Source organism: Tursiops truncatus, chromosome 2, assembly GCF_011762595.2.
Source record: "Tursiops truncatus isolate mTurTru1 chromosome 2, mTurTru1.mat.Y, whole genome shotgun sequence".
NCBI classification, from domain to species: domain Eukaryota; kingdom Metazoa; phylum Chordata; class Mammalia; order Artiodactyla; family Delphinidae; genus Tursiops; species Tursiops truncatus.
In genome coordinates, this window is record NC_047035.1 from 74,040,822 (window position 1) to 74,178,155 (window position 137,334).

The 137,334-nt window shown below is 52.4% G+C and overlaps 6 protein-coding genes across 22 annotated transcripts in view; 4 read left to right on the forward strand and 2 right to left on the reverse strand.

Annotated features, from left to right (window-relative positions):
• Positions 1-6,008: 6,008 nt before the first annotated feature.
• On the forward strand, positions 6,009-14,570 carry JPH4 (junctophilin 4). The gene is made up of 5 exons (XM_033851305.2): positions 6,009-6,497; positions 7,241-8,012; positions 11,077-11,195; positions 11,551-12,083; positions 13,010-14,570. The coding sequence occupies exons 1-5, from the start codon at positions 6,119-6,121 to the stop codon at positions 13,091-13,093; spliced, it is 1,887 nt and encodes a 628-aa protein (XP_033707196.1). The 5' UTR covers positions 6,009-6,118; the 3' UTR covers positions 13,094-14,570.
• Positions 14,571-14,948: 378 nt separating this feature from the next.
• On the forward strand, positions 14,949-23,932 carry AP1G2 (adaptor related protein complex 1 subunit gamma 2). Of its 4 annotated transcripts, XM_033851300.2 has the most exons (22): positions 14,949-15,020; positions 15,457-15,667; positions 16,084-16,208; positions 16,352-16,493; positions 16,618-16,714; positions 16,888-16,964; positions 17,083-17,178; positions 17,581-17,661; positions 17,955-18,053; positions 18,229-18,284; positions 18,455-18,568; positions 18,754-18,894; positions 18,979-19,033; positions 19,114-19,236; positions 20,833-20,922; positions 21,012-21,139; positions 21,623-21,727; positions 22,056-22,179; positions 22,261-22,396; positions 23,084-23,247; positions 23,472-23,570; positions 23,657-23,932. In XM_033851300.2, exons 2-22 carry the CDS (start codon positions 15,458-15,460, stop codon positions 23,756-23,758), a joined length of 2,364 nt encoding a protein of 787 aa, XP_033707191.1. In that variant the 5' UTR covers positions 14,949-15,020; position 15,457; the 3' UTR covers positions 23,759-23,932. The 4 variants fall into 4 exon arrangements, with proteins under 4 accessions (XP_033707191.1, XP_073656738.1, XP_073656739.1 ...); XM_073800637.1 differs by lacking the exons at positions 14,949-15,020; positions 15,457-15,667; positions 16,352-16,493 and having other exon boundaries at positions 16,085-16,208; XM_073800638.1 differs by lacking the exons at positions 14,949-15,020; positions 15,457-15,667; positions 16,084-16,208; ... (2 more) ...; positions 16,888-16,964; positions 18,229-18,284 and having other exon boundaries at positions 17,121-17,178.
• On the reverse strand, positions 21,275-27,188 carry THTPA (thiamine triphosphatase). 4 transcript variants are annotated; one of them, XR_012330026.1, is made up of 3 exons: positions 25,888-26,807; positions 23,420-24,775; positions 21,275-21,920 (listed from the first exon to the last, which is right to left on the reverse strand). XR_012330026.1 is itself a non-coding variant. In XM_019924163.3 (3 exons), exons 2-3 carry the CDS (start codon positions 26,438-26,440, stop codon positions 24,663-24,665), a joined length of 666 nt encoding a protein of 221 aa, XP_019779722.2. In that variant the 5' UTR covers positions 26,441-26,598; positions 26,814-27,188; the 3' UTR covers positions 22,888-24,662. The 4 variants fall into 4 exon arrangements, 2 of the variants coding, with proteins under 2 accessions (XP_019779722.2, XP_004319616.3); XR_002174129.3 differs by lacking the exon at positions 21,275-21,920 and adding an exon at positions 22,888-23,286; XM_019924163.3 differs by lacking the exon at positions 21,275-21,920 and adding an exon at positions 26,814-27,188 and having other exon boundaries at positions 22,888-24,775; positions 25,888-26,598.
• Positions 27,189-39,473: 12,285 nt separating this feature from the next.
• On the reverse strand, positions 39,474-97,102 carry NGDN (neuroguidin). 7 transcript variants are annotated; one of them, XM_073800639.1, is made up of 13 exons: positions 97,049-97,102; positions 96,635-96,694; positions 95,941-96,012; positions 92,276-92,413; positions 91,942-92,026; positions 91,805-91,857; positions 91,430-91,553; positions 91,179-91,347; positions 90,250-90,406; positions 90,051-90,108; positions 64,457-64,612; positions 42,889-42,991; positions 39,474-39,522 (listed from the first exon to the last, which is right to left on the reverse strand). In XM_073800639.1, exons 1-13 carry the CDS (start codon positions 97,058-97,060, stop codon positions 39,489-39,491), a joined length of 1,221 nt encoding a protein of 406 aa, XP_073656740.1. In that variant the 5' UTR covers positions 97,061-97,102; the 3' UTR covers positions 39,474-39,488. The 7 variants fall into 7 exon arrangements, with proteins under 7 accessions (XP_073656740.1, XP_033707202.1, XP_033707204.1 ...); XM_033851311.2 differs by lacking the exons at positions 39,474-39,522; positions 42,889-42,991 and adding an exon at positions 44,090-44,259; XM_033851312.2 differs by lacking the exons at positions 39,474-39,522; positions 42,889-42,991 and adding an exon at positions 59,669-63,429 and having other exon boundaries at positions 97,049-97,101.
• Positions 40,521-57,607, forward strand: ZFHX2 (zinc finger homeobox 2). Of its 5 annotated transcripts, none has more exons than XM_073800636.1 (10): positions 40,521-43,167; positions 44,568-46,651; positions 46,839-47,356; positions 47,915-48,155; positions 49,510-49,584; positions 50,010-50,068; positions 51,528-51,728; positions 52,158-52,284; positions 52,458-55,913; positions 56,174-57,607. In XM_073800636.1, exons 2-10 carry the CDS (start codon positions 44,617-44,619, stop codon positions 57,151-57,153), a joined length of 7,692 nt encoding a protein of 2,563 aa, XP_073656737.1. In that variant the 5' UTR covers positions 40,521-43,167; positions 44,568-44,616; the 3' UTR covers positions 57,154-57,607. The 5 variants fall into 5 exon arrangements, with proteins under 5 accessions (XP_073656737.1, XP_033707198.1, XP_033707199.1 ...); XM_033851307.2 differs by having other exon boundaries at positions 40,521-43,111; positions 44,159-46,651; XM_033851308.2 differs by having other exon boundaries at positions 40,521-43,111.
• A 19,201-nt stretch (positions 97,103-116,303) lies between the features above and the next one.
• Positions 116,304-137,334, forward strand: part of LOC109548408 (myosin-7) — a 22,927-nt gene continuing 1,896 nt past the window's right edge. The window contains exons 1-37 of the mRNA XM_033851317.2: positions 116,304-116,386; positions 117,573-117,625; positions 118,053-118,261; positions 118,520-118,663; positions 118,954-119,110; positions 119,285-119,312; positions 119,938-120,046; positions 120,129-120,221; positions 120,325-120,388; positions 120,806-120,904; positions 121,135-121,238; positions 121,901-122,039; positions 122,146-122,264; positions 122,373-122,522; positions 122,801-122,971; positions 123,562-123,871; positions 124,141-124,208; positions 124,543-124,630; positions 125,264-125,381; positions 125,527-125,650; positions 125,933-126,069; positions 126,317-126,572; positions 127,201-127,443; positions 127,593-127,769; positions 128,613-128,758; positions 130,106-130,196; positions 130,900-131,289; positions 131,521-131,647; positions 131,806-131,924; positions 132,708-132,904; positions 133,449-133,632; positions 133,806-133,971; positions 134,108-134,232; positions 134,801-135,109; positions 135,350-135,553; positions 136,661-136,786; positions 136,999-137,274. Coding sequence (XP_033707208.1) covers positions 118,061-118,261; positions 118,520-118,663; positions 118,954-119,110; positions 119,285-119,312; positions 119,938-120,046; positions 120,129-120,221; positions 120,325-120,388; positions 120,806-120,904; positions 121,135-121,238; positions 121,901-122,039; positions 122,146-122,264; positions 122,373-122,522; positions 122,801-122,971; positions 123,562-123,871; positions 124,141-124,208; positions 124,543-124,630; positions 125,264-125,381; positions 125,527-125,650; positions 125,933-126,069; positions 126,317-126,572; positions 127,201-127,443; positions 127,593-127,769; positions 128,613-128,758; positions 130,106-130,196; positions 130,900-131,289; positions 131,521-131,647; positions 131,806-131,924; positions 132,708-132,904; positions 133,449-133,632; positions 133,806-133,971; positions 134,108-134,232; positions 134,801-135,109; positions 135,350-135,553; positions 136,661-136,786; positions 136,999-137,274 — 5,559 coding nt within the window. The 5' untranslated portion in view covers positions 116,304-116,386; positions 117,573-117,625; positions 118,053-118,060. The remainder of the gene's footprint in view (positions 116,387-117,572; positions 117,626-118,052; positions 118,262-118,519; positions 118,664-118,953; positions 119,111-119,284; positions 119,313-119,937; positions 120,047-120,128; positions 120,222-120,324; positions 120,389-120,805; positions 120,905-121,134; positions 121,239-121,900; positions 122,040-122,145; positions 122,265-122,372; positions 122,523-122,800; positions 122,972-123,561; positions 123,872-124,140; positions 124,209-124,542; positions 124,631-125,263; positions 125,382-125,526; positions 125,651-125,932; positions 126,070-126,316; positions 126,573-127,200; positions 127,444-127,592; positions 127,770-128,612; positions 128,759-130,105; positions 130,197-130,899; positions 131,290-131,520; positions 131,648-131,805; positions 131,925-132,707; positions 132,905-133,448; positions 133,633-133,805; positions 133,972-134,107; positions 134,233-134,800; positions 135,110-135,349; positions 135,554-136,660; positions 136,787-136,998; positions 137,275-137,334) is intronic.

Here is a 137,334-nt window from a genome sequence, read left to right on the forward strand (position 1 = left end):
AAAGCTATTATTCTCTCCCCAGAGGGGAAAAAATGGATATCCATGCTCCATTTGCCCATTTTCAGAGGGTTCACAGTCCCCAAGGCCCATCCTTGGGTCCCTCAGTTCATAGACCTTGGGTTAAAAATCCCTGCTCCGTAGAGAACCCAGTCCCACAGAGAGTGTGGAGAAAGAAGCAGAAACGAGTTCTCAAACACCCTTTCCCTTCTCAGCAAGCCAAAACCGGGAGCGGTGAGAGGCAGGGGTGGTCACGCAGGGAAGAACATTCTGGAACCATGATCTGATAGGCAGAGGGGAGCTGTGTGTCCTGCCAGCAGTGGCCAAATAGAGGAAATGCAGTGTCTGGCCACGCAGGCCACTCTTACCCTCTCTCCCACCATGGGGATCTCTGGCCCCACCCTGACCCCTGGTGGCTGCCGGTGGGATGAGGTGGGAGAGCTTCCCAAGCTCCTCCCTGCCCTGCGGGGGAGAGGGGGCAGCTCAATTGGAAGATGAACCCTCAAGCCTACAGGCCCTGGCTGGGGTCCCCACGAGGTATCAGCATGTTTCTAAGGGTCCTTCAGGGGGTTCACTCCACTGCAGTGCCTTCTCAGTCTAAGCCTGGCAATCAAACAGATGTGCATGAAAAAAAGCACTTTTCACCTGTCAAGTTGGCAGAAGGGGTGTGTGTGTGTGTGTGTGTGTGTGTGTGTGTGTGTGAAATACAGGTCAGGGTGCAATATGCAATAATACCAGCACTCTCACTGGGGAGAGTACAAATTTGTACAACCTTTCTGGAAGCGATTCTAGCAAAATAAATCCAAAATCTTACAAAGTGTTTCTATCCTCTCACCCAGCAATTCTGGGTCTGTTAATACTGTTAGAATCCAACTTCAAGAAACCACAGACTGAAATAACATGATACCTAAGTTTTGAAATAAATGGCAGAAGAGAAAATAAGATTAGCCAAAAGTGATAACTGCTGAAGTTGAAGGATGGGCACATGGGAGTTTTTATTCTACTTTTGTCTATCTTGGTATATCTTTGAAATTTTCCATGATAAAGCATTTTTATTTTTATTTTTATTTTTATTTTGGCTGGGCCGCACAGCTTATGGGATCTTAGTTCCCCCCCCAGGGATTGAACTTGGGCCACCACAGTGAAAGTGCCAAGTCTTAACCACTGGACCCCCAGGGAACTGCCAGAAATTAACATCTTTTATACAAATCTTTGTATCTCTGATGCTTTCTTTTAAAAATGCTTTGGGAATCTCCTGGCAGTCCAGTGGCTGGGAACCTGCACTTCCACTGCCGAGGGCATGGGTTCAATCCCTGTTTAGGATCCCGCAAGCCCTGCTGCGCAGCCCAAAAACAAAGATGTTAATTTTTAATAGCAAAAACTGTGCAAATGGCATAAAAGTGCTATGCTAGAATGGTTAAACAAATTATGCTGCATCCAAACAGTGGAATATTATGCGGCCATTAAAAATTCAAGGGTGTTTTAATGACATGAAAAAATGCTTACAGTGTAATGCAAAGCAAATAAGTAGGATACAAAATTGTCTATGAATCATTTAGCTGATTATGTTAAATAAAAAATGCGTCGAAGAGAAGACGATATGAAAATACGCTCAAGTGTTTGTCAGGCGGTGAGACTATGCGTGATTTTTACCCTTGACATTGTGCTTTATTTTCCTATTTCTACAATCAGCATGTTTTACTTTTAGAAATAGGCCCCCAAATTGCATTTGTTAAAATAATACTGACTTGGGAGTCTGTTAGATATTCAACTCCAAACACTGCCATATATTAGCTGTGCAACATTGAGCAAATTAACCTCTGGGTCCCAGATTCCTCACCTATAAGACTGGCATAATGCCACCTATTTTTCAAGCCCCATTTACTGGGCATTTACTATGTACAAGGCACTAGACCAGGTGCTTTTCCCTCTATATATAATCACACGTGCTATTCCTACATGATCATTTCAATCCTCACCATAAGCTGGGGGATAGGTTAGGGTGTTCCCATTTTAGAGATACACAAACTGCAGCTCAGAAAAGTTAGAGAATGTGCTCAGGTTTACCCAGCTAGCAGGCAGTAGAGTCAGGATTCAGACTGAGGTCTGTCCATATTTGCAAGCCCAGCTCTTGGCCTCCAGCCTGGGCTGCTCACAGCTAGGTTTTGTTGTGAGGATTGAATGAAGGAATGCAGGTGGAGGACCACCCACAGTGCAGCTCCAAGACCAGAGCTGCTTCACTTCATGTTGCTTTCCTTTTCTATGACCCCCAGGCATTGGTAAATTGTGGCAGAACAAACCAGTGCATCCTCTGAAAGAAAAAAAAAAAAAAAAAAGCATCTTTACCCTAAAAGAAGGGATTATAGGACCTGTAGGGACAGACCAGAGAGTGGTTGGAAAACTGCCTCTCTCAGGGCAATATGGGGGGGCTAAGACTTGTGAGCCCCACAAGTGCCAGGGTAGTTTTGCCAGTGACTTCTTCAGGGTGTCATCAGACCTATACCTTGATTTGCAGCTTAGAATTCAGTACCGACTCACCCTACCAACAAGCATCGCTCCCCACCTTCCACTTACCCTGCCATCCTTCTTCCCTAAAGAACAGGGCACACATCTCCTCAGGTCCATAGCTTTGTTTTTCTTTTCTCGTTTCCTCACAGCCCCCCCTCCCCCCACCCCCACTCTGTCTTTTTGGAGAAAAGGGGAATCTTAGGGTCTGAATAGTACAAGGCACTGTGTGGAGAAGAAAGGCCTGGATATCTAGGGGTGAGTGATGCGATGCAGCTGGGCCTGCCCCAGTACTCCTTCTGGATTCCTCTTCAATGCCTCTTTCCCTAGGGAGCCAGCCGAAGTTAGGTTCCATCCCTATTCTCTATTTCTACCCCTGTCGTAACACAAACTACTCTAGAGTTGCTTGTTAGTTGTCTGTCTTCTCTACTAGACAGTGAGCTCCACGAGAGCAGGCACTGCAGTGTTCACCGCTAGATCTGTAGCCCAGGGCAATGTGCCTGGTACACAGTCAACTATATAAATGTTTGATGAATGGAGAAAGGAAGGAAGGAAGGGAAGGAGGAAGGAAGAACCTCTCCACCACCACCCTTGTCCCAAGTAGACCCACAGTTGCCCTGTTCCATGCTAGGACATGTTCCATGTGCTGGGACCACATCCTTAGAAGATGTGGTCCCAGCCCTAAAGGCTTAAAATTTACATGTTTCTCAAACCTCATATCCACCTTTAGAAAAACAAAGTGCAAGGGAAATTCCTGTTTATTCCAAACCTCATGCTCTTTATTTTACCACCATAATCAAAAATAGATCTCCTGAGTTTAAGAGAGGTTCCCAAGTACAAGGAATTCTGGGAAGAATTACAGGGTTCAAAAGGTCTGAAGTCTGTTCTAATCCTAGCTCTGCCACCTCTACTGTGTGACCTCGGGTGAGTGATCTCCCCTCCTGGGCCTCAGTTCTCTTCCAGTAAAATGATGGGGTGGACCAGACCTTGTATGAAAATAAACACACTTCAGAGAATTCCTTGGCAGTCCAGTGGTTAGGACTCGGCACTCTCACTGCTGGGGCCCTGGGTTCAATCCCTGGTCTGGGAACTGAGATCCTGCAAGCGGCCAAAAAAGAAAGAAATAAAGAGAGAGAGAAAAAGAAACAAAGAAATGAAGAGGGGGGGGGAGAGAGAGAGAGAGAGAGAGAGAGAGAGAGAGAGAAGAAGGAAAGGAAGGAAGAAAGAAAGAAAAGGACCTGAGTGCATTTGACTACCTACCCTGTTGTAATTGGATGGTGTCCTCCTTCCTAAATGCTTAGGGGCAGGGTAGATGCAGCATCTAAGTAAGCTGAGGGGAGGGAAGACAGTATGTGCCTACTTCTGTCTGTAAACGGGAAGGCCCAGGATGTGCTGCCCCTCGGGTGAATGGTCAGGGAGCGGTGGAAGGCTGAAGAGGGCCTTGCCACGATAAGGCCCTCCCCAGATGTGTCTTTGCCTCTAGGTTTGCAAAAGAGACGACTCCAAAGCCCCAGCATCTTGATGGCGCTGCCAAACATGACCCCCTGTTCCCCATTCAAACCCAATACACCCCCTCATGTCTGCCCACCTCCGTCAGAGGGAGAACCCAGGGAGAAAGAGCTGGTGGGGGGCAGAAGGTGGTGCAGCCTGGAAAAGCACTGTGGGTCCAGGCTTCCTGGAAGGGTCCCATTTCAAGCTTGCTCAGAAAGCACAAGTGGGGAGCCTCCTGGTCCCCTGCAGCAGTTTCTTAGGGAGGACAGTGGACTTGGTGGACACAGGTGTCCAGGCCCAAAGGCTTCCTGGCTTCAGTCCAAGCAGCTGGCAGGTTCATCCTTCTCCCCAGGGCCCCGGAAACACCACTTCCGGCCCTCCAGCCCCTGCTTGGGCTCTTCCTGGCTAGATGTCTCTGCCCAAGCCCGCCTTCCCTGTGCAGAGCTTTCTCCCTCCCTCACAACCCTTATTTTGCTCTCTCAGTCTCCATATCTATTTCTTCTCCCTCCTTCTCCTCCTCCCCTGCCTCTCTTCTCCTTGCCATCCCTCACCAGCCCCAGAATGGGTCTCCCTCCCTTTCTCCCTCTCCAACAGTATCTCCCCCTGCCTTAGCTCTCACCCCTGCACCTCTTTCTTTGTATTCCTCTCGCCCTCTCCCGGCCTCGCCAGCATCTCTCCTCCCCCCGCTGGCTTCGACCTCCCCCAGCCTCCCCATCTTCAGCTCAGTCTCCTCCCCCTGGCTCCTCTCCCCTCCCCTCAGCCTCACCCCACTCCCTGCCAGCATCCCAGGGTTTCTTTCCACCCTGGGGGTCTCTGTGCCTCTCATCCTCCTCTCTACTTGCCTCCTCCCTCATCGCAGGTTGAGCAGGCACCCATCCTTTTCTGCCCAGGCATCCCCGCCCCCCAACGCTATCACCGCCACTGTCTCTTCCTCCTCGTCTTCTCCTCTCCCCACCCTCTCCTTCTCCCTGCCCCTTTAAATCTGCCTGGCCCAGCCTCCCCGGTGATGCTGGGATGGAGCAAACATTGATTTGCGCTGGGATGGAATCAGAATTTTGATTTTTTTTTTCCTCTCCCAACCATAAGAAGAAGAAAATAATAAAAACACCCCCTCTTGATAGCCCCCTCTCTCTTCCCATCCAGCTCCCAGCTCCTTTTCCTGACCTCCATCCAAGGCAGATTTTTTTTCCCTACACTATTCTCATCTCCCCCTACCCCTGCCACCACCTCGCGCGCCCCCCACTGCCTGCTCCTCCGGCTGGGGAGAGAGGGGACTCTCTCCTGCGGCTCCCCCACCTGGGCTCTCCGGGTTGGAGCAGTCTCTCCGGAAGGGGAGGGGGCTTGTCTTGCCTGGGCGAGGTGGGAGTGGAGGTGTCCTGCCATGGATGCTGTGCCTGGGAGGCAGCCTGAGCCCCAGTCCACATGGTGAGTAACCTGCCCCCTCCCTTCTGCCCGTCTGCCCATCCGCACCCTCGCCTTTCCCCTGCAGAGCCTCCCCCATCCTTTCCCCCACCAAATCCTCTGCCCACCTTGCTCCGATCTCCCCCCTATGTTTTCAACCCACCCACACCCCCGACCTTTGCCAGGGAAGCCAAAGAACCGGGGTAGGGGGGTCCTGACAGCAGCCAGGGAAGCGGGTGGCTTACGATTCTGCCCAGCCCCCTCCCAGGACCCCCCCCCCCCGCAACTGTCATCCTCACTCGATGCTTTGGGGTTCCAGGTTGGAGAAGTGGCACTCCTGCTTGGGGTTAGGACCCCAAGCCCTGGGAGGGGCCCTCTACAAGAACGGAGGATGGGGGAGCCCCGTGCCTCCAAAGCTTAGGAGCTGCTGGAAGATGCTGCTGAAGGGTGGGGGGTTGGGGGGCGGTGCTGAGGCTCCGGAGCCACTGGGCCAGGGAGCGACGGGCAAAGAGGAGGGGCCTCGCTCGCCACTTCCCCCCTCTTTCTCCGCAGCCACTCAGGATGAGGGTCCGGCCCTGCCTGCCCGCGCTGGGCGCCCCCTGCCTGGCCCCGGTCTAACTGCCCCCGCCCCCAGGCCTCGCCCGGCTCCCAGGCCCCCAGCCGGCTTCTCCAGCCCCAGGATGCGCTGAGCCACCGGGGGGCTGAGGCCGCGCCAACTACATGCATGTCCCCCGGGGGCAAGTTCGACTTTGACGACGGGGGCTGCTACGTGGGGGGCTGGGAGGCGGGGCGGGCACATGGCTACGGCGTGTGCACGGGGCCCGGCGCCCAGGGCGAGTACAGCGGCTGCTGGGCGCAGGGCTTCGAGTCACTGGGCGTCTTCACGGGGCCCGGCGGACACAGCTACCAGGGCCACTGGCAGCAGGGCAAGCGCGAAGGGCTGGGCGTGGAGCGCAAGAGCCGCTGGACGTACCGCGGCGAGTGGCTGGGCGGGCTGAAGGGGCGCAGCGGTGTGTGGGAGAGCGTGTCCGGCCTGCGCTACGCCGGGCTCTGGAAGGACGGCTTCCAGGACGGCTACGGCACCGAGACCTACTCCGACGGAGGTGCGGGGCCCTGCCCACTACTGTCTGTCTGCTCGTCCGCGTGCGCCTCCCCGCTGGCCTGCCCCGCGTATGCCTTCCCCAGCCATACAACCCCCGGTGCCCCGCTGTTATCCTACACGCCTTCCCTATCAATATGCGCCCCTGCGCCCATCTTTCTGCCCTCTCCTCCCATCATCACACACGCCTTCCTTATTTGTCGGTCCCCTGCCTGATTTTCCCTCTCCCCAATCTGCCTGCCCTCACCCCTTCCCTGTCTGCCTGAGCCTCACACCCCGCATCTACCTAACCCTCACACACACCCTGTCTGCCTGTCCCACACACCTCCCCTCTCCACCTGCCTGTCCCTAACACCTCTGCTCTGCCTGTCCCCTCACATTTCCTCAGTCAGCCCCTGACAGTTCTCTTTGCTTGTCATATGCCATCGATACACCCCCGTCAACCTGTCCCTCACACCCTCTGGACTGTCTGTCCTTCACACACCCCAGCCTGTCTGTCCCTCCCCCTTTCCCCTGTCTACCTGCACGGCCCTAATCCACGGATCTCCCACTCCCTGCCTGTCTTCCCTCTGCTCTTCCACACCTTCCGACCCCACCTGGCCTGTCCCCGGCTCCTAGTGCCCTTCCCCGACCTCCACGCCAGTTGCTCCCACCCGACTCTTAGGCTTCCAGGGGCGCATGGGGCTGGGGGTGGCAAGGAGCGGCGGGTCCTGACTCTTTCTCTCCCTCCTACCCCGCCCCGCGCAGGCACCTACCAGGGCCAGTGGCAGGCTGGGAAGCGCCACGGCTACGGGGTGCGCCAGAGTGTGCCCTACCATCAGGCGGCGCTGCTGCGCTCGCCCCGCCGCACCTCCCTGGACTCGGGCCACAGCGATCCCCCGACGCCGCCCCCGCCCCTGCCCCTGACCGGCGACGAAGGAGGCAGCCCGGCCTCCGGCTCCCGGGGAGGCTTCGTGCTGGCCGGGCCTGGGGATGCTGACAGCGCGGCCTGCCGAAAGCGCACCCCCGCGGCCGGCGGGTTCTTCCGCCGCTCGCTGCTGCTCAGCGGGCTTCGGGCGGGCGGGCGCCGAAGCTCCTTGGGCAGCAAGAGGGGCTCCCTGCGCAGCGAGGTGAGCAGCGAGGTGGGCAGCACGGGACCCCCAGGCTCCGAGGCCAGCGGGCCCCCGGCCCCGGCGCCGCCCGCCCTCATCGAGGGCTCGGCCACTGAGGTGTATGCGGGCGAATGGCGCGCCGACCGGCGCAGCGGCTACGGCGTGAGCCAGCGCTCCAACGGGCTGCGCTACGAGGGCGAGTGGCTGGGCAACCGGCGGCACGGCTACGGGCGCACCACCCGCCCCGACGGCTCCCGCGAGGAGGGCAAGTACAAGCGCAACCGGCTGGTGCACGGGGGGCGCGTGCGCAGCCTTCTTCCTCTGGCCCTTCGGCGGGGCAAAGTCAAGGAGAAGGTGGACAGGGCCGTCGAGGGCGCCCGTCGAGCCGTGAGTGCTGCCCGCCAGCGCCAGGAGATCGCCGCTGCCAGGTGGGCACCCGGTGCAGAGGCCGTAGCAGGGTTAAGGGGAGAAGGTACCCTGGGGATAAGGAAGGGGGCGATGCCTAAAGGAGGACCAAGACACAAGGCCTAGGGCCCGGTGGGGAAGAGCAGGCCTAGGGCCAGGCATTTGTAGCCCTGGGTATTTGAGGTGTTTATATCTGAGGCTACAGGTGGACGTGGGTGTAACTGTGGGTGGCTGGGTATTTGAGGAAAGCCCTGTTAGACTGTAAGCGTGTCTCAGTGTCTTTTGTGGGGATGTGTGTCGTTGTGTGTGGGAGTAGCAATGAGCGCTGCCTTGTGCCGGCCCAGGAAACCTCTTGGAACTCAGACATGTCGCTAGTCTTCCTCTTCTTGTAGCTGATCCGGCCTCCAGGACTCTGCTGCTGGGAGCAGCAGCCCCCAGCAGAGAGACAGGGAGCGTACATTAGTAACCACATCCAAGCCAGCCCACAGTCTGCTATCATTTCAGCCTTAGGCCTTGGGAAGGTCTAGTTTGTACAGCTGATCTATCCACCTGAAAAGATAGTCCCTCTCAGCTTTGTCTCTTCTGCCTCCCTTAACCCAACGGATAAAGGTTGAAGGGGAGGAGACTTGCCTATAAATGAAATTTTCTTTCTGCAAATCAGATTACATTTCATGCATCAGGAACCTCATTATCTAAAGCAGTGCAGTCCAGTAGGAATATAATGTAAGCCTAGTACATAATTTTGAATCTTCTAGTAGCTGTATGAAAAAATTACAAAGAAACAAATGAAATTAATTTAAATAATATATTTTTATTTAACCCAATATATCCAAAATATTATCATTTCAACCTAAAATCAATATGAAATAATTAAGGAGAGATTTTACATCCCCCCCCATTTTTCTTAAGTCTTTGAAATCTAATATGTATTTTGCACTTAGAGTACATCATTCAATTTAGACTCGCCACATTTTAAGTGCTTAATAGCTGCATACGGCTTGTGACCAAAGAAAACCAAAAATCTATTTGTAAGGAGTTCATAAGCCCCTGATTTATACAATTTACACATAGGAATTTTTAGATATTGGTTTTTCTTTAAAAGGGAGGGCACAGTTGAAGGATCTTGTTTGAATTTGAGAGTGTTTCAGAGGATGAAAAGTCAAGATATGTCCAAATATGCTTCAGTGAGTTTGTAAAATGGGTGACAAGGGGTGTGTGTGTGTGTGTGTGTGTGTGTATGTGAGTGAGTAAACAGGTCATATCCAGAGTAGATGCCTGAACCAGAGAATGTCTATCTGTAGATATATCCGAGTGTCTGGATGGTTAGAGTCCAGGGCCTTAAGCCAGGCAAGGGGGAGGGCAGAGCACCAGGGAGCACTTCAGGCTGGATGGGGAGTGGGCATGTGCAGGAAAAACTGATCTCAGTAGCCAGAAAGATCAGGCAGTGGGAGGAGGCTGGTTGGTCTCCCCAGCAACAGGCCTGGCAAACCTGATTGGCTGCTGGTTGCCATGGAAACAGCAGGGCCCCAGCAGTAGGTGCCTCTGCCAGGTAGCCTGAGCCTGGCCTGATGCCTGAGCACTGACTGGGTCTACTGGCTAGGATTTGAGCAACCATACCCTCCAAAGTCAAAAATACAGGACCTTGTCAATGTTGCAGTTTCTTGGCTGCCAACAGAACTCAATGCAACCCAAAACTGTGATCCTCATCCCCTGCCTTAAGCTCTGAGACCAGCTCAGTTTCAGGACAGGGCTAGGCATATAGATCCTGAAAGCCCTAAGACAGAAGGGCAGGGTTATCTGAGATCCCTCCATGCAGGTTCTAAAGGTCTTGACCCACCAGGTTTGAGGGGAGGAGGCTGACCATCTCTCCCAAGGTATATAGAGAGGAAGTAGACCTAAGATGACAGGGGACACCATGACCCTTCTCCCTACCCCCATACCCAGATTGGTTTCTTAGACCAGATACAACAGGCCCAGGGCCAGAGGGAGTCATGGGTCTTGATGCATTCAAGCCCCTGGCAAGTATAGCTGATTACCTCTACCTCTGATCCTTTACGCCCCACCTTCAGTCAATATTACAGAACTAATTTAGTAATTACAAGGCATCGGGGTGGGATAGGGAGGGTTGGAGGGAGACGCAAGAGGGAGGAGATATGGGGATATGTATATGTATAGCTGATTCACTTTGTGATACAGCAGAAACTAACGCACCATTGTAAAGCAATTATACTCCAATAAAGATGTTAAATAATAATAGTAATTACAAGGCATCTATGATTAACAGCAGAAGGTAAAAGGGAAGGGAAAATTGAGGAAACATCTGACATCAGATGGAGAATTGAGAAAAACCAGAGGGGAAAGGATTGATAATGCTTCAAGGTTACCTGTAACTAAGGAGCAGAGCAGGGTTGAAGGGGGGTTGTGGAAGGGAGATGAAGAGCTCACCTCTTAGAAGGTGTAATCACAATGGTGAGAAAGCATGCATGTTAGCAGGGAGAGGGAATAGGTAGTAGCAGAAAGGGGAGACCCACCCTTACTCCAGTTCCAGAGCTCAGAAATGAGGAAATGGGGCGGGGGGCAGTGGCAGTGATCGGGGGCAGGGAGAACGATGTGATAACAGAAGTGGCTGAAGAAAACAAGATGTAAAATTCTCATAACAAGAGGTAGCAACACAGCAAAGAGGCATAGCTTGTGAGCACCAAGCAGGTGCAGCCGCAGAGAGATGTGCTAAGAGAGTGAGGCCTCATTTGTCACTGGGAGGGAGCAGGACAGGGATGGAATAACAGAGTTGAGGGCAGTGGGGAGGGCCTGGCCCTGCAGCTGGAGGAAGGGAAGTGTTACTACTGGATGGAATGGTGGAGGGAGTGAGAGAGGAGCAGGAAGGTGTGATGACAGCAAGCGTGGCCCAGATCTAGGGGAGGAAACCGAAGGCCGGCTGCCCTGCCGGGGAAGGGGAGCAGCTGGCAGAGTGTGAGCAAGGGTGAGGAGTCCAGAGGTGAGCTCAGATCTGGGGGGTGTGATGCAGTGGGGACCTGGGCCAAGGGACTGGAGTAGGTCTGTTAAGACAGTGTCCCTGGAACCCAACAGGGCAGCAGACGCCCTTCTAAAGGCAGTGGCAGCCAGCAGTGTCGCCGAGAAGGCTGTGGAGGCAGCTCGAATGGCCAAACTGATAGCCCAGGACCTGCAGCCCATGTTGGAGGCCCCAGGTGAGGCGTGGGCAGCCTGGGGCGGGGCCGGGGGAGGGGGTGGCTTCCTGGGGAGCTGGGGGGCCTGGGCATGGAGAAAGGGGAAGGGAATCCCTGCAGGGGACGGGGGCGGGAAAGGCCAGGGTATGAGGATCTACGGGGACAGGGGGTGGGGACCAGGCCCAGCTGTTTGAGGAGCGAAGTAGGAATTTATGAAATAGGGTCATAGGACTAGGGGGTTGGGGTCTGGCAATGAGAGGCTGTAAACCTGGGGGTACCAGAGTCCTGGGAGGCGCCCAGGCAGGGGGATACAGCTGTAGCTTCTGCAGCCCAAGGCCAGTTCGTCCCCTCTGATTCTTAGCTATCCCTGCCCCAGGCCGCAGACCCAGGCAGGACTCAGAAGGTTCTGACACAGAGCCCTTGGATGAGGACAGCCCTGGGGTGTACGAGAATGGACTGACCCCCTCAGAGGGCTCCCCTGAACTGCCCAGCAGCCCTGCCTCCTCCCGCCAACCCTGGCGACCCCCTGCCTGCCGGAGCCCACTGCCTTCTGGAGGGGACCGAGGTCCCTTCTCCAGCCCCAAAGCTTGGCCTGAGGAGTGGGGGGGCCCCGGTGAGCAGGCAGAAGAACTAGCTGGCTATGAGGCAGAGGATGAGGCTGGGCTGCAGGGACCAGAGCCCAGAGATGGCTCCCCACTCCTCGGAGGCTGCAGCGACAGTTCCGGAAGTCTTCGAGAGGAGGAAGGGGAGGATGAAGAGCCCTTGCTCCAGATGAGGACCCCAGGGCGCTCGGAGCCGGAGCCCACAGCCTTGCCAGTCCTGAGGGGCCTGTCCTCGAGGGGTCCTGAAGCCGGGTGCCTGATGGAAGAGGCTGAGGAGGCTGCTGCGTCCGAGAGGCCCGCCCAGCCGGTGAGAGACCCTCCCCTCCCCGACTCTGCCCTGTGCCCTCTGAGTCTCCCATCCTTCCTGGTCCCTCTTATCAAAGCCTGGCCTCTCATCCTTTCCAGACTTCTCTCTGATCCCCTGAGGGGCTTTGATTTGCACTTAGCTTCCTTTTTGCCTGCCCAGTCTTGGACTATATCCCACCTCAAAAAAATAGAGAATTTGCAAGCTGGAAGGAACCTTAGAGACCTTCACGTCCAACTCCCTCATTTGACACACGGGAGGACTGAGGCACTTACAGTAACTCACCAAGGTTACGAATAATTAACAGTACAGCCAGAACATCTTTGCCTGCTCTCCTTTCATATCATTTCCGGCTCCTGGTTTCCTACTCCACCTCCACCCCCACCTCCACACTTTCTCTCTTTGGTGCCCAGAAATAAAAAAGGAAAAGCTTGTTCCCTCCCTACCCTGACTCTCCCTCCCTCTCCTGGGAAGAAGAGAAATAGGGAAGAAGGCAGAAAACAGGGAGGGGTGGAGTTTCCCCAGTACCCTCCACTCTGATTGGACTCCAGGCCTTCTCCTGTCTCCTAGCAACCACATCCTCACCCCTTCATCCCCTCTCTGCTTCACTGCAGTAAAGGCTGCTGCTGCCAACGTCTGATACTAAGGCCAGGCACCTTCTGCCTGGGCCACGTGCTGCAGGGAGGGGAGTGGAAGGAGAAGGGAGGATGGGCTGACTTGAGGGAGCCAGAGGGAAGGTGGGGCCCTGCCTGGGAGCAGAGGAATGTTTTGCCATCCAAAGCAAAGGTTGGAGATTTCCCTGCTCTGGCCTCTGAGGAGAGGTGCCTGGGACCCTTCTGCTTTGCCACCTCAGCCAGGGCAGGAAGGTGGGACCCGTCGCTGGACCCGGTCCTCAGGCACTGAGACTGCATTTCCCCCCATCTCTCTAGGGAGCTGCCAACCCGTTGGTGGTGGGAGCCGTGGCCCTCCTGGACCTCAGCCTGGCATTCCTGTTCTCCCAGCTCCTCACCTGAGGCTCCTGCCTGGCCTAGTTCTGGCTTTGGTTTGCTGCCTCTTCACTCCTCTGACCTGCCTTTTTCTCTTTTCTTCCTCCTGGTTGTTTTTTCTCTTTTCTTTCTCTTCTCGCTTCCCTTTCTTTTCTGTCCCCCTCTGGTTTTCTCTCTTGTTTTTTCTTTCCCTCTCTCCTTTCAGATTCTCTCATCCCTCCTGGCTCTGTCTCCGTCCTCCTCACTCCCTTCCCCACCCACCCCTTCTCTCTCCCTTCTCTCCTCTCTCTAGATTGTTTACATATGAAGGGCTTTTCTCGCTCAGAGTCGCTCTCTTCTCTGAGACACACAATTCTAAGTCAGACCATTGCCCCACACCCTCCCTGCCTTTTCTTTAGACCTGAACTTGGATGAGGGTTGGGGTTTGGTGTCCTGAGGAGTCTCCCAGAAGCTGAGCAGAAAGGAAGGAGAAAATGGAGAAGGGGTATACTCTAGACGGGAGAAGACTGTATCCTGGGCGAGGCACTGGCCGTGCTGCTGTGACTCCCTGACCCAAGGGGCCTGGCGTCCCTCTGAGGCCTAGTGATAAAGCTGGAGGGGGTGCAGCCTCCATCTCTGACGTTGGAGGATCCTACCTCACCTCCAAGCACTGAGCTAGGTTCTTCCCGAGCTCCATCCTTCCCTGAAGGAGATGAGGGGAAGGAAAAGTAGGATGGCTCCCCAGCATCTTCTCCCTCTTTCTTTCCTCAACAGCCAGCCCCTCATCCAACCCCCTAGGGTGGCATGCCACGTCAAGAGCAACGTGTAAAGGAAAGAGAATGTCCAATGCGGCCAAGCCCACCCTCTCCCACCTTTCTCTCTCCCCCTAAAAGTTTGTTTGGTTGGTCTGGACTCACGTGTGGCCTTTGATTAAATTTCTAAGGGACCTGAAGGAGGCATTTCTACTGCAGAGGGTTAGAGGCACCTGAGCAAGGACCCCACTCCCCAACTCTGGCAGTAGTGGCTGGGAAGGCATTTCTGGAGAACAAACCAGACAAGCTAATAAGAAATCACAGGGCAGCAGAAGCTGTTTAGTAGTCCCTAAGTGGGTTATATCCCTTCCCCCATCATATCAGAATCTTGTGAAATGGGAAACCAACAGAAGGAGGGGATCAAAGGAAGCCAGTCTCTCACACACTTTCCAGGCACAGCAGAGGTGAGAGTCAAACCCGGGCGAGAGGTGGGTGGAGAGCCCTGTTTGAGGTTGTGGCTGATCCCTGGTACTAGCTTTTCCCCTGGGGGCAGGAAGCCCTAGGAAGAGGGTACTGTAGGGTCCCCAGAGGATCTTTCCTCCCTCCCCTGCATGAGGCAGAGGCAAGCTGCCTGCCAACCCCCTCCCTCAAGGAATGGCCTTGCCTGGGAATGCCCACCACACACAAACTCTTCTTTTTTTCTAGTCAAACTCTGTTTACTCCTTGGCCTGCCTCCCTCTTCCTCCCCTCTCAACCTTTACTTCTAATTTGTATTTCATGGAATTTGGGATTGAAGTTAAACTACAACAGTGCCACCAACACCAAGTCTTGCAGGAAAAAAAATATACAAAGAAATTTAACAAAAAAAAATATATTAATAAAAAATTTCAAAAAAAGGGGGGGGAAATTGTCCTCTCCTTTGGGTGTGATGGCTTCAAACCAAGCTCTCAGAGGCTCTCCGGGTAAAGGAGCCCTCTTGGGGACCCCCAGGCCTGTTATTACACTCTCGCCGGCCCTAAATAGTTAAGAGTTCTTTCCCCTCAACTCCAAACCAGGAAGGCCTGAGTTAGAGGATTCAAGACTGCTCTGCCGGTCGGCTCAGGAGGGGCGGGGTCCCGTGATGGGGGCGGGGAGAGGGAAGGACCAGACCAAGTCCCAACGCTCGACGGGGCTAGTACCAGGAAGCGCTGTGGGGAGAGGAGCGGAGTTGAGACTGAAGCCAGGTGAGGCTGGCGTTAGGGCTGGCGTCCTGGTGTGGGGAAGCTGAGGCCGCCTGAGAAGTGAACGGCGGTTCCGGAGGAAGAAATAGCGCTGGGCTCTAGAAGGAAGGGAATGGCTAACCTAGAGATGGGAAACCAGGTGTACACTGAGGGAAAAGAGGTGGGACGGGGGGGGGGGGGCGGAAATAGGCGGGGTTCCGGCGCATGCTCGGTAGCAACGGGCGTGGAGTGGGGCGGGGACGCATGCGTAGTGGAGGTCTCCTCCCGCGGTGAGGAGGGGGCGGAATTTGGGGACCCGCGTGGGGAAAGGGCTCAGTTTTAGGGTAGCGGTGGGACCCAAGCCCTCAGGAACTTGGCACAGGGCAAGCCTGTGCAGAAAGGCCAGACGCTTCCAGCCAGAGGGTTAAAGCCCTCTCCGCTCCCGGGCTTTGCCCCCCAGGATGGTGGCGTCCTCGTCCTTGCTGAAGCTTCAGGATCTAATCCAGGAGATTCGTGAGGCCAAGACCCAGGCCCAGGAGCGGGAGGTGATCCAAAAGGAGTGCGCCCACATCCGGGCCTCCTTCCGCGATGGGGACCCTCTGCACAGGCACCGCCAGCTGGCCAAACTGCTCTACGTCCACCTGTTAGGCTACCCCGCCCACTTTGGACAGGTACCGGGCAGGGATGCCTCCCTTCTAAGTTTGATGAGAGAAGCTAGTGGAGCACCGTCTCGGACCCCCTCACCTATTTGTGTCCCGATTTCTTTATTCTACAAAGCTTCTGAGCCCTCACAGTATGCACCACAGACCTCCTTCCGCAGTATAACCCCAACTGGTCATCAGCTGGGCTGAACCCTTCATTCTCTGGCCAGAGCCATTCAGGGCACTTCCTCCTCTCTTCCCATCCTCCTGTTTCCTTGAAACTACCCACTAACTGAATCTCCTAGACCTCTCTTCTTGTTGACGGGAGGGTCATGGGATATGCTTCCCTCACAGATTAATCTGGTGTAAAGGAGGAAGATGGAAAAGGGACGTTAGTGCCTCTGGTTTCACCCCTGCCCCTTCCTGGTCTGCCCCCTTCCCTGTAGATGGAGTGCCTGAAACTGATCGCCTCCCCCAGGTTCACAGACAAGAGGTTGGGCTACCTGGGGGCCATGCTTCTACTGGATGAGAGGCAGGATGCCCACCTGCTCATTACCAACAGCATCAAGAAGTGAGAGAGTTCTGGGAAGCGTTTGGAATCAGGGAGATGGGAGAGTGGGGAACTGGGAAATCCCAGGGGGTTGCCTGCTGTAGGTACTGGGAAGGGCTGGGTTTTTCAGAGGCTTGACTGACCATCCTCCCAAAACTGTGCAGTGACCTGAGCCAAGGGATTCAGGCTGTACAAGGCCTGGCCCTGTGCACTCTGAGTGCCACGGGCTCTGCTGAGATGTGCCGGGACTTGGCCACTGAGGTGGAGAAACTGCTCCTGCAGCCTAGCGCCTATGTGCGCAAGAAGGTGAGATGGCAGGTTCTAGGCACTTGCGCCTCCAGAAACTGTCCCGTCTGCCACGTGGCAGAGGTGTGGAGGGCAGTCCATCCCAGAAGACCCCTGCCCCTTCTGAGACCCCTGACCTCTGCAGGCTGTTCTGACTGCAGTGCACATGATCCGGAAGGTCCCTGAGCTCTCCAACATCTTCCTCCCACCCTGTGCCCAACTGCTTCATGAGCACCACCACGGTAAGGCCGTGGGGCTCCTCGTCCCCTGCCTCAGCTCTGGCTGTGGACAGAAGGGAGACGTGGGATGGGAACAGCAGCTCCTGGGAGAAGGGTAGCACGTGCACACAAACACACGCACGCAGTAGACTCCCCTGTACTCCGGCCCACCACTCACTTCCCCCACCCTGACCCAGGCATCCTGCTGGGCACCATCACGCTGATCACGGAACTCTGCGAACGAAGCCCTGCGGCCCTCAAGCACTTTCGAAAGGTGGGCTGGTGAAGGGGTGGGCCCCGGGCAGGGAAGAAAAGGGCAGTAGGGTTGGAATGGGGCTGAAGATCGAGAGGATTAGGAAGGATGCTCAGACCAGGCACTGCCCTCTCTCCAGATGGTGCCCCAGCTGGTGCACATCCTCCGGACTCTGGTGACGACCGGATACTCCACAGAACACAGCATATCTGGAGTCAGCGACCCCTTCCTGCAGGTGGGCTGACCCTTCCCTGCTATATCCCTAGAACAAAGAGCTTAGTAAGCCCATGGCTAGTGGTCGCTTCCCAGAGAACACTTGGGCTCGGTCAGTGTCTTGGGCGGGAGGGTGGCAGGCACCAGGTTCTCCCAGGACCATTGTGGGGAGGGGGATGCCTGAAGGCCAGAAAATCCAGTTTGGTAACAATATGTTTAAAAAGCCTGTCCTCAAATCCCCTGGCCTCACACACCTCTGAACCCCTCCCAGGGCCCAAGGGACCAGTGGAGGTGGGGGGAGGGCCAGGGAGGTTCTCGGGAACCAGCCAAACCCCTCACAACGCTCTCCTCAGTGCTGGACTTTTCTCAGCCCCACGACTCCTTCCCCTAAGAACCCCCCCCGCAACCTTTAACCCAATTTCAGGTCCAGATACTTCGTCTGCTTCGGATTCTGGGCCGGAACCACGAGGAGAGCAGTGAGACCATGAATGACTTGCTGGCCCAGGTGGGGGTGGGGTTGCCAGTTAAGTGTGTTGCTCTGTGATCCCACTGGCCCTGCGCATCCCTCACATGACCACTCACCATGCGGTGCCCATATGATAACGTCTCCATTTCCCTCTGGACCGGGATCTCCCTGAGGACAGGGACACAGTCTGTCTCAGTGCAGTAGCCCCTGGCACATAGCGGGAGCTCAGGGAACCTTGTTAGCTGTTTGAGGGGTGATATGATGGAGACCTTTCAGAGACCTGAGGAGAGGACGGAGCCCCTTAGAATGCATCTTCTCTCGCATCCACACAGGTAGCCACGAACACAGACACCAGCCGAAATGCGGGCAACGCGGTCCTGTTTGAGACGGTGCTCACCATCATGGACATTCGCTCTGCAGCAGGCCTGCGGGTACCCTTCCGTGTGCCCCTCCCCCCTGGGGCCCCTCCCACCCGCCCCAGCCAGGCAGAAAGGTCCTGTTCACTGGTTTCTCCTCCCCACCCTGGTCATCCTGTGCCACGCAGTCCCCACTCCTGAATGAGCAGGTTACTCCTTCCCTGACTGTCCCCAACCTCTGCCTCCGTAGGTTCTAGCTGTCAACATTCTTGGCCGCTTCCTGCTCAACAGTGACAGGAACATTAGGTAATAGGCCCAGGTGTCTGGCTGGGCTGTGTCACTGAGCCCTGGGTCCTCTGCCCTCCTTCTTCCAGAGTCTCCGGATTCACCAGCCTCTTATTCCTATACCCAGGGCAGGACGGGGTGGGGGAGGGCTGACGGCCATGGCATGACAGGGCCTCTCCTGCTCTGGCCAGGTACGTAGCCCTGACGTCCTTGCTGAGGCTGGTGCAGTCTGATCACAGTGCTGTGCAGCGGCACCGCCCCACCGTGGTGGAATGTCTACGGGAACCTGATGTGTCCCTCAGCCGGTGAGCAGGACAGAGGAACGAGAGGGCGGGGCAGAGGGCCCAGCACCTGGTGGCCAAGACCCAGGCCAGCTCAGAGCAGCTGGAGAAAGGGGACTAAGGAGACAGGTGCCTGGGGAAGCGGGGGCCTGAGGCATGTCATAGGGTGACCTGGGTTACCTTGTATAAACACACCTCTCTCCTGCCAGGCGGGCCTTGGAACTGAGCCTGGCTCTGGTGAATAGCTCCAACGTGCAAGCCATGACACAGGAGCTGCAGGGTTTTCTGGAGTCCTGCCCCCCTGATCTACAGGCCGACTGTGCCTCAGGCATCCTGCTGGCAGCAGAGAGGTGAGGGGATGGGTGCCCAGGAGGCAGAGAGGGTGGAATCCAGGGACCGTCAGCACCAGGACTGAAGAGCCATATGTCCCCTAGGTTTGCCCCAACCAAGCGGTGGCACATAGACACCACCCTACGTGTGCTGATGACGGTGAGGCGGGGGCTGGACTGAGAGCTGGGCGGGAGCATGCAGGGTTCACCACACTGACTCAGCCACGTTCACCCCTCCAGGCAGGCACCCATGTGCGCGATGACGCAGTGGCCAACCTGACCCAGCTGATTGGGGGCGCCCAGGAGCTCCATGCCTACTCTGTACGCCGTCTCTACAGCGCCCTGGCTGAGGACATCTCCCAGGTACTGCTCCCACCACCAGGCCTGGGGCTGCCCAGCCCTTCCTGGGCCACCTGCTCCATATATCTGATTCCCAACTGTTTTTCCCTCAGGGTCACAGCTCTCTACTTAGCAGAGGAGACACTCAAAGACAGAGCCCTGTTTGTAGTTAGAACACCTGGACTTCTGTCCTGGCTCTGACACCTACTGTCTGTGCAACCACAGATGACTCATTTACCTTCATGCTAGGTCCACTCCGCATTCTACCCTGCCTATCTCCCGGAGCTGCCTTGATCAAATGAGATAGATAAAAGCTCTTTCTGCATGTATTAGGTTTTTTTTTTTTTTTTTTTTAATGTGGGATCTTAGTTCCCAACCAGGGATCGAACCCGTGCCCCCTGCATTGGAAGCATGGCATCTTAACCACTGGACTGCCAGGGAAGTCCCCCATAGGTATTTTTTTGGCTGCGTTGGGTCTTTGTTGCTGCGCGTGGGCTTTCTCTCTAGTTGCAGCGAGCGGGGGCTACTCTTCGTTGCGGTGTGCGGCTTCTCATTGCAGTGGCTTCTCTTGTTGTGGAGCAGGGCTCTAGGGCACACAGGCTTCCGTAGTTGTGGCATGCGGGCTCAGTAGTTGTGGTTCATGGACTCTAGAGCGCAGGCTCAGTAGTTGTGGCGCACGGGCTCAGTTGCTCCGCGGCATGTGGGATCTTCCCGGGCCAGGGCTCGAGCCCATGTCCCCTACATTGGCATGCAGGTTCTTAACCGGTGTGCCCCGGTTTTATTATTACCTTGAATGCTGAGTGAATTCACAGATGCCAACCAGTATAGCCCCCTTTCCATATTACTTTAGTAGGCTAGGCAGAAACCACCCACCCCTTTCTCAAGGGAGGACCCCCCGTCACTTCTCCCCATCCTTGCTGCACCCCTTGTGGTTAGGCCATGTAGGTTTGTTTTTGTTTTTGCATTACTTTCTGAATTTTATTCTAGGATACTTTTTTAAATTGAAATATAGTTGATTTACAATATTGTGTTAGTTTTAGGTGTACAACAAAGTGATTCAGTTATACATACATATTTTAAGATTACTTTCCATTATAGGTTATTACAAGATATTGAATATAGTTCCCTGTGCTATACAGTAAATCCTTGCTTATTTATTTTACATATAGTAGTTTGTATCTGTTAACCCCATACTCCTTATTTATCCTTCCCACTCCCCCTTCCCCTTTGGTAACCATAAGTTTGTTTTCTATGTCTGTGAGTCTGTTTCTGTTTTGTATATAGATTCATTTTTATTACTTTTTAGATTCCACATACAAGTGATATCATACAATGTTTGTCTTTCTATGTCTGGCTTAATTTAGTACGATAATCTGTAGGTCCATCCTAGGCCATGTAGTTCTGAAACTTGGCCACCAGAGGGCAGAGGAAGCCCAGGAGCCGGGACAGAGCTGGGAGCGAATTAACAAAACTGCTCATAACTGCTCCCTGTGCTGAGGCCCCTCCCTTTCCCCACCCCTCCAAACTCCACCATCTCTGCACTGCCTAAAGGATGTCATGGGGTCTGGAAGTGAGGAGGGGACATAGACACAGGCCCATCATGTTTCTCATCCCATGCAGCAACCGCTGGTGCAGGTGGCAACCTGGTGCATCGGGGAATATGGGGACCTCCTGCTGGAAGGGAGCTGTGAGGAAACTGAGCCCCTGCAGGTAGGTCCTGCATTGAGGATACACTGAGGAGGGACATACCAGGGGAGGCAGGGCTGGCCCCAGGGTCACTCCCTGTGTCCCCCTGGAAGGTGGAGGAAGAGGAGGTGTTGGCACTGCTGGAAAGGGTGCTGCAATCCCATATGTCCCTGCCGGCCACCCGAGGATATGCCCTCACAGCCCTCGTGAAGCTCAGCACCCGGCTCCGTGGGGACAACAAGTAAGAGTGGGTCCCAACCCCTCCCACAGAGCCTCTTCTTGGTGCCTCCATTGAGAGATGTCCCTTCACTGTGCCCCCCAGTTTCTGAGTTTCTGTCCAGGCCCACACCCCGATCCCCACTCCTCCGTCCTTAGCTTCTTCCTTTTTTTTTCTCTTTTTGCAATATGCGGGCCTTTCACTGTTGTGGCCTTTCCCGCTGCGGAGCACAGGCTCCGGACACGCAGGCCCAGCGGCCATGGCCCACGGGCCCAGCTGCTCCGCGGCATGCGGGATCCTCCCGGACCGGGGCACGAACCCGCGTCCCCTGCATTGGCAGGCGTACTCTCAACCACTGCGCCACCAGGGAAGCCCAGCTTCTTCCTTTTGAGCCAAGAATCATGGGTATCTCCGTGGTCTGTGGGGCCTCTTCCTTTCTTGCCGCATCCTGAAGGTGAAGGGCATGGCAGACGAGCCTTCCCACTCACGCACCACCCTGCGGCCCAGCCGCATCCGCCAGGTTGTGTCCATCTACAGCAGCTGCCTGGACGTGGAGTTGCAGCAGCGGGCGGTGGAGTATAACACCCTCTTCCGGAAGTATGACCACATGAGGTGTGTGCGCCACTCTGCCGCAGTGTGGGACCCAACCCCTGGCCCGCTCCCCGCTGTCCCTTTCTGGGTGGAGGGGTCTCATCCTCACCTGTGTCCTTCCTCATCCAGTCAGAGCCTCCTACTCACAGTTCACTGAAGCTAAGTGGGCTTCCCACCATCCTTGTTCATCTGAAGGCCAGCAAGACTGTGCCACCTTAGGAAATCAGAGGGGCACTTCTGACCCACCATGTGCCCAGGACTCCCCGTGTTCTTACCCCTCCTCCCACGTGCCTCTTGCGCAAAGCCCAGGGTCTACCCAGAGGGATACACCTGCATTCCATCCTCCCAGGGCTGCCATCCTGGAAAAGATACCTCTTGTGGAGCGAGGTAGCTCTCAGGTTGATGAGGAAGCAAAGGAAAGCAAAGAAACAGCCCAGCTTTCGGAAGCAGCCCCTGTCCCCACAGAACCCGAGGTGAGGAGGCCGGGAGTCCCAGGGGGAAGAGCATGGTCCAGCTTCCATACCCAGCCCTGACACTTCTGCCCTCTCCCCTAGGCCTCAAAGCTCTTGGATCTGTTAGATCTCCTGGATGGCCCTTCTGGGGACGCCCAGCACCCTCCCCCTCTGGATCCCACCCCAGGAGGCGCTTTGATACACCTCCTCAACCTTCCCTGTGCTCCCCCACCCCCTGGTAAGCCTCAGCAAAGGGGAGATGTCTTAAAGAAGGGGCGGTGGAAACAGGCTGCTTCCCCTTCTAAGCCAAGGACAGGTTGATACCCTCTTCCCTGCTGTGTACCCCCATCACATCCCCATCGTAGTAAAAGGCTTCATTACATCATGCCAGTCTCCTCCTGGACACCCTCCAGTATCTTCCCTTTGTTCCAGACTTCTTACCCTGGCCTGCGGGCCCTGCTTCCTCCCTGCCCACCTCACATGCTTTCCCACTACCCGCTCCACTGGCCCCCTCTCAGCTCCTCAGGCCCTCTCACCTCAAGCCCTTGGCGTTCCTATTCTTTTCACATGGAATGTCCTTTCCCCAGCACATCAAAATGACTGGCTCATTCTCAACCTTCAGGCCTCAGCTAAACTGTCAGATGCCTTCCCCTACCTCTCCTATTTCAGTTAGTTCCCCCCAGTTATCCTGGCATAGTTTGCTTCCTTCAGAGCACCAATTACAGTCTGTGATTGTCTTTCTTGTTTATTGTTTCTCTCCCCCCGACTAGGCTGTTAGCTCCATCAGAGGCCGCATCTTCTCCACTCTGTCACTAGCATCTCGAGCAGGGCCCTGCACCCAATGGGTGCTCGTTTAATTTTTATTGAATGAGTGAACCGTTATCTTCAGCCCATACGCTGAGCCACTTCTTTCTCCCTGCTGTAGCTCCCATCCCACATCTCAGAGTGTTTGAGCGCGAAGGACTACAGCTGGATCTTTCTTTCGTTCGACCCCCTGGAACCCCTACTTTGCTGTTGATCACTGTCACTGCCACCAACACCTCAGGGGGTGATGTCACCCACTTCATCTGCCAGGCCGCTGTGCCCAAGGTTTGTAGAAGACTGGGATTCAGAGGTGGCCTCGGTACTCTAGGAGAAAAGGCCACTAAGTAGAGGAGGTGGGTGGGGGAGAGGATGAGATGAGAAGGGAGTGACTTGCAGAGACAGGCACGTGGGGAGTTATGGGAAGAGGGTTGAAAACTGTTGGGTGTGGAGGGGTTACCTGAGCCCAGCCAGCTCCCTGCGGTGTGCTCCATCCAACCTCCTGTGTTCAGAGTTTCCAGCTGCAGCTACAGGCTCCCAGTGGGGACACAGTTCCAGCTCAGGGTGGCCTTCCGATGACCCAGCTCCTCAGAATCCTCAATCCTAAGAAGGTGAGCTCCAGGAGCCCCTCGAGGCTAAGACCCAGTGAAGGGGGAGTCACTGGCGCTTACCCTGGTCTCTGCTCTCCTATTCCTAGGCCCCCTTGCGGCTGAAGCTGCGCCTCACCTACAACCACTTTGGCCAGTCGGTGCAGGAAATCTTTGAGGTGAACAACTTGCCTGTGGAGACGTGGCAGTAACTCGGCCTCCACTCACAGCCTGAAACCCTCCTGCGTCCCCAAGCCCAGGGGAGCCGCTATCTGAGGACAGCCAGCAGGTGGCACTCTGGTCCTGTACTTGCCACTGGGGTGGGGGGGCTGCCCCCAACCCTACAAATAGTGAAAGCCCAATAAAGCCTGAGGGGGGAAGCCATATTTGAGGTAGAAAACGTGTGTGAAGCACAGCCAGGGAAGAGCCTTCTTACACAGGAAGTAGGTATCTTGCCCTAAGCCTTTGGAACTGGTTTCAACAAAGAAAGGTTTTCTTTTTACCCCTTTCCAGGCTGGGGGGCAAATGTGCCCCTAAACTTCCACAGGAGGCACTCTACCCTCTGGGCCAGAGCAGGGCACAGGGGCAACATCAAACCAGAATTTCTAGATTTCTAACAGGGAGTCCCACCCATTTCCCCAGCCTTCTGCTATTCCCCATACCCCAGGGCAGGGAAATCCCTGCTGCCTCCCCTCATCTCTAACTCAGCTGTAAGGCGGTTTAGGAGCCGCTGGCAGAATCAATGGCATCGACCAAGGGAGGGAGGGTGGCAAGGGATTTTCCTGTGCTTAACTACTGATCACGGCTAAGTGGAAATCCTATAAACACGAGCGGAAATCAATGGAGGCTGCTTAGCGGCCAGGGGAGAGGGGCGGCCCACAGATTGCATCTGACGGATGAGGGAGAGGGGGCAGCCAGTGAGGGCTCCAGGAAGGATAGCTGAGGGTAGGGGGAAGGAACAGGCGGAGCTGGAGAGAGAGGAGTCACCGTGGGAAGGGGAGCCAGAGAGGAAGAGGCACAGTGAGCCCAGGAATGAACCTCATTCGACCCGGAGCTTTCTTCCCCATCGGGCAAGTGACACCCTAGCCCAGTGTCACGTCTGGATCTTCCAGTCCCCTAAGGCTTCTCTGTGGAGCTGTACACTTCTAGCAGGCGCTGATAGTCCTGAGGCCGGAAGCGCTGTAGGTACACAATCAGCTTGGCAGGTGCCGTCTCCTGCGCCAGCACACCTACAGGCAAAAGGAGAATGAGCAGAGAACCAGACAGAGCCGAAAATGCTTTGACTCTCCCTGCCCACGCAGCTGGACCCCAAAGTTGTTTCCAAGGCAGCACTGGGATTCCGAACACCGTCCAACCAGCTTCTCTAACTTGCCAGCCCACTCCCTGATTAGCCTAGGGAAGCGGGGCCTAAGAGGGCCACTTGAGGCAGCAGTGGGCCTGGGAAGCCAAGCATGAGCCTCTCCTCCAGCAAGAAGTGGTGAAAGGCACCCAGGCACCATGAAGACAGAGGGTGCCTCAATAGCGACTCATTTCAATTACTGCGTCTGCCCCCCAATCAAGATTAAAGCCTATCCAGCCAGGCCAAAGCTCATTAGCTTGGTAATGAAGCACATGCAGAGATGCACACAGAGAGAGAAACCAAGGGATGTAGGAAGAAGAGACGCAGCTACAGCCATGGGCTGGGATTCACGGGGAATTCTAGCCTGTGTGCTGTGGAGTCACAATAAGCCAGTGTCTGAATGTTAGTGCCTGGCAGCATGCCGGGCAGATAGCAGGGAACTCGCTGTGGGTTTGCTGGGGAGGCAAGAGCAGCGTTCCAGGGCTGTAAGGCCCGACGGCATGCACGACACTATACTCCTGTGGATGAACTGTGTACAAGGGAGCTAAGCCTGGGAATGGAAAAACTAATCTGCTAACGTTTGCCCCACAGTCACATAGACACAACGTTCTCGCCTTTTACTCAAACCAATAGGACAAATTAAATGAGGATTTAGTTGTAAAAGTGAGAGGACAGGAGTTGGGGGAAGGAAGGATGGATGGAAAGATGGAAGAGGAGAACTGACAAAGAGAACTGAAGGACACTTGCAGTGACTGGAGGTATGAGAACTACGTGAGACAACGACTGGGATGGATTAGAGACACATGGAAGGATTCAATCCAGGTTAGACAACTACTGCAAAAGAGGAAACCGGATTTGATAGAGCCCTAAGCAAACCGGGTCCTCTAGAAAATTGCTGAAGTAATTCCCCAGAAATAGCCTCGAGACCCTCCCCACTAACTGGCCCAGCGGGTACACCCAGAAGAGGAGCAAGGGAAGCACAGAAGGGCCTGTCTCCCTCACCAAGCATGCTGCTGAGGCTGTGGATCTTCTCCAGGGCAGCTGGGACTTCGGCCTCCTCTTGCACCAGGGCCTCTACCTCACCCACAGCGTAGCCAAAGTCAGCTGTATCCAGGTCCACCCTGAGCGGCCGCTCCTCTTCATCAGCTCCGCGCGGCACCAGTTTCCAGGCACTACGCTTAGTCACAAAACTAGCTACTTCCTGCAGCCCCAGCGGGCCCAGCACAGCAGCCACGCCTCCAGCCCCCGGGACTGGGACTTCAGCCCTCAGCACCTCACAGAGCTGGGCCACAACTGCAGGCTCAGCTGTGAGTTCCATGTACTTAGTGTGGGGTCCTGAAACACTTGCTGCTCCGGGACATTTGAGCTCCCATCCACTGCCCTCTCGCTGTCGGAGCCAGTAGTCAGCCCGCATGAGGCTCAGCTCAGGGGTGTCATAGTAGCTGTCTCGGAAAGTGACTCGGCGCTCCAGGGTACCCCCCAATTCCTGCAGCCGCTCCTCTGTGCCAGGGCTGGGAACGAACTTTCGCTCCACTTCAATCAGGCCCTGGGCCATGCTACCTGCAATCAGTCAGTCAACAAACATTGGCTGAGCTCCCAAAGACCCCTACCCCCGGAAGAAGTTAGGAAGCGCACACACCGTCACAGGGCTCTCTGTTGGGGGCCCTTCCTCCCTGCCTCTGTGATGGATGGCCCCTTCTTGTCTCTGATGTTCTAAGGTTCAGCAATAGGGATAAGTCTCCAGTTAGACCCCTTCCACTGCCGAAAATGCCCTCAATCCAAAGGGCTCTCTAGAAAGCAGGTGTAGCGGGTGTCCTTTCAACGCGCCCGCTAGACACCATGCTACCCCGGGAGGACGGCGGCTCACTGCCGGTGGCGACCCCGCCCGATCCCCCCACAGCAACGGCCAGCGGAGCCTCGGGTCTCACCTCAAAGCCCCAGGATCTCCCTCTCGCGGGACCTGGAGAAGGGGGAAGGGAGCCCACGCCACGCCCGCGAGGAATGCCGGGAGCAGTTCCTGACCCCGGACCTCGGCCCGGTTCTCTGCACACCCGGGAGATCCCGGCACAAGCGGCCATATTAGGCCCGCTGTGGCGAAGCCGACGGCAGGCCGGGGCCCGAGAAGCCTGCTAGCTTATGGGAGGCCGCAACCTCCGCGGTGGGCCGAGAGAGAGGCCATCTCCCTGCGCTCTGCTTCTCTTCCCAGACCCCTGCCGCTCTCGGGGGTGGGGGCGGCCTGGCTCTCAGGCCGCCGGCTGAGTCGGCACCCTGGGGCCCGGGTGCATGATGGGAGTTGTAGTTCCAAAGGGAGACTTTGCTTTCTTGCCCCACCCGTCGCTATGGTGACAGGAAAGCTGCGATTAACGCCAGCGGGACTCGACCTAAAGTTGAGAGAGTCGGATGGAAAAGGAGCTGAGGCCCCAGTCCTGTCTCCAACCCCCTCACCCCGTTGGCAGATGGGCCTGGAATACAAGCCACTCACTCAGACGCTGTCCAGCAAATATTTTATTAACTAGTATGGTGTCCCACTGAATGCAAGCCAGTGGGAATGAGCTAGGAAAAAAAAAAAAAAGGATAACTAAGACCAGTACAGCTATTCTAGACTCTGGAGTTTTAAAGGGGAGTTAATACATCCCCATGAATGTTCAGGAGAAGGGTGGATGGGAGACTTTCTGTAAGAGGAGGAAGTGATATTTTGGATGAAAACTAAAGACATGATGGAATTTCAACGGTTGGAGACCAAGATGGTGACAGGAACAGCATGAGCAAAGGCTCAGAAGATGGAGAGCACCTGGCCCATGTGTAAGAGGAAAGAAATGAATCTAGAAATACACTTGAGGGCAGGCTGGAAAAGGTTTTGAGTGTCAGACTGAGGAGTTTGTCCAGCGGCCCCTGAGCAGGCTTTGTCAGGAATAGGAGAAATACTTATGTTCATTTAAAATATAGGAAGACATGAGAATGGCCCTTTGCTTTGGGAGACAAAATAGAGAAGGCTTCTTCTCCTTACTCCCTCCCAGGGCTATGATTAGCTGGAGGCATCAACTGCATGTCTGATTCTTTGAGTAAGGTAGCTTGCTGAAGAACAGTGGCTCTTGTCAGCTCCTGGGCCTGCTCCTAGGATGGGTGCAAAGTGCTAGGTTCTCAATACCTGTCCTCTCCCCAGTATGTTTCTGGAAACACGTGACCCATGGGAGGTACTGTGGAGAGGACACTGGTTTACAGACATGGCATCCTGAACTTGGGATCTCTTTAAGGCATACCCCGCCACATCCTATGACAGGTACCAATGTGCAGAGAGGGGAGGGACCCCAGCCCCTAATTCCTTTCACTGGCCTGCTTTTCATCTGTCCTTTGCTTATCAGTTTTGTTGCCCAGAGGAAGAAGACTTAATCTCTTCTGTGAGTTATAAAGTCCAGTCCAGTAGGGCCAAGGCAGCAGTTTAAGGAAAAGGAAAGACCAGACTCCAAAGCTAGACAGACCTGGAGTTGAGTCCCATCTTCACTTTACTGGTGTTTGGCATTGGGCTAGCAACTCCACCTCCCTAAACCTCTGTTTTCTCTTTGGTAAAATGTGGACTGTCTCACAGTTAAGTGTGAGGAATTCAGTGACAAACTGTCACATCACAGAGATTCAAAATGTTAGTTTCTTTCTCCTTCCTTTTTTCCTGTGAACTCCAGGATTTTTTTCTTTTAAGAGAAGTAGGCTATAGCAGCTAGTGTGAGGTCTGCAGTCAGACTATCAGGATTTGAATCCTGGAGAGGTCACTTATTGGCCGTGTGACCTTGGGCCAGTTAATTAACTTGTTTGTGCCCTGGTTTCCTCAACTGTAAAATGAGACTAGTTGTGAGGATTAAATAAGTTAATATATGTAAAAGTGCTTGGAACTGTCCCTATGCGGTCAATTAATTTTAGCAGCTATTGTTATTAGAATATAGGAGAGCTTATAGGAGCTGATAAACTGAAGATGAGGATGGGGAGCCAGAACCTCCGCTCCCCCACCCAACTCTGGGGACTCTGTGACCACGTGGAGGAGACAGAAGCTCCCAGGGACCAAGACTAATTGCTGTGGAAGATAAGGTTCTAGTGCCCAATTGGAAGGGACAGGAACTAATAAAGCAAGAAGAAGGGAGTGAAGAAAGAGAGATAGGCCTCGAGTGGCTCCGGGAAGCTGGCAGAAGCCAGGACTTGCTCTAGAGCTGATTTAAAACAAAATTACAAAACACGTGTGCGATTTCTGCAGGCAGAAGGAAGAGGAGGAGAAGACAGGAAAGTGTTTAAAGGAGCCTGCCCTCTTTGCAGGCACCGGCTTGGACCTGGCCCCACAGTCAAGCAGGTGGCCGGGACCGCTGTCTGCCTGTCCTCGGGCCTCGGGTCCCGCCCACAGTCCAGCCAAGCAGGCGGACACAAGCTCTAGAAACGGGGGGCCGGGGCGGGGGCGGGCGGACTACAACTCCCGGCATACTCCGCGGCGGGCGGGCCGCTGCACCTGCTCAGTGGGGCCGCCCCGGGCGCCTGGGTATTGATTATTCCATTGTGTGGGACGCCTCGGCTCCAGCCAGTGAATGAGGCGGAGGAGTGAGGGCGAGGAGGAGGAGGAGGAGGAGGAGGGCGAGGAGGAGGAGGAGGAGGAGGGCGAGGAGGAGGAGGAGGAGGCAGGGAGCGAGCGAGTGCCCAGGGTGAATCAATGGAAACCCCCTCACGAAGCCGGGAAAACACTTCAGCCGCAGCCAAATAGCATTGATTATTTTCCTTCACTTCCCTCACCGCCGTGAATTTATTTATTTATTTTTTCCATCTCCGTCCCCGACGCCCCGGAGTGAGCGCTGGAGGGAGGGAGGAGGAGGGGAAAAAAAGGAATCAACACATCGGAGAAGTCCCTTCCAAGAGCCACCCCCTCCCCTCCCCGCCTCGCGCTGCTGGGCGGCCGCGGTTCGACTCCCGTCCCTGCTTCCAGCTGAGGTGTAAGTGCATCGATTTCCGATGCTGCTGGGTTGGTTTTTTTTCTCCTCTCCCTCTCTCTTCTTCCCTTCCTTGCTCTTTGGAAGCTTGAGACGGAGGGGAGAGGAGGCGCTCGGAGACTGCCGCTGGAGGGCACGGAGAGGGACGGGAAGGGACTGGGGGAGGGGACCCGGACGGACAGACGGACACACCGAGAGCCTGAGGAGAAGGAGGGACAGGGGTATGGGAGGGAAGGAGAGGGCCTGCGAGCGAGAATGGGGCGAAGAGAGAGATGCCGGGGTGGAGGTAGAGACGGGGAAGGGAAAGGTTTCGAGGCTGGACCAGGAGCCAGCCGGACAGATGGAGGGTAACGAGAGCCTAGACGGGCCGCGCCGAGCTGTGCAGGGAGCGGGGGTCCCGGAGGGAAGGGGAGGCCGGGGAGTGCGGGGGCTCGGAGCTGTCAGTCTGGAGGCGCCTGGGTCTCGGTGGCCCCCCGCCGGCCGCAGGATGGGGGAGGAACGGCGGCTAGCAGGCAGGCAGATGGATGGGCAAGCGCGCTGGGGGGGTGGGAGGGTGGGAGAGGACGTGGATACCCTTAATCTTCGATCTTAGGTTTTGCCAGAAGTTGAGTTGTTTGTTGGTTTGGGGGGGTTGGGTTTTGTTTGTTTTGTTTTGTTTTGGAAAGGTGTGAGTAGTAGGTGAGGGGAGGCCTCTACTCCTATTCAAGGTGAAGTGTGTCTCTCCTGGCCCCCAGCTCTCCATCTGCTCTTGTCTGTCCCTCTCTCTGAATAGCCCTATCAACGAGAACTCGACCACGCGTTTTGCTGCTCCTGTTGCCCCGCTGGTCTCTGTCCATGTGTCCCTACCTCTGGATTTTGACATTCTACACCTCATTCATTCTCCCCACCCATCCATCTCCGAGTCTGTCTGTGTGTCACTATCTCCGGATGTGACCTCCTACCCGGGTGATCCTTTCCCTGTGTGTCCCTGTCACTGTGTGTTACACCTTGGCTGCCTGACTGTTCTACCCACCTAGGACTCCATGCCCTTTCCTTCAGGGTCTGAATGGATATCTCTGGCCTTTTCAGGCCGCTTTGGAGTTTGCTTATCAGTCATGACTGATGTTTGTGGTAGTCACTGGTCAGAGGCCTGGAAGAGTGGAGGGATGGAGCAGATGTGTCTCCCCCAAGGATTCGAGTGCCCTTTCAGCATGGCCAGGATGGCCTCCTCTTCCATCTTCACCCAGGGAGCTTTGGAACTTCCTAGCATTGTTGACTGTCCCCTTTGCCATGTGCCTGTGTCCCCCATCAGGACCTCACCTCTGGTCTCCTGTGTGTCATCTGCCTCTCCAGGAGCTTCCCACCACAAACCTCTTCCTTTCTGACTTGGTTTTCCTCCCTTCCCTCACTTTACCATTATATATCATTTCATTTCCCCATTTTGTTTCACCCCCTTTTTTCCCCATCCCTGTCTCCCATGATCTCCTTTGCCTCTTCTTCACCCTTGTTCCCACAATCTGCACTCCTCCTACCGTTTATCCTTGGTCACCCTAAGTTTCTTGTATTCCTTACCTTCTCACCCAGCATTTTAACTGCAGCAGCGAATGTACCAGAGAGCAAAGGGGCTGGGGGAGTTGGGAAGTATGGTTTGTGAAAGCACATAAACAGGCCAAGAAATCAACTTACTGGACTTCCAGGGGCATAGAACCCCTTCATCAGTCAGGGCCATTATGTTCATTCACTGTCAACTTTGATTTTGTAAAGGGACGTTCTCTGGGATTCTAAGCTCCACCCTGCTTGGTTGCCCCTTATCTTTCAGTTCATTCTAGACATCTGTGGCTCTTTCTCTACCTTCTAATTCATCTTTTTCCTGGGTCCTCACTCTTTATCATATTTGGATTCAGCATGATTCTTTACGAGGCAGTTTTCATTAGTGTGACGGAAGCGATTGATATCTTATGCAAGGGGCCAGGTTCATTCAGCCTGAAGAATGGGAAAGGTGGATAAAGAGTCTGGAGAGTTTACCTTGTTTTACGCCCATTATTGTTTTTCCAGACTTCAGGAGCTTGAAGGGTAAAAGGAGGAGGTAGATATGGGCAGAAAATGGAAAATTTCAGAGGTGAATAGAGTGACAGAAAGGAAAGGGAGGCCGGGTGCAATAAATGCATGGGGTAGAGAAATGCATGACATGAGGAACGCGCAAAGGAAGGGATGAAAATACATGTGGAATGGGGGGGCAGGGGAGGAACCAAGGGGTGATTAATGAAAATTGGGAGAATGAAATAAAACATGAATTAATAGTGATACAGAAGGAGAGAGGGAGAGAAAGGATAGATTATTTCTCAAGAGGAAGGTCATCAGAAAAAGCAATATGAACTGAATAAATACAGTGGTAAAATGGGGGAAAGGAGGAATGGAAGAATAAGATGAGGTGGGAAAAGAGTATGGTACAAAGAAGGGAAATGGAAGGCAAAGGGAGGAGTGCTGAAGCAGATCAGAGCTGCACAGAGCTTGGTAGGGGGAGAGAGGAGAGATGAGATATCAAAGGAAACAAATGCCTCTGGTGTGAGAAGGACACAGCATGATGGATGCAAAGAGAGCACAGCAGGAGGGGCGATTTGGAAAAGAGGCAGAGCAGAAATACCACTGGGCAAAGCCCCAAAAGAGGGAGATGCCAAAGGAGAGGAGAGAGAGCGCAGAGATATCTGGTGAAGAGAAGGAGAGATTTGGCTCGTTCCATTGGCCAAATCCCTCACTACCCCCCCGGAGGCCTTTGCTTTTCAACCCCAAGCCAGGGCAACGTGAGCAAAGACATGAAAAAGTAGAATTCCCATTTACTTTAGCTGATAGGAACTGGAATCTTTCTAGCCCCCTGAGCACCAAAGACCTCCAGCCTCTGATGTCATAAACTGCTGGTGTTGCCTTGGCAACCTGACAGGGGTCCTCCCTCCATGATGTCAGAGCAGCCGGTGTTACCTTAAGACCCATAGAGGAGCAACTTGCTGCTTTGCTGGGGAGCTGCACACATATGGGGCTGGGGCCAGAGTCAAATCTGTAGGATTCCTGCATCTGGTAGCTTGACCTTGCCGCCCTGGAGCTGTTCTTAGCTCCAAATGAAGTCTTGTTTGTGAGCACCTGAGGTTCACTAGCGCCTGCAGGAGCAAGGGAAAGGGACCTCAGGAGACAGGGGCATTGAGGACGGGATGGTGGGACTGAAAAGCAGGAAAGAAGGAAGAGAGCTGGAAATGGCATTTACAGAATGTGAAAGGAGAAGGGCTCTGTGAGCAGGGAGGGGAGTCCCTGAAAATGTAAGATGAACCTTGCTTTGGGTTTAGGAATGGAGCCGGAAGCTGGAAATGCAGATTAGAGGGGATAGGAGCTGTGTGAGAGCTGTGTGAAGCAGGGATACAGAATAGGGAAGGATTCTGAAATGCCAGAGGGCATGGTGGAACTTGGCTGTGGAGGGAGGGGAAAAAAAAGGGGGACTCTGAGAGAAGCTGTCGGGTGAGAGATCCAGGGTGAGTCCTGTTGGCCATATGAGCAGGGGCTGCATCTGTCTAGTTTCCCATCGTTTTCCAGGACCTAGCACAATGTCTGTCACACAGAGGATGCTTAATATCTATTGGTCAAGAGGTCAAATTAATAGGGAGAGGCTAAGGAAAAGACTTGCCCACCTTCCTTTCACCCCGCCCCTCAGGCCTAAGTCTGCATAAATGGGCAAGCTGGGAAAGCAGACACTGAAGGAAAAGGCTGGAGGGGAGCAACTGTGAGATCTGAGGCAGAGAGAGGAGAGACTGGGTTAGGGGCCCACTTGGAAGCATCCAGGGCTGACTCTAGGGGCTGATCTGGGGAGTCTTTGCAGAGATAATGGGAGGAAAACATGAATGAACAGTCTTAGGAGCCCAGAAGGAAGATATGGAGGAGGCTAGAGAAAGGAGGTGGTTTCCAGAAAAGGTTGAGAGTTGTTTCTAAAGATAGAGTCGGAGATTTTGAATTGGAAGTAGCATCCTTACCCCACCCCATTCCCAATCGTGAAACCACAATTGAATCTGCCATATATAAATTAAGTACACACACACACACACACACACACGTGCGCACGCACGTGCTGATCACAAAGAGTTCATAAATCAATTCCAGGCCCATCCTAAACACCCTGTCCAAATCCAGACAATTACAAGGAAGTCAGCATTGGCCAAGTGGGCCAAAAGGCAGAAAGAGGCACAGACTTGGATGTAAGAAACCCTGTGAGGGATGGCCTTGACATCTGACTACGCAATGCGTTGCTGGAGTCGAGAGACATAAAGTAAAAGAGGGAGAGGCAGGAGATGCGGAGCTCATCACAGCTCTGAGGTCTGAAGGGCGGGGAGTCTAAACACGGAAGCCATAGAGGAGAAAGATGCACCCAATCAGGAATTATAACTTAACCTGTTCCTGTGGCAAATGGATCAAAGGAATCTAGGAAAGAAGCTCGGGATGAGAGGAAGCGAGCTGGGAGCCCTGGGGGAGAGTCTAGCTATAATAAGAAAGGCCAGGGCAGCTGGAGAAGGGGCCAGTGGGCGGGGGCCTGCAGGGAGGACAGCGGCGGCTGGATGCACTGTCAGCCACCGCCATGGACTTGGGCAGCACATATTTTGCAGCAGGCGACAGGCTGTCGACACGGCGGTCCTTTACCTCACTGTTAGAAACTCATTTCATTGATTTTTCCATCTTTCTTCTCTGGCTTCTCAGTCATCCCACCCCTCACTTTTCTAGAGCCCCTTGCCTCACTGTGGAAAGCCCCAGGGGACTGCCTGCCCACCCGTCTTCCCCCCCGCCAGGCTGGTGATACAGGGTGAAGGATTTAGAGGTGCCTTTCAGCACCCTGAGGTAATCCCATTGGCTCTCAGTATCCCCCTCTTATAAGCACTCGTGCAGACCAGGGCCTCTGTGTCCAGTTGTCTAGGGTGCCCAGTTAAGGGGTAACAGGGCTGAGATCCACCTGCTCTCCTGTCACCGAGCTGTACCACTGCCGTGCACCTGGAAGAAGACACCTTTTCCTAATCCCTCCCAAGACAGCTCGGCACCCCTCAAAATCTCTCTTTCAAAGTCAAATGAGAGAACAGGAGCTGCCTCTGTATTGGGGCAGGAATATGGTATTACACTGAAGCCAGGGTTCCAGCCTTGGAATCACAGCAGGGCCACCCAGTGGTACAGTGTTGGCACAGGGGCCTGTGAAATTAGAGGTCCATAAGTAGCAAGCACTCTCTGTGGAGAGAAGAGGGCATTCATATGCTGTGTCTGGTCCTCTGTGGCATTTTGATGTGCAGAGTAGGTGGGACAGGGGTGGGTGAAGAAACGTTTACTTCACGTGTGGACATTTCCCTGGTGCCTCCTCCAGTTACAGCCAACTACCCTCAGCCTCTCCCTTTGGGGCTGGCATTGGGCTAAAGGTCAAGAGTCAGTTGCCAATCATTTGGCTTCTCAGTGAAGGAGGGCAGAGGGTGTGACAGGAGTGTTAGGTTGTGTTTCCCTGAGGAACTGATGGGGTAAACGCCATTTCCATCCTCAGATTTTTCACTCCTTGTTTTGTTGGTGATGCACCCCTACCCCACCCCAGCCCCCAGTCTCAAGCCCAAGGCCCTCTGGCCACCCTCCTTTTTCTCTGGTCTTGGCAAGGTTGTTTCTCTGGGGCCCAGTGTGTCTTGAGTCTCAAGTGTCTGAGTCTAGATTCTGCTGCTTGCTTTGACTCGTGTGCCTGTCACGCCCCCCCCCCCCCCCCCATCACAGTTGTCTTCCTTTCTATCCAGCCATTTCCACGTTCTGTACCACTTTTCCTGCTTGGACCACAAACTGCTCCTTCCTCCCATCCCCAGCTTCATCAGGCTATGTGGTTTTCAAAACCTAGAGATAAATCCCGGTGATTTAGGGAAAGGAGTGTGCTTGAGGTTAGGAAGAGGGAAGACCAAGATACTGGTTCAGGATGGACGGGTCAGGGAGGAGTGGGAAAAGCGGAAGCAGGCTGAATAGGACGAGAAAGAGGGAGTCAAAGGTAAAAACCATGTGACTTGGAGCCGGGAGAGAGGTGGAGAGAAGGCCACGGCTTAAATGAAAAAGGAAGGAAGGCGGTAGGCTGAGGCTGCGAGGACTAAGAAACGGAAGAGAAAAAACCCGGAGCCTGACCCCCTGCAGAGAAATGACGGCCGAGTGGAGGAGGGAGGCCGAGCGGTTGTGGAAGAGGCTTAAGGCGGAAAAGGCAGGCGGCCGGCTCAGCCTCCGCGTCAGTCCTGAGTTCAAGCCGTGCCGGCTTTGACCCTTGTGGGAGGAACTGAAGTGGCAAATTAACGACGATAATGAAGTCACTGCACCTTGTTTGTCTTTGCTGGTTTCCCCTTGAGATTTGTCCTTTGGCCAGACGGGGCACCGTGGGGGAGGGGAGGGCCAGCAGCAGGGAAGGGCGGGGGAGGGGCGCGGAGAAGAGGGCGCGGAGGACAGACGGACCCGGGGAAAAAAGAGGGAGGGGGATGAGGAAAGGAGAGAGGAAGCCAGGAATGGAGGAGAGGAGGGACGGGGGACGAGGGAAGAGGAGGGCAGGGGAGAGAGGCGCGGAAAGACGGGAAGGGAAGAGAACAATGGGGAACGGGAGAGGGAAGCCTGGAAGGAGGAGCAGAGGACCGGGAGGGAGAGGAGCGGTGGCACGGGGAAATGGCGAGCCGGAGGGAAAGGATGTGGCCGGGGTGCGGGAGCTGCAGCTGGCGGGGCCGGGGGCGGGGCCTCATCTCCATCTCTAACGGCTGTGAAATGAGGTTAGCTCCATTAGAGGCGGTGAGAGTGTAACGAGATCACGCTCATTAGGGCTGGGCCATCCCAGTAATTACCACCACCCCAAACACGCCCGCGCCAGCCGGGCCACCGAGCACAAACAGGCACGCCAGGCACGTGGCAGCACACCCGCACAGGACACCACTTCTCGCTGAACGGGAAGCCCAGGGCCCACGCGGGTGTAACCGAGAGCCTCGGGGAGACCCTTCACTAACCCCGAAGAGGTGCCGGGACAGGGCTACACCCAGGCCCTCAGCCACACACACAATAAAAAGCAATAAACATACACGTACACCCGAACTCGGGGAATAAGACACGTGGACGCGCAATTATCGTTTCCATTTATTGATCACATGCAAAGTGCCAGTCTCAGTAATGATCGTCTCAACGGGCACAACTCCAGGAGGAACTATTCCCCATTCTACTTATGAAGCAACAAGCTTTAAGCAACCCACCCGAGGACATTTACATCATAGGGAATAGAACTAGAATTTGATTCCAGGTGTCTGACCTTAAAGGCTATGTTTTAAAATAATACCATACCGTTTTTTCTGAAGTTCATATGCTATTAAGAATACACATGTGTAGACTTCCAACTTTCAGAGAGGTTATCAGAAATCTGATACCCACCACAACCCCGCCCCCAGCAGAGAGAGAGAGAGAGAGAGAGAGAGAGAGAGGGAGAGAGAGAGAGAGAGAGAGAGACACACACACACGCGCGCGCGCGCGCGCGCACACACACACAGAATGGCCAGGGCCCGTGCATAGACTGCAATGCGAATAGCGCCCCCTGGAGTCGCACAAAGCAGTGGCCTGTTCTGGCCCATCTTAACACTAACTGGGAGAAGGCCATCTAACACTTTCAAGCTCAAAGGAGAGCATGACAGCACATATGCTCAAAGCAACACACATAAGAGCAGAGTAACACACTCAGACTCAAGGATCTCATTCAGAATGCTTACCAGCCAGAGCTCAGAAGCTTACAAATTAACTTGAGAGCAGAGCACTGGGGTCAGGCTACCTGAGGCCAATCTCAACTCTATTTTCCAAGTGTTAGACCTTAAAAATTACATAACCCATCTAACTCTTTCTATGTTTGTAAAATGGGAATGAGTAGCTGTATGTATTTTATCAGATTGTAGTGGAGGATTCGGTGATGTGATGCTTCCAGAGGGCTCAGCACAGTGCCTGACACAAGGTAAACATTTAAAGATACTATTATTATTAGTTGTTGTTGTTGTTTTAATAGTATTTAAACAGAGTCATTACTATCACAAGGGTTCATGCAGAATCAGAGAACCAGAAGGATTTATTTATATACACAGACACAATGGTATCCTTCCAAGTAATTCTAGAAGAATCGCACGTAATTCTTTTCAAGCTCAGGGAGATCAAAGATCTTCCGCAGAGGTCCCCCATGCCAGGATCAGATAGGATCCTGAATCTAAGTTCAAGGGCACAGCTCCCTGTCCCCTGGCTCTGGAGTGCTCATACAGAAGAAGGGTTCAGAGCTGGCTTTGCGTGGTTATCTAAGCCTGGGTCTCTCCAGTGCACCTACAAGATCACACAGCTCCACACTGCTGTCCTAACACTGTGGCATCATTGAGGGAGATGCACTGGCAAAGGCTCCAAGCCTCTCCACAACATCCTCTCCTCCAGCAGCAGACATACTGCAGCACATCTCAACAAAGCCACACAAATGTGGATGGATGTTCTCTGGTTGTGGTTTTAATGCACAGCTTCCCTTTTAGCCCTGTCTACTCCCTCCCACCCCCATCTTCTTCCTCTCAGCCTCTCCTTTCTCCTCACACCCCACCCAGTTCCCCCCCCACCCACCTTAAGCATCTCGCTTGCTCCATCCCTCTCACTGGGGACAGGCCACCTGCCCAATCTGCTGCCAAAACTGGGAGCCCTCAACGAGATTCAAGATTCTCCAAGATTCGGTATTTACATGTACAGATCGAGATCCAGCTCCCCGCTCCTTCCCTCCCTCTCCCTCCCTTCTTCCTCCATCCTCTTCTCTGCCTTGGCTGTCTTTCTTTACCCTCTATGATACTCCTTTTCCTGCCTGTCTCATTTCCTGCCATTCTTATTTTCTCTCTTTAGGACAAAAATTCTCTTGCACAAAGTAAACACTCCCCAAGTATTGGGGTGCCAGGGAGATGTCTAGGAGAGATAGGTAGAATTAAAATGGAGGAATAGGAGTACCTTTTTTTGTTTTCTTTTTAAATACAGAAGGTAAGCTTTAGAGACAGAGAAAGTGATAGTTTTAATGCAAGGAGAGGCCATAATAGTTCTGATGCAAGTGTGAGCCTGGGCAAAGCTTCCAGTCTCTGGTTTGGGATAATGGGATGTCTCTAGACGCAGCAATCAAGAGGGCCTGGTGAGAAATGAAGTCTGCTGCTGGGCAGACTAGATTTAAATCCTGCCCGCCAAAGAATCTGCCCTCAGTCGAAAAGGGCAGAGATGAGAGGATGAGTCCAGGTCAAGAAGGGGCAAGACAGAAGGAAAGCGTCAGCCTAGCTGCACATACCTTGCTCCCCTCTTGGGGTGGCGAGGGTGGAGAGCCAGAGAGAAGGAAAGAAACTGACCTGATAGACACCAGTATGGGCCCTTTTCACATGTTACCTGTACTAGTCTTCACAACAGCTGGGTAAGGACAGCGGTGGCAGCTATGTGATCTTGTAGGTGTACTGGAGAGACCCAGGCTCAGATAACAGCACAAAGCCAGCTGTAAACCCTTGTCCTGTAAGAGCACTTGGGAGTGAGGGCCAGGGAGTTTCCAGGTGAGAAAACAGAGTGGATAAGTAACTTACCAAGGCTGCACAGCTGGTGAGTGGCGGGGAGCCAGGACTGAACCTGGGTCTAAGTGAATCCATAGCCCATGTTCTTCCACTGCCTTAGAAAAGAAATCTCACCTGGTTAGAGTTTATTTGCTGTTGGTGCCGACTGATTCCCCCTAATGTGGGCACACACACTCCATCTTTCCTGCTTCTCTTCCCCTCCCCTCTGTGGCTGCCTCTTATAAGCAACAGGTTGAAACCGAAAGGGGAGAAGGGCAGGGCAAAGTTAGTGTGGAAGAGGGCAGGCTGGAGGCAGGGATTTCAGAGAGAAGAAAGAAAAGGTCCCTAAAATGGGCTCCAAGGAAAGAGGATAGGTGGAACAATTGGAAAAGTGAAAGGCAAAAATGTCTGGAGGGCTGGGGCTTGGAAATCACTGTATGCAAATTGTAAGCAAATGTGCCAGTGTCCTCTGGCCGACTTTGCTGGGGAAGACTTTGCCCTGTCGTTGGGTTTGAAGAAAAGAAAGGAGAGGGGGTTTTGTTTTTTATTTTAAGAAGGGGAGCTGGGAGGAGAAAGCCAGTCTGTCCCTGCGGGCCTGTCCTCTCCTCGGTGATGTTCCCTCCATAACCACTAGGGGGAAGTCGTGTCACTTTTCCACTCCAGCTCTGCCAGAGGTGGGAGGGGGCTCCAGCCCAGGGGAGTCCTGGTCTTGCTGGGGCTCCAGCTCCAGAGGAAGTGCCCCTGGCCAGCTTTGCCTCCAGTTCTACAGGCCCCACGGCCTGGCGCCTCCTCGGTGAGGGGCACATTCTTCCTTTGCTCAGGCCTCACTTCTTTGGTCCTTCCTTTGCCCTAGCTCCTTTGGCTCCTGTAATTCTCGGGTTCTGAAGTCTCAGAGTGTTGTCTTTTGCGGTCTCAGAGCCCGCCTTTGCAGCTTTCCACTTCACATCCAAGCCTTTCTGTCCCTCTCATAACGTCTTTCTTTGTAGCTCTCTGGGTCCTACTGTCTGTCCTGAAGCCTCCTGGTTCCCTGGCGTCTTCCTGTTCTAAGTACGGTACATTTCAAGAAGTAGGAATTCTTGTCCAGCTACTTACAGGGTGCTTTTCTGCCCACCTCCCATGGAAGAATATCTCAGTGCAGGGATTATGTTGATGGGGCAACAAGTCCCTAGCTGAGCTTTGAAAGAAGTAGCACTGCCATCCTTTCCTTCTCTCCTTGAGGAATAGCAAGGGACCTGGGTCTGGACAGAGGAAGAGGGCAATACCCCCCAAAAATCTCTTCTGTTTCCCCATAGCTTTCTCTCCATTTTCCCTTTCGCCTCACGCTGTGAGGGAAGGAAGCATTAGGGAGGGTGATGGAGTGAAGGGGCAGCAAGGGAGCTCTGGAGGCTGAGGGCCATTTTGGAGCTAGATGATTCATCTTAGGGGATGACTACACCCTCAGAACTCTCCACCCTCCCCTGGCTCCAGGCCTGCCCCCTCCTATCCCCCTCGGTGGCAGCAGCCTTGTAATTTAAAGCTCTTTCTGTCGCCTCTAATGTGATCCTCTCGTTTTATTGACTCTCTCTGCCGTCTGTGGCGCCCCTTCACATCAATCTCCGCTCTAATCACACCGCCACCACTGCCTGCTCTGTCTCCCCTAACCCCTCTCCTCGCGGGCCCCCGGCCCTCGCCTCTACCCAGGTCCTTCCTTTTGACTATCCCCCCACCTCCACCCTACACCCGATCCGCCCTCTTCCTCCTTCCCTCCTCCACACGCAGGAATGCCAGGGCCTTTAAGGGCTTGCCTTCTCCCTTTCCCCACGTCTAAGGTGTACCCTGAGGGAGAGGAGATGCCCTTAAGGAAAGCCTGGAACCACAGGAAGAATGACAGTGGTCTGAGGGAGAATAAGACTCTGGGCCTGGTCGTGGTGCGTGGGAACCTGTCTCCAGAAAGAGATGAAAACTGAGGTCAAGGTAGGAAGGGCAGAGAAAGGGACACAGATTCAGAGAGGGACAGAAGAAAAGACAGAGGCGGAGGAAAATGGAAGGAGGGGGGGAAAGTGAAAAAATAATTGCTGCAGTTCAAGGTTTGTAATAAATAGTGGGTGATGGGAGAAGCACAGAGAAGAGGGGAGGGGAGTTGGTGGCAGTGGGGGGAGCGGGAAGAGAGGCACTGAGGCAGAGATAAATTTGCAATTGAAATTCTTTCCTGTAGAGGGGGAGGGGAGGGGGAGGGGGGGGAAAGAGATTTGCAATTTTAAACAGCTTCAGACCTACCCTCCCTCCGCTGATCCAGGTCTCACCCACTAGCTAGCCCAAAGCTAAGCTCCTTTGGTTTCTAGCTAGGAATCAGCTGTCTTTTTTCCAGTCCTGGGAAGTAAAAGCTTTGGAGAGAGGATTTGGGGCTTAGGTCTTCCTAGCCCTCCTCTGCAGTTTGATCTACAGTTGTGATTCGGGAGCCAGAGAGAAGTTGCTGACGGATGTGAGGTGGGCCAGCACGGGGAGAGCACCCACCAGGTTCAGCCCTCAGTGTCAGGGCCCAGGAGGGGCCGCTCTTGCCCGGTCTCAGTTCTTCCTACCAGGTGAGCCCCCATTATGGGGGTGACAGTGGAATGTCAGGCCCTCACACTCCAGCACATGTATCTCCCCACTTCCCCCGGCACCCCAAGGATTCCATAGGAAGAATACCTCTATCCCACAACTTCAGGGCTTCTGCTTTCTGGTTATGTAAGATAACTGCCCCCCCCGCCCCGCCCCCCGTCCAATTCCTTTACTTCCCTGTTAGTTCTCCACCCACCTCGGCCCAGGTGCTGATTTGCATTTTCATTAGCATGCAGAGCCAGCCCCTCGCGGAGCGCCTTAATGGCTCCTCCTTCGACTTCACGCCTGGCTGGCCCCCCAGGAGGAGGAGGGAAGTGGGAATGGGGGCCTCCAGGCTGAGTGCGGCCAGACCAAGGACCCATTCCAAATCAGGGAATCTGAAGGTGAGGGTTAGAGGCTGCCCAAGGCGGGAGAGGCCACACCACTTCCTGGCAGCACTCTGGCCTGAGCGCTAAAGGTTTAATCGTTCGATATCTGCTGATAATTGAGAACTGAAGAGGAGTCAGGCCACCTGGGACACTGGGAGAAGCATGGGATGGTGAGGCATGGGGGAACTGGTGAGTTTGAGGGGAGACCAAGGTAAAAAAGCGGGTGGGGCTCGGTAATCCTGGTCAGCTGGAGGCAGCTCGGGAATCCTGACTTCTAGACTTCGGGAGGCTCATTTCGCCAGTACTGTGTCTGCGGGGCAGTCTGGGTAGATGGAGGAGCCCAGGCCACAGCTTTGGGGTCCAGCTCTGTGGCCGCCAGTCCTTTTCTAGTCTCACCGCCTTGGAGCTTGTGACAATCAGCTAATTCAGCCTCTCTTTCTTGGGTGCCTCACCCATAAAATAAGGTTGTCGTGAGATTAAATGAGATAATTGATTAAAGCAGTTAACACAGTGCCAGGGCCATGCTATACGTACCTTAATGTTATTGCTGTTACTTTTTTTAATCCCTGGGGAGGAGGAGGGGTGCGGCTCATCTCACACAAGCCATTGTCTTTCAATTGGCCAGAAGCTCTTCCACCTGTGATGAGAGATGGCTATGGAACGCATCTGAGAGCAGCATGGTGTCTGCAGGCCAGAGGAAAGTCACTGTGGCCTCTCTGGCAAGAGGACCTTGACTTTGGGAAACTAACTCTTCAGGGTATGGAAAATCTGAGGGTCTTTCCCAGAGCTGATTTATTCAACAGACATGTATGGGTATGTGGCAAGCATCTTTCTCGGTACCAATGATAGGGCAACCAATAAAGCAGAGTTCCTGCGCCCATGGAACTTAGTTTCTAGAAGGGAGAAATAAGGAAACCAGGAAATATCAGGTAGTGATGAATCTCTGAAGAAAATACCCCTCCCCACCCCCCATCCCCCACCCCCACCCCCGCCGCCGGTTGTGTTAGCTTCTGTAGAGAGGCGAGGCCTGTTGGAAGAGGTGCTATTTAAGCAGACACCGAATGACAAGGAGCCACTGGGCAGAAGTCTGGGGGAAGAGCACTGCAGGCAGAGTAAACAGCTCGGGCAAGCTGCTAAGGTGGGAATGAACTTGGTGTGTTTGAGGAACCAAGAAGGTCAGTGGGCTGGAGTTAGCCAGCCAGGTGGGGTGGAGAGTATTAAAGATGTGTCAGAAGTAGGCAGGTGCCAGATCAAATAGGCCTTTTTTGTAGATCAGGGAGCAGAGTTTGGATTTTATTTACAGTGCAGTGAACTCACTGATGGGTTCTCAGCAGAATATAGTATGGTTTACATTTTGAAAGGTGATTATGATGCCTGAAATTTGCTTTAAAACAGTACAGGAAAAGGGGAAGTGGGTGAGGATATAGATGAAACAAGATTGGCCATGAGTTAACAGCAAGGTCCTACTGTATAGTACAGGGAACTATATTCAATATCCCGTGATACACCATAATGGAAAAGAATATAAAGAAGAATGTCTCTGTGTGTGTAACTGAGTCACTTTGCTGTAAGCAGAGATTGCCACAAACTGCACTTCAATTAAAGAAAAAAAAAGATTGGCCCTGAGTTTGGAGACTGTTGAAGCTGGGTGATGAGTACAAACGGGTTCCTCATATTGTTTGGTCTATCTTTATGTATGTTTGGCATTTCTCATAATTGAGAATTAAATAAAAGATCATTCTGAGCGGAAGGAGGGGCAGTAGTGTAAGTGGAGGCCAACGTGGAGTCTGTTGCACTCGTTCAGGCAAGCGACAGTAATGGCTTGGGCTAGGCTGGTGCTGACGGAGACGTGGATGAATGGAAGGCGGAGACGCTCGCATGAGAGGGTGCTGTCGAATTGCCTGCCTGTGGGTGAGAGGGAGGACACTTTGGGTTTCTAGCCTAAGCAACCAGATAAATGGTGGTACCAAGTTTTGAGATCGGGAAGATGGGAAGAAACAAGTTCAGGGCAGAAATAAAGAGTTCTGATTCTGGACATGTTCACTTTGAAGTCTGTTAGACGCTAAGGTAATGAAGCTTCAAGCTGGCAAATGGGTGCTTGAATCCGGCGCTCAGGGAGGAGGGTGGGGCCGGAGGATCCGGAGAATCTACTGCCTGACTGGGTGTCTCCGCTGCCACCTCACAGCTCCGCTCTCTCCGTGTCTCCCCCACAGGGTCCTGGCTGTCACGCTGAAATGAACCCCCAGCTCTCCTCCGTCTGCCATGGCCACCCTTAACTCGTCCTCTACCGCTGGCACCACCCCCTCCCCTGGGTACAATGCCCCGTCCCCGCCTCCGGACACCTCCTCCCCCCGCACCCCCTCTGATCCTGTCACCAAAGATCCCCCTGCGGCCCCCTCCGCCTCTGAGAGCATGAGGTCCTCAGAGCCCGGGGGGCAGCCCCTGGAGCCAGGCTGTGGCCTCGTCCCACCAAAGGAGATAGGGGAGCCCCAAGAGGAGCCTGGCCGTGGTGGCTCCCCGCCAAAGGGCCTGGGGGCGGAAGAGGGGGAGGGAGGAGGAGGGCTCCCTCCTGTGGACCTGAGCGACCACTTAGTCTTCACGGCTGGCGGTGAGGCCTGCCTAGTGGCCAAGCTGTCCCTGCCAGGTGGCAGCGAACTCCCGTTACCAAAGGGCTTCCCCTGGGGTGAGGCAGGCATCAAGGAAGAGCCCAGCCTGCCCCTCCTTGCCCACCCGCCCCCTGTACACCTCACTGCCCTTCACATCCAACATGGCTTTGACCCAATCCAAGGCTTTAGCTCTTCTGACCAAATTCTGTCCCACGATACCTCAGCGCCATCTCCGGCCACCTGTGAGGGAAGGGATGGAGCCTTCTGGAGCTACCAGCTGGCTCCAAACCCACCTGGAGATCCCAAAGATGGCCCCATGGGGAGCAGGGGAGGAGACCCCAGGGCACTCTTCTGGCTCTGCCTCCCGTGCCGCCTGGGTTTCGGCAGGCCCCAGGCCTTTGTGGGTCACACACAGTCTCACGGGGTGAAGCTAACCGCTGCTCAACACCAGGGCCTGCCAGGCAACCCAGCCGTGCTCCGGGAGGGGGACGAGGGCTGCGTGGCCCTCCTGAGCTTCCTGGAACCACAGCTGCCTGCTCACGCCCCTTTAGAAATACCCCTCGACAACAGCAGCGCCGTGAACATGGAGGCCCACGCGGCTCAGACTGAGGATGGCCCCGCCGCGGCCGAAGCCCAGGCCCCTGTCCTGCCCGTGGAAGAAGACGTGGCCCTCAGCCCGCCCTCCCCGCTGACAACCCCAGCCGCCTGGAACCCCAGCCCAAGCCAAGCCAAAGAATCGCCGACGCTGGCAGGCGAGGCAGGGCCAGGTTGGTTCCCCGAGGGGCAAGAGGAGGATGGAGGGCTCTGCCCCTCGCTCAACCAAAGCTCACCCACCTCCAAGGACGGGGGCGTTCTCCCTGCCCCAGTGGGCTCCCCCGAAGACCCCGGTGACCCGCCCCAGCCCTATCGCCCAGCCGACGACTACACCCCGGCCCCTGCGGCCTACCAGGGCCTCAGCCTGTCCAGCCACATGGCTCTGCTACACTCGCGCAACTCCTGCAAGACGCTCAAGTGTCCCAAGTGCAATTGGCACTACAAGTACCAGCAGACCCTGGATGTGCACATGCGGGAGAAGCACCCTGAGAGCAACAGTCACTGCAGCTACTGCAGCGCTGGGGGCGCCCACCCCCGCCTCGCCCGGGGGGAGAGCTACAACTGTGGCTACAAGCCCTACCGCTGCGACATCTGCAACTACTCCACCACCACCAAGGGCAACCTCAGCATCCACATGCAGTCCGACAAGCACCTGGCCAACCTGCAGGGCTTCCAGGCGGGGCCGGTGGGGCAGGGGAGCCCCCAAGAGGCAGCGCTCCTGCCCCCCGCGGGGGACAAGGAGCCCAAGACCAAAGCGTCCTGGCAGTGCAAGGTGTGCAGCTACGAGACCAACATCTCCCGCAATCTGCGCATCCACATGACCTCCGAGAAGCACATGCAGAACGTCCTCATGCTGCACCAGGGGCTGCCGCTGGGGCTGCCGCCGGGGATGGTGGGGCCAGGCCCCCCTCCCCCAGCAGGGGCTGCCCCTGCCACCTCCCCTGACCTCTTCCAGTACTTCGGACCGCAGGCCCTAGGGCAGCCTCAGGCTCCCTTGCCTGGCCCCGGGCTGAGGCCAGACAAGCCCCTGGAAGCCCAGCTGCTTCTCAATGGCTTCCACCACCTCGGAGCACCTGCCCGCAAGTTCACCACAGCTGGTAAGCTCCCTGGGTGTTCTCTTTTCCCTTCCTCGGGGCCAAACTCGGTTCCCTGCTTTCTCCCCAGGGCCAGCCCCGCCGCTTAAATAACCCCAGCTCCCTCAGCATCCACCCCTCCCATTCCCACACAGCAAGCTGACCCTTCCCTGTTCCTTCCTGGGGCCACTAACCTGTCTCTGTCCCGTAGCCCCCGGCAGCCCCTCCCCGGATGCCCACCTGCCTCAAAGTCAGCTTCTGGGCCCCTTGTCCGACGGGCTGCCTGCCTCGCCGCCCCCAGATGACAGCCCATCCCTGAAGGTGTTCCGATGCCTCGTGTGCCAGGCCTTCAGCACAGACAGCCTGGAGCTGCTGCTCTACCACTGCAGCGTGGGCCGGAGCCTCCCGGAGGCCGAGTGGAAGGAAGTAGCTGGGGACACCCACCGCTGCAAGCTCTGCTGCTATGGCACCCAGCTCAAGGCCAACTTCCAGCTCCACCTCAAGACCGACAAACATGCTCAGAAGTACCAGCTGGCGGCCCACCTGAGGGAGGGTGGCGGGGCCGTGGGCACCCCCTCCCCAGTGCCCCTGGGAGACGGGGCTCCTTATGGGTCTGTCCCCACCCTGCACCTGCGCTGCAACATCTGTGACTTTGAGTCCAACAGCAAGGAGAAGATGCAGCTGCACGCCCGGGGTGCGGCCCACGAAGAGAACATCCAGATCTATAAGGTGAGAGCAGGGCAGGAAGGGTCTGGGATTTGAAGGGCACAGCACAGAGCCTGAGGGGGAGAGGAGAAGGGGATGGGGCTGGAGCAAGGAGATGCAGAGTGGGAAGGTGATGCGAAAACCCAGGGGGGCGGGATTGGAGAAAAAAGGCCAGGGCACCAGGGGAAAAACTATTTGGAGACAGACGTGGAGAAAGACCAAAGGACGGTGGACTCTGACCAAGTGACTCCGGTACTTTATTCAACTTTTCTGGCGTTTGGGACTAGCGGGAGGGTTCTGTGTCTGCTCAGTCCATCTTGTCCCCAGAAGTTCAAGAGGATGGAACCAGATTCCATTCATATACTAGGAGGGAGTCCAGGATTGGTAGTAGGAAGAGGAGGAGACGGTGGAGAAAAGGCAGTCACACTCAGGTGGCCAAAGGAAGGAAGAGGAGAGTCCAAGAGGGAGGAAGGGGTGTCGGGGTGCTGCTGGTCAGGCCCCCCGGGGAGGCAAAGGGGCCCCCAGGACCTGGGGGCGTCCATCTGTCCTTCTGTGCCTGAGCAGCCTCCCTCCCGTTTCCAGTTTCTGCTGGAGATGGAGGGGGCAGCGGCGGGGACGGAGCTGGGGCTGTTCCGCTGCCTGCTGTGCGCCTGGGAGACGCCCTCCCGCCTGGCTGTGCTGCAGCACCTGCGCGCCCCTGCCCACCGCGATGCCCAGGCCCAGCGGCGCCTGCAGCTGCTACAGAGCGGCCCCGCAGCCGACGAGGGGCTCTCAGCTCTTCAGAGCATCCTGAGCTTCAGCCACGGGCAGCTCCGGCCTCCCGGTGAGGAAGAGGGGACTGGAGAAGAAGAGGTGGGCGGGGAGGGCAGCGAGGGCGGGAGCTGGGGGCCCAGCAGAAAGTGGCACGGGGACGAGAAATGGGGCCGTGCACAGTCCAGAGCAAGCGGAAAGGCGCTGGGAAGGCTGCTGAAACTGGCTTTTAGGAACACTGGGGCAGCCGAGGGAAGTGGGGGACAAGAGGCTGTTGGAGGAGGAGGCAGAGAAGAGCAGGGATTTTGCTGGGTGGAGAGGTAGAGCAGGAAGGGAGGTGAGAAGGAACCACCCGGTGATTCCGAGTGGTGACTGTGTGCTGGCAAAGCTTGGGGTGGGCGGGAGGCGGGGCGTGTGTGGGGTGTGGCAGCAGCTGGTCAGAAGGAGAGGAAGGGAGAAAAACAGAGATAGAATCAGCTTTGGGCTGGGCCAGGACTTGTCAGAAGGAGGTGGGAGCTGGGGGCATGGCCCGAAGGCAGCAGGATGGGAAGCCCTTGATGAGCTCCCCAGCCTCTTCCTGTCTCCTAGGAGGTCTTCAGTCCGAAGGCTGGGCTTAGGGTCCCCCTTAGGCAGCTGAGGTTGTACGAGAGAGACTGAGCAGAGCCCGCCAGGCACCATTGACCCAGAGGGTGCAGAAGAGCCTGGAAGGGGCTGTGAGAGCTGGGCACGGGTGTCCGGGCTTTGCAGAGGCTGGCGGTGGGCAAGGGTGAGGGCAGGGGCAGCAGGAACCAGGAACAGGCAGCACTGACTGGTGCTAATTGAATTGCCAATACACTGGCTGGAGTTAAGTGCCGGAGGGGCCCAGATCAATAGCTAACGATCCTGGAGCAGGACTGAATGGAGTTAAGGAACTTTAGCACTTTAATTAGGCCGCCACTGAAAATAAATTCCTACACATCTGTCAATTCTTGCTTGAGTGGTAATCTCCTCTCCCAGCTAGACCTGCCGCCTCCTGCTCGCTGCAGCTGCTTCCTTTCAACCTCACCTGCCCTCTTCGGCGCCCCTCACTCTACATTTCTGGGCTCCCTTCTTCCAGGATCAGTCAAGACAGGGAGCTGAGATTGGTCCTGTTTCTATCGCCTGCTGCTGGACCTGTTCCCTCATCTTTAATGACGGGGCTAGACTCGCAGAGATGATTTCTTAGGCTCTACCAGTTCCAACACTGTAATTTCCCCCCTCATCCTCTGTATTTCTTTTTGGCGGCTTTTTGTCCTCTCCTGCCTATTGACTCATCTATCCATCTTCTCCCTTTACTGCCTGGCTGCTTGTCCTGCTTCTTCTGCCCTATGTCCTCCCTCCTCTGCCCTATGTCCTCCCTCCTCTGATGTTTCATCCTTTTAAATTGACTCTCTCTTCATCCTACACAGGGAAGGCTCCTGTCACCCCCTTAGCTGAGCCACCCACCCCTGAGAAAGAGGCCCAGAATAAGACAGAACAATTGGGTGAGTTGCTCATCTGATCCATTTCTTTCTCCATCCCTTGCCCTCCTCACCCCCCAGTCCTAATATTATACATTCTGAGATGCTCATGGGACCTTGTGGTAATCCAGACACCCAGCAAGGCCTCCTGTGCAGAAGGAGCTAAAGTGATCAAAAGAAAGGGCTCATCAGAGGGAAGGGAGGCAGAGCCACAGAAAGCTGGGTGCTTTTGCCCTCTGGCCATCCCGCTAACCCGGGCTCAGCCCTGCCAAGCTCCACTCCCTGTACTGAGCGCAGTCTGTGCTTCCCTGCCCTTTCTCCCTTTCCCCAGAGCCCACCCCTACCTTGGAAGCCCTCTGCTACAAATCAGGTCATCTTAAGGGCCGGGGGTCTGCGAAAGGAAGAGGGAGGGGCTGTCAGAGTCTCTTAATCTCTCCTTTCATCTTCAGCTTCTGAAGAGGCAGAGAACAAGACTGGCCCTCCTGGAGACAGTGCCGGCCAGACCACGGTCAGAACCGGGGTAACTGGGAAGATCTTGGGGGAGGGTGTCTAATTTTACTGAGATCTGCTCATATCCTAAAGGCTGAACTTCTAATTAGTAGGTCTTTAAAGACAAGAGATTTCAGACCAAAGGCAGATCTAATTTTATCATGCTTGTGACTTACGTCACTCCAAATACATTTCAGAAATTGCACCTAGGTCCAGTTACCGGATGTGAGCACCAGCTGAGCCGGCCCTGAGGGGTGGAGCACAGAGGGAGACAGAATGAAAAGAGAAAGGCAAAAATAAAACACTAGCTGCTGCCCAGCTCTTTATTCCTGTTGGGAGCAGAAAGACGTGAAGTTCATCTTCTACAGAGAACCCCGAGCCTGGGTGGAACTGCCCTGGCACCTCCTTCCTCAGGCTAGAGGAACTGACCCAGATGATCCACGCAGACAGGAAGCTCTGCAAGTCTCCGAGTGGCTGACCTAGGCAGGGCCCAAGAGTAGCTTAGCTCTGTGGCCTGAAAGGGTTCATTCTGAGGGGATTCCCAGCCTTTGGTCTTGAGGTGCCACCCTGTGCCTCCCAGCTCTCCAAACCGGACTGCAATATGCCGTGTGTACTACGACTGCAAACTGCTGCAGTGACGGCTTATGTCCTCAGCTCCCCTGCCTCCTAACTCCTGTTCCAGCTATCTGCTCCCAGGGCTACGGGTGCGTTAAGATGAGCGTCCGAATACCTTTCCTTTACGGCCACCCCCTCCCTGACATGCGGGCCTGGACCAGTGGCACAGGCGACAGGAGAGGAAGTGCAGGCTGACAGAAATGCAGGCTGCAGGTCAGGCAGTCAGGTGACTGAGGCGGAAGTAGGGGGGCCTTCACGCCCCACCCTCTGGAGGTACGGGCGGGAATGCGCCAACAGCGCCAGGCCAGAATTTTCCAGGGCCACTGGGGGAGCTGTGGTGTTTGTTTACATTAAAAAGGGAAGGGGAGAAAAAGGCAGGCAAAGAAAGTAGGAAGGAGGGAGAAAGAGCCGGCTTCCGAGCAGACAGGTAGGGAGCGCCCCGCTTAGTCCAGGGACCTTGGAGAGGCAGAGTGGCAGGGATTCAGGAGCCTCTGGGTCCAGGAAGTGCCAGAAGCAAGGGGAGCTATTTCACGGAGGAGCACAGGCAGGGTGGGGGCAGGTAAGAAAAGAAAACTAAATCAGAGGAGGTAGGTACAGGGCCGTCCTGTCGGCTGGAGAACGGAGTAGGGCAGCAGCGACAGGGGAAGAGAGAGGCCAGGATGGAGGGAGAGGGCAGGACAGAGAAGGCGGGCCAGCCGGGGCAGCCCAGCCTAGGCCTTTGTCCCCGTCCAAGTGAAGCGAGGGAGGAGCTAGCTTTCAGGACTGGGACTCCTCCTCCAGCAGGGGTAGGACCAGGCTGTGTCCGGGTGAGTGGTGAGTCCCACCCCTCCCTGACACCTCCCCCCACCGCCTGTGTGCCCCAGGTGTTCTGCTGTCCATACTGCAGTTTCCTGAGCCCAGAGTCCGAGCAGGTGAGGGCGCACGCGCTCTCCCAGCACGCAGTGCAGCCCAAGTACCGGTGCCCTCTGTGCCAGGAGCAGCTGGTGGGCCGGCCTGCCCTGCACTTCCACCTCAGCCACCTGCACAACGTGGTGCCCGAGTGCGTTGAGAGGCTGCTGCTCGCGGTGAGTACGGGCTGGGGGGCAAGGCAGGAGGGGAGGCAGAGGCCGCGGTGTCCGGGCAGCTGTGTGTGCTGAGGGGAGCGGCTCTGCGTGGATCTGAAGGTGGAGTTTAGAGCTGGAGGGAACCTCAGAGCCGAAACCTGTCCAGAGCCTCTACTCGCTGGGGAGGAAGCGCCCTTGGGTCCTGAGAGGAGCTGTTCCACAGCAGGCACGGCTGCCGGACAGGACAGGCAGCAGCCCAGGCCCTCCCCTTCGTGGGGAAGGCAGAAGTTAGGTGGGAGGTTTGTCCACAGAGGAGGCTGGAGCTGGGCAGGTGGGAGGTTTGTCCACAGAGGAGGCTGGAGCTGGGCTGCGCACAGACACAGGTGCAGAGCTGGGGGGTCTGGGGTAGCGGGACGGTGGGGGAAGTCACTGGGATCTCTTCCATCGCAGGCCACAACTGTAGAGATGACCTTGACGACCAAAGTGCTGCCTGGGCCCACTCTAAGCCCTCTGGGGGACGGCCCAGAGCCCCCCGCTCCCGGGCCAGAGTCTGTGCCCAGCAGAGACCAAGCAGCAGGTAAGGAAGGGAGGGCAGACCTCCCAAGGTGGCAGGAAAGGGGACCTGGATTCCTCGGACCAAGAAGGTCTAAAGGCAACTGAGGCAAGGATGAGTTGCCCTAGATATTGAGTGGGTGGGGTCTGACTTAGACAAGGTTCCCTTCTCACTGCGCCCCCTTCTCTCTCCCCTAGAAGGCCCTCACCTGACCCCGGAAGCCAGTCCCGAGCCTCCTCCTGAGCCTCCCCTGCCCTCAGCCGAGGCCCCAGACAAGCCCATGGGAAGCCCTGACCAGCCCTCTTCTCCAGCCCCATCTCCAGCCCCTCGGCCTGATGCCCAAGCTGACGAGGTAGCTCCTCCACCCGCCACGGCTGAGGAGGAAGAGGGGGCTGGCGGGGAGCCCCGCCTGGCAGAGCCAGCTCCGGCTGACTCTCGCCACCCTCTGACCTATCGGAAGACCACCAACTTTGCCCTGGACAAGTTTCTCGACCCTGCCCGGCCCTACAAGTGCACTGTGTGTAAGGAGTCCTTCACGCAGAAGAACATCCTCCTGGTCCATTATAACTCGGTCTCCCACCTGCACAAGATGAAGAAGGCTGCCATTGACCCCTCCGGGCCTGCCCGCGGGGAAGCCGGGGCCGCGCCCGCCCCCGCCGCTGCCACAGACAAGCCCTTTAAGTGCACGGTCTGCCGCGTCTCGTACAACCAGAGCTCCACCCTGGAGATCCACATGCGCTCCGTCCTGCACCAGACTCGCTCGAGGGGAGCCAAGACAGATGCCAAGGCCGAGGGGCCAGAGCGCGGCCCAGAAGAGCCCAAGGAAGGCGAGACTGAGGGGGAGGTGGGCACTGAGAAGAAGGGCCCTGACCCTGGTGGCTTCGTGTCTGGTGGACTGCCCTTCCTGTCCCCTCCCCCACCTCCCCTGGACCTGCACCGATTCCCAGCCCCACTCTTCGCCCCACCAGTCCTGCCCTCCTTCCCTCTGGTGCCCGAGTCCCTGCTTAAGCTCCAGCAGCAGCAGCTGCTCCTGCCCTTCTACCTCCATGACCTCAAGGTAGGGCCCAAACTGGCACTGGCTGGGCCCGCGCCCCTGCTGTCCCTGCCGGCCGCCACCCCTCCTCCCCCACCCCCTAAGGCCGAGCTGGCTGAGCGAGAGTGGGAGCGGCCACCGGCGGCAGAAGAGGGGACCGAGACGGCGCCCAGCTCACCCCCCCAGCCGACACCCAACGAGGCAGCCCGCACTGCAGCCAAAGCCCTTCTAGAAAACTTTGGCTTTGAGCTGGTGATCCAGTACAATGAGGGGAAGCAGGCTGTGCCCCCTCCCCCAACACCACCCCCACCCGAGGCCCTGGGGGGTGGGGACAAGCTGGCCTGCGGGGCCTGTGGGAAACTCTTCTCCAACATGCTCATCCTCAAGACACACGAGGAGCACGTGCACCGCCGCTTTCTGCCCTTTGAGGCCCTGAGCCGATATGCCGCTCAGTTTCGAAAGAGCTATGATAGCCTCTACCCACCCCCGGCAGGGTCCCCCAAGCCTCCCGATGGGCCTCTGGATTCACCTGCTCCCCACCTGGGCCCAGAGTCTGAGGCAGGGGGGGCCCGCCCCCCTGAGGAGCGAGGCCGGGCAGCAGGACGCTGGCCCCCAGAGGAGGAGGAAAGCTCCAGAGGGAATCTTCCTCCCCTGGTGCCTGCAGGCCGCCGCTTCTCCAGAACCAAGTTCACAGAGTTCCAGACCCAAGCCCTGCAGTCTTTCTTTGAGACCAGCGCCTACCCCAAGGACGGAGAGGTGGAGCGGCTCGCGAGTCTCTTGGGCCTGGCTAGCCGTGTGGTGGTGGTGTGGTTCCAGAACGCCCGCCAGAAGGCTCGCAGAAGCGCCGGCGACGGTGGGCCTGTGCCCAGCGGGGGAGGCACTGGGGGAGCCTCTGGCTGCCGGCGCTGCCACGCCACCTTCTCCTGTGTGTTTGACTTGGTGCGGCACCTCAAGAAATGCTATGACGACCAGCATCCGGAAGAGGAGGAAGAGGCAGAGAGAGGGGAAGAGGAGGAAGACGCAGAGGAGGAAGACGCAGAGGAGGAACAGGGCCCAGAACCCCCAGCCGGGCCTGAGGGCCCATCACCAGAACCTCCAGACAGGGAAGAGCTGGGCCAAGCAGAGGCCACAAAGCCAGGAGGCAAAGAGCCTGAAGGGAGGGCCCCTCCCTCGCCCTCCCCCGTCCACGCCTGTGACCAGTGCGCCATGTCTTTCCCCAGCCAGGACCTCCTGACCAGTCACCGCCGGCTCCACTTCCTGCCACCTGTGCAGCCCAGCACTGCCCCCCACCTCCTAGAGCTGCCCTTGCTGGTGTTCGGGGAGCGAAACCCTCTGGTGCCAGGCACTCCACCAGTGCCAGGGCCACCCCTCAAACGGAAGCACGAGGACGGTAGCCTGTCACCCACGGGCAGCGAAGCAGGGGTGGGTGGGGAGGGTGAGCCCCCCAGGGATAAGCGCCTGCGCACCACCATCCTGCCCGAGCAGCTGGAGATCCTGTACCGCTGGTACATGCAGGACTCCAACCCGACGCGCAAGATGCTCGACTGCATCTCCGAGGAGGTGGGGCTCAAGAAGCGAGTGGTGCAGGTCTGGTTCCAGAACACCAGGGCCCGGGAGAGGAAGGGCCAGTTCCGAAGCACCCCCGGGGCAGTGCCCAGTCCGGCAGTCAAGGTCCCCATCACACCCAGCCCTGCACCCTTCCCCAAGTTCAACCACTTGCTGGGCAAGGTGGATGATGGGGCTGGGAGGGAGGCCCCAAAGAGGGAAACACCCACTTTTCCCTACCCCACGGTCACCCCTGCTGCTGGGCCTCTGCCTTTCCTGCCACCTGGGAAAGAGGCCCCCACTCTGACACCAGAGCCACCTCTACCTCTCCCACCGCCCCCTCCACCCAATGAGGATGAGGGCCCAGAGGAACCGTCTAAAGCTTCTCCAGAGAGTGAGGCTTGCAGTCCATCTGCAGGGGACTTAAGTGATTCGTCAGCTTCCAGCCTGGCTGAACCAGAGTCCCCTGGGACTGGAGGGACCAATGGGGGCCCAGGAGGTGGGGCTGGGGTCCCAGACGGAATGGGGCAGCGGCGCTACAGGACCCAGATGAGCAGTCTGCAGCTAAAGATCATGAAAGCCTGCTATGAAGCCTACCGTACCCCTACCATGCAGGAGTGTGAGGTGCTGGGGGAGGAGATTGGGCTGCCCAAGAGAGTCATCCAGGTCTGGTTTCAGAATGCTCGTGCCAAGGAGAAGAAGGCCAAGCTGCAGGGGGCAGCAGTCGGTGGGGCTGGGGGCAGCAGCGAGGGCCCCTCGGGAGCCCAGCGCACCGACTGCCCCTACTGTGACGTCAAGTATGACTTCTATGTCTCCTGCCGAGGCCACCTCTTTTCCCGCCAGCACCTGGCCAAGCTCAAGGAGGCAGTCCGAGCCCAGCTGAAGAGTGAAAGCAAGTGCTACGACTTGGCCCCAGCACCCGAGGCACCCCCCGCTCCCAAGGCTCCACCTGCCACCACACCCGCCTCTGTGCCCCTCGGGGCTGCCCCGGCTCTGCCTCGCCTGGCCCCGGTCCTCTTGTCCGGCCCAGCTCTGGCCCAGCCCCCGCTGGGCAGCTTAGCTCCTTTCAGCGCAGGTGAGTGAGAGGTTGGGAGAAGCTGGACTTCAGAGGGCATCTCCCTCTAATGAGGTGCCCTTCCTTTTCCTTCTTGACTCCTCCCATCTCCAGTCTCCTCCCTGGCCTCCCTGTGTTTGCAGCTGGTGGGGTAGAGAAGGGAGGAGAGGGAGCATGGAGGCCAGGCGGTGGGGACGCATGAGTACGTGGCTGGAGGTGGCCTCCAGCAGGAAGGATGGCAGCGCCAGGAGGTGGCTAATCCGCACTCTTCATCTTCCTAGGCCCTGCAGCCTCCTCAGGCCTCCTTGGCCTCGCCACTTCGGTCCTGCCTGCTACCACAGTGGTCCAGACTGCTGGCCCAGGCTGCCCCTTACCTCAGAGACCTATGCCCGACCACACCAACACCTCCACAGTAGGCACCACTGACCCTGCCCCAGGCCCGCCTACTGAACCCTCTGGGGACAAGGTCTCCGGTGAGCGAAAGCCAGCTGCAGCCCCCGCCAACTCCTCTACCGATGCCCTCAAGAACCTCAAAGCATTGAAGGCCACTGTCCCAGCCCTGTTGGGGGGCCAGTTCCTGCCCTTCCCGTTGCCCTCTGCAGGGGGGGCCACGCCGCCAGCTGTCTTTGGCCCCCAGTTACAGGGGGCCTACTTCCAACAGCTCTATGGCATGAAGAAGGGACTGTTTCCCATGAACCCCGTGATACCTCAGACCCTCATCGGACTGCTCCCCAACGCCCTCCTCCAGCCACCGCCCCAGGCCCCCGAGCCCATAGCCACAGCGCCTCCGAAGCCGCCTGAACTGCCCGCTCCGGGGGAGGGGGAGGCCGGGGAGGCCGATGAGCTGCTGACAGGCAGCACGGGCATCTCCACCGTGGACGTGACCCACCGCTACCTTTGCCGCCAGTGCAAGATGGCATTTGACGGGGAGGCCCTGGCCACTGCTCACCAGAGATCCTTCTGCTTCTTTGGGCGGGGCTCTGGGGGTTCCATGCCCCCCCCACTGCGGGTGCCCATCTGCACCTACCACTGCCTGGCATGTGAGGTGCTGCTGAGTGGGCAAGAAGCCCTGGCCTCGCACCTGCGCTCCTCGGCCCACAGGCGCAAGGCGGCCCCGCCCCCAGGGGGCCCACCTGGCGCCGCCACCAACGCCGCCACTGCCGCCACGGCTGCTGTGGCTTTTGCCAAAGAGGAAGCAAGATTACCTCACACGGACTCCAACCCAAAAACTACTACTACCTCTACACTTCTAGCTTTATAAACAGATAAACCAAGACACGGGGGCAGGGAGGGCCCCGGGGCTCCTCTTACCCCAAGGGGTGTCTGGTGGGAGCTCAAATCCCTAACCCTACCCTTGGCCCTGCCCACCCCCCTGGGAATCTCTCAGTTCCCACCCTCAGTGGGCTTCACACACCCCACCTCCAGCAGAGTCCTGCCTCCTCCTCCACCCCCAGACACACCGATCCTTCACAAATCCTTGCCCCTTGGTCTTCACGGCCAACACATCCATCTTGCCATCTCGATTATTCATTCACATCCACCCTGCCCACCAGACACAAAATCTATCCTTGGTTTCATCTTCCTACAGCCTCTTTCCTACTGAATTCCCAGTCACCCTTCCAACTCCTATAAACACACAAATATGTTATCCCATGCTGTTCCACTGACTGAGAAAACACCAAAAAAAAAAAAAAGAAGAAGAAGAAGAAGAAGAAAGGAAAAAGAAAACCCAAGACAAGGAAGGGGGAAGGAAAATAAACTTTGCCACTCCCCCTTCTCCTTCCTACCCGCCTCGTCTAGAGCGCCATACCGCTCACAAACTCCTTCCAAATACTCAGTTGGCTCCCAAGGTTGGAGCCTGGGATGGGCAGGGAGCCCACGAAACTCTAACCAAACTGGAGGTCAGCGGGGAGAAGTGCTCCCAGCTCACTCTCCTCACACCCCTCCCTCCTCGCCTGACAGGAGCCCCTGTGGCCTGAACTCTAGGGGAAGCCGCGGCCAGGAATCCCTCTGCCAGCCCCGACCCTGCACCCTGGAAACTGCAGTAACTTATTCTCAAAGGCTTTAAACACAGAGATCCTCTCAGCAGCCGTCGGCCTGCCCCTTGTCCCAGCCCTGCCACGTGGCGGTCCAGCCTCCAGGACCGGCGCTGCCCACCAACGGCAAATCCAAAGTTCTTTAAAGAAAAACTGAAACACACAACCAAAAAAAAAAAAAAAACCACGAGTGCGAGAGAGAGCACGCACACCACACGTGCGGGAGAGAGAGATGGAGAGACCAGAGGAATGAACTAATGAAAAACAAACTTGGAAAACACAGGAAAAAAAAAAAAAAGAAAAAAGCCTGAAAACTCTCTCATCAAACAAGTGGTTTTTTTCCTGTTTGTGTCACTCCCCACCCCACCCCATTTTAAGGGTTCAAGCGTCTTTGAACCACCTTGTCTCTGGAAGATCAAATGGCTTTAAGTCCTTGCCTGGGTTCAGTGGTCCACAAGACTAACGGGAGTGCAGCCCTGCCCTGGCTGTGCCCGGCCTCAGAAGCAGGAGCTGGTAATGGGGAGAAGAGCCTGGAGGCTGGGGAGAGAACCCCATCCTTGCCCCCTGAATTGAGTATTTATCAGGACAGGTAACAAACATCCCCTCATTCTCAGCTGTGAGTTACAAAAGTCAGTGTCACTGAAAGTAGCTTGGCTGTCTGAGGAGGAAAGGGGTGGACTAGGCCGGGCAGTCTGGTTTCTGGATCTTGGGTATGCTTCCCTTTCATGTAGCTGCCACCGTTTCCTCTCATTCACTTCTTTCACAAACCTCTCCTCCCATTCCCTTCCTGGCGCCCCCTTCAGATTTCTGGCACTTCTTGAACCTTTTTGCCTTTGTGGGGACCCTTATTCCCTGTCTGTGTTCTTCCCACACCACCCCATCCTCTCCCCCTGCTTCCTCCGGCCTGGCCCATCTCCTCCAGGAAGCAGCAGCTGCTGCTGGAGGTACCCCCGCAACACACACACACAAAGGAGTCAGGGCCTCCCTATGAAGCTCATGGGGTCTCGAGCTGATGACAGCTAAGGGGATGGATGGGTGGGCAAGGAGATGACCGAAGCACAAGGTGAACCTTTGATAGAGTGAGATCACCAAGGGAACCAACAGATGAGGAATGCGCTAGAAGAGGGTTCCCACCTCTAACCTCGTTGTCTCTGTAAGCATCAAGTAACTGTGGCAACTCCAAAGCCCAGCCACAGTGGCACTGGGTGGAGACGCAGGTGTTTTAGCAAAGAAAAGCCTGCAAAAATTTCCCAGTCCTCCAGGTAGTCTCTCCTACGACCCTTGCCCCTAAGACCTCCCCCTTCTAGGTAGTCTCCTTCCAAACTCTCTGGCTGCTTCTACTACCAGGATCCATTTCATACACGCAAACACACAAATTCAGCCAGCCCTGGGATTTAGGTTTCCTGGCCTGTCACTCTGTTCCTTGAACATGTTAATACTGAAGCAGTGGCTTATGTGCAGAAAAGATAGGAGGAGAGAAAAGGGGAGGGAAAACTTAGCTCAGTTCCTAGTCTCCATATGCTCTGTGAATCTCACTTCTGGTCCCATTCATTTCTAAAATGAAAAGCTCCTAACCTAGCACATCAGGGGTGGGGTGGATTACTTATTCTGATGATGCCAAAAATGCCAGTTACAAATACAAGCAAGAAGAATGAAATTGCCCAACCATGGGCTTGCTGTTGCTGCTCCCACCTTTCCCCGACCTCAGCATCTCTCGTGCACCCCTCCCTCCCTCCCTCCCTATCCTTTTCTCTCTCCTGTTGAAATTCTGTGTATAAAACTATTTTCTTAGCAGCATGTGTATGAGGAAAGAAGCTTTTTCACTCTGTGCTTTCTGGGAATGTGATATGTGTATAAAAGTTGAAAACAAACAAAGAAAAATTAGAGAAAAAAAAAACAGGAGAAAAAGAGGGAACGTTTTAAAGAAAACCTTGGCAAACACCTTGCATGGGATGATTAGAGGTGTGGTTTCATGCATTTTAGGGATTTACAGCCAGGGTAGGTTGGCTTTAGTTTGAACTATGAATATCTTCACCAGGAGTTAATAATCTCTTACACCCAGATTCCCTGGCGTGGAGAATCCCATGTACATTCACAGTCGTGGACTAGAGCTGACTGAGTAGCTGTCCTTACCAGGAACCCTATAACCTGGGGGACAGAAGAGCCTGGCCAACTGCTGACCTAGGTCAGTCAACGTGCTTCTGGAGGGTGTGCCGTTCCATGTTCCCAGTGGCTGGAGCATTCCTCCCTGACCCCTTCCTGAGACCACAATCCTCAGCAGCAGCACTTCTGCACTGGAGATCCAGTGAGTGGGTGGCTCCTGTGGACAGAGGCTGAGTCGGCACAGGCCCACGCAGAATGCTAGAGGTGAATGCCAAGCCGCCCAGGTTAAACTGTGTTGCTTCTGTGGAGCAGTAAACCAACTCGAGCGCATGGCACATCCATACCTACCTTGTGGTACCCGCCCCTCCCCGCCAGCTCTAAAGTGAGCCTGAATCAAGGGCTCATAAGACTGGTCTTCCATGGCTCGGGGCAAAGGCTTAGGGTTTCTGACATACCCAGGTCCTAAAGCGTCCAAATTCTGGTCCACCCTACTTACTGTCAGGGTCAGTACCAGGAGGAGGAGGTGGAAATGATCTTGGCTGTCTTTGCTCTAAACCAGAGCCTGTATGGGGATGGCTTAAGGTACCCAGTTCTCAACTAGGAACAAAGATCAAAGTCTGTGGAAGAAAATGAGAAAATCTGAAGCCGTAGTGGCCAAATGGGGCAGAGTCTGCAATAGGACCACCGTCTAGCCCCTGGAGTAGACACATTCGCTCCTCTAATCATTCATCCCTGTATAGATACTCACATCTGAAATACAGAGCTCTGCGTATACGACTGCACCAACGAAGCAAGCAAGCACACCGTCAGAAACAGCAGCAGAACCATGTATAGAGAGAGCTACACGGATACACACAAATGCCAGAAAGAACGGGCCCCACGGGCATATAGGCACAAGGGCCGTGCCCCAGAGTCATCAACTACGCTCCCATTAAGTAAAAACACCCTCCAATACATAGTAATTTTCTTCACACAACAGGAAGTAGGAAAAGCTTATAAACAGAGAAATGTAACCAGTGTCAAGAAGGGTGACCAAATGTTGACCATTAATCCATGGGAAAGGACCTTAAATTCCTCGGGTGTGGAGACACCATGTACATTCACAGTCGTGGACTGGAGCTGACTGAGTAGCTGTCCTTACCAGGAACCCTGTAATCTGGGGGACAGAAGAGCCTGGCTAGGGAGGGGAAGGAGGTAGAAGAGAAACCAGGAAGAAACTCTGAGGAAAATTTATATGAAACACAGGGATGAACTGTGCTGGGACCCTGTGTTACATGAAGGGCCAGGTATTGGGGAGCAACTAATGAGAAACCTGTAAGCCCTGAGGATGTCATTCTCAGTGAATTGAGTAAGGAAGAAATGTCCCAATTCCAACGAAGTTCTGGCTACAATAAGAAAGGCTATAGGCCCATCCTCAGGGGTTTACAGCATTACAGCGTGGATACAATTGTGAAAAGATGAGATGAAAAAAAAGCCAGAGAGGATGTTCGTAGAAGACCTAGGCCAGGACTCGTTAAATCTGGGGAAAGACGGGAAGGGATCGATCCCCAGGGAAAGCCTCCCGGGGAAAGACAAACTCCCAGAAGAACATAAAATTGAGTGAGGACCCACCCCATCATTCTCCTTCATATAGAGAATCCCCACAGCCTTCAGACAAAGGAGAGACAAGGGGTCAATGGCATTATTCCCTGCCAGTAGTCTGAGCCTCATGTTTCTTGCAGCTTCCAGTCATGGAGAGGTGTCTGGCTAGAGGCTAGTGGGGAAGCAGGTTGATTACAGGTGGACCAGAAAGACAGTGACGGGGGAAAGGTGACCAGGATGGACTCATACTCCTCCCCAGCCATACACACACTCTTAAACAAACAGTGGCTAAAAGACTGGAACAAGTCATCAGCAGGAGCTCAGCACTGCCCCACATCCACAGTCCCTCCCTGATATCCCAACCTGCAGCATGTCTTCTCAACTGGCCTGGCCTCCGCTGTGCTCGCTCCTGGAGAGCCCTGCCCAGTGCTCAAACAGCAGCACCGGCAGCAACTCGCTAAGCATCAGCAGCAGGCCAGGCCCTGGACTCTGCCAACCCCTGCTTCCACTCCCCGGGACCCTGACCTGCCTCCAGAGAGAAGTGTAACCAGGACCCATCCCGTACCGAGCCACAGAATCCACACCCATCTGACCGGACCGCAGAGAGCAATCTCCCGACAACGCTCCTAACCTAGGGGTTCTCAGTGGTCTGGTTACAGAAACAGGGCAGCCATCCATCAGAACCTGGAGGCCGAAAGTGTCTCGTAAGGGGTTCTTCTGTGATAACTCCTGCCAGTGAGAAGCACAGTTCTAACAAGTTAAATCTGCCTGCTTTGACCTCACAATCTCTCCTTTTCCTCCTGCTGCCCCCACCTAAAGACACACATCCCCACACCCCCCAACACATATATCCCATGCATGACCGCATAAAGACATGAATATGGTTGGGGGGGGATGAAGAAAGATGTAAAAGGCGTGGGAAATCCAGACCTCATTAACTGTCCTACAAGGTGACCGTCATCTCTTAGAACAGTGTTTCTCAAAGTTTTGCCCACCTGCATCAATGGTCACCTGAGAACTTGTTCAAAATGCACATTCCTGGACCACACCTCAGACCAACTGAATCAGAAACCCTTGAAGTGATTCAGTGCTTTCTGGAGTCTGAGAAGCACTTATTTAGATCGCTCAGCCCTGTCTACATCTGTGACCTGCCCCCAACTCTCCAGCACCCAAGGCCTAACCCTGCTACGGCTGGGGCTGCCACAGGGGACTAGCTTCACCCCCAGATTATCCTCCTCATTACCTTGACATTTGGAAATCTGACTATGTCTTCTGCTTATGGTGCCTATTCTTCAACAGAAGAGTTACAAGCATCACCCTTGACTGAGTGCCTCCCTGTTTTCTCCTCTGCTGTGGAAACCACCTTGCTTCTTCTGAAGCTGCATCCACTTCCAGAGGTGCTGAAGTAAGAGAGACCCCAGGCCGGGCAATGGTATTACTCCCCTCTGAGCAGGTCCTACCCCCATCTGAGCTGCCCAGCCTCCCCTGACATCACCCAGAGCCACCAATTCTTCTACCCGAGTATCTTCCTAGTCACTAACTCACAGCCTCTGGCCACCCAGGAAGCAAGGAAAGCCCAACCTGCTAGGAGTTCTTCCACATGGAGGCCCAAGGTCCAGTTTAGCAGGACTGCTGATGGCACTGCGTCTGGAGGTGTAGGGCTGGTCTGTGTCACCACAGATGCTGGGGTTCCGCTCCTAGGGGCCTTCCTCTCTACCAGGGAGGGCTCATTGCTGATCCGTGGTCTCTCTTCCAGAGGTGGATTTCAAAGACAGGGAAATCTGTCCACCTCGAATTGGGAAGCCATAGAGAAATTCCTAAACACAAAACCTCCTTGAGTGGTCTTTCTGGAAGGACAAGTCCAAGTTGCCTTTGTCTTCCTAACACCTGCCCACCTCTCTAGGCCTAGAGCACATCTCCACCTTTCTAGGACTGTTATTGAATATGGGCCTTTTCACAAGGGAGAAAGAACCAGTTCAACTCAACCACAGCTCAGCCAATCACAAGGCACAGGGAAGAACGAAATACACACAGGCACCAACTACCCCACTACCCAGCAGCAAGGCCTGAGGGGCTCTCCTTCTTCCTACTCTTTCCCTTCCAATCTCTTCTGGCACCATCTTTGTGGCAGCATAGCTGGCTGGCCTCTCTGTAGGATCTCATTTTGCCCTCTTAGGATTTTTTTTTTTTTCTGTCCTTGCTCCCCAGAGAGGAATAGAGTCCACCAGCCTGGAGCCTTGGGCGTGACTCTTAAACGTGCCCTTGTCCCTCTGTGCTCCAGCTTCCCTTGGAATTCTGCTCAAACACAGAGTGGCACCATCTTAATCCCTTTCTTGGGCGTGGCGAGGGGTAGGAGGAGGGAGGTGGTGTCTGGTTGGAAGGAAGGTGGACTTGGGGTTGGCTGGAGAGCAAGGATTCAGCCCCTCTATTGAGGGTGTCCTCGGCTCCTCGCCAGCAGGGCTCCACCCGGCGCGTGGCACGCCTGCGTGCGCCACTCTCACTGCCACCAAGTGGCGGTCATGAGCATGTTTGGTGGCTTTGGGTTTGCCGCAGTGCCAGGATCTGAGACGGCATTCACGTGCCAGTGCAGTGCTGCCAAGCGGGGCGGCATCTAGTTGGTTGGGTGCCAAGCGGCAGGAGCCAGGTGGTGATAGAGATGAAAGAGGGCTGGGGCAGAGGGAGGGGGAGGGGAGAAGGGCACCAGGGAGAAAACCAGACACTTCACTTGTTAGAGTGGAGAGTCCAAATGGGATCCGCAGAAAGGTGCCCTTTCCATTCTAGATCCCAGCTCACAAGCAAGCCCTTCCCTCCCCCGCAGACGCCCGCAGAGTAACATATACAGACCAGGCAAGGGGATCTGGCCATCTTTAGCAGGAAACTGGCTGGGGGCCAGGCAGGACTGCCAGCCTCTCCATCCTCCTTCCTTGGGGTCTTGGCAATGGCGTGTTTCCTCCTTTGTGTCCTCACGCCTCTCTCCGTCTGTCGCTCCACTCCCCACACCTAAGAGGGAATGGGAAGGAGGTCCCGGCAGAAAAAAGTCTGTTCTCCCAAACAACTCTCTCTCTCTCTCTCTCTCTCTCTCTCTCTCTCTCTCTCTCTCACACACACACACACACACACACACACACACACACACACACACACACACACACACACACACACACACACACACACACACACACACCATCTCTCCTCCTCCCTTCTCACTCCTGGCACAACAAGCCTCTCAAGCAGATTGGCAAGAGACACCGCCACCCTCCCCACTTCACACAACACCAGAGCCTGTGCCAGGCTGCCTGGGCAGTGCCAGCACCCGCCCACCTCCTGCCGGGTCCCCTTGCTTCTTCAGTGCTCTGACAAAGGGCCGGTCTGCCAGGTCTGCCAGCCCAACGAGCTCTCCCTGGGGAGCGGTGGGCACACCTCTCCTCTTGGCACTTCCCTGGCTACTCTCTCCACCACTTCACTTTCCCAGACTGGAAGAGGACCAATCACCTCAGAGCCCGACCATTTCCCAGAGCTGAGCTCTAGAAGGACAGCGACACCAGGAACTCATCCCTGCCCCTCCTCTCTGCCCCCTGGGGCCCGTTCCCACGGACCCCGCTTGGGGCGCCAGCCTGACGGATGTGATGCCAATGGCTCCCGGGTCCCGAGCCTTCCTCCCAGAGCACCAGGACTCCTGTCGCTGCCCCCTCCCCATTCGCCTCCTTCCATCTCCGCGGGCACGAGGGTGGCAGCCGCAGTGCCCATGCCTGCAAGCAGGCAGCATGAAGCAACTCAGGCACCCTCCTTCTGTCCTCCCAGGCCCCAAACCTCTCCCCTCCTTCTTCCACTCCATCCCTCTGTCATTCTGGTTGGACACTAGGTTGGCAGCCGCAGTGCCAACCCCCATCCATGCCCAGGAGGCTCACATACAGCACGCACTTAGGCGTACATGTACACGCGCACATACATACACACATACACACACACGGCCCCTTGAGTGCCAGGCAGCAGTGGCAGACACACAGCAATGCATAGTGACTGGTATACCCGAGAGGCAGCCAGATTCGGCACCTGATCCAGCACCCATTTGGGATTGGGTGGGGAGGCGGGCGGGCAGGCGGGCGGAAGGAAGGGTGATGGAGGCAGGCGATGGCCCTAGGTTGGCAGCCGATGGAGCTGGGAGAATGGAGGGAACAGATGCTCTTTGCCCAGCATCCCTCCCTCTCTCTCTGAGATCAGTGCCAAGCTGGGGGGATGGGGAGAGGGAGGATGGGGGAAGGGTGGCATTTGGAAGCTGGCAGGCGGGGGGAGCTGGGTCCGCCCAGGCTGGGCAGTGCCGGCACTGGCTGCCGCCTCTCCACTCTGCCATCTGTCTCGCTTCTCTCCCCACCCCCTTTCTCTCTCTTTCTCTCTCTCTCTCTCTCCTTCATCCGCAGCAAAAGGAAAAGAGGAAAACAGGGTCCTCATCCGCCCACGCCCAACCTCTGCCGGACCCCTCTGCTGCTCCCACAACTCACCACACCACACCACCACCAAGCCATCTGTGCTCTCTCCTCCTGGCTCAGTCACCTTCTTTCCTTCGCCTCGCCCTCACACCAAAACGGGTGCAATGTTTTTAAAAAATAGATACATATGTATTTTACAAAGCAACTTAAAAGGAAAACCATTTTCTTTGGGAATGTCGTGTCCTTCTGAGTCTGGGTCCTCGGTGCCAATGTTTATGGCAGGCAGAGGGAGGGGACCCTGTCCTCAGCTGGTGCCCATGAATCCCATGCCAGGGAGGAGGGGTGGCTGGGGTGGGGTGGGGGCGGGGTGGGGTATCGGGAGAGCTCTCTTCTCGCTGCGCCTGTGGTGCTTTTTTTTTTTTTTTCCCTCTTCCACTTCCGGAGCAGCTTCAAATAGATCTAGAGCCTTCCCCACCCCCAGTTCCCAGGGCCCCTGTGCCCTTCTCTCCCTGCTTTTGATTTTATTTCTCGATCACCCTTTCCTTTTGTGTGTGTGTGTGTGCGTGTGCATGTGGTGTACGTGTGCGTGCGTGTGAGTGTTGCATCCACGGCAGTGGGCACCGTGCCAGCCACCGCACAGCCATCTGCGATGCCTTCTGCAGCCTCCGCTGTTTCTCCCTGCCACCTCCAGCCCCCAACTCCCCTGCACCCCAGCTCCCCACCCCCAGTCCCCAATCATTAATTAGCTACTGAATTAATTAAATCGGGAATGCTAATTAACATTCCTAAAGGGCAGGCTGCCAGGCTGGGGGGGCAGAGGGAGTGTGAAGAGGAGACTGGGATGGGGGAGGAGGAAGGAGAGTTTGTCTGCTTAGCAGAGCAGCTGGGAGACAGAAAGAATCCAAAAGAAGGATGAAGGAGAAGGAGGGCAGAGTGACAAGACAGAGGCATGGAAAAGGGCGTGTAAAAACTGAGTCCAAGTGAGAGTGACCCAGCCTTTCCTGCCCAAATGAGACACAGCCGACTCCTCGTCCCCGCTCAGCCTGGACAAGTATATATTCCTAGGGGGCGGACTCTGGCAGCTTTCTTCCCTGTCTCTTACAGAAAACCAACCCCAAACCTGAGTCAACAGCTACTACCTGGTCCATCCAGCCCCAGTGACCCTCAGACCAGGTCACCAAGACCAGACTCTGGGCTCAGAGGAGCCCTCTTGACTTGGCCTTCGCTACCCCTTGTCAAGGTCGGGGGCACCCTGTGAGTGTCTGCTGCTGGGAGAATGGGGCAGCGTATGGGGAACCGTGAGGGGTGTCGATTCAATAGCAGTTCACTGAGGATGACCGGCACTGCCTGCAAGGCTGCCCTAGGAAGACCGTGACACAAGACAGTCTGTCTTTAGGATTCCAGCGTAGGAAAAGTGGACACCCCTACCACCTTGAAGATCAAGGATTTGGGAAAAAGCGAGTAATGGCATCTAACTTTGAGTTGTTGTTTTTAAAGAAAAAGAGATGTCAGTATAGTGAAACTTCATTCTCGGGGTGCTCTACGACACATGAATCCGATGAGATGCTCCTTAGAAAAATGGATCTCGGGACTTCCCTGGTGGCGCAGTGGTTAAGAATCCTCCTGCCAGTACAGGGGACACAGGTTCGATCCCTGGTCCGGGAAGATCCCACATGCCGCGGAGCAACTAAGCCCACGCACCACAACTACTGAGCCTGCGATCTAGAGTCCACGAGCCACAACTATCGAGCCTGCGGGCCCCAACTACTGAAGCCTGCACATCCCAGAGCCCGCGCACTGCAACTACCGAGCCCACACGCCGCAACTGCTGAAGACCATGCACCTGGAGTCCATACTCTGCAACAAGAGAAGCCACTGCAGTGAGAAGCCCGCGCGCCGCAACGAAGAGTAGCCCCTGCTCGACACAACTAGAGAAAGCCTGCACGCAGCAATGAAGACCCAATGCAGCCATAAATAAATAAGTAAATAAATAAATAAAAGAAAAATGGATCTTACAATCAAATTATTTGGTATATACTACATATTCTCCCTCTTAAGAGATTCAAGATGCATACTGGTGTGTTAAAGGCTCTGAGAAATCTTGTAAAAAAAAAAAAAGAAACTGTTGAATGCATTTAACCCTGATTGTCAAATTCACTGGAACCTGGAACCCTCATTTTAAAATTTTCTAATTTAATGAATTTTATTCCCACAGAAGCAGTGTCCCACTTATACGGAAAGCTCTGTCAAGTGATCAGGGGTGGTCCTGGCCTAGAAGCTGGCAGATGGATGAGCTGGCCCGAGGTATCACATTCCATAAACAAAGCGCAGCACCCAAGCTCTCGCCTTCCAAATGTAATACAACAAGGTACCAAACCACCTTGTGGCAGAGACACTAAATCACTCTTAGAATCACAGACCTGTATTTTCAGAGCTGGAAAGACACCTTAGCAACCATTAAGCCTAATCCCTTAATTTTAGAGTAAAAGGAACTGAGACTCAGAGAGGTGAAGTGATTTGTCCAAGGTCACAAAGCCACTAAACAGTAGCGTTGATGTTAGGACGGAGATTTCTCGACCTTTAGCCTAGCTCTGTTCCTCTATTTTCTGTTGTTAAAACTTCAGGACATGGATTTCCCTGGTGGCGCAGCGGTTAGGAATCTGCCTGCCAATGCAGGGGACATGGGTTCAATCCCTGGGCCGGGAAGAACCCAAATGCCACGGAGCAACTAAGCCCGCGAGCCACAACTACTGAGCCTGCGCTCTAGAGCCCAGGAGCCACAACTACTAAAGCCCACGCGCCTAGAGCCCGTGCTCCACAACAAGAGAAGCCACCGTAATGAGAAGCCCGTGCACCGCAACGAAGAGTAGCCCCCGCTCGCCGCAACTAGAGAAAGCCCGCACACAGCAATGAAAACCCAACACAGCCAAAAATAAACAAATAAATTTTTTTTAAAAAGTCAAGATAATATTAAAAAAAAAACAAAAAATCTGCAGGACAAGGCCAGCACGAGGTTTATCACAAACATATACTATTTAAAAGCTTCACCCAGACTCCCTTTTTCCTCTGGGACTAAGGCCTGGGCCTGTCTTTTCCACCCTGCCTTGGCCCTCACCCCACCCCCCTTTGGAACCCTGCAGCATCTACCTGCCTCTGGAGAGTCTATTCCCAAAGGAGTGGGGATGGGGGCAGGAGTTCGTGCTTTACAGACTCTCCCTAAGTGTTCCTGATATCCTGGGTTCAGAACATCAGCACTAAGCCATCTCTGCCCTCCCTTCCAGGATACCCCCGACCCCACTATGTATCACTGGTATCAACACAAGGCTTCTACTCCCATCCCAGCCTCAATCCCAATCTGGTCAGGAAACCCCAAATGTCTCCTGGGACACCTCCTGCTGTATTCCTAGCAACTTTCCCTTTTCTTGTCCTTCTCACTTTGGCATCTGGAGTCCCTGAGGTTGCTTAGCCTGGCCATCAGAGTCCTCAAGAAGAGAGGCTGTCTTCAACCTGCAGGGACACACATCTCATGAGAGTGAGGAGACCCTCAGAGACCTCAGGAACCACGGCTTCCCCGAGCTTCTGAACATCCACCGTCCCGCCACAGCGTGGGCCCATCTTTTCCAGCATAGCCCTTTGGGGAGCTGATGGACAATGGAGATGGATGGAGTCTAGCTCATTTCAAAGGTTGAGAACGCTATTAAATTGGGTTTTTTTGGCCATGCCATGCAGCTTGTGGGATCCTAGTTCCCAGACCAGGGATCGAACCCGGGCCCTCCGCAGTGGAAGTGTGGAGTCCTGACCACTGGACCGCCAGGGAAGTCCCCCTGTTAAATTGGTTTTGCTCTCTGGGTCCTGCTGTGTGAACGCTGCCCAGTTCACGGCCACCCTCCCAGTACAGAAACACACCCACAACTTCACAAGAGTGATGACTCTCTTCACAAGATAGCTCGCCACACCATCAGAAAGACAGAAGAGCTCTGAAATACAATTCTGACTTGCGGAAGAGGTCTACGTCCAAATTTGCAGGAATCACAAGGTCTGTTGGAGCTCCAACCTAAGAGTCAGTAAGAGAACTGGCTGACCCCTCTCCTCCTTCCCTCCCGTGTACCTGACAGGATGGCCTTTTGTCACTGGGCTCACAGAGCCGCTTCATAGTGTGCCCCCACTGTCCACCTGCTGACTACTCCCGCGGCTGAAGAATGATCTGATAAAGGGGGGAACAAAGTGGAGTCAACTACCCAACCAGGGAGGGCAAGAGGTATGACCTAGATGTGCTCACAGGTCACATTTTTTAAAGAAAGCATTTTAGGGCTGCTTTTATCCCTGGGGAACATCTTTGCTAAATTGTCCCCTCTCAGAGGTCAGTGAGAGAGGCCAAAGTCCAGCCTTCCAGGGTCATGGATTCCAAGCCAGTTCACTTTCCCTTCTAGAGTCTGTTTTATCTCCCCAACACCCAGGCACTGAGCTGTTATCAGTAGCAGAGGCACTCCGAGCTGCAATATAAATGATGATTATTCTATTATCAAATAATGTTGCCAAGCCTGGCCGCTCCCTCCAACGGTGGCGGCAGAGGCGAGCTACAAAATTCAACATTGATAAACCGTATATGGTCTTCTAGAACCACCCCTCTGCCTGAGAGCCACTCTCTAAGGCTCCCACCATTAGCAGCAAAGAAGGGGGAGAGACTGGTTAGCGATGGCCTCTGGGGGGTGGGACCCTCGGGGAAGATGAAAAGTCCTCCAAGCCCACCACTTCCACAGCCCAACGTGAACCCCCCTACCCTTCAGGAGGGTTAATCTCAAACGAAACTCCCCAGAAAAATCTAACACTAGTCAGCATGAAGGGGAACCACAGTGTGATCCCATCTCTGCCACTCCTTCAGTGTGGCACTGGACTTCCTGTATTCCTTCTGGCGCTGACCTTTTCCAATTCTGCAGCTCAGCTCATGTCTTCTAAGGCTACTGTCAGATTTCTTTTTGGTCCTGAGCACTAAAAAAATTAGGGTCATGGTAGTAACTTTTCTAGGGAAATGGCTTAAGACCTTGAGCCCCAGACTGAAGGGCACACCAGATCTGCTCCCCACTGCAGGACCTTTGCACTGTCTGTTCTCTAAGGCGGGTGCATTTCCCTAGACAACTGCACACCCAACCACCCCGCCCTCCCTCCTGCCCTTTGCTCAGGAGGTCTACTTGACCTCACATTTAATACTGACTCCTGACCCCACCCAGCCCCTTTACCCTGCTCTGCTTTTCCTTTTTTCCATTGCATTTATTACCTTCTATCTGACTTACTTGTTTTATTGTTTATTTTCTACTTCTCGCCTCTGGCAGGTAGGGATCTTGGCTTTGTTCAAGAATGTATCCCACCTATAATAGTGCCTGACACATAGGAGGAGCTCAATAAGTATTGGAATAAATGAAGCTAAGGTTAAAAGGGTACATGTTTCGGTCGGCCCCATCTGACTAATTCCATCACCTGGGGCTGGGTTTCTACCTTCTGGCAAGAGGGCTGATGAATACCCCACATCCTCCTGTCTCCATCACTGCCTGCAGAACATGCCACTCAGGAAAACCTGGATGTTTAAGTGGGATGTTTCCTGCTGAACCTTGAGCAGTGCTCAATGAGGCTGCTGACCAGTGCTCAATGAGGCTGCTGAGCCCTCCTCCACAGACTTTAGTCCCCTACTCCAGGCCACCCCATACTAAAACACCAACCTCTACAGCCCTGATTCTCCAACTGGAGTAAGCACAAGAGTCACCTGATACGCTTCTTTACAATGCTTATTCCCAGGTCACCTTTCCAGAGACTCTGATTCAATAGGACAGGGGAAGGACCCAGAAATATGCATTTAACAACTCTCCCCATTCCCCAAGGTGATTGTAATAACAGGTATTGTTTGGGCCACACCTTGAGGAACTCTGGTGCAGACCAGAGCTAGGTGACTTACTAAGTCACCATTTTTCTGTCTCTTCTCTAAATCTACCTAACTCTAGTATGTGGCTCTGCCTAGGATTAGGACCAGAAGAAATGGACCTGTGAGGTGGGCGTGCCACTTTCTTTCCCACCAGAAATCCAACAAATTAAAACTGCACTTGGAGAAACAAGAAGAGAAACTGAGGAAGTGGAGGAAGGCAGCAGTGTGGAGCTAAGGTGAAGCACGTCCACAGGTAAGGGCACACACCAGAGTGTCTTGACTCTGTACCTTACTTTTTTTTATATATAAATTTATTTATTTTTGGCTGCATTGTGTCTTCATTGCTGCATGCAGGCGTTCTCTAGTTGCGGCGAGCAGGGGCTACTCCTCATTGCAGTGTGTGGGCTTCTCGTGGTGGCTCTTCTTGTTGCGGAGCACGGGCTCTAGGCGCGCGGGCTTTGGTAGTTGTGGCGTGTGGGCTCAGTAGTTGTGGCGCGTGGGCTCAGTAGTTGTTGCGCATGGGCTCAGTAGTTGTGGCTCGTGGGCTCAGTAGTTGTGGCTCACGGGCTCAGTAGTTGTGGCTCGTGGGCTCTAGAGTGCAGGCTCAGGAGTTGTGGCGCACGGGCTTAGCTGCTCCGCGGCATGTGGGATCTTCCTGGACCAGGGCTCGAACCTGTGTCCCCTGCATTGGCAGGCGGATTCTTAACCACTGCACCACTAGGGAAGCCCTGTACCTTACATTTTGACAGCCTCTTTAGCAGTTAGATGTGAAGTTTAAATATCTCATCTTGGAAAGTAAGCAGATAAAAATGAGCATGTCTTCTACAGCCCGTGCTCCGCAACAAGAGAAACCACAGCAATGAGAAGCCCGTGCACCGCAACGAAGGGTAGCCCCCGCTCACCGCAACTAGAGAAAGCCCACGCGCAGCAACGAAGACCCAACACAGCCAAAAATAAATTAATTAATTTGTTTTAAAATGGTCTTTTGGGAAGGGGTGGTATGAAAAAATAAAATATGATCCAGAAAGGCAGATAAAGGTCTAGAGCACAGGGTGCCTCAGTGAAGAGGGATCTGGCAGCCATGTTAGTCAGCACAAGATACAACAGTTCCCGACAGAAGGTCGGGAAGGAGAGGGGGTGAGTGTGGCCAACTTCCTCCATCCAGGGCAATCTCTGCACAGAATTTAGCCATAAGGGAGCCAAGGATTCCCAGGCATTTGCATCTCTTTGCTGAGGCCAGAGCCTCAGCCTTGTACCTTCCAGTTTTACCCCCTCCTCCCTTTTTCCCTCTGCAGATTGCAGAAAAATCCCAGAGCCCAACCAGACATTTTCCTCCCAGCAGCTCCTGGTTAGGAGGAAACAGAGTTGGCCAATAGGATGCTGGCTCAAATCAGCCTCATCCATTTGGGAGCCCTGGCCAGCCAGAGCCGGCAAGCACAGTTGGAAATAAGGGAGGAACTCAAAGTACATTCCTCCCTGCTCACAGCCAGAGTTAGATCCAGGATCACCAGTTTGCTGCCAGTTTTGATAAGCTGGTCAATTAAGTCTCTCCAACTGAATACTGCCTCCTATCCTGTACCTCTGTAGGGTTTCTGTCCCAATTATCACTCTATACACAAAGAAGAACAAAGAAGAATGTGTATGGAGGAGAGGGAAGTAGGAGGTGGTGGCATGTTTTTTCTTTTCCTTTTTAAGATAAAGAATGAATGAAAAAAAGCCTGCATTGTGGGGTGGTAGAAAGGAAACTGGGCTAAAAGTCTAGAAATCTAAATCGGGGTCTGGCTCTGCTACTCACAACTCATGAACTTGTGCTGTCCATGTCACTCCCTGAACCAGTCTCTTCATGCAAATGAGGGTGCTGGCCCGTGTGATAGCCACATGTACGAAGTACCTTCTACATGCCAGGTACTATGAGAAATGCTTTATACTTATTTCCATTCCTCGTAAAATTCTATGAAGTAGTTATTATCTTCATTTTGCAAACGAAGCAACTGAGGCTCAGAGAAGATAGGTGACTTGCTAAAAGCTATGCAGCTGGGGAGTTGAGTTTCAAGGTCAGGTTTTTTCAGATCCCAAAACCCATTAAGCCATTTGCTATTGCTAAACGACCTCCAAACTTCCTTCCAGATCTAATGCTCTGGAATTTCTTGAATGATCCCTCACTGTCACTTTTTTCTTCATTCATCAGTTCATGCCATCAAGATCTGGAAGCTAGGGACTTCCCTGGTGGCGCAATGGTTAAGAATCCACCTGCCAATGCAGGGGACACGGATTCGAGCCCTGGTCCGGGAAGATCCCACATGCCATGGAGCAACTAAGCCTGTGCGCCACAACTACTGAGCCTGTACTCTACAGCCCATGAGCCACAACTACTGAGCCCGCATGCCACAATTACTGAAGCCCAGAGCCCATGTTCCGCAACGAGAAGCCACTGCATCAAGAAGCACGCGCACTACAACGAAGAGTAGCCCCTGCTCACTGCTACTAGAGAAAGCTCAGGTGCAGCAACAAAGACCCAACGCAGCCAAAAATAAATAAATAAATTTATTTAAAAAAAAAAAGAAGATCTGGAAGCTAAATTACCCAATTGTACTTTCTATGGCCACAGAGGCAAACACTCCAAATTATTCAAGGACCCCAGATCCCCAGGGCTTCAAGAGGCTCTTACCCCTCCACATATTTATTCTTCCATTACTCACATAGGAGAAAAATCAAGCCTTAGGAATAGAAGGCTTCCTGAATTCATCCTTCTTTTTCCTCTGATAATTATTAAAGCAACTGAACTTTTTTTAATTTTTATTTTTGGCTGCGTTGGGTCTTTGTTGCTGCACGCGGGCTTTCTCTAGTTGCACTGAGCGGGGTCTACTCTTCGTTGCGGTGCGCGGGCTTCTCATTGCGGTGGCTTCTCTTGTTGTGGAGCACAGGCTCTAGGCGAGCTTCAGCAGTTGTGGCTCGCGGGCTTAGTTGCTCCGCGGCATGTGGGATCTTCCCGGACCAGGGCTCAAACCCGTGTCCCCTGCATTGGCAGGCGGATTCTTAACCACTGAGCCACCAGGGAAGCCCAAGGCAACTGAACTTTTTAATGTATCAAACAATGTTTATTTCTTCTCATTTAATTTTAGAATTGTTTGTTTCTCATTGTTGTTTACTTATTCCTGTGTATGTGATCCAAAAGACGGCAGGGCAGGCCCATTTTCAGTCTGGGTGCCAGCCAAAGCTGCCCTATGATCAAGAGGCCTCTTGATGAACTGATGATGATCCCGCCCTTTAGTGGCTTCCACTCAAGGTAGCCTGACCCACACATTCTGAACAGATCACAAAAATGTGGAATAACAACAGCTAGTAAACAAAGAAAGTGTTAAAGCAGAAAATAAGCAGTTGGTTGAAACAAAGTGTTATGTAATTCTTCAACTTGCCTCTCCCTGTGCCAATAGGTAATTGAGATAAGTCATTCTGGCTGTAAGCAGGGTTATGCCTGAACCACTGCAGACCTATCACTGATTGCAGGAGGGAGATGCAGACAGGCATGAGGATGTTCCAGAAGAGACACAAGATTTAGCCTCTTAAAAAAAAAAAAAAAAGTCTATGTATGTCAGAGAACAGGCCCAGGACAGAGGTCAAAAATAATAGGGGAAAAGTTACCCTAGAGTTTAATCAAAAGAGATCTGTCAATATTTGGCTTGTTCTGCAAGAGACTATCCAGAAGAAGCAATTAACATAAAGCAAATTCAGGGGAAGAGCTGCAGCGTGTCCTGTGCTGGCAAGGGAAATGGCACTCTCACAGGCTGCCGGTGGAAGTATAAACTGGCTTATTAGCCTTTTCGGAGGGCAACTTCAGTCTCTATTAACATTTCAAACTTCTATCCAGCAATTCTACTTCTAGACATTTATGAGAAAAATAATTTAATACTCTTTACAACAACAGTGTTTAGAATAATTCCCATCATTAGGGAAATAGTTACATAAACTATAGACATTATGTAGCAGTGAAAAAATTGAGAAAGACCTTTAGGCAGAGATATGGAAAGATTTAAGATATATTATTAAGATAAAAAAGCAAGTTATAAAACCCTATGTATAGTGTGCTCCCATTTATGTAAAAATAAAGTAACTATAAAACACTCACAAAACCATGTATTTCTGTACATACATAAATACATGGAAAAGAATCCATAAGATATACATGAATTTGATAATAGTGGTTGTAAGAACTGCAGTGAAAATCAAAGGGGTTTCCCTTATCTGTATTGTTTGAAACCTGCTTTAGAAATGTATTCATGTGTAGTAAATAATGACCAACACCCTCTAAAAATGAACTAAATTATGTATATATAGATATATACACCTTTATATATGAAATGAAAGATGTTCAAGGTATGTTTTTAGTGTAAAAAGCAAGTTACCAAACACCAGGCATAGTATAATCTAATGATGAGGGTGGAAGGTAGAGGGTAATGAACATCAGCCTGGAGTAAGAGGCCTGAGTTCAAAACTTCACTCTGCCACTTAATGGTCCCTTGGTCGTGGGTAAGCTGCTTAATCTTTCCAAAGCCTTGGTTTAAGAATTACCTAGTACATGGAGTGCTATGGGGTTTAAGTGAGAATGTATAAAAAGTACTTTCCACAGAGCCTGGCACAGGTAAGCACTCAATAAATGGTGACCATTATTTGTATTAATAATAATAAATTCAGTATCAAAAATTGGATCTCTGAGATCATTCCAAAGAGCATCTATGATACTTGATGATTTAGTTGTAACATTAATCATTTTTTTTTTAAATTACTAATTCTGTGAGTTTTAGTCATTAAATTTTAGACCTGAAAAGAATCCCAAGAATTCATCTAACCTGATGGTCCCAAATCTGGCTGCATAGTAGAGTTAGCTAGAACGCATTAGGGGAGGAAAAGAGACATTCCAAGGTTCCACTTCAGACTAGATTAGAATCTCCGGGAGGTGGGATCAAATGATCTCTTTATTTACAAACGTTCTTTATCTATACATGTGCTTATACATGCATAGAACACCTCTGGGGAGGGAAATGAGGGACAAAGGTACAAAGGAAATTTCATTGTATTCCCTTTTGTAGTGTTTACATTTTTTACCTACTCAAAAAATAAACTCTTTTAAGAAATACAGGGACTTCCGTGGTGGCGCAGTGGCTAAGAATCCGCCTGCCAATGCAGGGGACATGGGTTCGAGCCCTGGTCTGGAAAGATCCCACATGCCACGGAGCAACTAAGCCCGTGCGCTACTACTGAGCCTGCGCTCTAGAGCCTGTGTGCCACAACTACTGAGCCCGCGAGCCACAACTATGGAAGCCTGTGCGCCCTAGAGCCCTGCTCCGCAACAAGAGAAGTCACTGCAATGAGAAGCCGCGCACCGCAACGCGGCTACAAGAGTAACTACAAGAGTGGCCCCCACTCGCCACACCTAGAGAAAGCCCACAGGCAGCAACAAAGACCCAACACAGCCAAAAATAAATATTTTTTTAAAAAAATTAAAAAAGAAAAAATAAAAATAATCATAACCTCCTTCAGGTGAATCTAATGCAGTCACTCCACAGACCAGAATGGTGGTCTTTATCCTTTGGCCCAGAAATTCCATTTCAGAAAATTGCAAAGACTCTGTATGAAGATGTGCGTAGCTGTCACAGAAGGAAAATACGACGACAAACCTGCAAGCATCATAAATGTCTAACAAAAAGAAATGATCTTATAAATTATGGTATATCCATGATGAGATATTACGTGTTGATTAAGTATTTTTTAATCTGATTTTTTAATAGCATAAGAAAATACACCACTATGCTAAGTGAACAAAACAGGGTACAAATGTGTACAAATGGCCTAACCATAATTTTGGAGTGGGAAGATGGTGAGAAATGTCTATAAAAAAGTAAAAGGAAATACAGTACGTATAAAAATAAGCCTATGTCCTTTCCTCTGCACTCCACTGCCACTCCTCAGCCCCGGCCCCTCTTTAGGAACTGGCTTAGAATCCTATTGAGGAGCCTAAGCACTATTATACTGTGTAGTGACCTCCCTTGGGCATTACATAATTATCTTACTCATCATCATACTTATTGTAACTTTTTGTGTCCTCCCTCCAGAGAACAAATATTTACCACAACTAGGAATGTCACAGACTCTAAAGCAACTATTATACCTTGATATATGGCTCTATGCCAATTCAACACATTTGCCGAACAGCTGGGAATGTGTAAGGCTTTAGGCTAGTGCTACGTGTACCTCACTTTAAAGACCTGGATTTCTGCCCTCAAGGAGCTAGCATCCCATCTCTGTGGACAGCTAAGACACATATATAAGAAAGAGTAAGTAACAATATAAGAGGACACAAAAGCAGCACAGGGAATAGGTGCTACAAGGAGTTCACACCCATTTGCACATAGACACACAAAGTGAGTTACTGCCCTTTATTGTATATTCTTTATTTCCCCTTTGAACCAAAATATAAACCCCTTAGATGTAGCAGTTCTATCTCATCCCTTATTTTTATATCTAAACCTAATGCCTAGTGTGTCTGGCAGATAGCAGATGCTTAATAAATGTTTCTTAATGACACTCTTTACTCTGCACAGTTTAACATGCAAACTTTTGAGTGAATTAATTACTGCGGTATGAATAACAGTGGGGAATGCCGTCTAAGTGAACGGTGGTTAGGAGAGTAGACGTGATAGAACTTGCTCCTGGTGTATTTCAGACTGAAAACGGTTGGGAAACACTGGGATAGCTGCCATCAGGAGGCTCTGCTAACCCAAGGGACTCCTCCCAGACTTCAGTTCTTTGGTGAAGGGCTAGACAGGGAGGAGTCTCAATCTGCATTGAATATAGTCCCTTTACTTTTCAGAGGAGAAAAACGATGACAAGCAAGATGTTCCTCTTTTTTTCAGGTCGGATCACAGTAGTGACCTTAACAGAATCCTCAGTGCCAACCACACCCTTGTCAATGCACACCCCAGCCTCCCTTCTTCTGCTCCATATACATCTGCAGCTCTTCTCTTGTCTCTCCAGCCCTCGGTCAAGGACAGAAGCCATGCTAGCCATCAGACAGTCATCTCTTTGAAATCCTAGCTAGGAATCAGTGCACTAAACACCCCAGGGAAGTAATTATCTGATTTGAAGAGAAGGCTCATCCCGAAAATGTTGACCGGACCACAGAGATCAAACTCAAAGTTCACCCTGAATGCAAGGAGGAAAGGGAACTGAGAATGAATCCTGAATTTTCCTATCCTGGATGTTCTTGGTTCTCCAGGACACAGTACACATTTAAGGATTAATGTATCTATCTAGAAAAAACCTTCAAAGTTCATCCGGCTTTGGGCAAACTTTAGACCATTCTAGACAGATAAGAATTTATCTCCCAAAGAGTTCCTTCACTAGAGCATGTCACTGACTTGCAAGGAGGAAGTTCTCCTTCATTTCTAACCTAAAGCACTCTTATTAAAATTGAGATTTATTTCTTTAGAAGACGTTCAAGGCAGCAAATTAGCATCCTCTATATCATTATTTCTCAGGTTATTCATGCATGCTAATGTTTGAGACCCACAGCTCTACCTCTAACCTTTAGAAGCTTCAAGACACTCTCATTTCTCCAATGTTCCTAATTCTAATTATTCTCCTCTTCAATAGGCTCCACTCTCCATGATTTCCCTTCTCTGTCTCTTCACACCTCCCTCAGATTTCTTTCTGCTCTTAGATTGTTCTTTCCTCTTCAACCCTTCAGCCCCCTTTCCATCCCTAAGTCTCCTATCCTAAATGGACAGAAGCTTTACCACCTCCTACTTTTCTGACCTAGCATTCTTCCCTGTAGGAATGTTAATTAGCGTGTGGGATTTAATTAATTCAGCAGCTAATTAAAAATGGGAGAGGAAGAGTGGGAGAGGAGGCGGGCGGGAGAGACAGAGCCCGCCTCAGTGCAGAAGGCACCGCAGATGGTTCTGGGTTGGTTGGCACCATGCCACCGCCCTCCAACCCTCCCCCCAACAGCACGCACGGCGACGGGGGAGGGGCAAAAGTGAGGGGCACAGCCTGGCAGAGCCTCTAGACAGACACATTCAGTCCTGCCGCCGCTTTGTGCTGGGGAGAGACAGAAAGAGGGAGAAGACGAGAGACGAGAGAAAGGGTGGGAGAAACAAGGACAGATCACACTCAGGAAGAGCCAAACAAGGGGGCACCGGAGCCGAACGACCGGGAGAAGCGAAGGGGAGAGCTGTTTATCCCCAAAGACAGCCAGCGTCTTGGGGTTCCCTGGCTCCTGAGGACAAGATGGGGAAAGACGGCCACTGATCCTCTGGAGAAAAAGGGACCGCCTACTCTGACAACCAGGGACCCACTCTGCAGCCATTCTTCCCATAGCATGCTGCTTCTTCAGTATGGGCAGGCGATGAGGAAGACGGCTACTGAAAATGAAAGACGGGGTGGGGGTGTGTGTGCGTGTGTGGAGAGAGAGCGGGTGCAGATGGGCGACGGTGAGCAAGTGGACGTGAGCAAGTGGACGAGAAGGAGATTTAAAGGAAGAGGAATGAAGGGTATTCATGAAGGGAAGGGAGAAGTGGGACAAGGTGAAGGAGAAGAAATAATGGAGAAGAGGAGGAAGTCAGGGGCAGAGCCATGCTTTGTTTGCCAAGAAGGATAAAGAGGGCTGGAGTGTCTGTGCAGAGGACTTCCACATTTGATCCCGCCCAGCCTAGGCCAGGCAGGGGGGTACGGAGGCACTGCAGGGAGGGGGCACGAGCAGATCCCTCTGAGGGTCAACAAAGGTGCCGGAGACAGGGGACTCATCCCATAGGATCTTCCTAAATTCTGGATACTTCTGCCACACCAGGAATTTATCAAAAGCAATGGAGAAAAGCTTCCAAATGAACACAAAAGGAGGCTAGGATGACAGGAGGCTGCAGAATCTGATTCCAGGAGCTCCAGCGGGGAGATGGGTGAGGAATGGGATTTTTAGCAGCACCCAGCAGGCTCTTTAAGGGTGTCACCTGACACTCTGAGGGAAATACAGCCATTAGGGGATCAATTTGAGGACTTGAGGGATGAGAAAGAGAGGAAAGGCTGGGTTTCAGAAAGCACCCTTTTGGTGGGAGGCATCTAGGAAGCTTTGGAGCTTAAAGCCTTGGGAGGGAATAAAAGGGCAAGAGAAGCCTGCCATCAGCAATAGATTACTTAAGACTTGACTGAAAGAAACTGAGAAGGAGGGTATGAAGCCAGATGAATCTTCTCTGGTGTTAACTGCCACAGAACTGAACGCAATGGCAGACAAGGGTCATTGTAGCTAAGAGACAGGGTTTTCCTGGCTAGGAATTCTGATTTGATCTCTTTACCACCTAGTGCTTTCTGCAAGAGCTAGCAGTGAGTGAATCGAAATTGGGGAAGAGGAAGTAGACACTCAAGGGCTTTTTATTCTCCAGATCTCACCCGTGGGGCTAAACCCAAGGCTGGCAGATGAGACAAAGCAGTTCTCAGAGTAAGTTGCTACAGGCTCAGTCCTAGTGGAAATACACGAATGCTTTCTGAGCTTATTTTCTAGTCTAGGCTTTAATTAACAACAAAAATTGTAAGAACATTTATTAAGTCACAATGATGCCTTTACAGTACAGATAAATTCTTTAAGATTATTTAAAAAAAAAGAAATTTAGGATTATTAGCACTAATAGGAGGAGGTGGGTGGTCCACAGAGCCTTTTATTATTTTGTTGGTCCCCGGACCCAACAGTTAGTTGCAAATGAGCTGCAAGGCAAAAAACGGAGACTCCAGAGTTTCTGGCATCCACCACCAACCATGTGCTATCCGGCCCTGAAATATTTTTAAGGGGGGCGGGGGAAGGCTTAGGGCAAGGGGTATATTAGTTAGCAGTAAGGTCAAATTAAACCTGGAATGGGCAAGAGCAGCCAAGACTTCAGAAATTCTCTACCTTGCTACTGTCAAGGCCCCCTCCAAGAGGCTGGACTGTGTAACACCTGAGGGGAGTGCTAGCCCTTCCCAGGGAGTCGGGTACCTTCTCTGCCTGCACACCCCAGCTCTCGCACTGCTGATGCTCGCCCTCAGCAGGCCAGCCGAGGGTGGCTTAGCTACAAAACCCAACTGTGCTGCTGGCTTCAAAGCTGTCAGTGACTGTGGGGATGAAATGGGAACACTGGCTTCCATCGAGGTAGTCAACAAAAAGTCAGACCTAGGTGTCCGAGAGAATGTGGGTTCTAACACCAGCTCTGCTAATGACTTATCTGTACAGTTTTGGGCAAACCACTTTCCCCTATAGCACCTAGTGGAATAAAACAAAAATTTTAACCAATACAATTTTAGCTACAGTACCGTAAGCATCTAGAGAAGAAATAGTTAAAATTTTATAACTCTTGTAGAAGGTACTAAAGCTGAAAAGTCCCTACCATTCAGGCAACAAATATTTACTGAGCCTTCCTTGGGAATTCCCTGACAGTCCAGTGGTTAGGACTCAGCGATTTCACTGCTGGGAGCCCAGGTTCAATCCCTGGTCAGGGAACAAAGATCCCATCCCACAAGCTGTGCAGCGTGGACAAAAAAAAAAAAAGAGAGAGACCTTAGCAGGTTTCTAAGTTACATGAGTCCACGACCCTAACTAGAGTCCCCCGAATAGGATGAGAGGTCTCTGAAAAGGACAGCAGGAAAATAAGCTGAGGAAACGAAGCAGCCACTGGCCCATTTGTCTCCACCAATATACACACCTTAAGACGGCAGGAGAGGCGGGCAAAAGAGAGGTTTCCATAGGTACCTCCAAGGCTCAGGTAATAAAGTGAAGGATGTGGTGTTTTGCACTGTGGCTCTTTCCAGGGCTCTGCCTCTCTCCATAGTCTAGGAGTCAGCCTTGACTCACACAAGCAAGGAAAATGGAAGCCAGTCATTCTGAGGCTGCCACTTATGCTAAGGAAGATCTCCTCCCACCAGGGAATGAAAGAGAGGCCACACCATCCATCTTGTGGGCAATTCCTAGGCCATACACAAGGCGAAGACTCAGCACTATTATCCAGGGAGTTACCAGGATGCTATTAATCCACAAAAGTGATTTAATAAGAGGAAAATTAGCCATCCTAGAAACTGGGTAACTTTACAACCAACAACACTGCTGAGTTAGCTGAGGGGTTGTAGTAGTCAACACAATGAATGAGCAGTTTCCAGATAAAGTTAAGAAGCAAGGTGGGGCAAGAGCAAGGGTACTCTCTGGTGAACTGGGGTTATATTCTGGAAGGACTAAACAAATAAAGGGAGCTATGGCTGAGTGGGGAACCCCATGAACTTGGCTGAGATAAAGGAGACATGGAATGATAGGAGGAGGAAGTAGTCCCAAGAGAAAAAGGAGGTTCTACAGCCAGAATTGTGCTCAGTAGTGACCAGGGGGCCAGGGTACCCACCAAGTAGGCGTCACACCTGCCCTGGCAAGGACCATTTGAGGACGCAAAAGATCAAAAACAGGACATTTCCTAAGGGACCACAGGACAGGTTTCAGGGCATGGTTTTCCTCCAGATTCTACAAAATACAGGATAACAAAAGCACAGCTATCCTTAGCAATCTAAACCAAAAGTTTTGGGATGAAGCCCTTATTATCTGAATTCTTGTGACTCTCCATCTTCCATTTTCCCAGCAAGTGGAACTAAATTCTACAGATTCAGGTTAACACCAGGTCCCTTGTCAGCTGAACTCTATCTAAAATCCAGACACTGAATAGACTTGGACAGCAAAGGATATGCGTACTTTCCCTTCTCCACTCATTCTCCCCAGAGCCTCGGCCTTCTCTTCACCTAGCCCTTAACACTGACCCCTGAGTTCCCCAACCCTGTCCTCTTCTAACTCACTCTCACCCATGGCCCCTTTTAATTACAAGTCATCAGAAAGATGCCAACGGCAGAAGAGATAAAGAAAAAAAAGTGAAGTAAGGAAGACTGTAGATTTTAGATAGGGGAGTGAGATGGAAATCCTACAGACAGAGAGAGAGAAATAGAGACAGAGAAAGCAAGGGAGCTGGAGCAAGGGGGAGGGGAAGAAGATGGCACTGCGGAAAAAAGAGCGCCACAAAATTAATTTGAGAAAGGGAACAGTAGAGGAGACGTTGGTGGAATAACAATCAGGCAGTAGAGGACTGGAGAAAGGGGGAGGGCGCCAGGGGAGGGGAGGACTGGTGCTGGGGAGGACCCTACATGCAGAGCAACAGCAGCACCACCTATGGGCATGGCGGAGGGTTACAGACAGCAACAAAAGAGGCCCCCGCCTGGGCACGGGAGCCTGGGGTGCAGGTGGGGAGGGAGAAGTCATGGCTTCTGCCCTTCAAGCCTCTCAGTAACACAACATGCAGGCTAGAAGACTAAATTCTATATGGCTCTCCTGGGAAGACAGTGATTTAACAAGGTAAGGGAGGGGGACAGAGAACTCCTGGCTTTTTCCATTCCAAGGGGGGTTTCCCTCTCAGAATTCAGGTAGTAGAAAAGAGAAGGGTAAGGAAGGGGAGGAATGCCAGGTACTGAAAGGCATGTGTGCGCCTGCTTCTTCTTTCATTAGCTGGAGGAAGGATTTTCTCTTTATTTCCAAGTGATTTCCTTTCCCCACGGGATGCTGGAGTATAGCTCCCTCCCTGGGGCAATGGATGCCCCTCACTCAGCTGCTTCCTCCCAGCATTGCCTTGAAATTCCCAACCATCATTAGAAACCCCCAGGGAGCCACCAAGCTCTGAGAAGGAAAGGGAAGGGTCCCCCCCAACAAACAGACCTGGGGGGTGGGCGTGGGGGGTAGGGTGGGAAGGAGAGAGAGAGAATGCAAAAGCTCTGCAGATGGAGGGGAGAGAGAAATGTGATCAGTGGTATTTGTTGTGCTTCCTGGGAGGAAGGATCCTTCACATTTTTAATAATAATAAATACATGAAGACAGATTTGCCAGCATTGCTCTGGCTCCTTGGGAAGTGTGGGGGAGGGGAGCCAATGCAGCTCAGCACAGACCAATATCTCCCTGGCCCCTTCCCCCATTAGATAGGTTCAGTATTGCAGCAGCCTACCCCTCCCCCTCTAACTGCAGTCCTCCCCATCAGAGCCCACCCTTTCCGTGGTCCCTTCATACAGCCCTGCCCCTCCCTCCTCCACCTCTCTCCCTCTCTCTACTCCCCCAACCCTAGACTCTAGCACAAGTCCTCATTTAACACAGTCTCACTCCAGCTCTCAGAAGCCCTAGTACCCACCTAGGTCTCGCCCAATCTGAGGCCCCGCTCTTTCCTGCCAGTGCCCTTCACAGCTGACATACAACACCTCCACAGAAGTAACCCAGCACAGCTCAGCATTTCCCAGATCCCACCAAAAAGGACTGCTTTTCCCCCATTTTTATTTCAATGTGACCTCCTTTCTCACAACCTTAAATATAACGGCCATTAAATGTGCTTGTACTCAGGGGGTGTCAGGGCCTCGGGACTAGGTGACTACTGCCACCTATTGACCCAAATTTGTTTGAGACAGACCTTTAATACACTTCTTACACAGCGACGCTCTGTTATTTCAAAAGCATCAATAGCTTAAACATGCAAAGGCATGGCTCTTGGGGCTTCTCTGAGACCCTCTGAACAATGAGATCAAAGAAATACAAAAGCAAGACTGGGCAGAGAGCCAGATCAATGATGCCTTTCTCCATGCAGAGGCAGAAAAAGAGGCCAAGCCCAAGGAATGAAAAAGCAACTTTCAGTCTCCTCAAGGGTCTGAAGGCAAAGAAGAGCGGGGGACGGACAGAGTTTTTCTCATGGGCTGTTAAAAACCTCGTGCATCACAATATGAATGATGTTACCAATAGAGCAGAAGGCAGTATTTCATTCATATGACTCTGTCAAATTAGCCAAATCCTTGGATAAGTCTCAACATGAATCAGAGGTTTATACACCTAATAGATCCCAGGGAGGATGGGGATACTCAGGACTGCTGCTGACTCACACTCAATCCATACCAATCAGAAATGGAGATGGAACAGATAAACTGCGCTATGCGTAAGGGCAGGTCTACACCAGGCAGCTCTATGGATTGGTTTAGCTCTGTACCTTCCACCAACCCAAGGCAAGGAACAAGATGAGAAAGCTTGAACTCTCCATGGTGCTGAAAATGGACATAATTGAGTCATCCTTCCCTCATAAACATGTTTTTCTAATACAGTAGCCATGAAGACTGCTGTGAACTCCTGACAGACAGTTGCCCAAGCCTTCATAAAAACATAACAAAACAAAGCTTCAGAGACAAAAAAAGCCTTGATCAAACCCTCTTCCCACCCCCTCAGATGACAATACTAAGGCTTATCAGTACTGGAGAAAAGATTTTCTCTTTATTTCCAAGTGATTTCCTTTCCCCACTGGATGCTGGAGTACAGCTCCCTCCCTGGGGCAATGGATGCCCCTTACTCAGCTGCTTCCTCGCAACTCCCAACCATCATTAGAAACCCCCAGGGAGCCACCAAGCTCTGAGAAGGAAAGGGAAGGGTTCCCCCACCAAACAGACCTGGGGGCTGGGGGTATGGGGTAGAAAGAATGACAGAGAGAATGCAAAAGCTCTGCAGATGGAGGGGAGAGAGAAATGTGATCCGTGGTATTTGTTGTACTTCCAGGGAGGAAGGATTCTTCACATTTTTAATAATGACAGATTAAATAAATTAAAACAGGGCTTCCCTGGTGGCGCAGTGGTTAAGAATCCACCTGCCAATGCAGGGGACACGGGTTCGAGCCCTGGTCCGGGAAGATCCCACATGCCACAGAGCAACTAAGCCTGTGCGCCACAACTACTGAGCCTGCCCTCTAGAGCCCGTGAGCCACAACTACTGAAGCCCAGGCGCCTAGAGCCAGTGCTCCACAAAAAGAGAAGCCACCGCAATGAGAAGCCCACCCACCACAAGCAAGAGTAGCCCCGGCTCACCACAACTAGAGAAAGCCCGCGCACAGCAACGAAGACCCAACACAGCCATAAATAAATAAATAAATTAATTAATTAATTAAAACAGGTAATAATAAATCCCAAGACTCTCCTTACCATCACATGATAAAACTGAACAAGTGCCCATGAGCACTAATGATATACGTTACTTAGTGAACGTTGGAAGTGATCTGCCGTTAGCACTGCACTGATGAAATCTGACATTCATGTGGTCTGAACAACCAGAGAACTAAATCTGAGTAGGAATAAGAGAAAGAATAGCAAACGACAGCCATAAAGAAACCCTGAAATCTTCTCAGTTGCCCTGCCCTACTACTGTAAAAGTGAGTTTTAAACCACATTCTATGGAGTTCTAAAGGTTCCTAGGAGCTCCTCAGAAATCCTGGGGAAAGTGGGCCATGAGAACTCGAAGCTCCAGGATCCCTCATCCTCGCTTCAACCACAGTAACCTAGCCTTTGCCTGTTTTACAGGTTGAGAATCCACGCAAAACTTTGTCAACAATGGACTCTAAACATTGTTTGATGACTCTGGTGCAAATATTCTCAAGATTACTCATTTTTTATTGGAAACCTCTTTCAAATATCGCCTGTCATCTAGAAGGGCAGGGATAACAAGATTTCCTAAGATTAAAGACTGGATTCAATTAATATAAGGTCCACAAAGGCAGGGATTTTTGTCTGTTCAGTTCACTCCTATAATACAAAAAGGCCAGAATAGTGTCTGGAACTTGTGGTTTCTTTGAAGGCAAGGGCTTGAACAGAAATGGTGCAGTAAAGAGGGGAGAGCTACAGGTCATAAACTACCTACCAATACATTTTTAAAGGAAAAAAAAAAGGAAAAACAAAATCCTGAAGACGTTCATGAACCCCAGGACACTTGGCAGTCCTCCATCCTCTGTGTTCCCCAAGCACTGGTTCTCTAACTCATTAGTCGTGTAACCTTGGGCAAATAAATAACCTAAGTTTCTCAGTTTCCTCATTAGTAAAATAGAGATAACATATATTTTGCAAGGATTAAGTATAAAGCACTTAGCTCAGGATGTAACACAAAGTTAAGATCTTTTTTAAAAAAAGAGCATCTCCTTTTCCTTGGCAGTTCCTACAATCCAAAAATCCTTAATAAATTAGATGCAAATGCAATAGCTAGTCCTAAAAAGAGAATGTAGTAGTCCTAACCTTTTGTCCAGTTAGTTCAGCCAGAAAGGAAAAAGAATCTCTAAATATGTTCTTGAGGCTCTTTGCTTAGATTCACTCAAGGAGATGGAAGTATGAGGGCTCTGGGCACATCAGGGTCACTCAGATCTGCCAGGGACTAAGTCAGAGGCCCCAGGAGTAAGCGCATCTTGGTTACCATCCATGAGAAACAGCTCTAGGCTCTCTGGTTTGGAGGAAATCTCAGAGACTCAGTCTAATACATTTATTTTTCAGCTGAGGAAAATTAAAGGCCAGAGATGTCACATGATTTGCCCAGGATCACAGAGTTAACAGAAGATAGTACTGGGTTGTCTCTCTTAACTACTTTCTACCAAGCTACAGCTGACTGAAAACAGACCCCCCACCCCAACTGGGCAGACCAGTATAAGTCCAAATTCATAGGACTTATAATCAACTAGGTTTTACTGATGTAATGATCCAAATTATATCCCTCTCCATGACACATCATTAACTCCAATGAATTACTTCTAGACTCAACTCTCTTCCCGTCCCTCTTTCCACCTTCTACATTATCCAAGGCCAGAGGGATCTCTCACTAACAGAAGTCATTCTCTGAACAGAATACAAGATCTCAGATATGTAACTCCCACCAGTCTCCTGACTTGGGCTGATATGACTGAGGGGTTTTCATTCTCTTGGTCTTCAGGAATTTTCTGTCTGCCTGCTTGTTGGCATTCTTTCACAAGCTCTTTGTAAAAGGGCTGGCGTTTGCTCACTGGTAAACTGAAGACTTTGTTGAAAGAGGGTCAAAGAGGCTGAAAAACACAAGACTATACTGATTCTTCACACTCCTCTCATTCACTCTACTGTTCTCTCCAGATAAACTCTAACTCTCAATAACTGACCTAAGATCAGCCCTACGTCCATGCTATTTTAGAAAGAAAGGAAAAATTTTCAGAGAAGTGGAGACAAGAATAACTCTTGGTAATGAGAAAAGGTTCTATCTAGCTTTTGATTATAGTCAAGCACCAAAGGAGGTTTCCTAAGCCATTAATGCCACCTGGTGGCCAGCAAGATACATTAATAAATCTTAAAATCCATATATTTCAGATGATCTGTATTATAATTATAACAAATCATACAGGAACTTGGGGCAACGTGGGGTTGAAAGAGTGGATTATACTACTCTAATCTCTCAATATTTTTTGATTAAATAACCAATTTTTAGTTTCTGGTGAAAATGTATTATCAAAGAAAACCATATAAAGCCAAACTTTCTTATTCCCCCCAAAACCTCATCCTTCCCTTTTCCATCACCCTCTCACCAAAAATATCCCATACCCAGTGATTCCAGTCATATAATACATGTGCAAAAGGGGCTTCAATTCGTAAGTATAATCAATTTTATTAATAAAGATCTTTCCACATGTCCAGAGCAAATAATTAATGAATTCCGAGGAAAAAACCTACATACAGTGAAATTAGAAGTATCCCAGGATGACAAAAAATAAATTAAATATGTACACCCATAATCACCGCCGCCTCCGAAAACCTGAAAGGAAGGGAAACCAAGAATGAGGCAAAGGACAGTTGGGAAAAGCCAAAGGGACAGAAAAAAAGGACATCTAGAGAGAAGGGCTCGATAGGAGTGGGTTCCCTCAGCAATACTCTCTATATCCTCCCAGGACAAAAGACTAGAAGCAGGATAGAAACTGAAATGGGATAATGGTTCCTTCAAGTCACACTTTCATAGTTTACTTAAGGAAACCTGAACAGGAACTGTGGGGCCTTCAGAAATAGAATCCAGAAATCTCTTTTGTGAATGATGCTGATTTTCATCTTGGGAAAGAAAAAAATAAATGCCCACCTCTGAAGAGATTAACACCCAGTATGGAAGAGATACCCTAAAGGTTGGTAAAACCTAGGATGGCAGATCCGGAGCTGGCATCCCAATTCGTAAACCCCATCCTGCACTTGATCACCCAAGTCCTAGTCATTCACTAACCTTTTTTCTTCTGACCTTTCTTAGGTATCTTCTTCCGCTTCTTAGTAGAATTCTGATCCTGGAGACACATGGAGAAGGGAAGGAATGGCGGTGAGCTTCCAAGTTTAGTGTCCCTTCCGAAGTTCCTCACGGTAATAAGCCCACATACATTTAGCTGAAAGCATGAAGGTCACCTCCCATCACTGTATCACTTCCTCACCTCATCAAGATGAGGGGTTCCTCCTGTCAAAGCACTGATGTCACTGAAGTGCGTGAGGGAATGAATTTGTGAGCTCATGACATTTGCTCGTTTTCGCCGTCCTTTCTCCCGCTTACTGACACTTAAACGCACCATCATGCTCTCCTCATAGTTAATCCTGCCAGAGAAACACAGACACCACTTGCAGCATGCTCAGACCATAGAGGCAGAAAGTTGCAGCCAAGAACCTGGGCCCAGGTGTTTACTCACCCCACGTTCAGACAGTTCTCAAGAAATTTCATAGCAAGTCACTATAGTATTTAGTGAGGTGATACTGTGTGCTCAACACTCAATGCTCAATACTCAATGAAATGTTCTTTGCACTAGAACTTCCCTCCTCCCCAGAGATGAACTCACAGCCCATCCACAGGAATACTTAAACTATAACAGGAAATTCTTTATATTCCAGTTCCATAAACAGGATCCTCTACATGAACCTTCTCACTCAAACCTACCAACTGCAGAGATGGACACCTGGGCAAAGTTGATGAGTCTGTGTTCAACTTATAACTGCTTTTCTACTTTTCTTCCCTGAACTTATCTAGCACTCTCCATGCCATTATAAAAACGTGACTTTCTTGCTTTCTGCAGAAAATAAACAGCAGTGATAGTGAAACACAGAACTTTAAAATCCTACTAGGTGGAACTGCATATATTCTCCTCCATGTAGCACTTGCTCAGCCTGAACCCCTGGGGGAAAAAAAAAGACATTTCCCCCGCTAGTTCCTATTCTGTACTTCAAACCGCTAACTCTTAGAAACCGTCACACCAAATTTTGCACTCCACTTTCTAGATAATGTGGGTTCTCTTGGAATTAGACTTAATCATCGTCATTCAAAGGCCAGGTCTCTACAGCATAGAAAACAATTTCTAACTGCAAGGACTCGGACCTGTGCTGATCCTCCTGGCTCTGTCGAGTAACATGAGGATGCCGAGCATCACGGATTTCCTCTGGAGCATCTGAGTACTGCTCCTTTAGTTCACGAATGACAGAACTGCTCAATGCCCGTCTCTTGGCTCGTTCTAGGCGCTTCTTCTCCCGCTCAGCTTCTGTTTCATCTATGTGATAAAAATCAGCAAGGGTTATCCCAGAACAGAGAAACACAATTCATGCTGAGGAAGCAGCCTCCACAGTTCATACCATAATGCACTGGAACCAAGCGTGGTGGAACATATTTCTTAGCTGTCCCTTTTCCAGATTTCTTCCCTGAAGCCCCAGACTGGCCTTCCTCTGCTTCATCTTCCTCCTCATCCTCAGAGCTCAACTACAAAAGGAACATAATGTCCACAAACTTAGGAAGCGTTAGTCAAACAAGTGATAAGAAAATCCAAAGCTGAAGTACTCTGGGAAGGTGGGAATACAAACAAGAGGGAGAAAGGGGAATCTCACATTCAACATTCTAAGGCACAAGCTGGGAATCAACGGTAGTAAGAGAATCCCAGGAGATCCAGGAGCATTACAAGGCTCATTCAGGCTTAGATTCCTGAGGAAAATCGGGATAATGCTACCTCTTACCTTGCTCATCATATTGCTGGGATGAGGCTTAAAACGGAGTGGGTCACTCTCACCTAAAATAAAAGACCCAAGAGATTTTACAAGATCTGGAACTTTGTGAACGGCCCACACATAACCTTACAGCTTCCCCCACTTACTGAGGCTGCCTGTCACTGCCGTCTTCACCAGTTTGTCAATTTGATACTTCAGTTTTTGGTCCAAAGGACGAAGCTTTTCCAAAACCTATAATGTGGTTAAATAGGACTACATGTCCTCCTCAAAATTAAGCATACACCAAAAGTCCCTATGTTAAGTTGCCAGATAAAGCACCTAAAATATGCACAAAGTAGAGCAAATGAAGACAAAAATGCTTTTTTTCATTTGGTTTCCTCCCTTAAACATGAGAACACCCACTTAAATGAGAGCTATTGTGTCAGTCCTGGAGTTCAGGATATAGAAATGCAGAACTCTAAGATGACAAATGCCTCATACCGTGCGAATCTCCACCAGTCTCAAAACTGCAGGATGTCCCTGAAGAGACCCTCCTGAGGCTTTGTCCAGAATGAGATGGCTCAGATCCATCAGGTACATTAACAACAGCTGATCTTTCACTTCCAAAAGGCTGAGACCCTGAGTTGAATCAAACAGTAAGAGATGCAAATTCAGTTTTAACCACAGAATAAGGAGGAGAGTCTAGGGAGAACAGGATAATTTTTTCCAAGTTCAAATTTTTTTCCATGCAGTTCATATAAGGTATCTGGAGTAGTCTCAAGGAAGTGGCTGTACCTAAAATGGCCACAGAGAAAATTATGCTAATACAACAGAAGCACAGCTTAGAGAATTACTGTATGACAATAAGAGCAGGAAAATCAATAAAGTATCCCCCAAAATGACTAGAGCAAGGTTTCTCAAACTCAGAGCTATTGACATTTGGGGGACAGGTAATTCTTTGCTGTGGAGCGCTGTCTGGGCACTGAAGGATGTTCCACAGCATCCCTGGCCTCCACCCATTGATGCCATCCCCCAAGCTGTGACAATCAGAAATGTCTCCATACAGTAATGAATTTTAAATTAATTTAACCAAAACAATCACTGATTTTATCCCCATACAATGGAATTATATAATATAGGTAAAAACAATGACCTGTACATACTGACATGGACTTATCTATGTCGACACACTTTCTACACTGTATAGAAAGTGTGAATAATGTGGTTCCAATTAAGGGGGGGAGGTGAGAAGTATAATACACACATTTTATATGTATAGAAAAATATGTGAAAATAACATAATTAGCAACTGCTACCCCTGAGGATCGAGATGAGGAAAAGCAAGAAATGGAGTGCTTGTACTGAAAAAGTGGGTTCCCATCAAGCATATATTACTTTTACAATCAACGAAATAAAAAATGTACCCCAGTGATTATCTCAGAATGGTGATTACACTGATTTTTAATTCTCTTCTTTGTGATTTTATGTATCTCCTAAACTTTCTAAAATTAAAAGTGTATTAGGGGCTTCCCTGGTGGCGCAGTGGTTAAGAATCCGCCTGCTAATGCAGGGGACACAGGTTCGAGCCCTAGTCTGGGAAGATCCCACATGCCGCGGAGCAACTAAGCCCGTGCGCCACAACTACTGAGCCTGCACTCTAGAGCCCGCGAGCCACAACTACTGAAGCCCATGTGCCACAACTACTGAAGCCCATGTGCCACAACTACTGAAGCCTGCGCGCCTAGAGCCTGTGCTCTGCAACAAGAGAAGCCACTGCGATGAAAAGCCCTTGCACCGCAATGAAGAGTAGCCCCCGCTCGCCGCAACTAGAGAAAGCCCGCACGAAGCAACAAAGACCCAATGCAGCCAAAAAATAAATAAAAAATTTTTTTTAAAAAAAGTATTATACTTACAGGCAGAAAATCATAAATTATAAGTGTATTCTTTTAAATAAAAAAAGTAACGTGTGTAAGCAGACCTAAGCTATAGTTATTAAAAAAAAGTCACCGAAAAAAAAAAAAGTCACCGTGACTGCATAAAACGAAAATGAAAAAGTCCACAGCCCTCGGAAGACCTATTTCAGACAGATTAAATACTCTGCCTAGGATTACATAGTAATAGGAGTACATCTGGGATTCAAACTCAGCCTGACTCCAACACCCAAGCCCTAGGTATCTGTAAACCAACATGCTAAGCTATTGAGATCAACACTAGCATGCTACAGGAGGATGAGCAAAGGATTTAAAGACAGACAAATTGAGTTCAAGTTTTGAATTAGGCATTTAGCAGTCAAATATTGGGTAAATCATGACCTCTGTCTCCTCATCTATAATATGTACAGTAATTCCTTCCCACCCCCAAAAGTAATTATGAGGCTCAAATAAGATATGAAAGTACTTTGTAGCCTAAAAAGCACCTACCAGAAGTCTTTGATCCTGAAGGTTAATAAATATCTCTTCGGTGAATAAATATATAATGATCTAAGATACACGTGCACAGCCCATCTCAAAAAGGCATTAAAATGGATCAAAGCATGATACCAGAATAAAGATAGCCAAGAATTTGAGAAATAGGCTCTTCTGACATGCTTGGGCATTGTCAAGTTCTAATGGGTTACAAGCGTATGAGAGAAAGACAAAATAAAAAGCGAATATTAAAAAATGAGAAATAAGAAAAGAACGAAAATGAATGATGCGAAAGAAAAGGCAAAAAGAAGATACATTAAAAATTCGGGGACTTCCCTGGTGGCTCAGTGGTTAAGAATCTGCCTGCCAATGCAGGGGGCACATGGGTTCGACCCCTCACCCAGGAAGATCCCACATGCCGTGGAGCAACTAAGCCTGTGCACCACAACTACTAAGCCTGCATGCCACAACTACTGAAGCCCACGCGCTCTAGAGCCCGTGCTCGGCAACAAGAGAAGCCACCGCAGTTGAGAAGCCCGCGCACTGCAATGAAGGGTAGCCCCCGCTTGCCCCAATTAGAGAAAGCCCGCACGCAACAATGAAGACCCAACGCAGCCAAAAATAAATTTAAAAATTTTTTTAAAAATCACGTCTTTTTAAAACACAATCCGCTGTAAATCTCATGCTTAAAAATCCTTCAATGATTTTTATTAACCTACTATGATTTGCATATTTCTGTTGACCTATGGAATGTTTTGCTTAAATGATATCTTAGGACAAAAGCTCAATACATAAAACAGGTAACACCCAAGTTTTCCAGCTCAAGCAGGTATGAGGGATCCAGAGACCATTGTTTTTTTTTTTAATGATTTTTTGGAAGTGATCCATTTTTAAAGTCTTTATTGAATTTATTACAATAAACTTCTGTTTTATGTTTTGGTTTTTTGGCCGCGAGGCACGTGGGACCTTAGCTCCCTGACCAGGGATTGAACACACACCCCGTGCATCGGAAGGCGAAGTCTTAACCACTGGACCGCCAGGGAAGTCCCCAGAGACCTCCTTCTATACTGCCCCACACTCAATGGTCCCTGAGAAGGTTCTATAAGACCTTAATTTGAAAACTACCATATTTAATTTTAAGATAGACATCATTTTTATATTTTAACATCTCTGAAGTCAGGATACATCTTTAAATCAATGGTATCTTAGCATTATGTCATAGATTAACAAGCAACATTGTATACTCAATGTAAGTCAGTGATACGTCGCCAATTAACAGCATTTTATATTAAATGAAATACAGTTGGCCTACAAGGCTCTTCACACAGAGTGACTACTTCTCTGTCCCCAACACACACACAAAATGTACACCCAAGCACACTACACGACTTACCTCCTTTCCCAGAATATCACCACGCTTTTAGGTCTTTGTGCCTTTGCACATGCTGTTTCTTTCTATCCCTCTGACTCCTATTTATTCCTCACAATCCTGTTACCCCTCTGAGACGCCCACGCTAATTCCCTCTGCTCCGTGATATTTAATCTTGCTCCTCAGCTCGCACAGCCGCTCATCATGACTGCTACTGCTTATCCCTATTGCTTTCACCTGCCTTCTCTACTCGACTTCAGCTCAGAAACTGGATCTTATTCATCTTCAAAGCTCCAGCACTAAGCACATACAAGACACTCAATAAGTCTACAATGGAAAGAATTGTTGAGAACGTCAAGTCAAGGGGTGCTTACTCTTCAGTTATGTCCTACCTTCTCTGTAGGATAGGCTTTAGCTTGAACTTTTTTGGTCAGAGCTTGCACCTGTGCAGTGACAGCCATCACCTGAAATTAATCCAAATAAACCCACTGATTAGAATACATCAAGTTATCTCTGTGAGCTGTGAAGTGCAAAAGCTAAACAATGCCACCTAAAAATTATCTGAAACACTGCCTAAAGTACACCACTATCTTTTCAGTTCTGAGAAAGTATAGGAGAGATGGTTTCTGATACTTCTTCAAAAAGGTAGAAAAATCTTTCCACCTCTTCTTAAAGCTAAAGAGACCATCTTACCAAACCAGGGGGAGGGGATGGGGGCTGGGACAGTGGTGATGGGGGCATTGTAGCTTTGTACCGGTTGAACTTGCAATGCATAGAACTATATAAACGTATATGAGCTGGGCACCCAAAGGGCAAATCGTGTCACCGTTTTCGGCATCGGTTTCCTTAACTCTAAGAATAAAGAAAATTGATTCAGATGCTTTTTTTCTGGAGTTTCCTGTATTCCTTTGGACGCAGAAATCAATTACTCTGAATTGTAGCCTGAAAAGGTTTTCATTATATCATTTTGCTCTTACTGTTATCTGGTCATTCAAATATGTGCCCCCAAATAACCAAAGTTTAGAGGTGCGGCAAAGTCAAAGCCGATTCGTGACTAATCTATTCCGAAGGGGTGCCATTACTCACCTGCTCCTGGAGGTTTTTCAAAAGTGCTACGGCATTTGGCAGGTCTGACTCCAGCACCTCCTATGGAAGGGAGAGAAGAGAAAAAAACATTCTTTCCTCAGGATTATAAGACGGAACATGTGAGGTGGAAAAGCCCCCTCTCTCCTTCAAACACCCCGGACTTCCTGCCTTCCCACTCCGGTGCACATGCAGCCTCGCCTCACAGCCCGCCAGCCTCTCAGGTCACTGGAAAGGAGCGGTAACTCCAGCCACGTCTCCCTACTACTGCTTTTGCCCTGCTGTGGCAGGGAGGGCGCCTCCCTGGAGTTATTTCCATCACCACCCTTCCCTCGCCCCAATAATTTGCCTCGAGGCACTGAGGAGAAAACAAACGTCCACAATACCAAGCCGAAGAAGCAAACACACTACACTCACCGGCGCCGCCATTTTCACAAAGGCCGCCCCTTCCGGAACTGTACTTCCTGAGAGCTGACGTTGTCTTTATAGACGAGAGGCCGCCGCCGCTTGCAAACCTAAGCCAATAGGAATAAGGGGTCTCTCACTTCCGCCCCGAACAGGATGTACGAGAGGAGGGGCCGGGTCCAGCCAATGGAATAGAAGAACTGGCTAAATTCGTCAGACTTAGGAGGAGCTTTAACGACGTAAAGATGCTATTGGAAAGAAGCATGTTATTAGTAAATTGAGTAGAATGAGTGGAGCTAAGCCAGTAAAAACTCGGCAACTGATTGATTGACAGGTAGAAAGACCCAATGGAAAAAAGGAGTTAACTGAGCGAACTGAGAACATATTGGCTCCTGGACGCCGCAGTACCCGGAGTCTTTTTCAAGAGGCTTCTCTTGCATTGCCTGAACCCGCCGCTAGGTGACGGGCCTCGGCATCTCTCTGAGAAGGCGGCCACGTTATGAAGCCGCCATTGCTGGCTGCTGTTCGAAGGCGGGCTGCGCTAGATTCCTCACAGACCCCAAGGCCCTTGTGTGATCGTGGAGAAGTCATTCGATCTCTGAGCTTTTTTCATCTATAAATAGGAGAGTTGGGCCAGAGAAGCCCAGAGCCAGTTTAGACACGGACAGTAAGGACACTCACGCGCCTCATACGCACCTGGGGGCGCTGCGGAGAGACGCCCCCAGCTGCAGCCCCAACACTTCCTACTAGTTCGGCGACGTGAAGGGAGGGACGTTTAACAAATGAAGCCAGTTAAGATTTACGTGACTTGCCCCTGGTCACACAGGCCCCGGCAGAACTTGGTTTAAACCCAGCCTGTGCATATATAGTATTTCGTTATGCTCTGTCTCATCTTTCCCCAATACTTGAAAGTATGTCAGCTCACTCCTGCTCTCACAGGCTGATGAAGTCAGTTGGGTGGGTATTAATCGTTCCTATCGTCTGCCTTGGGAAGTAAGCACTGCAAGGGGAAATGATGGTCTTGAATTTTACCTGCAACTGTCGAGCAGAGCTAGGACTAGCAATCAGATTTCCTGACTTGGAGTGGTCTTCTGGAATTAAACAAGGAATAACTCCCATATCTCGGCAACCAGGGTGGGAAAATCCTGGTTTCTAAATCTTTTGAGGGATTCAGGAAGAAAAAGGCAGGGCCTAGGTATCCAGTCCTCATGCCTCTGCCTCAAGCATTTATTTGCTGTTTCAGGCCAAGCATGGAAGCTCAGTGTGCCTTGACAGCCTACGCAGTCCATTAACCAATTATTTTATACCGTTTATCAGGATTTGTATTATGAAAAGTTTCCATTTCAACATAAATTTGTGACCTATTCAGATCCTCTGCCCATTTTTTAATCAGGTAATTCTTTTGCTATTTAAGTTGTATGAGTTCTTTATATATTTTGGATATCAACTGCTTATCAGATATATGATTTGCATATATTTTCTGCCATTCCGTAGGTTGCCTTTTCATTTTGTTGATGGTTTCCTTTGCTGCGCAGAAACTTTTTAGCATGATGTAGTCCCACTTGTTTATTTTTGTTTTGTTGCCTTTGCTTTTGCTGTCAGATCCAAAAACAATCATTGTCAAGACTGCTGTTAAGGAGCTTACAGCCTATGTTTTCTTCTAGGAGTTTTAAGGTTTCAGGTCTTCCATTCAAGTCTTTAATCCATTTTGAGTTAATTTTGTGTATAGTGTAAGATGGGGTCTAGTTTCATTCTTTTGCATGTAGCTGTTCAGTTTTTGCAACGCCATTTATTGAAGAGACTGTTCTTTCCCAATTGCATATTCTTAGCTCCTCTGTAGTAAATTAATTGACCATACATGTGTGCGTTTATTTCTAGGCTCTCTATTTTGTCCCATTGATCTATGTGTTTGTTTTTATGCCAATATGATATTGTTTTGATTACTATAGTTTTGTAATATAGTTTGAAATCATGGACAGAAATAACATTTAACCAACTATCTGGGCACTTCATGACTCAGTCAGGTTTACACATAAAATTAACCATCATGCTATACGTAAAAATACTCATAATCATTGACTCAGAAATCTATTTCTTGGAATTTATTCTGACAAAATCTTTCAAAAAAAGAAAAGAAGCCATGTATATATATATATATATATATATATATATATTTACAGAGACAGTATTTATAAGTTCAAAAAACTGCAAACAAGGGGTTAGAGAGTGATTGTTAATGGAAGGGGGTTTCTTTTAGAGGTGATGAAAATGTTCTAAAATTAGGTAGTGGTGATGGTTACACAACTCTGAATATACTAAAAACGACTGAATTGTACACTGTAAAAAGGTGAATTTTATGGTATATGAATTGTCTCAATAAAAGTGTTATAAAACTATAAGCAATCTAAATATCAAACAAGTAAATTTTCATATATTGTCACAGAAATAGCAAATAGCTCCATTTATTGAGTGCTTACTATATGCGAGGCATTATTCTGAACACTTTACATGTATAAATTCAGTGGTTTTTCAAAGTGTGGTATGGTACTTGATCTAGTAGCATCCAGAATGCAGATTCAGGCACCCCACCCTGTCCTACTGAATCAGAATTTCTGAGGCCAAGGCCTAAGATGTTTTATTTTAATAAGCCTTCCGTGTATTCTGCAACATGGTCAAGTTTGAGTGTCTCTGTTTTAACTTGTTTAATTCTCATAGTAAACCCATAAGATGGGCAATATTGTTTTCTCCATTTTATAGATAGTAGTGGAACATCTGCCATCGTAAAAATGATAAAATCTAAGATTGCAGAAATATGGAATTCTAATGGCTAGAACATGAGATTATGTACATATTGTATGTACCCACAGCAGCCCTATATATATACCATATATGTACTTTTGTATGTATGTATATAATAGAAACACACACACACCTTGGAAAGAAGCTGAGAATTGAAAATAGTTAATGTGATTTGGTAGGAGATCTTGGGTGTTATTTCTGTACTTGCATAGTTTCAACAAAGTTTTGTTTGTGTTTCAGGAGCAGCCCTGCTGAATCAAAAAGTACTTTCGTAGAAGAGCCACTGATACTACTACATATAAAATAGATAACAACAAGGACTTACTGTATAGCACAAGGAATTATACTCAATATTTTGTATTAACCTATAAGGGAAAAGAATTTGAAAAAGAATATAGATAGATAGATAGATAGATATCTGAATCACTGTGCTCTATGCCTGAAACTAACATGACATTGTAAATCAATTATACTTCAATTAAGAAATGCACATTAGAGGAAATTCCCTGGTGGCACAGTGGTTAAGAATCCGCCTGCCAACTCAGGGGACACGGGTTCAAACTCTGGCTCAGGAAGATCCCACATGCCGCGGAGCAACTGAGCCCGTGTGCCACAACTACTGAGCCTGCACTCTAGAGCCTGCGAGCCACAACTACTGAGCCCACGTGCCGCAACTACTGAATCCTGCACACCTAGAGCCCATGCTCTGCAACAGGATAAGCCACCGCAATGAGAAGCCCGTGCACTGCAACAAAGAGTAGCCCCCGCTTGCCGCAACTAGAGAAAGCCCTCGCACAGCAATGAAGACCCAACACAGCCAAAAAATAAAGAAAGAAAAAAAGAAAACAAAATTTTTTTTCTAAATGCACATTAGAAAGAATCATCAGAGGATCTCATCCATTCCGTCAACATTTTTGTTAGTTATATATATTGTGGTATTGCTGAATGTTTAATCAGAGCCAGCTAGGCCTTTAAAAACTTGAATTTCCACATTTGAAAATGGGAAAAATATAATTTTGCTACTCAGTCTTGAGAATCTACTGATTCTCAATCAGTAGATTGAGATTCTCAATCATTGTGGACTTCACAAGTTAATGATATTTTTTTATTTTAATTTTTTAAAAATATATTTTATTTTACTTTATTTTTATTTTTGGCCGTGTTGGGTCTTTGTTGCTGCGCGTGGGCTTTCTCTAGTTGTGGTGATCAGGGGCTACTCTTTGTGGCAGTGTGTAGTCTTCTCATTGTGGTGGCTTCCCTTTTTGTGGAGCATGGGCTCTAGGCACGTGAGCTTCAGTAGTTGCAGCACACAGGCTCAGTAGTTGTGGCACGTGGGCCCTAGAGCCCGCGGGTGTCAGTAGTTGCGTCACGTGAGCTCAGTAGTTGCAGAGTGCAGGCTCAGTAGTTGTGGTGCATGGGCTTAGTTGCTCCGCGGCACATGGGATCTTCCTGCACCAGGGATCAAACCCGTATCCCTTTCATTGGCAGGTGGATTCTTAACCACTGCACCACCAGGGAAGTCCCTAATGCTATTTTTAAGTGATTCTGGGATATATTGCTGACAATTTCTCTATTAATAGTGGAATAGTTTAAAAAAAAAAAAAGAAGAGTCACTGAGCAGTGCCTGGAGAGGCAGGCAGCAAAAGTCCCAATAACTTTAAAGAGGTGGGAAAGCCCAGCCTGGGGTGAGGGTACTGTTAGGAGACCAGTCATATCTGGAGATGGGAGGTTGTGAAGGGCTAAGTTGGGACAATCTGGGGCCAGTTTATGAAGTGTCTTTAAGTGCCAGTCAGGAATTCAGGCTTTGTCTCTGAGACAACATGGAGCCCCGGAAGTTTCTATGAATGACAGATATGTTAGAAGTGGTACTTTAGAAAATTGAGTCTGCCAGTCATTTGGTGAGATGAGCAGATGGAAGACTAGTTAAGGTGCTATTGCAATTATCCAGGCATGAGAAGGGGCCTTGCCTCATGACGTTAAAGAGAGAATGGGGAAGAAGGGAGGAGGCGGGACCTTTTGAAGGTGGAATCTACAGATGAATAGAAATGTGGTTGGCTGCCTTTCTCCTGAGCCCCCTCCCCTTTCTCATGTCTAATTCTCAGCTTCTCTGGGTAGTTCCCTTCGTTCCCTACCTGTGACCACAAATCTAGAATCTCCTCTGCAAATGAAACAGAAATGAATCGGAAAATGAATGAATCCGAATGAATGATGAATCCGAAAACTCAATGTCACTTTTCCCAAGAATGACTGGTTATACCACCAATTCTATAAAATCAGATAATATAACCACCCCCCCACCCCAACCCTGCCACACACACACACACCAGCACCTTAAAACACATTAATTGAAAAAAAAAAAAAAACACATTAATGGCTGCTCGGTGCCTGTAGGTTAAAATTCACACTCCCTTAATTTGGTTCATGAGGTCCTTTGTGACCAGCCTTCACCTGCCTCCCAGGCTCTTCTGCGGTCGGATCCCCTGATAACTTCCACTCTTTAGCCACACTGAGTTCACCTCAGTTCCTCTCAGGCCTTTGGACAAGCTGGTCTCTCTGCCCAGCTCCTTCTTTTCTTGATCTACTCCAGCTCATCTTCAAGTCTGACCTTAAAAGTCATTTCCTCCAGGGAGCCTTTCCCGATCTCCAGTCCAGATTAGGTGGCCTTGCTTTGTGCTCCAGGATTTCTTCCATCAGAGCACCTGGCACTTCCTCCATCACAGTACCTGCCACACTATACTGTCACTGCCTGTCCACTTGTCTGCCTCTCCGTAGTAATCTGTGAGCTCCTGAAGTCAGGACTGTGCCTGCCACAAAGTTGGTGCTTGATCAGTGTTGGTGGAATGAACGTTCGTTCCTGGGCTATGGTAGGGCACGCTTCCATTAACATTATCATTCTCATTAACATGAGTTGAACAATCAAACTGGAAGAAGCTGGGATCTGGAATTATTAGACAGGGCCCACTGAGATGGGGCGGATCCTGGGGAACATTGTCATTGCAGATGCTGGAAGAAAGTACAGACCAGCCTGGCAGCAGATGAAGGGAGTTAGTCTATTAAAGCAGTCAGAATCAGGAAGGTATTCTAATAAGAGGGCACTGGAACAGGTTTGGAAAGCCAAGCAGGCAAGTGGAAGTAATATTAATAGATACCACTTATTGAGCATCCACTGTTTGTTGGGAGCTGTGCCTATAACTTTTTTTTCCCCATCTTTATTGAGGTATATTTGACAAAAAGTGTATATATTTAAAACGTACAATGTGATGTTTTGATATATGTATACATTGTGAAATGTTTTCCACAATCAAGCTAACAAGCTAATTAACGTATCTGTCACCTGATATAGCTACCTCCACCCTTTTTTTGTGTGTGGGGGGGTCAGAACAATTAAGAACTACTCTCATAGCAAATTTCAAGTACACAATACAGTACTTTTTACTATAGTCACCCTGCTGTATGTTAGATCGCTAGAACTTACATCCTTCATATACGAAACTTTGTATACTTTGAGCAACATTTCCCCCACCTCTCCAGCCACTGGAAACCACTGTTCTACTCTCTGCTTCTAAGGGTTTGTCTTTTTTTAGATTTCACATATAAGTGAAATCATGCAGTATTTGTGTTTCTGTATCTGGTTTATTTCACTTAGCATCCCACTCTCCACCTTCATCCATATTGTCACAAATGATAAGATTTCCTTCTTTTAGGGCTAGATAATATTCTTCATCCAGTCATCCATCACTGGACATTTAGGTTGTTTCCATGTCTTGACTATTGTGAAGAATGCTGCAGTGAACATGCAGGTATCTCTTCAAGACAGTGATTTCGTTTCCTTGGGCTATATATACCCAGAAAAGGAATTTCTGGATAATATGGTACTCCTGTTTTTAATTTTCTGAGGAACTTCTCTACTGTATTTCATAATGGCTGTACCAATTTTTTTTTTATAACTTCATATACATAATCCTTAAGTCAAGTATATGGGGTGGGTATTACCATCCACATTTTACGGTTAAGACTGTGGTTTAGTGCTGGGATTCAAAAATAGTTCTTCCTGGACCTGTCCTCTTTTCTCTACATGAGTGCTTCTCCAATTTTAATATGCATTAAATCACCTGGCAGGGGTCTTGTTAAAATGCAGATTCTGTTAAAATGCAGAAAGGTAACTCAGGCCTGGGTTGGGGCCTGAGATTCTGCAATCCTCATAAACTCCCACTGATGAGGGTATATCAGTCCACGGGTCATACTTTGAGTCACAAGACTCTGCACGATACTTCACTTTTTTCTCAGAGAGGTTAAGTAACTCACTTAGGTCACACAGCTAGTCCATAAGCCAGGGTTTTTGATCACAGGCCTATTTGATGTCAAAACCTATGCTCTTAGTCATTAAGATATACTGTCTCCCTCTATTCGAAGGAAACAGGGCCCCCCGCTTCCAGTCTGGGGCTTAAGGGAAAAAATCTAATCCCTGAGAAGTAGACAGGCACCAGAGAAACTAAGAGGGTTACCAAGACAGGGCTTCTGGCAGAGGGAACGAAACCAGGGCTCAGTTACCAGACTGTGGCACAGGGTGGGGCCCAAGTCTTAGGAACAAGACAGAAGCTGCATTTCCAGAGCTACAGCACAGAAGCAAGGGTGACTTGATGATGACACTCCAAAGGTGGGCAATAGCTTGTTCTATCCCTCCTGCCTGGAGCCTGAAATGGGGCCAGAGCCTGGGGCAGGACTGATCCTGCCAGTGTGACAAGGTCACATGGGAGAGGAGAGAACGATCATAGGGGTGGGAGCCACACCACCTTCACACCCTCCTCCCTGGGATCCCTGGCACTGCCCAGAGAGGCTAGGCCTTCCTAGGGCTCACCAGCATCCTTTGGGGCTGCTGACCCCATCCCCTGCACTCTCCCTTTCTACCTTCTCTTCTCTTGATTTCAAGCCCTCCTCCCACCTCAATCCTCTACATACCAACTCCCTGTTTGAATGACAGGATGGTTCCATATTTCAGGCCCCTGTCCTATTGACCTTGTTAAATTTTTCTTTCTTTTTTCCATCACCTTAAATTTTGCCTTGTTCCTTTTGAATGCCCAGGGTATAGGTATCTGGGAAGTGGCAGAAACCAGGGACGCTTAGTACTGGCTAAGTCTGGGGTCTTCAGTGGGGGGGCCCACAGGAGTAGCACAGAGCAGGGTGAGAATCAGGTGCGGGGTATTTCAGATGCTTCTGGACTTATGCTTCCACAGCAGGAAGCCGGCCATCCATGTTACACCAGCTGTCATCTCAGGAGCTGCATCAGAGTCATCAACTATATTAGGATCTTGGTCAGAACTTTTGATTGACTTCTGGCTAAAGGTCAGCAAAGGACAGGTACAAATGTGACCTAAAGGATAAGTTACAGAGCCTCAAACAGAAAAATGACCAGATAAATTTCTGAGCATGAAAAATGCGACAATTCAGAATTGGCTTTGCAAAATAAATTAGCAGACATCTTTATGTCAGTGTTAGGCTTGTGCAGAGACAGATATAACCTCTGCTGTATTAGGATAATTTCCCATGGCCCCAAAGCCCACCACATACCTCCTGCACTTCTGCCCCCAGGCAGAGTCCCTCTGTCCAAGTGACCCCTCTTCCAAGAGGAGGATGTCCAGGGACAAAGACAAGCTGAGACAAAAGGGGGATGTTTGTTGGTATCCCTTACATATCCTCCTGAGCCTCTTGGATTCATTTTCGTTTGGGTTCTTTTTTTTTTTTTTTTTTTTGCAGTACGTGGGCCTCTCACTGCTGTGGCCTCTACCATTGCGGAGCACAGGCTCCGGACGCGCAGGCTCAGCAGCCATGGCTCAGGGGCCCAGCCGCTCCGCGGCATGTGGGGTCTTCCCGGACCGGGGCACAAACCCGTGTCTCCTGCATCGGCAGGCGGACTCTCAACCACTGCGCCACCAAGGAAGCCCCAGTTGGGTTCTTTTTTAAGAGCTAATTACTGTTTAGCCTCTGGAGACTCTAGTAATCGTCCAAATGCAAATTACTTGAGGAGGGACCCCTGGTAAACCTCCAAAACTACAAACATTTCATTTTTGTGTATCCCAGTAAAAAAAAAAAAAAAAAATCCCAAGCATGTATTTTATACATACATATAAAAGTGTATCTGGATGGACACTCTCCAACTATTAACCATGGCTGCCTTTGCAGAATGGGACTGTGAATAGTGGAAGAAGCTTTACCTCACTTGCCTTGTAGAAGATATATTGTTTGAATTTTTAAAGTAACAAGCATTACTTTTATAATATGGGAGGAAGGAAAGAAAGAGGAAGGGAAGGAGGAAGAAAAAACGATTTGAGAGAGAGAATAAAAGTAGAAAGACAAAAAAAGAGGGAGGGAGTGAGGGAGGAAGGAAGGAAGGGGGGAAGGAAGGGAGGGAGGAAGGGTGAGAAAGAGAAAGAAAAAGGAACAGAAAGAGAAGCCTCCTCCACTCTCTCCCTGAATAAGATCCAGGGAATCTCATCTATGTCCCTATCCTGCAGGAGCAATTGGAGCCCTCATAGGAAAGAGAAGAGCAGCTGTTCACCTTCTTTGGTACATTATTCATCATGCATTTATTTTATTTAGATTCATCAGAGTTGAAAGAGCTCAAGATAAAAATATACATAATAACTTCTGGCCATTTAAGATATCAAAACAATGAAAAATATTTAAAGAGACTAGAGGCAAGAGGGAGGGCAAGGGGAAAACAGAAAAAGAACAAGAAAGAAACAGCAGTTTCAAGTAAATAGCAACAAATACCAGTGTGCCTAAAAATCCTGGAGGCTGCTGCTCCCCGTTAAGCCATGACAGCCTTGTTCCCTAGAGGCTGGGCCAAAAAGGTCAACATAGAAGCCTTTGTCGCCCTTATTTCCCCCGGATGGACACAGCTTTGGACAGTGGCCATGGATGGCGTTGCTCAAGATCCAGCCCTTTCAGGACCCACCTCCAGCTTACCTTCCGCAGAAACCTTCCCTCATCGCCCTCTCCCCTCACTGCCCTGCCTCTGCGTTCCTGCATTTATGGACTCAAATTTTCAGTTATTATACCCATGTTAAGTGTTGCCACTCCAGACCTGTGATCATGTTGGCCGTGTGTTCATTGATCTGAAAACTCTGAGGACAAAGGGGCCTCTGACCTGCCTCTTTACCCCCTCGGAGTCTAGGTGCTGCCTGGTCCACAGAGGGTGTGCAGTGACCTTCCTGTCCCCTTCCCTCCACCTCTCCGCGCTCTTCTCCAGTGACAGTGCCAGAAGCCAGGAGGACCCTGGTTAGCAGATGACCATGCAGGCACGTCTGTCTAATTCTAGCCAAGGGCCTGGGGGAAGGGACAGAGCCCAGGGCCCTGTGGCCTCTTCTCTGAGAGGACGCAGGGCTAAGAATAGGACGGGAGATTAGGGAGGGATTTGAACTGCATTGTTATCTCACAGGAATGGCGTTCATTTGGGAGTGTCTGTTTTCCAAGCTCTTCCAAGAGCCGCCCCACCTCCTCCCCTGCCCTGTGTCTCTGTAGGGGTGCCCACCACTGTTCTCTCACCAATTCTTTCTCTTCTCTTTCCATCTGCTCTTCTCTGCGAACGCCCATCCATTCCCGTCCCCTCCTCCTGTCCCCCGTTGCTCTCCAGCCCCATCCTAATTCCTCATCCCCTTTCTTCCTAAGTTCCTACCCCTTCACCTATTTTCCCTCCTTCTCTGCCTAGATCTGCTTCCTTCCACCAGGTTCCACAAGTCCTTCCCACTTACCTTTCCCCCTGCTTCTGTCTCCCTCCTGGCCCCTTTGCCCACCACCTCTCCTCACTCCTCACTCTTCAGCTTCACGTGCCAGATTTGTTTTCCAGGCTGGTGGCCTCTGACTCCCCTTTCCTAACACTTTTGGACCAGTGTCTTGTCCACTCCTCCCTCTGTCCTGCTGCTGTGTCCCCTCCCTCAAAGCTGAGCTGGACAAGCACAAGTAGCAGAGATTGAGGTGGGCTGACAGCCTCTTCTCCCCTAACTACTAGAAACCATCAGCACTACACACCAGGCAAAGGGATACCTCTGAGGACGAGACCCAGGCCATGCAGGCCATAAGGGACACCTCCCGCAGCCCAGCCAGAGCTATTCTTAGGAACCCAGTACCACAAAAGGGCCTTTTGCTTTGTGTCACACCACCCCCATGGAGCTGCTCTTGGCAGCCGAGGCTGTAATCTCAGAGACAAGGGGCCCAGACGTGGGAGGCTGGGCTGGAAACTGCCCCCTGCCCTGACTTCTCAGAGCATAAAGGCTCTGTCCTTGGGGCAAGGTCATCTCCCACCACAATGCACAGACACCCAGCTACACAGCTCTGCTGCTCTTTCTGCAGTCTTGGTCTGTTCACAGCTGAACCTCAGCTCTGCCGCCTCACCCCTTACTCCTCCGCTGTATCTCCTGGTCCCCACGCACCCTTTCCTGGGTTCTTCCCCACTCCCAGCAAACCAACTCCCCATCTTACTGCCTCCCCATTCTTCCTGCTCAATATGGGTCAGGCTTTTTTTTATCTAGTCAGTCCATAGTCCTCTGATAAAGTCTCTTCTTTCCTTGCTGCAGGTGGGGAAGCTAAGACCCCGGCTCCGGTCTCTTGAGACCTTGAGGACTGTGACCAGCTCTCAGTCCCTAGTCTGGTCCATGGATCCGAGGTGAGCTGGCAGTCAGGTTGCCTGCTGCCCCTGAAAAGCTCCCCTGGGAGAAAGCAGCAGCCAGCCCCCCGGCTCCTTTGTTCCAAATCAGACCCAGGGAGGTTGCTTAGCGCCCCTGCCCCATGACAGGAAGGACCTGCGTGATGGATGGATGTGTCTCTTTGTGTTCTTAATCAGTTTCTAATATTTGTGTAGAACTTTGGGGCATATGTGGCAGAGGACGGGTATCAAAGTCCTGCACTAAAACTCAGGCTTGCAAACCCAGCAATAGGAAGGCTGCCCAGCACTGCAGCGCAGGCAGATCAGAGAAGAACCGGCCTCCACCTTCCATCCTCTTGGAACACCAGCGAGAGCCCTGCTCCAGGAGACCAGCCATTCTCCCACGGCGGGTTATGGGTTGGGACAGGCAGAGGTACCTGGGTCGTCAAACCAGGAGCATCATCTTTCCAGGTGCAATAAACATACTCAGGCATAAGGAAGCAGAAGAAGCTGAACCACGGGTGCTACCCATGTTTCCAGATCACTCTGTAGGGCTACTCTCTGCCCTCCAGCCCTAGGCTAGTACTCATACCGTGGAACACAGGAGGCCTCAGTCGGTGAGGGCCACAGGATGACAGCACGGCTGCCCCCGTGCTCTGCTGTGAGCTCCCTGCGTGCATCTCTGGGAATGAGGAGCGAGCCAGCTGAGTCTCCTCCCGTTTGCAAGCCCACTTTATGGAGGCAGTCACCTCAGCCCTCCAAGTATTCCCAAACCACCCCTCCAGCTTCCCGAAAGAGAGAAGGAATAAGAAACTAGAACCAGAAAATGTAAAAGGGACTGGAGAACAAAAAACAAGGGCAACTTTTATCACCCCCTCTTCACAAGTGCAGGACTGCCCGATTTTTTTTTTTTTTTTTTTTTTTTGCGGTACACGGGCCTCTCACTGTTGTGGCCTCTCCCGCTGCAGAGCACAGGCTCCGGACGCACAGGCTCAGCGGCCATGGCTCACGGGCCCAGCTGCTCCGCGGCACGTGGGATCTTCCCGGACCGGGGCACGAACCCGTGTCCCCTGCATCGGCAGGCGGACTCTCAACCACTGCACCACTAGGGAAGCCCAGGACTGCCCGATTTTTAAAACAAAGCAAATCGTGTTACTCGGCCCTCTTCCCCTTCTAGTTGCTGTCTAATCTCTCAACTCACTGCCAAGCTCCTCAAATGCAGGGGTCACACCCTCCACTTCCTGGCCACTCATCCTTTTCTTAATACCTTGCTGCAGCCTGGCTCTGCCCTGTGACTGCGGAAGGTGCTTGCTCCAAGATCACCCGAGTTCCTCCTCTCTGCCACCCTGACATTCAGTCTGTCTTTGGCATCTGACGCTATGGCCACCTGCTCCTCCTGAAGAACTTCTTCTGGCTTTTAGGAAACTGCCCTTTTCTCGTGCTCCTCGGTGCTCTTTGAGTCGCCTTCTCCAGGCTCTCCGATCTCATGGCCATCCCCCGAGGCAGTTGGTCTCATGTACCAGCCCTGCCCGCCAGTCCCATTAATTCCAACTTCCTACAGGGATGCAGACCATCTTCGTCAGATGCCCCACTGTGACCTCCAACTCCCCTGAACCAAACACGTTGTCCTCTTCCTGCCCACCGAAGAGCTTGTTCCCTTTTGCTGCTACCCCCATCCTTGCCAACATCACACAGTCATGAGTCTGTCTTCCTTATCTCCTGCGTCCAGTCTGTCAGCAAGGCATTTTATTTCTACCTGAGAAATCCTTCCAGCCTCACCCTTTCCCCTTTGCATCTGCTGGCCCCGCTGTTCTCCTGACCTTGATCGTTACCCTACCCTCCTCTCCAATCTCCCCGCCTCCAGCCTCTTCTCCCTCAAAGTGTCCAGTAATACCTGTGCTGGGCCCTCAAACTGTGCTGTCATGACATCACAATGACTGCTCCCAGGTCTACAGAGCTTTAGTCATTCTTCGCTGCCTCTAGGACACTGTCCGTTTTGCTGGTCTGGGACACATGGCAGAGTCAGCAGAAAGCACCCTGGAGTAAGACAGAATGGGGCTTGAATCCCTGCACTACACTTCCTGCTTGATTTTTTTAAAAATAAATTTATTCATTTATTTATTTTTGGCTGTGTTGGGTCTTTGTTGCTGCGCGCAGGCTTTCTCTAGTTGTGGCGAGCGGGGGCTATTCTTCTTTGCGTTGTGTGGGCTTCTCACTGTGGTGCCTTCTCTTGTTGCAGAGCACGGGCTCTAGGCACATGGGCTTCAGTAGTCATGGCACGCGGGTTCAGTAGTTGTGGCTCGCAGGATCTAGAGTACAGGCTCAGTAGTTGTGGCGCACGGGCTTAGTTGGTCCGCAGCATGTAGTATCTTCCCGAACCAGGGCTCGAACCCATGTCCCCTGCATTAGCAGGCAGACTCTTAACCACTGCACCACCAGAGAAGTCCCTCTGCTTTATCTTGAACAAACCTCTTAGCTCTCTGGACCCCATTGCTGAACCATAAAATGCAATTTAATTGATTGGCAAATGTGAGCGTTAGGGAGATGATATGCATCAAACACCAGGCGTGATGCTTGGCACAGATAGGCACTCCACGTACGAACAGCCCTTTCCCCTCTTCTACAACGTGAGCCCACCTGAAATCTCCAGAGCCCAGAGTCTGGCCAGGCGTATGTCCTCTGAGTCCTTACTACCTCACCATGCCATTCCCCTGCCATGCCTCTGGTCATGCTGGGATTCCCACCACCTGGACCACATCCCTGCTCCCAGTGCTTCTCAAAGTCCTACCTTCCCTTCAAGCCCCACCTAGAAACCTTTGTTCCAGCCCACACTGAACAAGAGCTTCTCTGCCTTGGGGCCGTCCTGGATGTGGACCACACTGTGTAGCCCTGAGCCATCTTCACTTGGTTTCCATGTGCTACCTGTGGCTTCCTGATGGGAATGCCTGTGAGTCAGAGGCCATGTGATCTTCCTGTGGCCCCCACAGACCTGGGCATGCAGCAGGCTCAGCAAGGTGCCTGATTAAGTGGCTGACTGGGACCCAGATGGAGGGTGGAAGGAAGAATGAGACAGGCTGGCAGCTGGAAGAGAGGCATTCCTGGCGAGTTCATCAAACGCTAATGCTCTGTCTTGAGACTGGCTACAGATACGGCTCTGTCTCTGTACCATAGGTGTTTTGCAGAGATGTATACATACCCATGTATGTGTAAAGTGTGTAGGCACATGTGCTCATGGCCACTCACCTGAATTTATGGTAGGAGTAGAGGTGGGGAGACAGGCGATGGTACCAGGGAGGCTTGCTTAAGAAAAGGAGGTCTCTGACTAAACAAAAATAGAGAACCCCTTCTCCCCTTGGGGAGGGGCAGCCGATTACTCAACCTCTTGGTTCCTCACTGAGCAATTACCAGCCACTCCTATGAAATCCCATGGTCTCTCTATATCCTGGGCTGATCCAGGCTTGGCAGCCAGGATACTGCCCCAGAGATGCCTGTGAACAGAGCAGAGGTCCTCGGGTTGCGGAGCCGGGGACCTGGGCTGGGTCCCCAGCTAGAGCCCAACACAGAGAGAGCAGTGTGCAGGGCTCCAGGTCTAACACCGAAGTGCCCAGGTGACTCCAGGTTGCTGGTTTTCAGTTTTCCCGATTATTCCATAGCACAATACCCTGGCCATTCTCCTTCCGGAGGTTCCTAGGCCCTCTACATGCTAAGTCTGGCTCAAGCCCAGGGATGGTTAGAACTGCTGAAGGAACCTCGGTCAGTCCCCTCGCTGAGGACCTCAGTTTTATCCGCACCCCTCCACACCCCAGCTCCCATTCCCTAGGGCCAGCCCAGCTCCATTAGGCAGCTCCACCCAGGATCACTAAGAGCTTCAGGCCTGGACACACACACAAAATCTAACCGATGGTTGGTTCTAATGGTCAAGCAGCTTCCACCTCAGGGCATCTGGTCCCGTCAGGTGTCCTTGGCCAGTGTCACCACTTAGTCTGGGTGACTCCTGGTGGGACTCAGCACAGTGGCCTGTCAGTCACGCAGTGGTGTCTCTCCCGGCCTCAGGGCTGGGCTGTGGGCCTGGACTGGGCCTAGGACAGTCCGAGGACTGCCTCTTGATCATGCTGCTCCCAAGGGCGGCCACAATCTGGGCGAAAGAGACCATGGGCCTGCTGGATCTCTGACCTACCTTGGCCCAGACCATCCCCTGAACCAAGTGGACTTAGTGGGACTGAGGGAGATGTGGGGCACAGAACCTATGGCAGGGAAACCACCTTACCTGCCTGCAGTCAGGTCTGTGTTCCTAATGCCCAAAGCTGCCATTTAATATGTCTAGGGACATACAGTGTGTTGGAACTGTGTTGGAACCTTTATCTGTGCAAACTCTAATGGTCTTAATTGCCCGTGACTATCCCCGTGTTACAGATGATGACACTGATTCAGAGAGGTTCCGTGACTGACATCAACCACACAGCTGGGAAATGGAGGGGCTGGGTTTCAAAGTGGACCTCTGTGACTGACTCCAAAGCTTGCCAGGTTGCCCCTCGAATGCTCTCTGAGGCCTCCAGCCTAGATCCAGACAAGTCACACCCCCCCAAGCCTCTCTTTTAGTGAGTTGTGCCCCTCTAAACACTCCCTGAAGGCAAGATCTACCTTCCCCAGCACCCCAAACTAAACTGGGCCAGCCCCATCCCCCCAGGCCCCTCTGTCCAGCTGTCCACTGTCTATCGGAAAGCAGAGACTGGACAAGGGAGTGGGGGCAGAGCGCAGGGGGTCAAAGATTTGGAAGCCAGCAGGAAGACAAAAGAATGACAAGAAGGAACAGCTGTTTCTAAAGGGAAACCTGAGACAGGCACAAAGCTCAGGCCCTAAGCCCAGGCTCGTGTGGAGCCAGGGTAGGGATCCCCCCAAGGTCAGGGACTCTGGGGGCAGGCAGATAGGAGTGCTGGGCCCACTCCAGGGTAGGTCCCCTCTCCCATGTGCACAAACAACCCGTGCCTCCTTCCTCTTCCTGGGCCAAGACCCCTGCCTCTTTCTACCCCTCTCCTGCTCCCATCCCTTTGGGTTTGGGGACTCCTTTCTGATTTCCCTCTTTTCATGCTGAGGTCTCCTCTGACTTGTCCTAGTGCACCCCTCCTCCTCCCATTCCTGGTAGTAATTTTAGCAACTTTTCCTCTGAACTCCCGCTGGCATGTTCACAGCAAATGGCCCCTGTTTGGGCCTGACACTTGATCAGGGTGGTGACAGAGCCCAGACAAAGCAGTCACAATGCTGGGGAGGGGAGAGCAGGGGAGACAGATTACCTTCCTTCCACTCCAGGCCTTATTTGGTCTACCTTGGTGAAGCGGCCCTCCCTCGGGCCCCTCTTTATTTATAGCATTTCGCTCTGCTCTCCTTTGTCTTGTCTGCTATCACTCCAGTACACTCTGCACTCTCCCCACACACCCGCCACACAAGGGGCCCCTGGCCCCTCGCTCCTCCCACCACAAACGGGCATGTGAGCAAAGGCACTGGCTCTAAGCTCAGGCCTGGATTTCACTTCTACAAACAGTTGAAGAGAGCTGTCTGGAGGAAGGATCTTTGTATTGGTCACTGTTAGATGCTTATTGACTAGAACAATGTCTGGCGCATCGCTGTTCCATAAATACTCGTTGAATGAAGGAATCAGCTGCTCCGTCCTCAAACAGTAGCGAGCTGAAGGAAGAGAATCATGATGGAGTCAGGAGTAGGTGCCGGAGGGCTGGAGAAACAGTGGGCATCTTTAGGACCTCAGACCCTCCAGTCTGTCTCCAAATTGGGGCACTGGAGCAGAGAGCCTAGAGGCAGACAGGCGAGTACTATTCTGAAGTGGGGTGTGGAGAACAGTAACACCATAATACCTCAAACACAACGGGAGGGAAACAAAGTACGATTGATTTACTATTACTAACTGTAGAAAAGGCTTTCCAGTTCCACGCCACAGAGGCTGGCCCATGATGAAGATACTGCCTTTGAAATGGCTCAGCTATCTCCCAAACACTCTTTGTGCATCTCAACTGCCTGCATCTATGTCTGAGCCCTGGGAGACCAGGGAGGGGCCGCAGCTTTAGCTTGGAAAGATGGAGGGGTGGATGAAAAGAGATTTTGCCCTTCATCACCAGTCCTGAGGTCCCTACCAGTGGACCTAATCGCTCAGCACCTGGCAGGGCCTGGTCGGGAACCCCCAGAATTTGATCTGCTGAGCAGGGCCTGTGGGGACTACCCAGCAGCTGCGTACCTTGACACTGCGGAGCTGCGGCTGCATTGGACGCGCAGCCCCTGCGGTTCACGGTCCGCCCCCCACTTGCCTGCTCCCTGCCCCTAATGCTGCTCAGCGCCCTCACACTGTGTCTTGGTTATCAAGCAGCCCTCACCGAGGCCCCCACTTGGATTGGCCCTACCCTGCTGCACCGCACCCCCCCCCCCCGCTTTCAAAGTGTACCTGTGCTGCACCCCACCCCCCAGCCTGCGGCTCTCCTTCCAAGCAGACTAATCAGATGGAGTGACCCACGTGCTCTGAAGAGCTGTGATTGGGAAGGAGGGGGAATTTCAAACCAAACCACGCAGTGGTTGCCTGGACACGGAGCCAGCGAAGCTTGCACACCCAGTTGCCGGAGGAGTGGCATCGGCTACGTTCTGTGCTCACAGGCTGAGCCCCAGCTCCCTTTCCTCCCCTCCTCTGTGGCTTCTCCTCAGGCCCCCAGGGAGGTGGGAGATCTTTCCTGTCCCTCTGCCCAACTTGCCAGAATACCAATCTCACCAGAGCCGGAGAGATATCACCCCACAGAACACAAGATGGGTGTGGGCAGGCACCGCTGTCTTGGTTAGGCATCTCCTTCTAGATCAGGGCAGCTGTATTATCTATGGCCCTGGGCTAGGGCATTATGTACCTGTGGGCAGAGCTAGGAAAACGGGCAAAAGGCTCCAAACTAGGACCATCAGGCAGCCGGGTCCTGCCCTCCGCGCACGGTGGGTCCTCGAATTCTTGGACTCCCAGCCCTCCTTCCCAGGCCTCCCTCCACAGGCTGGGCTCCATCTCCATCTGCTGAGCTCCTCTCCACCGCCCTTGAATCTTGCTGCCCTGACTGGCTGCGTGACCTTAAAGAAGGCATTTCCTCTTTCCATAAAGTGAAGGACTTGGACCCATCACTAAGACCTGTCTGGCTCTGAGGCTTGGTGACCTCAACACATTGCCCAGCCATCCAAAGAAATCAGTGCCCGAGCCAGAGTCCCCACCTCTAAGCTCCCTGGTCGTCGTTCTTGCCATTTGGCTGGGAAACCTCCTTCTAGCTGCCCCCATCTAGCCCGTACCCTGGGCCCAACTCTGCCCTACCCCTCTGCTGCTGACACTCAGCCCCGTCCTATCTCACAGTTGGATGCAGGACCCAGGCCAAGGAGTAGGAAGGACACTGTGCAAGAGGAACCAGGCTGGTCCTGGGGGCAGGGGCCCTGAGGGCAGCAGTGTCAGGGGCCAGGAGAGCACGGAGTCAGGGGAGATGGGGAGCAGAGGGCCAGGGCCCTGCCTGCCTGAGGTCATGGTGGTCGTGGTCAGTTCCCTCTCCTGCCAGCTGTGGAATGTGAGGCCTGGCCTGGGAGATATTTTGGCTGTACTTGGAGCCATCCCCGCCCCCTGGAATCAGACCCTGCTCACTCCATGCCATAACAATGACAACCACTTCCAATTGTTTCCTAGCTGGAGGTGGCGGGGAGGGGAGCACGGTTTGGGAAGGGGGGGGGGAGCCTGGGGGAAATGCTTCTAGTGACAACAGTCCTTTCTAAATCTGGCTGGGGACTGGGTGCAGGTGGGGGTGGGGGGCGCCCTGCTGCCCCATATATACAGCCCCTGACCAGGTCACTTCCACAGCTCTCTCCTGCACTCTGTCTTCTTTCCTTGCTGCTCTCAGGTAAGAGCGTAGAGCTGGGGGCCTTTCTCTGGGAAAAGGGGCCCCAGGTTTCGAAAGGAGCTCCCTAGGAACAGCAAGCTGTATGCAGGGCTTCATGCAGAGTGCCAGGTCCGGTCACTGAGCACACATGGGAAGGTCTAAACATGCATGTATGTGCCAGGGGAGTGGGGGGCTCATGTGTTACAGGGGGAGGTGCGTGTATCTGAGCATGTGGGACCGGAATGCACAAGAGGGGTGTGTGTGTGTGTGCGCGCGCGCGTGTGTGGTGTCTGAATGCATGGTGAGGGAGGCTATGTACCTCACTGCCTAAGACACAAAAATATCAGCTGGGAGACATGTTTATGATCAGGCCCGAGGACAGGTAGGTCCATCTGTGGGGAGGGGCAAGAGGATGGCGGAGGACGATTGTTTAGGAAGTGTGCGCGTAAATGCTAGGCTTGCGATGTGTAGCTACCCACGTCCATGCACGTGGAGGGGCTCGTGTGCACAACTAGGAGTCGAGCCCACTGCCGTGTGTGTGCCCCCTGCAGAAGTTGTCCCCAGGCACAGGCACGTGGTGTGGCTATTCCTGTCTTCGTACCCTTGACACTGTACTTGTGCTGTATACATACTGAATGTGCACGTCTGTTGTGGAGAGCGTTCGGCTGTACCATGGGTCTGTCTACGAGAAGAGACCCACAGCGGCTCCTCTCTGACAGTGTTCACCACAACTGACGATAAAACGGGGACAGGAAGGATGAGAACTGGCTTTGGAGTCCTGAGACTGGGGTTCAAGTCCTGGCTCCACCACTTATTGTTACGTGTTCTTGGACAAGCAAGCGGGTTAACCTAGATTTCCTCCTCTGTAGAATGGGGTGAGGACTGAGTAGGAGCACGTGCATAAAGGTGCTCTGTAGGCTGTAAAGCCCCAAAATGTGACCACTGGTTGTACATCAGGTGGCTCAAAAAGGCAAGCTTCACTAGATGGGGGTAGGCAAGGGTGGGGTCATCTGCCAGGAGTGAGGAGTGAGGGGCTCATTGAGTTGACATCAGGAACCTGGGCGGGGAAAGCAAGAGAGAGGACAGGACCAGAGAAGCCACCACCACTGCCCACCCACGTTCATGCCTGAGACGGAGGGAAGATGAAGGGCGGGGCCAGGGCGAGGCAGGGAAGTAGTCCTCACCAGCCAGCCTTCCTTCTCTCCAGGCCCCAGCCAGCTTGACCCCCTTTCCTCTCGAAGGCACATCCGAGAAGCCAAGGTAAGGAGAGCTGAAGATGGGGTGTGGGGGATCTGGGAAGACACACAACTCTAGTTTCTGCCTTGCCTTGGGAGCATGGCTTGGTGGCCAGGAGTTCTTACCTGTGACTAGTGAGGGAGCCAGGGAGGGATGAGGCTCAGAGACGGGTACGGTGGGTATAGTTAGCTTCCTGCTCGCAGAAGCCGGGGACACTCCTCGCTCCTCTAGGAGACCCCCAGCCAGGACAGACGTTAGCCTCCCCGCTCTGCCCCGACAGGTTTGCTAGGGAGTTCTCAGGCTAGAGGATGAGCTCAAGGAACGAGGGACTCTCGGTGACCCCTCCTGAGCCCTGAGCACAGTGCTAGGCTTCGGGGCTCCTGCTGAAGGGGAGAGCCCCGAGAGGGGAGTGGGGGGGAGGGCAGTCAGCTCCTTTTCCCTCCCGCTGCAGGCCCAGCCATGGGGGATGCAGAGATGGCTGCGTTTGGGGAGGCCGCCCCCTACCTGCGCAAGTCGGAGAAGGAGCGGCTGGAAGACCAGACCAGGCCTTTCGACCTCAAGAAGGATGTCTTCGTGCCTGATGACGTAGAGGAGTTCGTCAAGGCCAAGATTTCGTCTCGAGAGGGTGGCAAAGTCACCGCCGAGACAGAGCGTGGCAAGGTAGGTGGCAGGGCCGGTGTGAGAGGCCACCATAGATGCCCCCCACACCTGGGTGGCCAGAGAGGGGTGCCACCAGGATTGCCCTTCCTCTGGGTAGGGACCTACTCCCTCCAAATAGCCCTTCTCGTCCCCAGCATCCGGTCTTTCTTCTCTGGGACCCTGGGTCCTTATCTCATGAGCATCGTCGTCCTGTAACTTGCCCAAATCCTATCCCTGCTGAGGGGGCTGACAGCAGGGCCTGCACATGGGCTGTTGCAGACGGTGACCGTGAAGGAGGACCAGGTGTTGCAGCAGAACCCACCCAAGTTCGACAAGATCGAGGACATGGCCATGCTGACCTTCCTGCACGAGCCCGCGGTGCTCTACAACCTCAAGGAACGCTACTCAGCCTGGATGATCTACGTGAGTGCACCCCGGGACATCCCTCTGAATCTAGTGGCTTCCTGCTCCACGTAATTCCACCTCCTGGAGTCCCGAGAGTTTCTGTCTTTTGTGCCCAGGCAGTATTGCACTCTGTCCCAATCCTTGCATCCTTGGTGCAGTTCTAATACCCTGAGGGCTGGGATTGCTCAGATTGAGCGCGTTCATATGTTTTCCTTTCTCTTCCTCTCCTAAGACCTTTCTGTAACTCCGAAAACCGCCAACCCTCCCCCTTCATCACTGGCAACTCACTCCTCGTTTTCCTCCCCTAGACCTACTCGGGCCTCTTCTGCGTCACCATCAACCCCTACAAGTGGCTGCCGGTGTACAACGCCGAGGTGGTGGCTGCCTACCGGGGCAAGAAGAGGAGCGAGGCGCCGCCCCATATCTTCTCCATCTCTGACAACGCCTACCAGTACATGCTGACAGGTGACAGGCCCCAAGCAAAGGGTTTCCAGAGGGCCCTTCCTCCTCTGGAGGGGTTCAGGCCGCTGGGAGTTGCCGAAGAGAGGCAGGGAGCTGGGGCGGGTTGGGGGGTGGGGGAAGCCAGATGGAGCATCTTATGTGGCTCCTGACTTTTCCTCCCCATTTTCCCCCCACCAGACAGAGAAAACCAGTCCATCCTGATCACGTGAGTGTGGCTCCTACCCGTTCCCTTCCAGAATCTCCCTGAGCCCAGCCCCTATGAGGACCACAGCCCCTGTGCATAGACCCACAGTTCTCTTTCCCTCCACCTTCATGCCAGCTCTGATTTCTTCTCTGGCCTTCACCCTGACCTCTCCTTGCTCTCCCCCTTCCTTTCTGCTTCCCATCCCTCTCTTATTTTTTCCTCTCCCATCTCCTTCACTCACGCCCCTCCAGCTCATCACTCCTTTATCCATAATCCCAGTAACACCACATCTTCTTCACCTCTTCATTTTCTTTCATCGTTCCCTTCGCAAACCTTCCCCATTCTTCCAGCCCCACCCATTCTTTTCCAAAACAGCCCAGGCCCATCTCCTCTGATTGACCTTGCCCAGTTAAGACCAGGTTCCACCTGCCCAAATCCACACCTTCTTTCAGCATCCTTCCTGGTTGCTACCCTTGACCATGTGTACGTCAGAGTACAGCTGTGTGTTTGAGATGCATATTACCTGGTGGCTTCCTGCTTCAGGGCTCCCCCTGCCAAGTAAAACTAGGCAATCTCTCCTGACTTTAGGCTTGTTGGTCTCAAACAATGTTTGTTCACTGCCTAATAAGCCCAACTGTCCCAACAGTGGAGAATCCGGGGCAGGGAAGACGGTCAACACCAAGAGGGTCATCCAGTACTTTGCTGTCATTGCCGCTATTGGCGATCGCAGCAAGAAGGAGCAGGCCTCAGGCAAGGTAGGCCTACTGTCCTCCAGGGGCCTGCACTGCAAAAGGGAGGAGGAGGCCTCTCACCCGCCACCCTTCTTGACCTCTGCAGGGCACCCTGGAGGACCAGATCATCCAGGCCAACCCCGCCCTGGAGGCCTTTGGCAACGCCAAGACCGTCAGGAATGACAACTCCTCCCGCTTTGTGAGTGGTCCCTGACTTTGGACTTGGGATTTGGGCTGGTCAAGGGATGGTGTCAAGTATGAGCCTTCCCTCAACTCATCACCACTCTTCTCCACCTCTCCAGGGGAAATTCATTCGAATCCATTTTGGGGCCACCGGAAAGTTGGCGTCTGCAGACATAGAGACCTGTGAGTGCCAGGGATCTGCTAGGGCTCAGCCTGAGCTCATCCTCATTCTAACCATCTCCGTTTCAACCTCCCTCTTTGTCTTTCTCTAGGGCCCTGCCCCTCAGGCTCTCTCCCTCTCTCCACCTCTGTGTCTCTAGGTCTATATATTCGTCTCCTTCTGAGACTTCCTCTGGTCTTTCTCCATCACTGTCTCTGCACATCTGTGTGTCTTTCTCTGGGACTTTTCTTGGAGATCATTTCTCTCCTTCTGGGACTCCATCTCCATCTCTGTGTGTCTGTGTATGCGTCTCTCTCCCTCTCTTGTCTCCCTCTCCCTCTGTCCTTTTCTCACTACATTTATCATTCCTTTTTCTCTATTTCCTTATACTTAAATCCCAACCTTTTCTTCCTCTCTTTCTTCTCCCCTACTATTCACAGACCTTCTGGAAAAGTCCAGAGTTATTTTCCAGCTGAAAGCAGAGAGAGATTATCACATTTTCTACCAAATCCTGTCTAACAAAAAGCCTGAGCTGCTGGGTGAGTCACAGCTACCAACCGAGACCAACTATCTCCATGGCAACCTGGTCACCTCGGCTTGTGGCTGCTTGTTGACAGGCCCTGGGTTTATGGCACTGCTGGATTCAGTTCTGTGGGATGTAGGACCCTGTTAAGCCCTGTTCATGTGCTTTTCTGTCATGTGGCAGATAGCCCCAGGGAGGGCCAGGGGTTTGCACTCACATTCTAACCACGTCTTTCTCCCCCGCCAGACATGCTGCTGATCACCAACAACCCCTATGACTACTCATTTATCTCCCAAGGAGAGACTACTGTGGACTCAATTGATGATGCAGAGGAGCTTATGGCCACTGATGTAAGTGCGTGAGGACCCAGCTGAGAGGCGAGGGGATTGGCAGTCAGGGGTAAATGGGGCCAGTTCACTGGCCCACGAATAGAGCTAAGACACTGGCTGTCTGTTGTTCAACGTGGTACGGCCCTCCCTGAGGACCAGAATGTGCCCTATGACCAGGATGTGCTGGGGTACGGGTGTGGTTAAGACAGGGCAGGCCAGTACTTGGTGTTTTCAATCAAAGCAGAGAGGGTTGAAAGCCATGGGACAGAGAAGCAGACAAGCGAAAAAGCAAGGCATTACCAAGGGAAACGGGGTAGTGGTGGTCACGCAGATGCCGTGGGCCTGGGGCAGGCTGTCAGGTAAAGAACGGGTATAGACACATATGAAAGGTCCAGGCGGGGAAGCAAGGGGAGGGCCTAGAAGAGGGGTAACAGTAGGAAACATGAGTGGGCAACCCTCAGCACCTCCAGCGCACAGCCTGACCACTGACGCTGGGGCTGAGGCAGTCCACACCCCACCCAGCTCTTGTACCTCCCGTCTCAGTTTTGGAGTTCCCCACTGGGGACGGGAGTCTCAGAGCTCACAGGGATTCGGGAGACAAGATCTCTCTCCAGTTCAAGAGGGGTCTCACTTACCTGCCATGCTCCCATTTCTGGCTTCCACCAATACGGGCCTGCCTACAGAGTGCCTTTGATGTGCTGGGCTTCACATCAGAGGAGAAGAACTCCATGTACAAGCTGACGGGAGCTATCATGCACTTTGGAAACATGAAGTTCAAACTCAAGCAGCGAGAGGAGCAGGCTGAGCCAGATGGCACCGAAGGTGGGAGTCAGGGATGCGGGGAGCAGCTGTGGAGCCCCCGAAGCCTACCTCTGCAGAGGAGTCATCGCATCCTTTACCAGCTTTGCTACCTGCCCTTTCCTTCCAGAGGCCGACAAGTCCGCCTACCTCATGGGGCTGAACTCAGCTGACCTGCTCAAGGGGCTGTGCCACCCTCGGGTGAAGGTGGGCAACGAGTACGTCACCAAGGGGCAGAATGTCCAGCAGGTGGGTCACCTTCAGAAGTTAAATGGGGGGTTAGCATCGTGCAGTGGGAGCTTTGCAACTCACTCTTTCCTACCACTCTCTCATCGGGGCCTCTCCTCCACCTTCCAGGTGGTGTACGCCAGGGGGGCGCTGGCCAAGGCCGTGTATGAGAAGATGTTCAACTGGATGGTGACGCGGATCAACGCCACCCTGGAGACCAAGCAGCCGCGCCAGTACTTCATAGGCGTCCTGGACATTGCCGGCTTCGAGATCTTCGACGTGAGTGGGGAGCCCCGGGGCTGGGAGAACAGTAACTCACTGGTTCGCACAGGCAGCCACCGCTGGCTGAGCCGGCTGCAGGCCAGGCGCGGGGACGGCCGTGTGCTCTGGTGGAGACGGTCATGTGTCTTCAGGGCGCCCTCCCTCCCCGCCCTGACAGGGGAGGGGAGGGGCCAGCTGCACCCCTTGCCGGGCTGGACACGGCCCTGGGCGCACCGCATGGGCCACGGACAGCTGCCCGCCTGACCCGCTCCCCTCCCCCACCCCCCGCTCTGTAGTTCAACAGCTTTGAGCAGCTCTGCATCAACTTCACCAACGAGAAGCTGCAGCAGTTCTTCAACCACCACATGTTCGTGCTGGAGCAGGAGGAATACAAGAAGGAGGGCATCGAGTGGGAGTTCATCGACTTCGGCATGGACCTGCAGGCCTGCATCGACCTCATCGAGAAGGTGCCGCTTCGGCCCCTCCGCCTGAACTCTCCACTCACACCCCACATGCATGAACGGCCCAGAAAAGTGGCAGACCCCTCTCCCTTCTGGGAGATCCAGACAGCAGAAGAAGCCCAAGCCCTAGTTCCCAGAACCTTGCAGGAGAGGGTGGTGCCTGGGAGAGCTGAGTTTCCAGAGGCTTGAGAGTGGACACACGGAGGACGGGCACCTCAAGGATGGCCTCCCATACCAGTGTGCTTGCGGCCCTGGTTTACCCATCAAGGAGCAGGAAGTTTGAGGGTGGCACAGGGGCGCATAAGAGAACACCTATTTTCAACCCCATCATCTCAGGGATCTGGGCGATGGAATGGTGTGTAAAGCACCTGTAGCATCCACATTCCCAGACTTTCACAAAGGTCCCTCCGAAATCAAACAAAGTCCCACCTTGGGAAGGCTTGAACAGGTGTCAGTCAATAGATAACTGTACTCAGAGCTGACACTGATACCTAATACCCAAAGGAGCATCTCCATTTGCAAATACTGACCCTAGAGCAGGGTCCATCTCCATCTGCTTAAAGCAGGCTCAGTGATGCTCTCCCCTCCACCCTCAGCCCATGGGCATCATGTCCATCCTGGAGGAGGAGTGCATGTTCCCCAAGGCCACTGACATGACCTTCAAGGCTAAGCTGTTTGACAACCACCTGGGCAAGTCCAGCAACTTCCAGAAGCCACGCAACATCAAGGGGAGGCCGGAAGCCCACTTCTCCCTGATCCACTATGCCGGCACGGTGGACTACAACATCATAGGCTGGCTACAGAAAAACAAAGACCCCCTCAACGAGACGGTGGTGGAGTTGTACAAGAAGTCCTCGCTCAAGATGCTCAGCACCCTGTTTGCCAACTATGCTGGGTTTGACACACGTGAGTGGAGACTGGGACCCAGGGGACTGGGAGAAGGACTTCTGCCGTGGTTCTGAGACAGGTCATGTGCTACACCCCACCACTTCCATGTTAGGCTGGGCCCCAAGCTTTACAGGTTCAGTGAGATAGAATTGGGTGGAGAAGCTGAGGCACCCACAATGAAGACCCTGGCCTGCAGGCTAAATGTGAAGAGAGTTGTGATTCCTCACCCCCTGTCCAGACTCCCCACGTGCACACTCGTCCCATTTTCTCGACTCTCCTTCCCACAGCTATCGAAAAGGGCAAAGGCAAGGCCAAGAAAGGCTCATCTTTTCAGACCGTGTCAGCTCTGCACAGGGTGAGCATGTGGCCCAGCACCACCCCAGTCCCGCTTGCCCCCTGCCTGGTTCATCCCCAGCTCCTGCCCCTCAGTCTCTTCAGGCCCTTCCTGATCCTGTCCACCCTGTCTTCTCTCCCCTTCATCTGCTGGCCTCGTCTCCCACTCCTTTCTCATCTCACCTCACTTCACTGTCGCTCCTGCCTCCCATCCTCTCCCTCTCCACGCCCCCCCTAGCCCTCCTTTATCCTCTAGTTCCTCGAGTTCTCTCTGTCTCTCTTTCCCTTCCTTCCTCTCCGCTCACTTCTCTTTCTTTCCCTTTCTTTACTTTTCCCTCTTGGGTTCTGGGCCACAGGAGAATCTGAACAAGCTGATGGCCAACTTGCGCTCCACACACCCCCACTTCGTGCGGTGCATCATCCCCAATGAGACAAAGTCTCCAGGTAAGCCCAAGAAGTCGGGCCCAGCCCAAGGTTGAGACGCGTTGCCCCGGGGTCAGGGCCTTCTAGGTCACCTCCTGAGCTCCCACCATGGAGCTTTCCAAATCACACTCTTCTCCTCCCACTGCCCATGGAGTCTCACACACTACCTCCCAACTCGGCCACAGTGCTGCCTTACATTTGGAATGTGTAGCTCAGAGTAATGTGCAAGGCACTCTGATTGACATTACCTCACTAGTGCCTTACAACCGCTGGTGACACGTGTAAGGATTGTTTATCCCTTTCTGAATGAATCATAAGGAGATGGAGGAGTTCAGGTGCCTAGGTTCAAGGCCTGGCTCTCTTCTGATCAGTTCAGTGACCTCGGTCAAGTCCCTTAACCTGTCCGGGCTTATTTTATTCTCTAAAAAATGGGCTATATTTGCCCTGGCTATCACCTATGATAATAGGCATAAACCATCTAAAATAAGGACCGTGAAAGCCTTTCGGTTATTCTCAAAACACGGCTAGGAAAAAATACTGACTTGCTAAGGTTATAGGCCAGTACGTGGCAGAGCCAGGATCAGAACCCAGAACCCTTGGCTGTTAGTCCCGTGCTCTCTCAACACACTCCTCTCTCTTCCCCTCCCGCCACAGGGGTGATGGACAACCCCCTGGTCATGCACCAGCTGCGCTGCAATGGCGTGCTGGAGGGCATCCGCATCTGCAGGAAGGGCTTCCCCAACCGCATCCTCTACGGGGACTTCCGGCAGAGGTGGGTACCAGGGCCCCCCAGGGCTCAGGGAACAGGGGGAGCATAGGCAGCCTCAGGTGGGAGGGGAGTCTTCAGGTGGCCTCAGATTCTCTGGGCAGAGCAGATCAGTGCAGAACGTGGGTAACTACGGGCACCTCCCTCCCAGGTACCGCATCCTGAACCCGGCAGCCATCCCCGAGGGCCAGTTCATTGACAGCAGGAAAGGGTCAGAGAAGCTGCTGGGCTCCCTGGACATTGACCACAACCAGTACAAGTTCGGCCACACCAAGGTGAGGAAAGGGAAGAAACAAACTGATTACAGGAAGACCTGTCTTGTCCTTTGACTCCTCACCTCATGGCTCCTCTCCTTTTACCAACCATCTCAGGAACATTACTGAACCACGTGCTAGCCCTCCCCATGGACCAGACAGCACTGCTCCCCCATGCCAGCTCCAGCTGCCATTGACCTCCTTCCTCCAGTTCTTTCCTGCATTGTTAGCCTCTCTAAGATAAGCATCCCCTCTTTTCCATCCTGCCTGTCCTAGTCATGTCCACACACACCTTCTCCACAGGTGTTCTTCAAGGCGGGGCTGCTGGGGCTGCTGGAGGAGATGCGGGACGAGAGGCTGAGCCGCATCATCACCCGCATCCAGGCTCAGTCCCGGGGTGTGCTCTCCAGAATGGAGTTCAAGAAGCTGTTGGAACGCAGGTGAGAGATCTCAAAAGGAGGTTCTCAGGTCTCTAAGGCCCAGGTTGGTTCAGGGCAGTATAAGGAGAAAGAGCACACCAGGTCTTCAAATGACAAAGGGGGCACGACACACATACAGACACAGGGTGGGCCTTGCTGTCGGAGTGTGGGATGGATGGAGGACAGGGCCATGACCCAGGAGCCAAGGCCTCAGGACGGGGAGGAGGGAGGAAGCTCTCTCACCAACCTTCTTGCTGTGCCCCGGCAGAGACTCCCTGCTGGTAATCCAGTGGAACATTCGGGCCTTCATGGGGGTCAAGAACTGGCCCTGGATGAAGCTCTACTTCAAGATCAAACCGCTGCTGAAGAGCGCAGAGACAGAGAAGGAAATAGCCCTCATGAAGGAGGAGTTTGGGCGCCTCAAAGAGGCTCTGGAGAAGTCGGAGGCTCGACGCAAGGAGCTGGAGGAGAAGATGGTGTCCCTGCTGCAGGAGAAGAACGACCTGCAGCTCCAAGTGCAGACGGTGAGGCTCCCGGGCCTCTGCTGGCTCTTCTGCCCTATACCTGCCCACATCCCCCACACACCCTGCACTTCCCCTCCCAGGGGCTCACCATCTTGTGCCCTCATAGGCAGAGGATTCTGGAATCAATACTTCCCAAGACCTCCAAAGAGGTCTCTTGAGGGAAAGAAAGGGAAAGGGAGAAAGAACTAACTTAAAAACATGGGCTTTCCACCAGGGTTCAACCTGGATCCACAGCTTAATAATTTTTCAACCTTGGGCAAACCATGCATTATCTTTGAGTCTCAATGTCCTCACCTCTAGATGGGAAATAAAGCCACCCATCTCACTAGGTTGTAAATATGTAAAGTGCTGGCATCAACAAACACAGTTCCCTCCCGTTGATGGAAGAACCAGAGGAAGAGGGCCAGATAAAGAGACTTCTGGTTCCCTTCCTCTCGGCTCTCATCCCCCAGTGCTCCCATCACATTGCCCTAAAACTCTTCCTCTCCCCATCCTTCTGAGGTTCTTCTCAGCTGGGGAGATCCTAGAGCTCCCCTCCTATAGTGAGGGTGGAGCCTGTCCCTCCATGCACTTGCCAGGGCGAGGACCCCATCCACCAAACAGCCTCCCCTCTGTACCTTGCGCTCAGGAACAAGACAACCTGGCTGATGCGGAAGAGCGCTGCGACCAGCTGATCAAGAACAAGATCCAGCTGGAGGCCAAGGTGAAGGAGATGACCGAGAGGCTGGAGGACGAGGAGGAGATGAACGCCGAGCTCACGGCCAAGAAGCGCAAGCTGGAAGACGAGTGCTCTGAGCTCAAGAGGGACATTGATGACCTGGAGCTGACGCTGGCCAAGGTGGAGAAGGAGAAGCACGCCACAGAGAACAAGGTGAGGGCAGCTCCCTCTGGCTCCAGCCCGTGTCTCCTCAGGATTCCCAGACCTGAGTGTGGCCCAGGTCCTTGGCATTGGAGGTCTCCACAGATGTCTCCAGGTTGGTGACCTTTGACCCTAAAGGGGATGGGGTTCTTGGTCAACAGGTGAAGAACCTGACAGAGGAGATGGCTGGGCTGGACGAGATCATTGCCAAGCTGACCAAGGAGAAGAAAGCTCTGCAAGAGGCCCACCAACAGGCCCTGGATGACCTTCAGGCTGAGGAGGACAAGGTCAACACCCTGACCAAGGCCAAGGTCAAGCTGGAACAGCATGTGGACGATGTAAGTAGATTGTCACAAGGGCCTAGATATACCATGTCCATCTGTGCTTGTATGTGTGTGTGTGTGTGTGTGTGTGTGTGTGTGTGTGTGTGTGTGTTTGGGGGGGTGGGGCTGGACAGTGCTCCCTCTCCTGACACCTTTCTAGAAGGGAGCTGGGGAATAGAAAAGGGGAGGGGTGATCAATTCTGATTTATATATCTTATCTTGCTGATGTGATCCACAGTAGAGATGGGCTTCCTTATTTCACTTGATGTTCAAGCCTAGATGTCTCTCCCTTCCACCACGGGATTTAGAGGGTTAACTTGTAAGAACATGAAACATTTTCTTGGGAATTTTGTGAAGCTCCTCAAGGATGATCTTTGGACTTCTAATATTTTAGCCAGGATCTGATCCTTAGTGATCATTGTTCTCACACGTAGTCCTTTGAGCATATCTCTACTGAATCACTCTTTATCACTCTGTGTTATCATTACTGAAGTATTCGTCCCAGCCATAGACTGGAAGCTGCCTTTAGGTGGGAACTTGGATTTATTCAATTTTGTGTCTATAGTGCCTAATAGGGGGCCTGGTATCCAGTAGGTGCTTATAGGATGCAGAATGAATGAACATAGCTTTGGAATTTCATCCCACAGTCATACATTCAATCATTTATCAAATAGTTACTGAGCATCCCTCCATGCTAGGTGCTCTCACAGTCCCCTGGCAACAACCGGCCCATTCTGGGGAAGCTTTCCCAAGTCTTGACACCTCTCAGGATTCCTCAACCACAGAGGGACTTAGCTCCCAAATCACCAAATAAGGATGCTTGGCCTAACGGGGCACATTGGTCCTTTTCTCCGTCAGCTGGAGGGATCCCTGGAGCAGGAGAAGAAGGTGCGTATGGACCTGGAACGAGCCAAGCGGAAGCTTGAGGGAGACCTGAAGCTGACCCAGGAGAGCATCATGGATCTGGAGAACGACAAGCAGCAGCTGGATGAGCGGCTAAAAAAGTAGCGTGTTCCCCGCCCCATCGCCCTTCCTCCTCCCCCGCCCAGCAGACTGTTCCGCCCATGGCAATATTAGCTGAGCCAAGACATCCAACCTCAGAGGCAACAGCCTCATGCAGCCTCCATAAGTAGGTGCAAAACTGTGGGCAAAGCCTCCAGGAAGAGGGCTTTCCTCCCCCAGACACGCACATCAGGGCCCAGCAGGCCTCCCTGGCAAAAGTCTAACCCGGATCCCTCAAGCCCTCTCTTCCTGCTGGGCACTCAAAAGGGATGGAAAATAACAGCTCACCCCCTTTATACACAAGTCTCTTTGGAGACCAGTTGCTTAACACGGAGGAAAGCTCCACACAAAAGCCTCTCAGGTAAATCCTTTCAGGTCCTTCACGGAGAGCCCAGAGGACCGCAGAGAAACGGCTCAGCCACCACGTGTGAGCAGGGCACGGTCTGGCTACTTCTTTGTTCAGTGATCTTGTGGTTCCAATTCTTATTGCAAGATCTTCAAAAATGTGTAGGTCCACTTTTCACACCTGGCGAACAGTGAGTCTGTGGGGCATTTCTGGATGATCAAAGATCTTACGGTGCTTTAGGGTCAGGACTATGAAAGGCTGTGAAACTCATCCTGGTCTACAGTCTCACCAGGAAATCTTCATACTTCCCCAGGCACAGTACTTGCTGAATGAATGAATAAATATATGATCCCAGTGATCCTCAAACCACCTTTTAAGAATGGTACTTGGGGCTTCCCTGGTGGCGCAGTGGTTGAGAGTCCGCCTGCCGATGCAGGGGACAAGGGTTCGTGCCCCGGTCCGGGAAGATCCCACATGCCGCGGAGCGGCTGGGCCCGTGAGCCATGGCCACTGAGTCTGCGCGTCCGGAGCCTGTGCTCCGCAACGGGAGAGGCCACAGCAGTGAGAGGCCCGCGTACCGCAAAAAAAAAAAAAAAAAAAAAAAGAATGGTACTTGAACCCCACTTACCAAAGAGGAAAGGAAGGCTCAGAAAGGTTACCAAGTTGCCCAAAGTAACAGTGACAGAATTAGAGACCATCAGAGCTAAAAGGGGCCTTTGAGTCGACCTAGTCCAACGCCTTCATTTTATAGACCAAAGAAGGGAGCATCTCGGAGCCCAGGTCCTGTCACTCCACCTACAGTGCTCTTCCTGTTATATTTCCTATTGAACTTCAATCCTTCAGCAGGTGTTACACTTTCAGGGACCTTACAACAGCCCTGGAAGCTGGGGTTTTTTTGATGAAATTTTGCTCCTCGTTTGTTTCATTACCATCTCCAACCACGGGCAGGCCCTCCTGGAGCCCAACCAGCCTCCCTTGCCTCACCCTCCCTCCTTCCCCGCAGGAAGGACTTTGAGCTGAACGCCCTCAATGCAAGGATTGAGGATGAGCAGGCCCTGGGCAGCCAGCTGCAGAAGAAGCTCAAAGAGCTTCAGGTAAGGTCCCTGGGCTGGTGCTCAGCCCCCCAACCCTCCTCCAGGCCGTTCTCTCCCAGCGTCACAGGCACTGGCTCTGTGTCTGTGAAGGGAGGTGCTGGGCCATCACAGTTCCCCTGTGGAGCACCTCGAGGAGGGCTGGCTGATCCAAGGATGACATAGGAAGAGATCTTGAAACACTCACGGGTCTGGGGACAGAAATCCCAGCTTCCTATATCAGCTGTGGTTCAGCTGGTGACTGTGGGTAGTCCACTGCCAATCTCTGGGTCTATATGTCCTCCCTTGTTCCCTGTGGCTTTTAAGGTCCCTTCAGCCCTGATGGTCTGTGACTTCAGTTCTTACCTCTAGAGTGAACGCTGTGTTGGGTCTTTAGTTGTCTGGTCAGACGAACGTGGCTCTCTCATTCCAACTTCTATTATTTTTGCCACAAAACTGCTTAAACTATCCCTGGAACACAGGTCTCTTTGTCCTTCTTCAAAAGCAAGCTTCAACCGCTTTCCTTCCAATAAAGACAATGTACAATGTTCCGGCCCAAACTCAGCTGTCCAAACCATCTCACCAAAATCCTGTTATTTCTACCTGTCCACTGGTGGAACTAAGCTGCCTGCTGTTCCAGACAGGCCAGGAGCCTTCTAGAGCCCTGGGGAGGGGGCTGTGATAGAGGGGTCAGGCGGTGGGTCTGAGCCCCCTGTACCCTGCCCAGGCGCGCATCGAGGAGCTGGAGGAAGAGCTGGAGGCCGAGCGCACTGCCCGGGCCAAGGTGGAGAAGCTGCGCTCAGACCTGTCCCGGGAGCTGGAGGAGATCAGTGAGCGGCTGGAGGAGGCCGGCGGGGCCACGTCCGTGCAGATCGAGATGAACAAGAAGCGCGAGGCTGAGTTTCAGAAGATGAGGCGGGACCTGGAGGAGGCCACGCTGCAGCACGAGGCCACGGCGGCCGCCCTGCGCAAGAAACACGCCGACAGCGTGGCCGAGCTGGGCGAGCAGATCGACAACCTGCAGCGCGTGAAGCAGAAGCTGGAGAAGGAGAAGAGCGAGTTCAAGCTGGAGCTGGACGACGTCACCTCCAACATGGAGCAGGTCATCAAGGCCAAGGTGGGCCTCTGCTCTCCTCTCCCCTCCTCCCATTCCCTCCACCTGCCTCCACTTTCTGTCCGTGCCTCCTCTCTCTTCTTTGATGGTTCAGCTTCCTGCTTCCCTTCTTCGACCCAGTTCTTGGACCCTTTTGTTCCTCCATGCCTTTCTCTTCCCTTCTCCTTTAATTGCATCACTCACACCCCTTCAGCACCCCCTACATAGATCGTATGACTCCCCTTCCTGTCTCAGGCTAACCTGGAGAAGATGTGCCGGACCCTGGAGGACCAGATGAACGAGCACCGAAGCAAGGCCGAGGAGACCCAGCGTTCTCTCAACGACCTCACCAGCCAGCGGGCGAAGCTGCAGACCGAGAATGGTGAGCCCCATCCTAGTCTCCCAACTTCCTGAGCCACCACAGGCTTGGGTGCACACACATATCTCTCCAGAGAATGGGACCTGAGGGTTAGGGGAGGGGTTGGGGGAGAGAGGACTGACTGACCTTTGAGAGTTGAGCGTGCCTCGGTGCCTCTCCAGGTGAGCTGTCCCGGCAGCTGGATGAGAAGGAGGCGCTGATCTCCCAGCTGACCCGGGGCAAGCTCACCTATACCCAGCAGCTGGAGGACCTCAAGAGGCAGCTGGAGGAGGAGGTTAAGGTGAGGCCTGGACTCAGGGCACTTGGTCCAGCATACTGGCTGGCCTCGCATCCACATCACTTTCTTTCCTAAGAATGAGGCTTGCCATCTACCCAGTATTTTCCCATTTTCCAAAAGGGATAATAGCCCAGACTCTACCACGCACCTCCTTAATCTATTCCCCATGCGGAGGCCCTCTGTCTTTCTGCTGCTGTCTCTGGAGGGCATGAAGTAAGGGTGCCCAGGTCGGGGGGAAGCGAGGTGAGGAAATAAACTAGGGAGATGTGATGGCCTTCACTGGGTATAGGTATGGGATGCAGAAACTGTACAAGTGGTCCTGGGATTAGCAGAGCAAGCTGAAAACTGCGGAAAGAAACTCCACTGGTTCCTGAAATTCTTAGCACTTTGCTGGGCTCATGAAAAAGGGAAATAACTATGACTTTTAAAAAAGGCCAGGTCTCAAATCCTAACCTGCCTCTTAGAGCTTGGTGACCTTGGGGAAATCAACAAACCTCTGTGAGCCTCCGTCTCCTTCCCTGTAAAACAGGGGTGAGGATGATAACGCCTGCTGCCGTGAGGAGCACGGGGGGGGGGACGGGCAGGAAGCATTTTGTAAATAGCGCAGTGCTGTACGGACTTTCTTTGCTTATAGTACTTAGTAAACCGTTCCAGGTCCACTAGGGATTTAGAGATAGGTGAGGCCACTAGGGTGTTAGTGCTGAAATTTAGGGTGAGGAGACGGGCAGGAACTGGAGTTGCATCACAGGGAAAGCTGAGCCCGCCTCCCGGTGCCGCCCCTCCCAGGCGAAGAACGCCCTGGCCCACGCGCTGCAGTCAGCCCGGCACGACTGTGACCTGCTGCGGGAGCAATACGAGGAGGAGACGGAGGCCAAGGCCGAGCTGCAGCGCGTCCTGTCCAAGGCCAACTCGGAGGTGGCCCAGTGGAGGACCAAGTATGAGACGGACGCCATCCAGAGGACCGAGGAGCTGGAGGAGGCCAAGTGAGTCCCGGGCGGCCTGCCTCTGGCTGAGGCCCCTGTGAGGGTAGGATGCAGCCCAGCCCACTCCTCAGTGGGTCTGGCCCAGGGGATGGATGCTTAGCTGTGTTTTGACCACACAGAGGACCCTGCCCTGGCCCCACCTCCTTCTCCTCTCAGGGAAGCTTTTTGCTCGCGTTATGTTTCTCATCCGAATATAAGACGAACAAAAGGTTTGTCTGAGGGCAGAGCGCTCCCACCTGGGGCAGGGTGCCATGGCAGGGGAGATGGGGGCGCTCAGAGCCCATGTGTCCTCCGTGTCTGCAGCCTAGAGCCTAGGGATGCCTCGCAAAGGGCCCTCCGGGTGCTGTGGGTCTTCACACCTCCCAGAACCTCTGCCTGCCCCGTTCTCAGCCCCTGGGCCTGTCCTCAGGTTTCTCCAACAATGCTTCTGAGTTTTCAAAGACTGTTTTGTACAAGCCTCACAATGTGTACCCTTGTCCAAATCCACACCCTCCATCCTCCCCACCCTCTCCCACCACTACCCCCCTTCCCCCAACACGGGCAGGAAGAAGCTGGCCCAGAGGCTGCAGGAGGCCGAGGAGGCCGTCGAGGCCGTCAACGCCAAGTGCTCCTCGCTGGAGAAGACCAAGCACCGGCTGCAGAATGAGATCGAAGACCTGATGGTGGACGTGGAGCGCTCCAACGCGGCCGCCGCGGCCCTGGACAAGAAGCAGAGGAACTTCGACAAGGTGGGCCCAGGCTGGGGACTCGCAGCCAGGGGCCAGAGCAGGCGGGCAGGCGGGAGTCAGGAACGTCCTCCCAGGAGGCAGAAGCTGGGAGGAGGCTGAGCCCAGGAGAGGGGCCTGGGCGCCCCTGGACGTGGGGCTGGGGCTGCCCGGTGAGCCGCGTCCCGTCCCCGCAGATCCTGGCCGAGTGGAAGCAGAAGTACGAGGAGTCGCAGTCGGAGCTGGAGTCCTCGCAGAAGGAGGCGCGCTCCCTCAGCACCGAGCTCTTCAAGCTCAAGAACGCCTACGAGGAGTCCCTGGAGCACCTGGAGACCTTCAAACGGGAGAACAAGAACCTGCAGGGTGCGGGCCCAGGCCGGGGGCGGGGGCGGGGGCGGGGCAGGGAGGGTCCGCACGTGGCGCCACCCAGCGGCTCCTAGAGGCGTGCCCCCCGTTGGAGCCCGGCTGCCCCCAGCTGAGCGGCCCGCCCCTCCCACAGAGGAGATCTCCGACCTGACCGAGCAGCTGGGCTCCAGTGGAAAGACCATCCACGAGCTGGAGAAGGTCCGCAAGCAGCTGGAGGCTGAGAAGCTGGAGCTGCAGGCGGCCCTGGAGGAGGCCGAGGTGCGCACACAGGGGTAGGGGGTGCGCAAGGGGTGGGAGAAGAAGCTGAGCTCTAGGCTGTGGTCCCTGTTCTCATCTCCCTTTGTTTTTGTTCACTGCTCAATTCTCAGAGCCTAGAACAGTGCCTGGCACATAGTAGGCACTCAACAAATATTGTGGAATGAATGAATGAACCCGGTCACTCAGTTCCCTTCACACAAACATTTTACCTATTACATCTTAGACAAGATTTCCTGTTTCACTCCCCCACCCCCCTTCCATCTCTGCCTCCCTCTTCGGGTTTTTACATTCTGTGCCTGATTGCCTCGGTTTCCTTGGCAACACCACTCTCTTCATTTTCCTCTTTGTCTTCATAGCTTGCTCTCCTCTGTGAGAGCCTGAATCACCTTCTCTTAGGCCTTTTTTTTTCTTTCTTTCAAATTCTCTTTTCTTCTTCCTCCTTCTGCTTCTTTGACTGAACCACTTACACCACTCTTGAACTCACTTTGTATCCACGATTCATGGACAGACCCCTGCCCCCATCCTGTTCCCTGACTTCCTCAGACCCTCTCTCCCCACCCCACTCCAGGCCTCCCTGGAGCACGAGGAGGGCAAGATCCTGCGGGCCCAGCTGGAGTTCAACCAGATCAAGGCAGAGATGGAGCGGAAGCTGGCAGAGAAGGACGAGGAGATGGAGCAGGCGAAGCGCAACCACCTGCGGGTGGTGGACTCCCTGCAGACCTCCCTGGACGCGGAGACGCGCAGCCGCAACGAGGCCCTGCGGGTGAAGAAGAAGATGGAGGGCGACCTCAACGAGATGGAGATCCAGCTCAGCCACGCCAACCGTGTGGCCGCCGAGGCCCAGAAGCAAGTGAAGAGCCTCCAGAGCTTGCTGAAGGTACCTGGTGACTCTTGGAAGCAGGAAGTCACCTCACCCAGAGAGGGGCGGTGGCCGAGTTGGGGGGTGGCGTCCCATCACAGCACCAGATCCCTCCTGCCCCGGGGCCGTCGCAGGCACCTCCCACAGGTCCCACCTGAGCCACCGCCAGGGGCTCTCCGCAGCATCCAGTTCAGCTGACGGCCTTCTGATGGGCCAGAGCCCAGCTGCCTCTCTCACGCCCACTCTCCTGATGCGCAGGACACCCAGATCCAGCTGGATGACGCGGTCCGTGCCAACGATGACCTGAAGGAGAACATCGCCATCGTGGAGCGGCGCAACAACCTGCTGCAGGCCGAGCTGGAGGAGCTGCGGGCCGTGGTGGAGCAGACGGAGCGGTCCCGGAAGCTGGCCGAGCAGGAGCTGATCGAGACCAGCGAGCGGGTGCAGCTGCTGCACTCCCAGGTGAGAGGCCAGGAGAAACCTGCCGAGCAGCAGAGCCAGGACACCTAGCGATGCTCTGAATCAGATGGCCTGAGAAAGCATATGTCCAGGCACATGGATCATAAATTATTTCATCTCTGGGACCAGCTCGCCTCTGTTAGTCATGGCTGCGGAACCACAACCTTGAGAAAGGGGTCTACACTTAAAAGCTAAGAGTGTCATGGTGGATTGGTGGTGCCTGGCAAAATCACAAATCTGGGAGTCGTGGAATGCACGCTGTTATGTGATATCCTACCTCTAGAAGACAGCCAGCCTCAGCTTGCTGTATTAAAATGGACTTTTGGGCTTCCCTGGTGGCGTAGTGGTTGAGAGTCCACCTGCCGATGCAGGGGACACGGGTTCGTGCCCCGGTCCGGGAAGATCCCACATGCCGCGGAGCGGCTGGGCCCCGGAGCCACGGCCGCTGAGCCTGCACGTCCGGAGCCTGTGCTCCGCAACGGGAGAGGCCACAACAGTGAGAGGCCCATGTACCGAAAATAAATAAATAAATAAATAAAATGGGACTTTTGGAGTTGAAAGAAGCACAACTGCATCTACTTGCAAACCAAATTCTCCACAGAACACCATTTTTCTGCAATCCCATACACACTGTTTTCAGCTATACTCGGTAATGAGTTTTTACGTCCATCTCACTGCACTGCCCTGTGGAGTTTTGTTCCGTAATCTAGTACATATGGGAATGACATCACCCACGGATGTGGTCCTCTCTTCCTTACCCCACTCCTTCTATAACTATAATCGCTTCCAGGATACAGTCCCTTTAACCAAGTTTCTCCCATTTTCCTTGGAATATTTTCATACTCCTGCACAGACGTGTTACTACAGATCTCAGGAGTAGAACTACAGACCCTTTCCTGCTTGAAGTCTTTCTTCAGAGCCGAGTCCCTTTAGATATATTGTCTAGAATATATCTATTTTCATAGGAAAAGAGAAAGCAGGTGCAAAACAAGGAAAATACTAAGAACAAGACATGTTTTTAAAAAATAACCAGTTCTAATTTTCTCTGGGTAAAAGTGTAGAATCAGGCAGCAAAGCATACATTCAATAGTTTTCTTTGCCTTTATCTAGAACACCAGCCTCATCAACCAGAAGAAGAAGATGGAGGCAGACCTGTCCCAGCTTCAGGGCGAAGTGGAGGAGGCAGTGCAGGAGTGCAGGAACGCCGAGGAGAAGGCCAAGAAGGCCATCACGGACGTGAGTGATCGCTCCCCTTCTTGCCCTCCCCAAAAGACTCGAACCAGGCCTGTGGGTCCAGGCCAGGCCACTGTGCTGTAACAGCGGTGACTCTGCCACTCTGTGGGTTTGAGGGCCTCAGGGAGCAAACGGCAGGATGGGAAAGAGGTGATCCTTAATGGGAAAGAGGAGGCCCCGGGGTCCTGTTCTTTTACGCTCTCTGCCGTGCACAGGCCGCCATGATGGCGGAGGAGCTGAAGAAGGAGCAGGACACCAGCGCGCACCTGGAACGCATGAAGAAGAACATGGAGCAGACCATCAAGGACCTGCAGCACCGGCTGGACGAGGCCGAGCAGATCGCCCTCAAGGGCGGCAAGAAGCAGCTGCAGAAGCTGGAGGCCCGGGTGCGGGAGCTGGAGAATGAGCTGGAAGCCGAGCAGAAGCGCAACGCGGAGTCGATCAAGGGCATGAGGAAGAGTGAGCGTCGCATCAAGGAGCTCACCTACCAGGTGCGGGCGTGGCAGCTGCTCTGGGGCCAGGGCCTCTGCATTATGGCATGAAACCAGGGT

Excerpts from the sequence above, each read along its gene's own strand:
- JPH4 (XM_033851305.2), top strand. The coding sequence starts at position 6,119 with ATGTCCCCCGGGGGCAAGTTCGACTTTGACGACGGGGGCTGCTACGTG. Across the intron at positions 6,498-7,240 it reads CGAGACCTACTCCGACGGAG|GCACCTACCAGGGCCAGTGG; the intron begins GTGCGGGGCCCT and ends CGCCCCGCGCAG. Across the intron at positions 11,196-11,550 it reads GCCCATGTTGGAGGCCCCAG|GCCGCAGACCCAGGCAGGAC; the intron begins GTGAGGCGTGGG and ends TCCCTGCCCCAG.
- AP1G2 (XM_033851300.2), top strand. The coding sequence starts at position 15,458 with ATGGTGGCGTCCTCGTCCTTGCTGAAGCTTCAGGATCTAATCCAGGAG. Across the intron at positions 18,895-18,978 it reads ATCCTGCTGGCAGCAGAGAG|GTTTGCCCCAACCAAGCGGT; the intron begins GTGAGGGGATGG and ends TATGTCCCCTAG. Across the intron at positions 21,140-21,622 it reads CGGCTCCGTGGGGACAACAA|CCGCATCCGCCAGGTTGTGT; the intron begins GTAAGAGTGGGT and ends CCTGCGGCCCAG.
- THTPA (XM_019924163.3), bottom strand. The coding sequence starts at position 26,440 with ATGGCCCAGGGCCTGATTGAAGTGGAGCGAAAGTTCGTTCCCAGCCCT. Across the intron at positions 24,776-25,887 it reads CAGCCTCAGCAGCATGCTTG|GTGTGCTGGCGCAGGAGACG; the intron begins GTGAGGGAGACA and ends TTTTGCCTGTAG.
- ZFHX2 (XM_073800636.1), top strand. The coding sequence starts at position 44,617 with ATGGCCACCCTTAACTCGTCCTCTACCGCTGGCACCACCCCCTCCCCT. Across the intron at positions 50,069-51,527 it reads ACAGTGCCGGCCAGACCACG|GTGTTCTGCTGTCCATACTG; the intron begins GTCAGAACCGGG and ends TGTGTGCCCCAG. Across the intron at positions 55,914-56,173 it reads CTTAGCTCCTTTCAGCGCAG|GCCCTGCAGCCTCCTCAGGC; the intron begins GTGAGTGAGAGG and ends TCATCTTCCTAG.
- NGDN (XM_033851311.2), bottom strand. Across the intron at positions 92,027-92,275 it reads GACTGGTGGAGATTCGCACG|GTTTTGGAAAAGCTTCGTCC; the intron begins GTATGAGGCATT and ends ACCACATTATAG. Across the intron at positions 91,858-91,941 it reads GGCAGTGACAGGCAGCCTCA|GTGAGAGTGACCCACTCCGT; the intron begins GTAAGTGGGGGA and ends CTTTTATTTTAG.